A 121,909-nucleotide genomic window follows, 5' to 3' on the forward strand; every position below is an offset into this window, starting at 1 on the left:
AGAGTGGATGATGTCATAATTCTTGTCATTATGGACTACTTGCTATTAGGGTATGTTCTGTGATTGCTGCGTTCCTAGCAACCAATTAATAAAGCACACTTAGCACCACCTGACAACACACTAGTACCACCTAGTCCACCATAGCAACAACCTACTACACCCTAACAACTGCCTTAGCAACAATGGTATGTCCAGAATGGCCTAATGATTTGGTCTCACCATGAAATCCAGGCATGACAGAACCATGGGGTGTGAGGAGGAGGAGTGGTGTATTTAACCTGTCCATCTCTTTCTTAATTTCTCTTCTGCAAGCAAGTTCCATGTGTTTGAAAGAGGTTCTCTTGTAGTGTCCTTTGATAATAATAAATAACAATAAAACGTGCAACTAAGCGGCTAAGCCTCATTTGACTGCACAGTTAATGAAAAAAAGTCTAGGATGAAGAAAATATGCACTTGAATATGTTAAACCCACCCCCCCTCCGCCCCAAGAGCCCCTCAGCGCCAACCCTTGAAAAAAATATTGCTTCCAGCGCCCCCCGAACTAGCATAGCTACTGTAAAAGTGAAAATATGATGAGGGTCTCTTGAACATTTGGGGGGAAAAAAATCTAATATACAAGCTCACAATGCGTTGTGTTGCAACTTGTGACCTTGTAGATTGGCTATTTTCGGTGAAGATATTCAGTGTAGAGACAGAAAACAGGAGGGTCCCTATTATAGAGCCCTGGGGGACTCCGGTCAACAAAGTATAGGGTTTAAGTGGTTAATCTGGCAAGGGTGTCATTATAAACCACACACATGCGTCTTAATTCACGTCTCAATTTCACCCCACCCTCCCATATTTTCCTTCCTGCTTTCAATGTGTGTTCTGATTATTAACCACTTAAACCGTTTTATACTTCGTCATAGGGCGGTGTACAAGCTCACATGAGTCTCATTGTGACACGTTGTGAGCTTGTAGATCTGGTGTTTTTTTGTTTTTTTTTACATAATGCCAGGTTGAAAGTGCTTTTCCATGGTTCCTTTATATTGTTCTATTACTATTTACTTAGTGACACCTGCATTTACCATAGGAGAGTAAATGTAACTCCAACACTGTGCCAACTAGTAAGTTATACGTTGAACAGAGGACTGTCATTCCGGGGGACTTTTCAGTGACTTTGAAGTGAAAAGCCCCACGTTGAACATCGTCCAAGTTGCAAGCTAAAGCAAACTCCTGGCACCACATCAAAGCAGGGCAAGAGTCTGCTTCACTTCCTCTCCCTGCTGTTTTCGTCATCTCTGGAGGTATTAGAGCAAAGACACTACAGGTATACAGGACAGAGGCTCATGTTCTGAGCAGACACATCTCAACCATAGACATGTTTTGTTGTTGAAAATGTGGCATTTTCAAAGCGTCAGAGTTTCCATTGAAATCCATATTTTTGGCAAGTAATGCAGCAGCAGTCATACAACTTGGATGTTGAGTTCGATGATGGAGTAGGCATGGGACGCAAATAAACATACAGAGGAACCTCACTTAGAAACCTTTTCTTTAAAAAAGGGCTGAGATGAGATTTCTTTCAAATCTAATGTAAAATAGTAGCCTCTTTCTTCTGAACTGCATCTGAAACACAGTAACATCTGGTGAAACTCAACAGCTGTAGTAGTCATACATCTATTTACAGTATCTATCTATATCTAGCTATCTAGATACACACATAAAAAACAGATTCCCATATAAAATTCTGAATGATGTTACCATCAAAACATCATAATCAGCTAGATTTAAATGAATGAATGGAAACAAACACGGGGAGACTCAGAGACTGGCAGGCTGCCAGTCTCTGAGTGGCAGCGGATGTCTGATCTAATGTGCAGGTGAGCTAGTAGAAAGTACCAGAAATGGGATACATTACAGTATTAAATGATATTATTACATAATTACAGTAGTTGTACAAAATATTATCACTGTCAAAGCAATTATAATAGATAGTTTTTATTTAAATTTAAGAAATTGACAAGCACTCATCAATCAACATATTAAAACATTTGTGCCATCTGTTCAATCAAGCTCACATGATGGCGCCATAAAATAAATACTTTTAAAAGGAAATAATACGTACAGAATATATGAGATTCAAACCACGCGGACAAATGAATTATTCAAATGTCCAAGAGATGAAAGGGTGTGAAAATTCCCAAAGTCAACCCCGACTCTCCAACAAAAAAAATGTATAAAACATTGACGTATTTTAAAAATACAGAATCTTACAAAAAGTTTAATTTTCTTACTTCTTTAAATCACTGTAAAATATCAGCTGGTATTATAATAAGAACCCAGGAATTTCCATGTATAATAAAAAGACAGAGAGTGTGCTTCTGCTTCTTTTTTTTCTCCTTTTTTTTTTACATTAGTATTCACATACATTATGAATGTACTGTATAATCAGAGACCTCCAGCTCGCTGATGGTTGTGTGATGTAGGATGAGACGGGTGTATTGCACAAGACTGCTTCCCCCACCCCCTCCAACCAGTGCAGACAGCCCAATGCGTGCTGAGCTGAAAATACAATAGTGACTGGTTGACAGGTGCAGTCACTCTAGACCAGTGGTTCCCAAACCTTTTAGCAAGCTCACAACGTGTCGCGATGTGACACGATGCAAGCTTGTAGATCTGCTATTTTTACTACTTCTTAAAAGTACTGTTTCCCTCTAATTAATGAATTTTTTTTTTTATGGAATTCTTTTGAAAAACGTTCGAATGTGTTCTTAACTCATGAAAAATGTTGCATTTTTAGATTTGTTTTTGAAAATCTTTCGGGAAAAAAAAAATGTAGGACACGAAAAATACAGGGGTATTTACTCGCCACCCATAAAAATTGGTCCGCGATCCACACAAGGGTCCCGACCTACTGTTTGGGAAACCATGCTCTAGACACCAAAAAAAGGAAACGTCCACGATCGCAAAATAACTTTTCAGCCCTCTGGCCTTTGTCAGTGTTCATTTGTTTGACTGCGGCTATGCATTACCAAAAGCATTTAAACTTATTTTGTGAGTGTGGATATTCCCTTTTTTTATTTGCATGTTTCACCACTTCACCACTATTCAAAAATGTTAAATAGTAGATCTGCAAGCTCACGACACGTTGTGAGCTTGTAGATTGGCTAATATCTTTTTACATTTCTGAACGTTTTCAGGGTGAAGGTGGTTATGAATCTGCACACGTTATGAATCCAAGTCTTGTGAGTTGAGCGTGCCAATCCTTTGCACTACTCTCTGGACACCCCCATGTCTGCAGAATGACCACAACATTAGCCATGTTTCAATCAGTCCCTTAATAGCATCCATGCGCAGGCTATGTAAAACAATCCACTTCACAGCCAAGAGTTCCTATTAAAACCACTGGGTTTTTAGAGGATATATTGTCAACAATGTTCACATTTTCTGTGTATAAAAACAACTTTGTTCCATTCAACAGTTCCTCCATTGCAAAAATGACAAAACGTCATCAAGGGGAGAGGATTTCAAGAATACAGGTTAGGTTACAGTACAAAAACGTGGTCCGAGTCGTAGCACATGAAGCATGCATGTGTTGATGATAGCTCCCCCAACCCTCATGCCAAGACATGTAAAAAGGCCACATGGCTTTTCCTTCACTCTTAAATGCACATGTATTCCGATAAGTATGACTGTCTTGGTCTGCTCTACCAATCTAAAGACCAACAAAGGTGCTTTTCTATTGGTGGACTCAACAACAGATAGACTGCCTCAAAGGATTATAGATGTGTGTGTTTGGTACATCAATAAGTTCCTTAAGTATTATCAACTGGACCAAACTACAATACACAGACTCACGCACTGTTGTAGCGCTGGAGCAGTAACTATAAGAGACAGATCCATAATTTGTTAGTTTGTGCACACACATCTTGCCAGTAATCTCTTACCAAGGGCTTTATGTGTTTTTAAAGAATGACAGGGAGTATAATAGAAGTACATGTAAACAAAAGGCAGTTGGGTTTGAGCTGAGTCTGCTAGGCTTCATTGTAATTCGATCAAGGTGATCAAATGACACTTCTTTTCCAGATTCCAAATTTGTTTCATTGTAAGTGCAAAGGCTTTTCCAAGCCTTGTCACTCTTCTCATTCCATCACCATCTTTCCATTGTCTTTTAGAGTACTGCAGAAACCAAAAATATATATAACTTAAGATAAACTCTCTAGGCACTGTTGATTTCCAAGGCTTTTTGTTGCAGAATGGGGTAAAAGTAAAACAAAACAAAAAAATAAGAAAAAAGGAGCGTGATGGTTCTGCAGACCAAACACATATTTTCCTCCATGGTAGATAAAGGTCCTCCAGTCCAGTCAGCCGACCCTGCCACACAAGACTAGCGCCAATTGTTCTACAGAGGAGAGGGCTGTAAGAAAAGAAAGGATAAGTGTGTATGTAGATGTTTTCGAGGTTAAGTGTCAGTTCCGATCTTAAACCTCTCTGTCTCCTTCATTGTAAAAAAAAAAAAAGTAAAAGGGCTTAATCAGGTTGCCTTAACCCATTATCTTCTGTGGTATCTCTATGGAAGCCTTTAGGAAGATGCAGTTGTCACGGACGTAGTTTCTCTTCTTGACCTCGTCGTGAGAGATGAACTTGGGGTAGCCAAAGCCCAGGGTGCTCTCGTCCAGCGAGTTGCGACTACTGCAGGGCTTCTGGAAGTTCTTCCAGTTTGGGTCGGGGTTGAAGGTCTCAGTGATGTGTTGGGGCTTGGAGAGAGACGGGTCACTCTGGTCCATGATGGAGAAGGTCACCTTGTAGGAGAAGGGCCACTCCAGCAGGTTGTCATACTCTCCGGGCAGCACGCGGATGTAAATGGACAGGTGAGAGCCCTCCCCGCTGCCATTACCATTCAGGAAGGCAGACACCTGGAGCTTGTATCCGTAGCGGTGGGTATAGAAGGGCGGACTGAAGAACTCATGGTTGTTTCGCAGCTTGGCCTCCTGGAGTTTGCGGGAGTAGTCGCTAAGCTTCCAGATGAGCACCCCGTCGTGGCTGACGGATAGCTCCTCCATCTCTCTCCGCAGCTCCAAGATCTCCTGCCGCTGGCGCCCGACCAGGTTACACATCATTGTCAGGTGAGCTTTGGTGGTGTCCTCCAGGTGACGACCAACAGCCAACTTGGGGCACTGCGAGAGAGAAAGAGAGCACGGTGAATGGTCAGAGCCTCTGTGGTATATTAAATGAGTGGGGGACCCTATAGCACTGAATGTCACGGAGCCACGCTTTACAGGTGGCACACACATATCTCTATTACTTGTTGGCACGTGCAAACTAATTTATATTGTAAGTATAGATCAGCTATACCCTCTCCCATCCACTGTTTACTGTGCAGGATATCTGCTGTACATGCTTGGCCACAATGTAAATGCTATACATCGAGCATTTCAGAAGACATGTAATTATGAACACAGAACTGAGGGCACAAAATGTCATGCTGATCTTCTCCCCGCCCAGTGCTGGGCTACGTTTTCCCATTCTGACTCCAGTGTCAAAAACAGACAAAAATGTGCCTTCAGAATTTGGAAGGCATTAAAACACACCCTACAGGGCAGGCACAACACAATTCAAAAGAATCACAGGTTTTTCTTGCTGAGCAGAGATACAAATGAGATCATTTGTAAAGAAGACAAATAACCCAACAGCACACAAATACAACCAATAGAGATACACAGAAAACAAGATAAGTACATCAACAAGAAATCTACCGTGGGCAAAAACGAATAAATAAAAGGAATATGTAATAGACATTCACAGTACATTGAAGTGCAAAAATCTTACCCTGTGTTTGCACCCGGCATCTTTGAAGGGGCACAGCACAAGGGCACTGCCACAGTTGTCCTTCACATGGTTAGCCAGATCCTCTCTGGCAATGTTGGGTGTGCCACACTGGTTTGGACACTGGACAGGAAACCGAGGGCAGTGGTACTGGTGGTTCTGCGGGGGAGACAGACAGGGACAATGTCCATATGTGCAATAATGAGTGAATGCATGGGCGATTTAATTGCCAATCAGTTCATTACTAAAATGCTATTTAATGTTTGGAACATAAGCTTGCGTTAAACTTTTAGTCTCATAAAAACAAGCCATATGGGACTGAGATATAATCTCTGGCCCGTGAATAACTGTTCTGCCAATGGACAGGATGTGTGTAAAGTTATTCTCCCAGGGGAGAACCTTGCCAGCAAAAATACATACAGTAGCAACATACACATATAGTATGCATGCATGGTTGCCACAAGCTACTGACACCTTCGATACCAGCATTTCTACTGCCATGGACCCTGTACCAACCTGACATTCCTCTATCACCATGTGAGATTACATATAGGTACAGTAAAATCCTGTGTTAATTTAACTCTTACAAATGTAACAAAATGGACCTTACGGGTCCATGTTGTTACATTTGTACACTCTCAATAGTTATAAATGGACAAATGAACACTGCAGCTTTTATTGTGTATAAAGACAAAGGTGGGAGAAGCACTTTGGACACAAGCACCATATGTCTTTCAAATTTCAGAGCCTGGGCACTAAAGTGGATTTCAGAGATGAGAAAATGTGTCCACTTAGGTTGTACAGGATTAGGAAACTGAATTGTCAAGTAAGACATTCTGGCACATATTTAACATTTGGCAGTGTCGGCTAAAAAGTGTCAACTCCTGTATAACTGACCTGGATTGTGTCAAAGACAAACTCCTTGCCGCAGTACTTGCAGGGCTGTGTGCGTTTGGGACACTCGGCCAGGCTATGTTGGGACAGGAGACGCCGCATCATCCTCGCCCCACATTTATTCTCACAATACACACTCTCCTGAGGACAGATGCCCTGATGGTTCTGAGAGAGAGGGAAAGGGTCAAACAATCCATTTGTCGCATTGTGAAATCACTGACTGCTGTTGTGAGGTATCCCTCCAAAATCAAGCAAACATTCATGTTTTCCTTCCTTTCTTAAATATTTAATTATTTAATCTTTTTTGAATGGGTGTGTGTGCATTAATAAATGTCTGTATGCTGCTCCACAAAAACAAATTCTGAATGTGAACTAATTCATTATCATTAACAAAATAACTAGTACAATAAGAGACCTGTGGCTTTATAATTATGTGTATAGAACAATTAAATCTAAAACTGAGAAAGTATTGAAAATATCCACATAAAAGCTGGAGGCGTAAACCCTATACTTAGTTGATAGGGTCCCCAAGGGCTCTATGCTAGTCCTCCTGTTTCTGCTCTTCATTGAATATCTTGGCTGAAAATAGTAGATCTACAAGCTCACAATACATTGCGTTGTGAGCTTGTCGATGAGCTATTTTCGCTGAATGTTAGCCTCAAAATAGAAATGCTAGGGTTCAAGTGGTTAATGAGCTATAGGATACAGAAGACAGGCCACGTAGGCCGGCGTGCATAGGGTAAGGCTGGGACTAATTGAGGTTTTAGTGATATTCTATCTATAGTATCCCCACGAGTAAACCACATACAGTATGAAAGGGACAAGTAAAATCTCCTTTCCTTATGCCAACACACATGATGTTAGTGACACACTGTAGTGGGAGGGACATAACTGGAATGGGTTTCTGAATGCAGTTCACAAAGGAAGTCTTTCATACAGGTGAGGGCATGAAAATAATGTGGCCTTGGACAAGTTGTTTACTTCAAAACCCTCACTGGGATCCAAAAGAGAAAGAAAAACATTGTAGTATTTGGTATTTACCTCATAGGCCTCGCCGGTGAACTCACTGCCACAGAACTCACACTTGACCTTACGCTTGGGGCAGTCATGCTGCAGGTGGTCGGGTAGGTCGCGGCGTGTCAGCTTGATGGAGCAGCGATTGGGGCAGGGGATCACATTGAAGGCGCAGGTGGTAAAGTGACCCTGATGGAGAAAGAGAAAAAAATGTCAAATACCAGTTAAAACAACTTTTAGGCCACGAGATGACACACAACATCTACAACCAAGGTAAAGACTTTAGGGGCCCTACCTTGCCTTCCTCCCCCTTATGCCTAAACGTTTTTGGCATTTTTTACTATTTTGAAAAACATTTTAAAATAGTTCAAATCTACAAGTTCACAACGTGTCGATGTAGATCTAGGTCTATATTAAAGATATACACAACTCCACCACAATAATGGTGTAAGAGAAAGTGATGCAGATGAAAGAGGGAAACCGATGACAACATGGAGGGAGACGCCTCCGGAACAGGAGTTTAAAGAGAACCAAAAAATGATCAAACTGTGTTACCTCGGGGTGTCCCAATAATAGCCGAGTGGTTAGAGCGCATACCACATGGGCTCTAATGCCTGACAGTGAGTCCCCGGTTTGATTCCCAGTCAGCCGGACCATTTACTGCCACTCACCTACTCTCTTCTTCATTATACATCTATCAAATAAAGGCTCAGAAATGCCCTAAAAAAATAACTCTGTTACCTGGAGCTGTTTCATCTGGCCAGTCCACCGGCAGCCCTCCTCACTGTGGATGCAACGGATGGGCAGTGCTAGGATCAGCTGCTCCAGCTCTGGGTCTGGGTAGATCTGGGGAACAACAGAGGGCGGGGGGTTGAGTCTTCCAGTGTGCACAAACAGCTTTTATTTACTAACCACATGAACCTAGCATCCCTATTCTGGGTAATACGTTATAATATGCAAACATTCAGCAAAAATGGGAGAAAATTTGCGTTGCAACGCGTCGTGAGAATCTAGGTCTGCTATTTTCACTATTAACATTTCTAACATGATGATTTCTGTGCTTTATTAATTACAGAGGGAAATGTAATGCACAGAGGACTGATTCTGAATATTTGGCATAGTCAGGGCCGGACTGGGACCGAAATTCAGCCCTGGCATTTTGGTCCGAACCGGCCCACCACCCGCCGGGCCGTTTTGTCAACGGGGGGGGGGGGGGGGGTGGGGTGGGAGTTTCACTGTTTCAGACCAGTCCTGCACATGAACTCTGCAGCCGCACTGAGGCCCCTGCTGGAAAGCATCCCAGCCCAAACATTAACGTAACTAATAATTGGGCCGCGCGACCCGGAAATGACCGTAATAATCCTAAAACGGGAGCGAAAATATTTTTCACTGGCCCAGCGGCCCACCGGGCATTTGCCCGGTACGCCAAATGGCCAGTCCGCCGCTGGGCATAGTTATTATGAGGGAGAATGCAGGTGAAGAAACAAAGAGATAGATGGATAGGTACTGTAGATAAAGAGATGCCCAGGTATCAGATTGTCTCGCTACATTACACTAAGCTGTTGATTTACAGCTCTGTATGCATCTAGGGCTGTCACCATCATGAAATTGTACTTGTGATTTATTTATTGTGCTATTGACATTGACCATAGGAACATAAAAAATTACATTTCCGTTTCCTTTTAAGCATTGTAAACAAATATTGCTCAGGGTAAATATGACAAATAATTGAAATAGCGTACACAAATAAATGACTGACATGACTGGTACCAATAATCAAAGTCAATAGTGTAAATGTTTTATGGCCAAAGTTTGCCATATTTAATTATTGTATACGCAATATTTGTTAAAAATAAATTTGGAAATAGTCCTACAAGCTCATAATGCAAACTTGCAATGTGACACGTTGTGAGCTTGTAGAGCTGCTATTTACCCCCACAAATGTAATGTTAGAAAATGATTAAGATTATCTCAAATAATTGAGATTAGGTGATTATGTAATAACCGACAGGCCCACACTGGCACACAAGGACAAAGGACAAAAAAGTAACTTCTAAAAAAGAAAATCACACCTCATCTGTCTGTGTGCACGTGCTTTCTGCAGAGAGAGTATCTCAATGTTGTGCACCATTTATTTGGGAGCCATAACCATCAAAGTTAATATTCAGAAAAATCTGATGTAAAACACATACGCCATCTCTCTACAGGGGTCCGTTAAACTCAGCGGGTGGCTGTGTCAGATTGAAAGCAAGCATTACGGCACCATTTTAACTGGTTAATGTTAATTATAAATCACATTCATTATGCTGTAATGGCCAGTTATTGCAAAAGTCGGCAGTAAAGCAGAGAAATGTCCTCACAGATATTTATACTAAAACAGAGATGCAGAGCCACAGGGTTGTACTTCAGCTTGCAGGCTGTGAACACTGTGCAGCAAAATACATCGAAACTGAAGCAGATAGTAGTTTGCTGCCATAATCACATGTTCCGAGCTGGCGTTAAATCCTCTCAAATAAACCCAAACAGTCTTTCATTGTTCCAGTCTCTGAATCTGCAGGGGACTACAATAACGACCTTTTAATAACTTTAGACCCAGGCGTATCAGGGGAGTAAGCCCTTCAACGTTTTACTCTATTTGCTTTTGCCATCGTTGGCTGTCATCCCACTACGCTACATCTCTCACACGACAAACAGCAGCACATTCCTGCTGAAATGCCAGTATCACTCTCAGCAAGGCCACGCTCGCGCTGGGAGTGGGAGTGCATTATCTGAGCGAGTTCTTTGCGCGGGAAGTGCATTATCTGAGCAAGCTCACTAACGGGATGCTAAGGACAAGAGTGTAATGAGCGTTACTACAACCCCGAGACAAGACCACCAGCATGGGGTAATTTACAGGCGACTGGGAGCCTGTGAAGGCCTTGGTAAATAACAATGTCTGACAGGTGTGCGCTGAGCTCATCCACCCTGTGGGAAGTCCTGTTTTTCCAGTGCCATTCACTGCTCCCAGCCCAGCGCAGAACAGCACAGCACATCACGACAGAGAGTGTATTATTATTAGCCAGCACTGCTGACCAGGCATGCTGCTAACTGGGGGTTACAAAATCTATACCGTTACAAATCTATACTTTATTAACACAGTTTTCATACAGAGAGGGAGGAATTTCATACAGTACATATTGGGAATGGTTTCAAAATCAGTCAGTGCCAAAGCAGCGCAGCAACAGAGATGATAATTTTCTGTCCATTGCGTCTTTGACAGCTTTCACTGAACTCAAGACAATCTCATACAACGTGTAGAATTAATCCCTTATCCGCATTGCACATTCTTTTTTTCACAGTGGGGAAACCGTGTTAGAGAGTGAAATTCTTTGACTCGCACTCTTATATAGTTGGCTTGTTATCCCCCCCAGAACCACAATCTGATTAACTGCTCTGAAAGAACAGACATGAAGGAAAAAACAGAACTCAAGAGCTCACTTATAGGAATTTGGAATAGTACTTTTCTTTCGTTGGACTGGCAGAGGTTTAGGAAAAGGTTCTGTATCAAAGCAATTTCTACAAATTGTCTCTATTTCTACCCTGCTGACATACAAAAATTGTTTATCAAAGTGTTTAATTTGAATCACAATGTGTTTATCAGAAGCATGTAGGGCTGCAACTATTGATTATTTTCTTAGCTATTATTCTAACAAGTGTTTTTTCTTTGATATTTTGTTAAATGTTTTTCTATATCAGCGAACCGACGCGCAAAAATTCTAATATAATTTTTAGACTGCGTGAAAATAGCAAGCTCACAACCAGAGGAACAATTTTCTCTATTTTCAAAGAATTATGAAAGAAAGAAAAGAAGCAACATTTTCTTCCCTAGAAATAAAACCCTAGAAGCATGTCCTTGGACAATTAACATAATTGTGCCACCATAGAAATAGAACAAATGGCAATGTTGAAAATCCACAAGTTCAAGCTTGTAGATCGGCTATTTTCGCTATTTGTCGTTAAACTACAGTAAGTATATATCATCTCCTATCACCTGCTATATATAGGGCTTAAATGGGTTCATGTTTGTATATATGCAAATGCTAATCATTCTCCACACTACAGTTCAGCTGACAGTGAGTAGCGACTGTACCTTGGCATAGTCCAGAGGCAGCTGGTCTTCTGGACACTTGAAGACACCCTCACTGTAACAAAAGAAAAGAGGAAAGCATTAGTTAGCAACACCACCGACTGCAGCCAGCACGAGCGTTAAACCGTCATTCATTTTTAAATAGGCGCGGGATGCATTCATTTAGAATTCCTTATGACTAATGTCTGATGACTGAATGACGTCCGTGTTAAAGGGAATCGTGGCTGCCTGTAATGAACAGGCCTGCATTGCCGTTGGTTCTTCTTGTACCCATCTGTGTTGTCTAACGCTTTCTAAATCGGAGCACTCTGACTCATCTTATACTGTATGGCGTACTGTACAGACTTACAAGCAGAAACATGCACATACGCGCGCGCACACACACACACACACACACACCACACACACTCAACACGCTGCACAATAAAGCCTGATTACTTTCTCTGAGCCATTGGCGTTTATGTCATTGCACTTTCATCTTCCCTGAGTTCCCTCTCTTTGAGGATCTATTTCCACACACATTTTTTTTTTCATTACTGGAGAAGATCAGATCTGTCTATTTATAATACATTAAAGGGTACTGTGTGCGCTTTCCTGCTTTTTTTCTTTCCTCCACAACTTCCAATGGCGTTTTAATTTCTGCCCATTGTGATGGTAGGGTGAGAGAAGCTGTCAGTCAAACTACTGCTTCCTGCTTCTCTTTTTGAAGAATTAAGTAGGGAAAACCTCATTGTACGCAGTGCTCTCCCTCAGGAAATACGGATGTCTGATTGGCCAGCGTGACGAGTGAGGCTGTGTGTGGCTGAGAAGAATATGATCTGGTTTCACCTCACGCAAACAACCATCACTACAGTATCTCAGAAGGACAGTCACTCACTGGCCTGATTTAAGGTTGTTTAAGAAAAGGACCAGATGAGACGGTAAACCATTAGGGAAGCCCTCTGGAAATGCAGTGCGTCCCCCAGCCAGATGACATCATGAAATATTCACAATGGTAAAAAAAAGGAGGTGAAGCTGGAGTTAGTGGGTGGAGCCAAGCCCTGCCACTGTATGACATCACCACCTTGCCAGACAAAGACACATGGAAGAAAAAAAAGGGCCATTGGTGGCTATTGGCTAATCCCCTGAGATGCCTTAACGAGTCGTTATCAGTGCTGTGATTGTCTGCTGTGCTAGGTCAGAGGTCAGATGAATAAGTAGCAAAAGCTTAAATAACAGCTGGAGAGATACTGTACTGTGTTTTTCTGTGTTTTTCAAGACAGTGCTACAAAGTCACAGGTTATTAGGCTTGAACGAAACTATTGTGCAAAAGAGATAAACAGATTACTTTTAACGAGGAGATGTCAGGACCCCTGGCCATTACCCCAATTACATTTAAACCAATTAATGGATAACAACCAGCCTAGGATAGAGCAACAGTCTCCCTATGCTGGACAAGGGTCGCTTGGAGCTTTAATTCGGTTGGCTGCAGGCTGCAGTGTCATCTGACCGACGACCCCATGTGACAGAACACATGAGCACGTGTGCACTTTGCCCTGACACTGCTGCTGTGAAATCAGGGCTGGTGGGGGGGATGGGGGAGGAGGTTCGTAAGGAGAAGGAGGTTGATGAGGGGGAGTAGGCATTAGGCAATGCTGCAATGGAGGTTAATGCACAATGAGACAGCAGTAATTCTTGTCCATTAGGGTCACTGTGTCAGCAGGGAGCTGGAGACCAATTAACAGGCCACGCTGGACTGTAAAAATAGGGCCAATCGATTAGGAACTAGGAGGGCCCCGCCAGCAGAAGCATCTTCTTCTGTATGTAGTGGTAAATTTGCTCAACCATCATTATGGACTCATCCGTTCGATCATGTTTGATATAAGTCAGGAATGGTTTCACAGCTGTGGCCTGTGTGTCGGTGCAGGGACCATGGCTTGTCCCACAAGCACAGTGAGAGGAAATGGGAAGTGCCAAGACTCCCATTTCTAGATCGGGGAGATGTAAGCTGTGGGTGGGTACAGCAACCCCATCCAGTCCTGGTCGCTTTTATCTGATGCACAGAGAGGCAGACAAGCGAAAAGAGCCTAGTCACACAGTGTCAGGAGAATTCCCTCCCCGGTCAAAAAGAAAGTCCTGCACCAACACATTCATGTTTGACTCACCACTGATTAATACAACTTGACTCTCCTGGACACTTTCTAGCAGAGCTTATTGCCTCTTTATGAAAGTGAATTAAGTACAAAGTGGAGACAATGCCATAAATATCTTCCATTCAATGTCATCCATCTTCCCGGAGTTACCGGCCTCCAATTGATCCGAGTATCTGAGGGTTTCAAAATGAATACAAAGTGATCACATCTTAACTCAAGCCCACCACACTAGAATCACAAACATTACTATCGCACCGTAGAAGCTTACAGTAGGGACATTCACACTGTCTAGCTGCCTCACAAACGGCCTCATTTTTTTATGATCTTGTCCGGTATGTTTATGACACTACTTGGAGAACAGATACTCATTCGGCCCCATTTCTCAGGGACTTTCCAGGGTCAGAAACTGATAAATGTGTGTTCTAATCACATGTCTGTTGACATAACAATAGAACAGCTAAGTGCTATATAAGTGCATGATAGCATACTTAATATAATCACCACATTAAAATTTCATTGCCAGTGCCTTCCCCCATACTGTGAGAACAGAGCAGCCTGCTCTACAGCTGTCCTTGTGTAGTGCCGATCAGCAAGAGATGGTCTGAGGAGGCCCCAAACCTTGGCTAATTATCCAAATCATCTCACATTCACACATGCAGACAAGGGTGACTATCAGACGGTCTAAATTGGAATACAACAAAAGCTGTCGCCTGCAATTTCCTGCAATACACATCCAAGCGCTTGGTGGGTACAGTAGAGAGAGGGAAGACTTCATTGTTCTCTTAAACCCTCTCTGCCTACCCTTTAATTGCCCCCTCCCTCTCTTCCCCCACAAATCTTCGTTCGAGCCCTGGGCACAGATTAAGCAGACATCCATTCACCCTGTGATACTGACGAGAACAGCCGTCACAACACGCTCTGTCACCTCGCATACGACTCCCGACAGGAAGACTACGAGAGAGGGACAAATCTCCCAGGTTTAATCTTGTGGGTGTAGCGTGAAACGGAGTACAGCCGAGCAGCCTTACTAGCTACAACAAGGCCTTTTCAGAGACTTAAATCCTCATTATGCTTCATAGTACTATGCCAGTGTCGTTTGCCACAATCAACTCGTTTCCAACTACAAATGTGATGCAACAGCGAGCAACACTTTGTATGACTAAGTATAAATTAGGTTAAGGCCGGAGGGTAACCTTGAAACCTGCTCCATGCTAACCGGCGCAGAGAGAGAGAGAGAGAGAGAGAGAGAGAGACTCACAAACAAACCCTCTGTGTTTACAATTGTAGCGGGCAGGGTTGTGGAGGCACACTAAACAAACAAAAATCTAAAGCACGAAGGCTTTTGGCACACAGAAAGTCTGTGACACATTAACTCTGTAAACAGACCTCTGCAATCGCAGGCCAGAGGAAGGATTTTCTCATGGAGTGAGATGGTATCGGCAGCCTTGACTGGGTCGCCTGGTACTTTTTTTGCTTATCTCCTCCTAGAGCTTACCATGAGGTTTATGTTGGTCTTCATGCAAGACCCCTTTTCTTTTCAAGCAAAAGAGCCGGATTACCTCTTTAAACACAAGCAAAACCTTAACTGTCGCCGTGTAGGCTTCCATGGCCTTTTGTCGCCTAACTGATCTCAAGTATATGTTTCTACTTCCAGGAAGTTGTGAGGGAGCAGGAATTTTGTTTAATCTTAGCTGTAGTTAACCCCCCCCCCCAAATCTGCCAGTACCGGTACATATCCAGGTGGGACTGTGTGCAGTCATTAATTTTTTATTCCAAGGCCAACACTTAGTACAGTAATGAAGGAGTAGTGACACATTATTGTATAGCACATGACCACTACAATAACTACAATTCATGTCTATGATGGCATGTACTGTTACAGTGCATGTGGTCGGCGATGATGAAAATAGCCGGTAATTCCAAGCACAGTGCGGTTAAGGCAAAAGTGCCTGTTAGTTGGATTAAGTGGACTGCCTGCAACCACATTTCACACGGTTCGTACAGGACAGGTTCTCCAACACATGAGGTCTATTTAGTAACTCCCCAGAGTCCTTTATGAAGAGACCTCCCAGACAATCTTGTCTATGATAAAACATTTTAAGATGATTTACTGTGAGCTGCATATAGAGCGAGCTATATCCATCACATGCAAACAAAAGCAAATGGCTTGGCTGGATAACTACCACTTTACGATAGTACAATTGTGACTAAAGACGCTTAGAACAATATCACCCAGCGAGCAGACTGGCATTGACTTCAACTGACTCAATTCAGGTTTATTTCCCATCGGTTCTTATGAAGTCAACGTGAACACAGCTTTCAGAGTGTGTGAATAGAATCTCTGATGGAAAATCTGTTGAGGGGGTGGTGGGTAGTGAGCAGAGCTGTCAGTCCTTCTCATGAATAGCAGAGAAATACCCTAATGTAAGTATCCTGTGCTGACTGAGGCATCCTCTACTCTAAATGAGGTCAGAGTGAAGTGGCAGACAGTGTGGGTGGTGTTTCTACCTGTGTAAGCCGATACACCACAGGGACAGAGCTCCTTTCCCCCTCCGTTGACTTGGCTTTAAGCCGGCATGTAGACGACAGTGTTGCCAGATTTTGCGAGAGAAAGAAGCAACCAGGTCAATGACAACAAGCCCAAAAGAAGCGACTAGGCCACATGAGAGCTTTAAACCTAGTGTGTGTGTGTGTGTGTGTGTGTGTGTGTGTGTGTGTGTGTGTGTGTGTGTGTGTGTGTGTGTGTGTGTGTGTGTGTTTTTTTACTTAATTTAAACATTTTAAATACACAAATCTTGTATGGGGGACCATGACACAAAATATTTTCAGATGGGGGTCCGCAGACAAATACATATTAATTTGTGGGTCCTTGACATGAAAATGTATAAGAACCACTGGTTTAAACAACATTAGGAAACAAGACCAAAAAGCAACTACGCTTTAGAAACAAGCCCAAAAAAACATATTTTCAAGCAACTTTACAGAAAAACAAGCCCAAAGTCGCTTATAATAAGCGGACGTGGCAACACTGGTTGCCCTCTATCGTTTGTCCCAAAGGGGAGGAGCAACTTATACTTTTGATGACATACTGGTGGCACATCAGTGGATCAACTCCTCCCTAACCACAGGAACCCTAGCCTCCCTGTTCTGCCAGGGCATGTCATAATAGGCAAACATTCTGCAAAAATAGCAGATTGGCTATTTTCGGTCAAAGAGACATTTGGTGTAGATGGAGAAAAGGAGAGGGACAAATACAGACCTCTGGGGGATGCTTTAATTAATTGATTGAATGCAGTACTTTATTAGTAAAAAATTTAAACAGCAGGACGGTAACAACACGCTGAAAAGGAGAACACAAAAGGTCCTGAGGGGACTTGTTTCCATTGTGGTCCTAGGCTCAATAAAGCACAGTATGGGGTTTAAGTGGCTATGGCCTGTATGTGTGAGCTGAGCTAGCATGTGCATGGGATATATCCAGAGTGGATGGTGACCATGACAGCGTCTTGAGTGAGATTTAATTCCAATGAGATTAGGATTTTACTGTGCATAGTTATGGTTTACCAAGGATTATGTCGTGCATAAGCCTTCTGACCTTTGCGGTGACATTCTCCTTGGCCAGTCATAATATCAAGGCAACAGAAGTATCCTGTGCTTGGAAACGAGACGTTGGATACCAGACTATAGGAGTTTAACCACATGAACTTTAGCGTCCCTGTTCTGAGAGCTCGTAGATCGGTTATTTTCAGCGAAGACATTTGGTGTAGAGGGAAAAAAGGAGCGGAGGAAGTAAGGGACTCAAGTCAACAAAATAAATAGGGTAAAGTGGTTAAACGCATTGACACGGCGGGGTAAGTGAGCCACTGAGCTTGATGAATCAGACCCGATGTGCATGCCTGTCCAGAATATGCCACCTGTAAAATCCAATCTGACTTCCACTGCTGACATCGTTGGTGACAAAGGGACCAGTGGCAGCCACTTAATGTGACGTGACAACAGCTGACAATCTGAAGGGCAATGTCATTAAGAGGAAGAAACAAACTACATGTGACTAAATGGCACACACACATAAGAATCAGGTGGCTGAATTTAATACTAGTGAAATGGATGTTATAGTACATAGCATGTAGAGGTACTATATAAACTGAGGTATTTTTTTTTTCCTGTGGTACTCTGCCAAAATAGGAGAAAATGATGCAAGTGTAGGAAAGAGACCAATACAAAAGACTGTGTGCACTGTGTGGGTAGATGTCTGGCACCATTTCCCTGGCTTCTTCTCTTGCTCTCCATGTTACAAATTCACTGAGGAAACTGATGGCCATGATACTAAAATAGGGGGGGAAATGTTTTAATGAAAATAGCACATTAGAAGCAGAGCTATCAGCCATCCATGTAAACAAAAGCCAAGTGGCTAGTCTGTTTTCTTTTTTAAATGGATCCAGGTACACAATGAAATCCACTCTGACATTGACCAAAATTACCAAATGGCCCGATCCATTTGCACACTCTCTGAGTTACAAATGGATAAATGAACACTGAGGATTTGACTGCGTAGCGTAGTCCCAGTTTATGAAATTAGAACTATTTCTCGACATTTGTGAGCACATTAGCCTTTGGTGAGCTAATTCAGAGTTCTACGATGTTCAAAAGTTAGCAAAATGTCATTTTTTTCTCTAAATGTCAGTTTTGTTTTGATACAGAAACACTCGCCATACAGTAATAATGGTTGGAAGAGTATATTTTTAAATGTATTCACCACCGTTACCAAAGATTTATTTTATTTCAGCTCCATGTGCTACACACAGAGCATCTTATTTTGTGAGCAGAACCAAGGGAGACAAGCAAGCAAACCAAACTGTCACCAGGATCATCACAATGCCAGAGGTACAGCTAAGATGCAAGCATTCCGTACTGCCATGTTAGCAAACAGCATGCGACTCCACAAAGGAAGCAGGCATTTGCCAGAACAGAACCAAGCCACAAAAACAGGGAAGAGGAGAGGATGGCTGGATGGATGGATGAATCGATACATGGAGGGAGGGAGAGATGCAGCCATCTGCACACTGAGCTCCAGCCTCTGGGATGCCATAATCCATCCTACAGTGTGTAAGGCAGGGAGATGGCGCTTACACGCTTTAAAAATCCCTTGCTCTATCTCTTTCTAGAAATATGATTGCACGATGACATCCTGGAGTCTTTATCGGAAGGAGGGAGGAGGGCTGCTAAACCAGCGCTAGCCTTCTTACCAAACCAACACTCATGGACGGTTTTCGTTATGGTGAGTTTGTCCTTTTGCAATGTTCAAACCAAAGAAAACACTGTCAAGCATAACATGCTTAGTCTGCTAGCAAGCAATTATTTTTGTGTCTGAATTTCTTCCCAATACAATACCGGCTAAATAGACAGGTCTACGTGATTCACCGAGTTTAAATAATTCCCAATGTTTTGGGAAGGATCCGTTAAAAGGTGTGTATTAAAAAGGTAAGAATTACCTTTGTACATACACTTCCACAGGCTGAAACTCAAATAAATGAGCAAATGTAATGCATTTTCTCTGCCTGTTTTCATCCTCAGATTACAGTATAAACACTGCATGGACGAGGCGCAGGAAAATCAATTCAATTTCATTAACTCCCTGCTGATCTGGTCACAGACTGGGGGCTGAGAGAGAAGTCCCATCAATTCTAGCAGGAGCTGAGCGCTGCATCCTAACCCACTCAGCAGAAATGTCACACAGGCAGCAGCAGAGAGAGACCACCATAAACATTGTATGCACACATGCGTTACTTACAGGCACTTCAGAGAATACAAAGTGAAACCCCACCCAGAATTGAGGTTTTGCTGGGGGCTTGAAAAGAGATGGTTATGTTTGATCTGGTTATGGGGCAGTTGCACAGGGGTGGGGGCTGGCAAGGCCACTCATAAAATCCAATGAAACTCCCATGGTTTAACATTTCACACATGTGAGAAGGACCTACGAGTCTCTGAAGAAGTGCTAACAGCTACTAGCAAGGTACTGGAAGTGTGAAACCGACCACTCACCACTTTACTACCCAGCATCACACTGTATACATAGGTTTGAAAGCACGGTAAGTAGGCAATTGGCACTCGAAAGAACGTGGTCTTGAGAAACTGAATTCAAATGAGATATTTCCAAGACATTTCAGCCATTTTTAATTACAGATTGTTGATCTAATTTTAGCTTGGCTTCAGAGGGCAGATGTCTGCTAAAAGGACGATGTGCAGTGATGACGCCTGGCTTTGAAGGGCTGTGGTACTGCCACACTAATCCCGTGGAATGCAGTGGACAGGGGGCCTTTGAGAGTGCCAAGGCGTTGACTGGTCCATTAAAAAGGAGCACCCATCTTTGCCCGCCAGCCGGCTGTACACACATGACGTGTGAGACATGACACTGGAGGCCGCCATGTCACTTTCCTTCAAACTGTGCTAAAGAGGATCAGTGATTGGATGGAAGAGAGGCACAGTGTGAAACCGCAACAGGGTGGAAGCGGTGGAAGTGTGTATCAGTACATAAAGCCGCTATTAAACCACTGTATATGATAGACTTCATATAAATAGAACGCTGTATAGATAATCAATGTCTTGCGATTTCAGTCACGCCTTGTCACTGGCATTTGTCATAAAACATGACATTGAATTAAGCCTACAGGTTTGACTTGAAAACTACTGAGCATCTTATGTCATTCTCATCATTCTTCTTGATAAAAATATCATCATATGCTGTCATAAGATATTGTGTCAAAACCTGATCAATGAGGATATTTTAAACTCTCTCATCACTAGCTCCTGACTAATCTGAGGTATTCTTCATGGCCAGGATGTCTGGCAGATGGGGGGGGGGGGCAAAGCAGGTTAATGCTAAGCTAGAGATGAGACACATTTTAACAGAGCTACTCCATCGGCAGATACAGGGTTTCGTTCTTAGAGCACTCTCTTTGATCAGTTAAGATACTGAGAGGAATCGATGCCTATAATATACATACGTATGCGAGCAAGCTCCACAGTGACATGCAGAGGACATGGGGAAATAAAGACAGAAATAGACAGAGAAATAGAGCCTGCTCTAACATTAGACCAGGACTTTATACATTATTTTACTGCATGATGATTACCTCAAGCATGGCATCTGAAGTGAGTGATCTGTTTCTGCCAGAGGCAAGGAGAGAACTGAAGGTGCTCTTTGAAAAAAGGATCTACTTCAAACTCTGCTATAAGAGGAAACACATCAGTCAGAAAACAATCTAAGCGTAAAGCTTTGCACTGTGGTTCTTTAGGAGGATCAGAAACATTTACTGGAAAGGGTGACATATTGCCTGAAAGGAAAGATGAGTCCCTCGGACCCATCCTGATTTATTCTACTCACTCAATTTCAGTGGCCTCGTATCCTCATCGAGGAGTGACTGTCATTCCTTGGGCACACCAGTGGAGCAACAATAAGGCAATGTGTGTGTGTGTGTGTGTGTGTGTGTGTGTGTGTGTGTGTGTGTGTGTGTGTGTGTGTGTGTGTGTGTGGGGGGAGATGAATACAATATGTAGTGCCCTCTCTCCATAGTGTGGATGATATGACTAGTTAGGCTATTTTCTTGGAACTGATTGAAATCTAAGGAAATAATGGCAAAGGTAACAACACTATGGGAGGTCCACATTATCAGCAGTAATCCGAGGATTCTGTGAAGGCAGATTATTTCACCACCTACACACTGCCTCGTAGGGATGGGTATTGGCAACAATCTCACGATACGATACGTATCACGATACTTGGGTCACGATACGATTATATTGCGATACGCATCACGATACTTGGGTCGTATCACGATATTGCGATATATTGCGATATATTGCGATATATTGTGATATATTGCGATATATTGCGATATATACATAAATCACAACTACATATTGTTTATATATACACTACATATTGAGTAGCTGCAGATCTGTGATAGGTTCTTTGAATGTTTTTCATAAAGCCTGTATCTGAAAAAGCAAAAAAAAAAAAAAAAAAAAAAAAAGTTTTTTTTTTTTTTTTTTTTATCGCGATATCGATACTGGAGTATCGATACAGTATCGCGAAATAAAATATCGCGATATATCGTGATATCGATAATATTGCCCATCCCTACTGCCTCGCTCTACTCTGGTTAACGGCAGCAGGTTGGCTGTTCAGATAATCCCTCCAACCGATGATGTCTTATGGGAAACAGATTTTAATTAGCCTGCATCTGCTACCAGTACAAACACAAAAGTAACAATTGCAAATGTGTGACATACAATGAATGGTTTATTATATTGTTATGGATTTTTTTACATTGAATTGTGCGTAACACAGTTGTAAACATCAGAACATTAATTAAGTGCTTTAATACAATTGGATTTATATGAATAATCCATTTTAAGATATCTGTCCCACTTACTCCAGCCATCATAAATGTTAAATGCTTTCACTGTGTTAAGGTGGAGTCTTTTATGATAGGCTGTATTTGCTTTAGCAACGAACACTCTCTCTGGTTCCACTTTTATAGTCCACTACTACATTAATGCCCTAACTGGGCGAAATAGGAATCAATCAAAACTGATGGTAATGCTGAAAAGATAAGCTCTATATATGATCCATATATTCCTTGACCCTTAAATCATAAACTTAAAATCTCAACAGCATGCTCTGGTCCACATGCACTAAAATCCTGAGTGTTCATTTTAATCAGAAGAATCCTTTTGTGCACTCTCAAGAGTTACATTTACACTCAGGATCTTACAGTTTGTGACTCCTGAGTTGAGTAGGTGTTGAGATATAAATTGTCAGGCTCTGTAATGTGTGGGAGACTGACTGTAGGCCTTATTCCACAGGAACACCATTGAGTGAGGCCCTCTGCTCTGTGGCACATCCATTAATTAACAGGTACCACCACAAGACAGTTGCCTTCGTCACAACAGACTGACGAAGATTAAAAATATAGTATATATATATAGTTATTTGTTTATGCTATTCGAGTATGACTCAACTATGACTCAGCATGTTGACTTTGATATACCTTGAGAGTGATTGGATGATAAGCCATAACGACTGTGTTGTGCGTCTGTCTGAACTTTGCCAGAGAACATGCGAGGGCGTGGTAAAATGAGGAGGTGGAAAGAGAATTATGATTTGATTCCCTGCAGAGTCTCCCATGTCAAAAACGTGTGACCTGCCTCCGCATGAATCACCAGTTAGCGCAGTGCAGTGCAGGGCACACACAGTGAGGATCCTTGTGCCGTGAGTCACAGCAGGCTTCATCTCAAGTAGAAAACTATGCAAACTTTTCCCTCAAAACCCCCCCACTAAATGCTGCTTACTAAAAGGTGTTCAAACAGGTAATTTCCTCTTGACACCTGTGAGACATCTACAAGAAAAACAGCATTATATACTGTAGAGGAAATGCTCCATTCTACTTATTTGTCAGTGAGCTGATTCAGGTCAATGAGGTGTGCGCATCACGGCAGTGACAATTTTAGGCCCTGTGCTTTTGTGTCCATGGTAACTGTGAGGGAAGGTGAGCTTCTTTGTGTGAAAGAGAGAGAACAGTTATCAGACGCTAAGGAGAAGCTGCAGAGGCACACACAAACAACCAACCCTAACTGCTCATATTACCAGCAGCTTATCTGCAGGCATGCTTTGGATCCTGTTTTCCAATCTGAAGCATATTGTATAGATATGGCAGATAAACAATCAATCATTGACATAGAATCCTTAGCTTTCTCGCCCAGTCTTTTCCTTAAGGCATGCTAAATCATGCTAGCTCTCATCTGTAGCATGCTTAGCTGTCCACTTCTTTTTGGGGATGCAATTTCTTTGTTTAGCAAGGAAGGGTGGTGACGTCAAACTGCCTCCTTTGTCTCAATATGCCTCAGCTGCATTGCTCCTCTAGCATGTACTCTACAACCCCTGCTGTTGAGAGCAACAGCGAGGTGAATGACAGGACATATCAATTAGTAAAATAGTAGAGTTAGGTGCAAAGAGATGACTTAATCAAATATGTATATGCCACCCGTCTCTTATAATAGTCATCATTTGAAATGACCCTGCTATATGTTTCCTGCCAGCTAAATCATATTCACTCTCTCTGGTACACACAGTGCTAAGATGACCTACTCAAATGAATGCTTATAATTTATTCACATTTGCAATGATTTGGTATAACAGACAGATGTTATAAACTGTCATCGCCTGTCATTAGCGATCGTATGTACCATATCATTCCAATTTCTGTTTGTTGACTTTGTTCAGCATGCAGTTGCTGCATGACCTGTAAATCAGATGACAGTCACAGTTTAAATGGTACACTCTCTCTCTTCACATCCAAGTAAGCATGTCACCCGCTGGTCAATGTGCCATCACAATCAACCACTCGCAAGACACTGCTGGGGGAATGGGTTTGGGGATGAATGAGTAGACCCAGCCTGCAACACAAACGACCCCTCGTCCTCATTCCGAACAAGCCGATTGAGTGATGCATCTGGACATGCAAGTGATGAAGTGACTTCCTCTCCGTCGCTCTTTCATGCCATCAATAGATTGTCTGTGCACAGAGAGGAAGGGCAGGGGTGGGGGGCTTTGGGCATTGTGCTATGTTGACATATCTGAAAATGAGCTGTGAGAGAGATTCCAAGACGCCACACAGGGGGCCTGTAGTGGACTTAGAGTCATTGAGCTGTGTGGTTAAGAGGTCCACCACAGTAAACAGACCAGAGCTGATGAGAGGACGGTATAGGATTCTAAGGCTTGGCAGGAAGGAAGCCATCACCATTCACCACAGCACTTTTTTTTCACTGGCTAGACCCAGGAAGGGACGGAAGAGCTGTGGGGGTGAATGGGCATTGACCGTAACATTGATAGGGCTCACTCTGAATAAATGAGATAATTCAGAGTCTATACGCTTAAAGTGAAGAGCTTAACTGCTCTGCTGACACCTGTTCTGCTCTACAGAGGAGCCTTTCACTGAGACAGGTGCCTGTGCATCAATTCACCCCCATGGCCACGCTGCCTCACTCCCTCACTACCAGCTGCTCTCCTTTCAGACTCCACACAGAGATTCCACACATGCCTGGGTGTCAGCTCAGCAACCAGAGCCAGTGGTCACCCGACTATAGTCTGGTGCTAATGACCACTGCGATCCCCCGCTAACAATCTCAGAAAGTCACAAAGTCAGAAGCTTCAGTTTGTGGGACATGGGCGATAAGGCAAAGATACTGCTGTGTCAGAGCATTACTCTTTTGAAATACACGAATGTCACACATAGAAAAAAGCAGTGGGACACTTTTACACAAAACAATTACAGTGTTGACACAGATTTATAGGAGCTAATTTAAGATTGAAAGAGCCCATTAAACCAGCTTAAATTCTGTTCGCAATGAAGTTAACAAACTCTGCTTTAATTTATTTGTTTTTTTTATTTGTGTCCATAAACTTGTACTTGAAAATATAAAGTACACGTGGACTTTATAGATGTGGATCTATCTGATGGTAGCTTTTGTTTTGAAATGATATGCAAAATGTTGACATGAATCATAAAAATGCATTCTGCTGGGGTAATATCTGTGGGAACTTAAACACGTGTGTGTGTGTGTGTGTGTGTGTGTGTGTGTGTGTGTGTGTGTGTGTGTGTGTGTGTGTGTGTGTGTGTGTGTGTGTACAGTATGTGTGCATGTATGCACTACTTTATGCATGTGTAGGTGCATAGAGCCGTCTTTATATCCAGTGCAGTGACCTGTGCACAACACAAACAGATTGGGGGAAGTCAATTAGCACAACAGGGAGCAGAGCGCAGATGTAGCCACACTGAGCACTATGGTTCTGAAAGGTTGAGCTGTGCTAAACACGTGCCATAAAATGTTCCATGTCTGCTGCTCAACCTTGAAAATGTCACATGGGCCGCCATTTATTCACCCACAAAAAGCCTTCATTACAAACTTCTCTGAAACAAAGTGATTAAAACATACGATTGCACAGTCTTACAGTGTGGTGGATCTGCGAGAATGACTCTTAATAAGCTGTTTGGAAACACGCCTCTGGTTTGCTCTGCATTGGACGCCTGTGGATGATGCAGCAGTGTGAGTGCAGAGCTTATGTGTTATGATAAACACATCTTTATCTTAAGTTGTTTCACATAGCGTGCATACCTGTGTACATGTAAGCACTGGCCATGCTTTGAGATACGGGCCAATTGGCTGAGTTCCAGCAATTGGGTTTGGCTTTAGCAGCCTGGTCCCAGCATGCTCGCGTTGTGAAGGGCAAGGTGATCCACTGCATAGCTGGAATGTTTTGCCTCGTTGTTTGGCCCACAGGGTTGGCAGATCTGTTTCAATAGGAGGTCCTATAGTCACGGGCAAGTTCAGACAAGTTCACAACCAGCTATTGGACTGCTTCATGAATGTTCTTTTGTTGATAAACTGATTAAAGTCTCTTCTTTGTAGCACACAGACTGTGGTCAAAAGCTGACATCGAGAGAACTGGGCGCTATCATGGGAGTGCTCTGTTTGGAGAGGATTTCAATGGAAAAGAATCCAAAGCATTTTAAGTGCCTTGTTTGTAAAGTCCATCCCAAGACAAGTGCATTTAGTCACATAAGCTAGCTTATAACAACAATGAGCTATGGGAAACATTAAAACAAACAGCTTTCACAATCTGCAAACTTAAACATCTTAGTAGTGTACAGTAACTGTCAGTACAGTACAAAGCTCTGCAGCTGGGTGAAACGATGAACAGATTATGTCAAACATGTCATCATCACAGCTGGACCTCTAAAGCCCCTCAGCATCTTCCCAGGAGACCCTCCGCTATTGCCTCATCCTGCAAAGATCTGACTCACATTTATCTTATGGGTTGAACGCGCTCTGGGGTCAAATCTCAGCAAAACAAGGGCTTGTACCGTATTCCCAAAAGGATGAAAAGTGTGATGTGATGTTGAGCAACCGGTTGATCTCACCAGTGACACCAGCACTTGTAGTACAGGGCCATGTGAGTCAGAGCCTGACCGATGACAGATTTTTGGATCCGATGTCATGCTTTTGTAGAGTCCTAGACCACTAATTGGCGACGATTGGACTGGTATTTTGTCAAAAAGCGCTAAATCAATTCTAATCAGTGTGTGAAACTTTTGAGTACATTTAACATATACACAAACAAATTAAAAGAAAATAAACAAATAACATTTTGATAGATAAGATGTTTAAAAAATCGAAGTATATTAAAATGTAATGAAAAGAACATTTAACTATAATTATACAATAAACAAGCAAATAAGTAAATACAAAATACACAAACTGAACTGATCGACAAGCACACAAGCATGTGAGCTTGTAAAACTGCAATCTTTTAAATATTTTTGAAAACGTCTGCCTAATTTCAGCTGCATAATTGCCAAAACTGATGTGGTCAAACAAGTCAAATAATGACCCATATGTTGGACAAACTGATATACTGTATCAGACAGGCTCTAATGTGAGTCACAAAGACAGTAAAGCAAGGGCGGAGAGGAGCAAGGTTTCTGTCAAAGGAGAGGGCTGCATTTCTAAAATATGTATTTCAAGCTCTAAGCTGCACATAGATCAAATGCAATGAAGTAAAACAACTGTGTTAAGTTTTAGAGCTCATTAAAAACTCATGCAAAGACTCCGTTTGAAAGTCGATGTCATTGCGATGCAAGGTCCTATCCATTCAACAACACTGACATTCAGCAACCTGTAGTAGTATACTATAACACACACTTCTCCAGAAACAACTCCCAGCAGCATTTCTTAACTTTAGAAAACAGCATGCAGTAGGCTTTGATCTAGCTAGAGGCAGAATATCTATAATTCTACTACTAGGCTAGCAACCGTTGTATTTCAGCATACATTATATCTCTTCTAATTTTATTCTGCTTTTCTGTGCCAGTGGCTGTTACCTTACACAAATTAATATCTAAGTTTATAGAGCTGTTTCCAGTTCTGTCAGGTCCAAGTGCATCACTACTAGACAGGCGCAGGAAGAGTGGGTACCTAAACATTGTGGGTACCTCAATGTTAAATTGGAAATTCTTTCCTAATTACAATTAAGAATTTGGAAAAAAATCTGAAGTAATGTAAAGAATACATGATTTGAACATGCACGGTACATCATTGTCACACCCAAATTTATCCTTCAACTTCTTCTTGTCTATATGACTGGCTAGCCACAGGATTTGCAGCAATTGTAGAAATATTAGGCCTTAAATGTTGCACGTACAAATAATGTATACTATACATTACTTCAGACCATTTTCCAAATTATTTATTTTTTTGTTACATTTTGGGGGAAAAAAACAATTTAAAATCGAGGTGCCCACAGTGTTTAGGTGCCCACTCTTCCGGTTACCCCAGACAGCATCTTCAGTGCAGAGCTCTGAGGAAGCTTCACACAGACCATCAGTACAGAGTCCAGGCCTGGGGGCTCCAATTCACTCAACCAACTAAACAACAAGTCTTCTCTGTGCAGCTCCACTGACCCAACATTGTAGTCAGAAGGGGGATGGATCGCAAAGTCCCCTTCCTCCCGGATGTGGACAGCCAGGATGCCCCTGTGGCTTTGGGACACCTGTGGGGGGACTGTGAATATGTCTCTGTGATGCACCAAAGGATGGGGATAGGAATGAAAACACAGTCATTCATTAGTCATCCATGGCATAAGTCCCATGCAGGATAGAGCTACACACACACACAAAAGCCCAGCTGCCCAAGTGAAGTGTGGAAAACTTACACACAACATTGAGCACCAACACACCAATGCCACCCCATCTATTAGGGACACCCACTGTCCCAGCGGTCAATGTGCCTCTGTATGCGTTCCTCTAATCAATTCTGCGCATGGCCACACACACACACACACACACGCACGCACGCACGCACACACGCATCTGTGTTGTTCCAGATCACACCAAAAAACATCCTTCCAAAAAACTCAGAAAAGTCTACAAATAAGCTATTTTCCTGCAGAAACTTTCTGGGAGTGAAGAGCAAACAGGGGCTGATGATGAATGAAATAATGCCCAAAAAAAAGAAAGAAAGAAGGGGTGGAAGCTGACCGCAACAAGGATTCATCACACGGGCATTCAGATCAAGTTCAAATGTGGGAGACTACAGCTGAAGAATTGACCAGTCTATTGCCTAATGCCTACATCAGCAAAAACATTGACATGTCTAAGTTACAGTCAGTGAATCATCACCGTTCCAAAACCACTCAAGACACCAATTCCTGGCCTATGGGAGTGAATAACTGACCCATGAAAGATTCTCATGTTAGTCCACTTCAGAGCTTCCTGTGACATGGGAGTCTGAGTTAGAACTTACAGAATCACTGTGTTTATGCCTAGGAAGAACTTACAGAGCAGAACAAACCAATTACACCCTTGTCAAGGCCAGGCCATAGCACTGTATCATTCCCACAGAGACACAACAGTAACACTGTATAACATAGCTCTGGCTCACTGCAGCCAAGATTGATGAGCCATGAGCCATGCCATGTGTGGCACATGGGCATCAGGCCCGATTAGCCCGAATTCCCGAACCCATTTTTTATTAAATACCATTAAGTGCTTATTTAATCTCACCAATAAGAGCCCTAACACATCATTGCTCAAATAAAGGTGAGGCCTAATCAGCACATGGTGAAATGTTGAGACATGTGACTCACATTTGAATGCTGGAGTGTTAAGCCTGGAGGGATGGGCTGCCTCTACCCCATGACTCTCCCTCAGAGCTAGGGCAGCCTCCAGGGCTGCTGCTGTATAGTATTTACACATTCCTTCCGTGGCGGAAACACAGCCCATTAGAAATCACGTGCCAGCAAACAGAGAGCTATACACCAACTCTTTTCTCCATTAAGCCGTGGCAAAGTAAAGGAAGGCCATTCACGCTGGTCTCTTTTTTCCCTTCCTTATGTGCCTTTCAGTAAATTTAACTCTGTGACTAGCATGAAACGATGCTTACCCCCATTTTAGAATAGCTTCACATTAACTTGCAATGTCATACACTGAAAATTAATCTCTTCAAGATGGAGTTGGGTGATATATCAACATTGTGATATGAGACTTGATATTGTCTGCGATTTTGATCGTCCTATAGAGTTTAAATGTAGTCTTTTCTTAAAGACTGTATTACAGTAAATATATCAAATGTTCTGCATGTATTTGATGTTTTTCGCTGAGTGAAATGAACAACAAATACCTCTACCTGTTTTGGTCATCACTTTCACAAAATGTGTAAAATATCTATATCTATATAATATAAAATATTGTCACATTATTGATATTAAGATATTCTATATTTGGTCATATTTGATTTGTCAATATTGTCCAGTAGCCCTACTTGAAGACCAGGATTCATAGCCCGACATGCTGTGGCGACGGAACATTGCAGGGATTTTGGGAAGCTTATTGTGACAGGAGCTGGTGAGTTACAATGACACAACTGTCAAGAGTGAAAGTGGGCAGACTGGGTTGGCAAGCCAACACTGAATCCCATACAGCCCACAAATCAAAGGAGAGGATCAACCTAGATGCACAATGGGTAAAGAGCATTAGCTAACTACTCTCTGTCAGCTTCGATAAACTGGTACTCCAGTCAGAATGAGACACGCTAACCCTTTGTGCTGTCCATCCCTGGGTGCTGAAATGTCTGCGGCCTCTACCGACACACTTTGCCAATTAAAAGAGTTGAAGCCCACTCAGTGAACTCATGGCTGCATGCTGGATGTTACATCCCTGTGAACATGAGATTTACCGATACATGTTAAATTGTTGCAAAAAAATCATCTTTCTATTGTTATGGATGGCAGAAAACTGATTATTCAGCAGCAATCACTCTGCCTTCTCTTTGTCTATTTGTATTTCAACCTATCAAGCACAGCCAACCAGAGTAGATGGCATAAAGCTGTTTAATTATGTCAAACAAAACATGTATTCACTGGCTCTCTTCCTCCTACGGTCAGTGTCCTCTTTAGTTTATGTATTAAAGTCAAAATGTGATATAATTACTACTTAAGAGCAGACAAGCTAGAGTTCTGATTTTACATTAAAACAAACACGTCAGTGGTTCTACTACTGAAATTGTCAGCATCACAAGGATATTCAATTATTCATGAAAATGCATTTTCTGTCAACTTGTGGTTTATATTGCCCTACGATCTAATTGTTTATGCTTATATAATTATATTATAATTATGTGTCACTTTGTATTTGAATCATTAAAAGGGTGTGACAGAGCTAACTTTACTTACTGATTGTTGTTTGATTGCATGGCCTAACAAAAAGGCAAGCGTCCATCAAATATATTTGGTCATCTTTAAGAATAACACCACTAGTGAGGGGATTAATATGGAAGCGGCATTTTAGAGACACATGACCTTGCAGTGGAAGATCCCTCTGTGTTTTTGGGTGCCTTATTCCCATGATGGGACGTGTGTAATCTTTCAAACAAGGCATACACTTGTTTGAAATGCCCCAGTCTGCTTCTCTGCCCCCGACCCCAAATCTATATAGGCAGGCAACACAGCCTCAGGGCAAAATGACAGACAGGATGGAGGGCAAAGGCTCTCACCCAGCCTTGGTGTATGAATATACTTGCATCATACAGTAACGAGTATACATAGGCTAGTAGGCTGCATAGACTTACATACATAGCCTACGGTATTCTGTATATACACACATAATTGTTCTAATGTAAGGCCTGCAATATACATCTAGTCAGTGACAGTGAGTGACCTATTCTAACAGACACACATTCAATAATGTTTTATATCATCAGTTAACAGCACGAGTGTCACTTTGGGTTAGACCACTGGTTCTCAAAGTGGGGTCCTGGGGGGGTACCGGGGGGTCCCCAGCGAAATTAGTTAATATCACAATTACTTTAACCACTTTAACAATATTTTATACGTTGGCTATTCAAAAATAGCAGATATATCGTGCCACGCTCATAGAGCTTGTAGCTATTTTTGATCGATGGTAACATTTTCACATGGGGTTCAGTTTGGGGGTCCTTGGCACCATACAAGTTTGAGAACCACTGGGTTAGACAGAACAATACATTGTCTTGTCTATAGGGGATCAAATGTGTTGCAAAGCATCATGACTTTCAAACCTATAATGTTCAAACCAACTTTGAACAACGTACAAAACACAAGAGGTCCGTAGAATGGCGTAGTATAGTGCAGTGATTCTCAACCTTTTCAGGCCATGATGAACCCCCCAAAATAATCATATTTGAACTGGGGAGAGGGGACCCCCCACCCTGATAAGCATTTAGGAGTTGAGGCATTACATTTTCGGTTCCACAGATAAATATTAATAGAAACTATAAAAAGGTGCTTAAATTGTCACTTCACTGTCATTTGGGGACCCACCCAAAATCATGTGGGGACCCCCCTGGGTGTCCAGACCCACAGATTGAGAACCACTGGTCTAGTGAACTGAATCTTTAGTGTTGTTGTGTTAACCGCCTGGTGAAGGCAAGGCCGAGGAGGACAGTAGGACACACCTACACATCCTTTATTTACTGTAGCTCCACCGAAACTACACACGACACGGTTGCCAGGTTTTGAGAGAGAAACAAGCAACCAGGTCGAGGAAACCCAAAAGAAGCGACTATTAGGCCACATGAGCACTTTAAACCTATACATCGGCTATTTGAAAATAGCCGATCTACAAGCTCACAGTGCGATGCAAAACATTAAAAAAAATGTATTTGTTAAACATTTGATACGAATCTTATATGGTCCCTGGCACAAACTATTTTCAGATAGGGATGGGGGGGGTCTGCGGTCAAATACATATGAATCTGGAGGTCCTCCTTGACATGAACATCTTTGAGAACCACTGGTTTAAACAACATTTAGGAAACAAGCCCAAATAAGCAACTACACTTTAGAAACAAGCCCCAAAAAAACGTAACTAACCAATATTTACAAGCAACTTTACAGGAAAAACAAGCCCAAGGTCGCTTATAAAAAGCGTACTTGGCAACACTGGACACGGTTGTAGCCTACAGTATCGCCTACAGTGGTGGCTCTCTCATGCACACACACACACACGATGCATGCACACACACACACGATGCACGCACGCACACACACAGTGTGTTGTGTGTGTGTGTGTGTGTGTGCACGCACGCACATACAATCACCCTACCGAATTTAGACATTCTTGCAGACAGATACACACGCACACACACACACACACACACACACACACACACACACACACACGCACGCACGCACGCACGCAGGCACACACAATAACCCCGTACCTTAGGAATTCTTGCAGACAGGTGTCACAGAAGCGGTGTCCACAGGTAGAGACCTGGACGGGCTCGCGCATCGCCTTGCTGCACAGCGGACACTGGAACCTTCGCTTGGGTTTCTCCAGAAACTTGTAATCAAAACCCGGCATATTGCTGCTGCAAACCAACAAATCGCTGTCTCCGAGGCCTTTTAGTACAGGTGGACGCTCTTCTCTTTGTCCCCGTTGAAGTCTAGGTATATAATGTGGTGCTCGTTTTTACGCCGACGAACGACAACAGGGGGCCGACGCTACGACGTTCATGTCCCTTCCTTCGCCACCGAAACGATCGTCTTTTGAAACGAAATACCCAAAAACGCTCGCCCCAAAACACAATCGCCCCCGGGGGCAAAATCCGGCGTTATTCACCTGGTATTCCTTAAAAAACACGTAACCTCAGTAGACTATGCCTAGACCTTATTCCTAATCGTAACCTCAGTAAAAACGGTGCCAAAACCTAACCTTATTCCTAAACGTAACCTCGGTTAAACTATGCCCAATCCTAGACTTATTTCTAAACCCTATCCTCAGTAAAACAAATACAAGCACGGCTGGGTCCGCGGAAAAAAAAAACGGGGGGGCGAGCGTGTTTTGGGGCGAGTTTTCCGGTTACCAACGATATGTATTGTGCGTTTCAGTCCACCGTCCTCCTCCTTCCTTCGTCCTTCCAGCGATCGGGTGAATCAATGACAGCGACACAAAAGAAAAGCCTCGACAGTCCAGTCGATGATGCCGCAGATTCCCCAGACAGCCTTCCTTCCACAGGTCGACAATAATACAGGTTTCCTGCTGGTTCTCTCGCTGTGTGTGTGTGTGTGTGTGTCTGTGTAGATGCAGTGTACTGACTGACAGATGGGGAACACAATGCATAGCCCTGGATGTGTTGAGGTAGAGCGAGTCCCGCCCACTCCTCCTCCTACTTCTCCCCGCGGGAGGAGTCCAAACCCCGGCGTGTACATACAGTCGGTGGTGGAAAAAAGTACTCATATTGTTTTACTTTTAAGTAAAAGTATCAGTACTGCAATGTATGTAGAAATACTCCGTTACAAGTAAAAGTCCGGAATTCAAAATGTTCTTGAGTAAAAGAAACAAAAAGCATTGGTATCAAAATGTACTTAAAGTACCAGAAGTAAAAGTACTCATTATGCAGAATGTCCCATGCAAATGTATAAAACTCTTAGCAGATCTGCAAGCTCACAAACAATGTGTAAAAAAATATCTACAAATTTTACTCAAGTACAGTATAGGTCTACTTGGGTAAATGTAGGCTACTTAGTTACTTACACCACTGGGCCCACAGGTATTAGAAACTATAAAAAGGTGCTTAAATTGTCACTTCACTGTCATTTGGGGACCCACCCAAAATCATGTGGGGACCCACACCCACAGATTGAGAACCCCCCCCCCCTGTATTCAAAGTGGACATAATAGTCAGTAGTAGCCTCCGGTGTGATGTTATTAGAGTAAATAATATGTCTTATCTGTCAAATGGCCACAGCTCATGCACGATGACAGGGGAATATAATACAGTCATATACAGCCATGTTGAGCCAACCTAATTAAATTATAAGCTCACGTAACGAATAATAATGATGGCTTTCATGTGCTGAAGAAAGACCCCCGACCGTTTGTTTTAAAGGGAGAATCGGAGGATAGACACACTGGACTAATTGACGTAATAGGACCCAGTACATTACTCAAGGACTGTAGGCTACTTAAGTACTTTTTTCTTTTTCTTTTTACTGTACTGGAGTATTTCCAATTTTCAGTACTTTTACTTCTACTCCTTTTCTACTCCTCTTGGAATCAAGCCATAGGCTTTCTTGGGTTTAAAATCCTCTTAGCTGACCTTGTATTGAACTGTACTTTCCTGTGCTTTTTTTTGGCAAACTTCTAATGAAGTGTTCAATCAATCAATCAATCAATCAATCAATCAATCAATCAATCCACTACATCTCAGAGGCAAATATTGTACTTTTACTCTACTACAATTATTTGTAACTTTAGTTGGCTATTATTACAAAACACATATTAATCACCTCAATCCTATATACATTTCGGCCATTTGAAAACAGCCAATCTACAAGCTCACAATGCCTGCTTGCTATTTTCAAAATTTGTATACAATTTATACATTTGAAAACTTGGAACATTCTGCATAATGAGTACTTTTACTTTTGGTACTTAGTTGTATTATTCCGGACTTTTACTTGTAACAGAGTATTTCTACATTGCAGTATTGATACTTTTACTTGAGTAAAACAGATGCAAGTACTTCTTCCATCACTGGTAGTAATAGGTATTTTGATCTCGTGGGGGATAAATGCCCCCTGGCGGTTGACCAAACAGAAGAACGTAACCTACTGGTCTTGTATGTTTACACAGTACACAACTATATTTGTACTGCCTGTTTGTAACAAAAACATAGACAATCAAATCAAGCTCTATTGTCAAGGAGCGGGAAGAAAACAACAGGGGGTTCTTAGGGAGGGTTTAATAGGGTGTAGTTAAATAAGAAACTGTATTGCTACTGAATTACATCATCATTACATCATCATACTACAGAAAAGCAATGGTAATAAATCCATGCTTTCAAAATATGCCTCTATAGCCTATCAAAATGTGTATTCCATGTAATATTCTTATACATATATAATATAAAAATGCATTGTATTGATAACATAATTACATATTGATATGATTAGTTCCTATTTGGAGATTCAATAATAACACTCATTTTCATTTTGGTCAATTAAAAATCAGATCACTCAGAATACAAATAATTCATACCATTTTAAAGTAACTGCAAACAATGTAATAACTTTATCACACATTAAAATTATAGATCACTGGTTTGGTAAGGCTATTCTGATTATGAAAGCATGAACCTTTATATTTTACATATTACACAATATAACATGTTCAGTATATTCTGATAAAAGTAATCAGAACATAATGTGTAGGGCATTAGCAATATGTAATTTGTAGCACTGGCAGTGATGAAGATATAATCGCACAATGATCAATTACACCAACAATGTAATGTATATCAAAAGACATCAGAAAGAGATTGGTGATATGTACTTTGCATAGCGGAGAACAAAGGGACAATGACACACTAAATAATAGGTGTCTTAAGGACATTGTTTTGGCAGCAGACGTGCTTTGACTCAAAGGCCTGAGCTTATTCTAAGAATGTAGGCCTAATTTACACAATATACATACAGCCTAAATCAAAAGATGACATGAATTTCAATTAATTACAATATATTTACAGATTCTACCAAAAAGATGCAAAATTACTGCAACACCATCAACTGTAAAGAATACCAATTAGCCTATAGCTTAGGTCTGTTTATTGGCAATAGGGCTGTCGTGCAACAATAGTGAAAATAGCCCATATACAAGCTCACAATGTGTCGCAATGTGACGCACTGTGAGCTTGTAGATGTGATATTTTCACTATTCTTTACATTTTTGCACATTTTCGCCTATGACATTCCCAAAATAGTGATAGATTATTCATTTTGATAATCGGTTAAATACATTATTTCAATTAACTGTTGCACCCCTAATTGGCAATAAACAATGCACAATGCAACAAGGCAATAAACAATGCACCCTTAGCTAGTCTTAATAACATAGATAGATTACCTACAAGAATATGTGGACTAATCCAATAAAACACAACAGGACCCTTGGCAATGTGCTCAAGATGAATGTAGTTACTTAACTCATTTAAGTGGTATGAGCTGAGTTGAGTCAAGTGTGAAACATGAGAACCATTCTTTTCCCCGCACATCTCATTCAGCACAGGGTTAACAGAGACCTAACCAGTTTGACTTTCTGCTGGGGTGTGTCTTTCATCATGGTAACCCCACTCTCAAAAGAAGACAAAAAGATGTGCGTGAAAGATCCACAATGACTTCCTGCAAATGCAGTTACAATCACTTTACTTGCATGCAGTCCACTTGCTAAACTGCTTGTGAAATGCACTTCCTTTGACAGTGAAAAGCGCGACTTCGTACCTTTATCTTTTTTATTAAATTAAAACCTCTTGGACGAGAAAGCTACCCTTCACTTAAGTTGACAGACATCCCTTGCAGGCGTTCAAGGCGGACACTGAGGAGGTGAAGAACACTCTTCAGGACAAAATCATCTAGGGACAGATTCCTCAAGCAAAGCTGTATAAGAAACAGGGAAAAGATAAGAGTATACGCATCAGCACTCATTCCATGGCGATATTAAAACTATACTGTGTAACCTGTTCAATTAAACAAAAGTTATTTTTTATGTTTCACTGGTATATTTTGGTACAACAATAATGTGTTTTTTGACAATTTCTCTAAACACTATTAAGCATAATTATTAGTCTGGACCCAACACTCGCACATGGCATGACACCGGAAATGTATCGGAAATGACAACAGGTACATAAGATAGTAATAGTATTGCACAATGGGTGAGGCATGTATTCTCAACTTGCATCGTTCCCGACTTGCATGGCCCCAGAGTAGAGGGGCACCGTTCTAGTATGTTTAAAAATAGAGGCATATGTATATTTTTAATTTTAAAAAGGATTAATTATGGAGACTACTCTATGAGTACAATACAGGTCCCTGTCACATGGTTAACGCTGGAACAGTCACCACTTGTATTTCTGTCTCTTCCAGGGATTACACTAAAATGTTTGACTTATTTAATGTTTTCTAAATCTGCATCTATTTTAATCCTTTCGGTAGCCTTGGTTTTATCTCTGACTTTGACAAAACCACTATTTGGGTATGAGTGGTACAAATCGCTGTTATGGCTATGTCTTAACATTTCTTAACAAAAGGTCATAGGTGAAATATTACGTTTCACTGCCAGTAGAGTGTTGCCATGACAACAAGCCACCGATGTCACCGTGAACGGGTGACTCTCATCGAGCTGCACTGCCCTCGGTATCCCAGAATCCTCTTCTTTTCTTCCTAGGCGACCACGGGCCCCCTTTCCCCAGGTATACACCTCTCCTTCTGAAACAAGAGGAGAAAGAGATAGAAAACATACTGGTCAATCAATCAACTGGTGGATTCAATCAATCAATCAATCAATCAAAAGTCAGATAGATGGGACATTGCTCCCGCAGGATTCAATCATCTACACTGAGACTTCAGCTTTGATGTGGCTGTCAGGGTGAACCTCTTGTATCAGTGACACAAACTGACCCTCACCTGCAGTATATGAAAGTGTGTGTGTGTGTGTGTGTGTGTGTGTGTGTGTGTGTGTGTGTGTGTGTGTGTGTGTGTGTGTGTGTGTGTGTGTGTGTGTGTGTGTGTGTGTGTGTGTGTGTGTTCTGTATATTTAGTTATCTCAATTGTCCACTACTTACCAGACCCAATAGCTAAGGAGAACGCATCCCCACAAGCAGCCATGGTGATACCATGTAACCCTGGCACAAGGTAGGGCGCGCGGCTAGTACGTCGGGAACTACAGCCCATCTGTCCATGCTGATTACTGCCAAAGGTAAAGCACTGACCCTTTTCTGGGCAAAGAAACAAAATGACATTACGCACAACCAACATGACCATGGGCAAAGAAAACACACGATTCACTGTAACCAGAGAGTCAACATGACATACTATAAGTCAGCTTTCAGAAAATACAGTAAGTGCATGCATGTACTTGGTGCGGATGGTATGTGAGGTTTTAAAAGATACAGTATATTGTTTACCCACTTTCAGCTTTTGGACCACAATGAAAACTTGTTTAATTGTTGTCAAGAAAGTATTCTATTCTAGTCTAACATGGAATCCCTATTTTGGCCATGTCATTATAGGCAAATAAAAAATGATAATAATCAGATATACATGCTCACAACGTGTTACAATACGACATGTGAGCTCACCTGTAACAGCAACAGAGTGGGATGTTCCAATGTCAATGTAGACAATGTTCTCTGTGTTTAGTGGGGCTGACTGGACAGGGGTAAATGAGTGCAATTCTTCAACCTGGTCAGTGGGGCTTGGTTCCTCTCCAACATTTATCTTATCCAATCCCAGCTTGTTAAACCTGAGCACAACAAATTATTAAATTCATCTGGGGCCAGGCGCGGAGATTTGTCTCCCCCCTAGCTCCATTTTTGAATAATAAAAATAAATGTTAAAATGATTAGAATTACTTATTTAATAGAACCTAAACCGACTTATGCATCGTAAGTAATTAATAATGAAGAATTAACATAACACAGTGTCAAATTATAGCTAGATTAGAGAAAAAAAACTCAAAATCGTGCGCACGATTTAGGCGCCCGCACGTTTGGCTTGCGTGCGTGTGATTTATCTTTTCGCTTAAAAACGAGGAACAGCAGCAATATTTAAGGCCAACAAAAATGAAAAAAAAAAAAAAAAAAACGTATAAACCTACTTTGTGCAAAAGCATTACGTAATGGTCAAACCCTGAAATAATTTACATATGGCAGTCTTTGGTGTTGGGACAGTGTAGTTTATAGTTGAACATGGAGCAAATAAAAAACATTGTCATGACAAGTCATGGTACTGAATGAGCAGTTACAACGTCAACAGGCTCATCTCTCCTTGTTTTAGTTTAAGGAAACCAATATGTTTCTGATTGGTTGAAATGTTTTCTGATGGTTTTGGTTTGGTAAAAAAAATAGCAATAAAACAAAGCAGTTAAAATAACAGCAGATAGAATCATAGTCTCTTGTGTGTGGTTAGACGCAGAAATGCTTCTAGTGCAAGATGAGACACATCACTGCAGGTATCAAAACTATTAACACATACGTAACAACTTAAGAAAGGTCTTTTCCATGGTCAACTAAAAATGAAGAGCAAATGTAGTTCAGTGCAAGGAGTTGGCAGGAAGTAGCTAAGCCACTGGTATCTGAGCAATGCTGTCTCCACGTGGGGCTGACATACACCCTCCTACTCATAGGGCTCTGCTTCCTGTCCCAAACCTTAGTGAGTAAAAGATCGACAACGAGGATATGTGTTTGTAATGGTGAAATAATGCTGCCTCACAGGATGTGCAACTAACTAAAGTGAAGACATACAGTACAATCCCTTTTAAACCCCCATCAAACATGCAAATGTCAAATGAAAGTATTTTATCACTACACATTTCACAATAACATTATGAAATGGTCTTTTCTGTGAAATATTAATGAATAAATGATCAGAAAAAATTTAACTGTAGTTACTATGCTATCTGATTAAATCGGAACCATCCTTCACTGGTAATCGTGCACTCACCTTGGCCGGTGTAAATTTCACAACCCATTTTGCCCCCAAAAAAAGAAGAAAAGCAAAGATGCATTGCATACCTGTTGCTTCCACAGGCCAGAATTTTGTACTGAGTGCCAATGATCATGGAGCAGTCGACGCCACACAAAACCTTCTGGGCGTCAAATTCTACAGGAACACACACCTGCTGGGGTGAGTTGTGGGAGTCTTGGGTGCCTAAGCCAAGGCGACCTTTGAGAGGAGGAACGGAGGACAGAAATCTGAACGATCAAATCAAATGCAAAGTTTTCTCACATGCATTGCGTCAGTTCAGTGTCATAAAAAACATCAGGTAAAAAACAGACACATGAAACAACATAGTGATTAAAAAGACAGCATGGCTCATTTACCATTGTCTCCTCTTCCCCAAGCAAATACTTCCCTTTCATTGGTCACTGCAAGCACATGGGAAGCACCACATGACACCTGAACCAGCTCATAGCCAAGCAGCGCCTCCACTATCTTGGGCTAGTGACAAAAAACATGGAAAGACTATATCAAGCTCCATTTCTGTGTCCTAACTGAACTGATATCCATGACAACTAACCACTGTTATACCAATAGACTATACAGATTACTATTCAAAATTGCTCCTCCTCTCTCACGCTACAGCTCATATATTGAAAAAGTAACGTGCAGCTTCAATCATCCGCAACTGTGGAAAGAACAATCACTACTTGAATGTATTATGTATGTAACAGACTGAATTAAATCATTCTTGCTGCCAGCTATCAAATTTACAACCTGAATGTGAGTAATAAACAACTATGTGGAATGTATAATGATGAAATAATGCCTGAATCACAAGGAATGTCTCAGCAGCAAGGACTTTTATACTATGTCATCTATGAGCAGAAGGTGATACTGTGAATTCTCACAAAAACTAGAGGAAAATTCTAGAAATAAGCAATAACTCACATTTTCCTTTAAAGGTTAGCCATTTACCTGTATAACATCATTGAAATTGCCATGTCCTAGACAACCATTACTTCCACTTCCAAATGTCATGATAATACCTCTGTCTGCAAATTGACAATGAAAAAGGGGATTAGACAGACTATTAGTTGATGATTATTGTATAGACCAACATATTGTCCATAATCCCTAAAAAGGGAATACTAATCCGCTTCACCACAGTGATAAGTGGCAACGAGAGAGAGCCGAGTAAGCGAGGAGAATGGTCCTTTAATCCTGTGTTATCTACGTTCACTGATGGATAAACAACAGCTTCCTGAAGATGCTTGCCTCTAACAGGGCATCACTATATGAAATCAACACAGCACTGAACACATACAACTTAACTTGGTAAAAAGTGTAATAAAAGGTTATTGCAGCCTCACTTTACATTATGTCTGTGCTACAGTGTGTAAAGGCAAACACAAAGTATAAACACTGATTTTGAGTGGCAAAACCTCACACAGTAGCATACTAGCTCTCTGATACCGTAGCTATCCAAAGAGAGATGGCCTATACAAACCTGTCATGCAGGTGGAAAAGAGATCACCGCAGGACACAGACTTGATTGTGACTCCCGACTGACCCTCGAGAAAGCGTGAAATGAACTGAGGCTGCATCTGCTCCACCGCACCGGGCAGACAGGGCTCCCCAGATCCTACTGATGGAGCCTACATGGGAGAATCCTCAGTTAATTTAACTCTGACCAGTGTACAAATGTATCCAAATGGACCATTTGGTTATATTTCACTTTCTGAGTCACAAATGGAGAAATACACTGAGGATTTTACTGTGTAAACACACCAAATAAATAAGCAGTTGTGAGGACAGAGATCATTGGAGAAATATACATTGTTGATACAAATTGAAAACCTTGAATCTGCTATACTCAGGAGAATGACTAAAACAAATATAAAAAGGTAAGTGATTGATAATATATCATCAAGCTTGTAAAGGCTTTGTCCAGACAAACAACTCCCAGAGCACACAAACCTCCCAGGTGATAAGTCGACCTGACTTTGTGACCCCCATCTTCTGAGTGCGGCCCAGGGACACCTGCAGCACCTCAGTGTTCAGCATGGGCAGACGGAGAGGCGTCGAAATGCCACTGCCCCACGTGTACACAGAGGACAGCGGGAGGGAGTGCACCTTTCCTGTTCCTAGACCTAGAATTACATCTAGAGATCAGCAAAGAACATACAGGAGCATGCATTTATGGTGCTAAATGTTCACCTACAGAGATGGACATTACTAACATCTGGATCTGTTGCCTGGCATTCTTCCCCCTGGTCTACCATGAGGACCAGACTGCACATACAGCGGCTTCTCGATTCTAGAAAAGTAATACATAGTAGTGAAAAGTACTTATTACATAGTAGTGAAGAGTACATATTATGGGCATTGATTGCACATAGGTTAAATCTACATGTCACATATCCTACATATCCACGAGTACCATCTATTAGAGTTCATAGTTTGGTGAATTACCTCCGCATTTTTACATTGCCAATATCGGTGTAGAGATTAAGCAGGGGTCTGATACATATGGGGTGAGCCATGATTTCATTGAGTTGAGGCCGTTTGGATGGGTCTAGATTGAGCATGTTCAGGATGAGTTGTCTGAGCTCTGGGCTGTATCGGTCAGAAATTGGAGCGAAGGTACCACTCATGATCCTCAGAACCAGGGCAGGTAGGTTCTGAAACATAAAGAGAAGTGGGCCAAACCTTATCAAATGGACAATGGATCAGTGACATACTTGAATATATTACTGTCTGTATTCTAATGCAAAACAAATACATCTATCCAATCCACATCTAGCCTACATCCTGCTTGGGAACATTTGGGATATTCAAGTTAGACAGATTTTCTTGGTGAAAATCCAACCCACTTTAATTGAGATAAAGAGAAGCACTTCAAAGACTAAAATGAATCGAGGATGAATGAAAATGTGAAAATACTGTGAAAGAAAATGTTTCAGTACAGCAGCTTCAAAGGCTCTCTTAAGGCTGGCTAGCTCATATAGCACGCAGCCTAGGGCCCAAATGTCACTCTTCTGATTGTATGGCTTCCCTTCACACAGCTCAGGGGAGATGTAGCACGGAGTCCCAACCACCTAGGGGAAGACGAAATGGCATGTCATGTCATGGGATATTATTAAGCTTGAATATGTGTGGCCGGAATTAAGTGACTACGGCAGAATTAAATTCAAATTCACCCACTGTGTAAGCTTTGCTCTTGCTGACAAGGATTTTGGAGATTCCAAAGTCACCAATTTTGACAATCATTTGGTGCTTGTCAAGGAGAATGTTCTGCGTCTTCAGGTCCCTGTGCAAAATCAGTTTATTGTGCACATGGTAAAGGGCCAGTAAGATTTGAACAAAGAAGTGAAGGATGGTGTCTTCATCCAGCAAGGAGTTACAGCGCTTTTGTATATAATCAGCCAGCGTTCCACCTGCATGAAGTAACCACCAGAGCGAAAGATCAGGTTCTTCCCTGCACAGTGTAATGTATAAGTTGCATTGTCATAGCTCATACAGTAACCAAATCACACATCCCCTGAAGCATCACAGCAGAAAAACCGACAGGCTATATGATTACTTCTCGAGGACTAACAAGGAATATATGTCACAAGACCAACACAGAGGTATGCAGCCCCTACGGAAATTTATACTGGGAAAGGTGAGAGCTGTGCACTGCAGCGCTATATTCACCGTTACATAACAAACAAAAAGGGGGTGATGAAATAAGATATGACAGAGACCTTACCTGGTGCATACTCCATAGCTATCATGAGGGCTTTGTCCTCCAGGAAGTTCTCATAGTATTCAATAATATTTGGGTGGTTCAGTAGTTTCAGCACCTGACACTCATTCTGAGCTGAAAGGCGCTCGTCTCGTGACATCTGCTCCACTGGGATCTCCTTCAGGATGACGAAGGCCCCATCACCACGCCGGCGGCATAGGTGTACGATCCTAGTCACAGGAGAAAATAGAATCGGTACTGTACACACTTTTATGACACTTGTTCACATAGTTTCATTAAGTTTAGTGAATACAAGCATAGCATTCAAATAGGCATGATTTGAGGAAAAATACTGATACACTGATCCTCTTTTCATTGACAAAATTCCAAAACTTCCCCTGGACCTTGACCCACATTGAATTTCCATGACCGTACATGCACATGAGATGAGATTAAATAATGAACCCCATGGGGATGCAGCTAATCTCATCCCTGTGGGAAATTGCCTGGCAAATGGGATTTTTAAATTCCATGACCTTTCCAGAATATTCTGTTTCCTTCCTATATAGGCTAATATAATGTGAAAGAAAATTAATAAAAAAGTATGAAATAGGCTAATATAAGAAAAGCTTAAAATCAGATTAATGAAATTAGCCTATCATAATTCAACAAAGAAAATAAATAGATAAATAACATGAATAAATTGAAAAGTTTGAGAAAGTGTATGCTAAACAAAAATTTAATGAGCTCTGTGGCTCTAAGAAATAATAGCCTGTACTCCAAAGCAACAATCTGGGTTACAATTTATCCTACAATTACAATTAAGGCATTTCACAGACGCATTTAGAGGTTAAAACTAGACAGTAACATCTGTTTGAACTAACAGAGGGTTAGTAGGCCTACTAACAGATGAAGTACGCTAGTTAAATGATCAAGTTTGAGACGAGGTATACAGTAGGTATGATCCGTAGAAGGTAACAGAAAGAGTGGGTACTAAGGAAGAGTGGCCACCTCGAAGTCAAATTGGCTATTTTGTCCAGAATGTTAAAAAATAAAATATTTGGGAAATGGTCTTAAGTCATGTAAAGTATAGGCCTACATGATCAGAACATGCTTGAACATTTGACAAATAAGGTCTAACATTTCTACAACTGCTACAAAACATCATTTGGGGAATAAACAAGAAGTTGAAGGATAAATTGAAGTCTGATAATGATATACCGTGCATGTTCAAATCATAAGAACATTTTTCTAATATGTATTTTTTAAATATTTTGGATAAAAAAGGAAATGTTACATCGAGGTGCCTCAACCTATACTGAAATATATACGAAGCAAGTCACTGTATTTTAATTCATTTCGTGAACTCTTTCTCATTTACCTTTACATATATAGCCAACAAAAAACAGTGATGGAAGAAGTAGCCTACTCAATTTTTTTTACATAAGTAAAAGTATCAATACTGCAAATGTGTAGAAATACTCTCTCCCGTATTCAAAATGTACTTGAGTAAAAGTACAAAAGTTTCGGCATCAAAATATACTTTAAGTAACAAAAGTAACAGTACTCATTGTGCAGAACGTCCCATTTCACAAGTTCAAAATGTATAAAAATCTTTTGAAAATAGCAATTCTACAAGCTCACAATTGTGAGCTTGTAGATCTGTTATTTTCCAAATGTGGTGGTTAGTGTGTTTTGTAATAATAATCCAAATTAGTAACTAAAGTTTTCATATAACTGTAGTGGAGTAAAAGTATAATATTTGCCTCTGAGATGTAGTGAAGTAGAAAAGTACTGAAGAATGGAAATACTCAAATAAAGTACAAATACCTCAAAATTGGACTTAAGTACAGTACTTGAGTAAATGTACTTAGTTACTTTACACCAGTGGGTGTAGTCTACTGCATGCCTTGACACATCACTTCTATATTTGGGAAAGAAAGGACTTCAGAATGTCCTGTTTCCGAAAAATAACTTGACAACAGCACAATAGTAGCTACACAAGCACACAGTGTAATGAATGATGAGCGTAATATGTCATCATAACAGTCAAATTAATTCGGCGTTTACCCAAAGGCTCCTCTTCCAACAACTTTGATTTTCTCATACTTCTCCATCGCGCTCCATCGATGTACTCAAACATTTCCGTCGTCTCCAGGCAACCGTCTCCTCCCCCTACATGAAACAACGAGGGACAAAAGTAGTCGCAGGAAAAGCCCAAATGTAGACCTTACTGTCAGGCCCATAGAGTTATAATTTATCAGGTTCCAGACAGGACCCAGACAAGAGGAGTTTTTACTATGAGCTTTTTTTCATAGGCTACTAGATTGGCTGTGTGAGGGAGAAATCACATTTTAGACACACTCAACTGTAACAAATGCCATTTTGCAATATAGCTAAATAGATTCAATAATAAAACATAAGAATACAAGACAGGTGGGCAATGTCTATAGGGACATCTGGGCACCATATTTTTGGGATGACTGGGCACCTAGACGAGTGGGCACCTGGACAGGTGGGCACCAAAACCATCTGGGCACTATAGGACAGGTGGGCACCTGGATGAGTGGGCACTTAGGGGTGGAGATAACTGGGCACCTGGACGAGTGGGGACCTGGAGAGGTGGGCACCTGGACAACTGGGCACCAAAACCATCTGGGCACTAGGGACATGTGGGCACCTGGACGAGTGGGCACTTAGGGGTGGAGATAACTGGCCACCTGGGTGAGTGGGCACCTGGAGAGGTGGGCACCTGGACAACTGGGCACTAGGGACATGTGGGCACCTGGATGAGTAAGCACCTGAATTAGGATTTGTGTCCTAAGTGTTTTTTTTTACTTTACATAGCATGCTGCTTTGTTGTTGGTAAGTTGGCAAGCAAACTAGACTTTTTCAGGGCAAACTGGCCAACTTGTGGTCTGCCTATGAGACGGGACAGCTGACTGTCTGGCAGATGCTTAAGCAGGCTAGTGGATTGACTGGCCCTGTGTATACATAGTCTCTGTTTATTTTGTTTTTTAATTAATAATGTTATTGTGTACTGTTTAGTGTTTAGCTATGTTTTCTCTATCCTAGCATTCAGTTCAGCATTTCTTTCAGTTCAATTATTATTCAATTCAATATTCAATTATTATTCAGTTATTCAATTATTTCAATATTTTTTTTCCTCTATTCTTTAACAGTCGGCTACTCATTTGTATCTATTTTTTAACAGTAGACAACTATATATTTTTAAATTTTAGTTTTTATAGTGTACTGTTAAGCTATGTTTTCTCTATCTTAACATTGATCATTTGAAAAAAAATTGGTATCCTTCATTCTTTTTGATATTTTACAATTTCCCCATTTTTTTCTATTTTTTAACAGTACTTCTATTTTGGCAAATACACTCTTATATTGTACTTTAAAACTCTGTTATAATGTACTTTTGACCTCAGTACTATTTTGTCAAATAAACTCTTATATTGTACTTTTGACCTCATTGTTGTGTTGTGTTTGGGGGTTTAAAGAACAATGCGTTAAATATCACTTACCAACAACAAAGCAGCATGCTATGTAAAGTTAAAAAACACTTGTGGACACGAATCCTAATTCAGGTAGCCACATGTCCCTAGTGCCCAGTTGTCCAGGTGCCCACCTCTCCAGGTGCCCACTCATCCAGGTGCCCAGTTATTCAGGAGCCCACTCGTCCAGGTGCCCACATGTCCCTAGTGCCCAGATGGGTTTGGTGCCCACCTCTCCAGGTGCCCACTCGTCCAGGTGCCCAGTTATCTCCAACCCTAAGTGCCCACTTGTCCAGGTGCCCACCTGTCCCTAGTGCCCAGATGGTTTTGGTGCCGAGTTTTCCCTGGTGCCCAGATAGTTTTAGTGCTCACCTGTCCTGTTACCAAACAGAACACCCACCTGCACCTTGCACATACACTCTTTCTCACTCTTTAGAATAGCATATTGTCAGTGACATATTTGTCCTTTTATCTAGAGACTGTGAGACTGTCTGCATTGGATATGTGTCTGACTGCAACAGTCAATGTCCAGGAATGCACTTTGTGTAGCTACAGCAGGTTGTACAGTGAAACTGATGATAAACTCTCAGGTATGTAGGCTATACCTGTTGGCAAGAACTGCCTGAGCATTGCAAGTCTGACATCTCTTTATGAGGTAGAATGGCACTGTGTGGCTCAGTTCAGTGTGTTGCTGACAAATGCTGCTGTATTCACATGGTATGAGCTTACTAACAAAGATAATCATTGCGTTGCATCATGCTGAAACCACTTGAAGTTTGTGTAGAATGTGGTGTGTGTGGGGAAGTAAAATGATTTCTGTTCAGCAGCATTGTCAATATTCAGTTGACTAGTTTTAAATAAGCCCTTTATCAGCACTACTGACATGCTACTTGTAGATGTCCTGTAGCCTAATAGACTGACTATGCTAAAGATATGCTTTTCATAGTGTAAACTTATTTCATTTGTCTATCACCTTGGTGATAATCCATGCATGCATGTCATTGGCACGATTAAATCAAAAAATGTGCTGCGGCTGTCATAGTCTGCTCTCTGTGTATGATTGCATAACACTGTTGCCTGCGGGCTGCCATGGACACAATGTGGGGCATACAGTAAAACGTGTTCTGTGGGGTATTTTTCCTGAATGACAACACAGTTTATTTCTTCAAGAGGAAGATAAGTTTCTATTTATTTCTGACAGTCACAACTCATTACAGTGCCAGCACATTATTGTCTTGACATTAACCACTCATACCCAATCTGTTCAAAAACATATAAAATGTAAAATTCGAAATACACTATTTTGACTAATAATGAGTACAACCAAGGACTCAAATGGATTAACTATTTTCCTTCCACTACTCCCTCTCCAGACAGACCTATCATTGTTTGAATTACATTAGCTGCCCTCAATTAACCCACGGCATTTCTGTCAAAAGTCGCCTTTTCTTAAAGGCCTCAGGGGAAAGCTGTGATCAATACAATTCAGGAGCGCTGATGCAAGCACAAAGGTTTCTTGAGTCCTTCCAGACACCATGATGTGAGGAGTAAGGCACTTGTTTTTGGACACAACGATGTTGCACCTATTTGCTACTACAGAGATTGAGTACAATACAGAACCCACGTGTTAAAAGTCCCTGTTGGTTTAATTCTCAAGAATTTAAGACCTTAAAGCCAAATGCATACTTTCTCACACGTCGAAGATTCTGATTTTCAGCTGAAATGTTTACGTGATGCAGTGTCAAGTTTTTCATGATAATAATGCCAATGCAACAATAAGCACATCATTTTGGGGGGGCCAGGGGGGGGGAGTGTAAACGTGGTGAATGCATGGGTATGGTATGGGAAGTGGACAGATTGCACTAGTATCGGTGATGAAAAAACATAAAAAACAAAGAGTGATATACCAGGACAAAAGCTTGGGTTCTCAGCCTTTGACGTCTGTGTGAAAGCTGATAATATTTTACAAAAGAACCTCTGTGAAGTAACAATGAAACTGAAGCTCTAGCATCGTGTTACATTTTCCCTCTGAAATTAGAGGCTATTTTGTTACCGAGAGCTATTTGTGCTTACCAGGATATAGATTCCTTACAAGTTCCATCTATGCAAACTATATCCTAGGCTATAGTAGTCCATATGTCACCATCTGTAATGGTAAAAGGAAAAGAAAAGAAAAGGCAGGCCTATTTATTATTATATTATTTACATATTACGGTATAGTGACAGCGTAGATTGTCACAAATGCCACATTATGCCACACACACATTATGCCACGCACGCACGCACGCACGCACGCACGCACGCACGCACGCACGCACGCACGCACGCACGCACACACACACACACACACACACACACACACACACACACACACACACACACACACACACACACACACACACACACACACACACACACACACACACACACACACACACACACACACACACACACACACACACACACACACAGAAAGAGAGAGAAGATCAGAAGCATTGAAAATCTATTAAGGACAAACGACAAGCTACTGTAGATACATACATAGAATTGCATAATTGGATTATGATATAAATGCATTAGAAAAGGAAACACTGCCAGTTTTCACCTGTGAAAGATACATTTCTAGTAGTAGTGGGGTGAGGATGTTATCTTTCCTTGAAGTATACCCAATACCATCCCCAAGTGGTGTATGGATGAACGGCAAGCTACTGAACTCAACAACAGAGCCATTTATAGAAGATAGTCCTTATGGTCTTTTCTTCACATGAGGTTTTGCTGTCATCTGGTGGTGTGTCTCATTATCCCGTGGCGATAGAAGATATATCGTGGCCAATATTTGGGCCTCTGTCACCCCTTGGATGACACTCAGGTGAGGTCATTCTCCCCCTCTCCCTCTCACCCAGCTGTCCTCATTTGGAGCTCATGACATACAGTATGATAAGATGGAAAAACAACAACTGGTGAATTCTGGCCTCAACTACTAACCACCAGCACAAACCTACATGGCAAATGTATCTAATTTGATTTCCATTCCATTGGACTCAGTATGTGAAGGGCCCATCAACAGTCAGGGGCTCACATTACATTTTTCACAAAGAGTCTCAATATTTCAAAGGTTGTTACCATAGACATATTGTATTATCTGATCATTTCAGCGTTTTATTTGATATACTGTTACAGTATATATTACTACGGACATCCAAATTACATCAGATACTGATAAAAAAACCAATATATCAATGCGAAATCGTGCTCTTTTTATGATGGCTATTAGATCTCAGCAAATGTTATTAAGGTCGGGGGTCAAGACCAAGGCCAACTTTGCATGCACATTTCCAGTAGGCAAAGGAAGACACTTCACTAAAACTTTCAGCCTCATGGTACTATACCAAGCTACTTTACATTTACTGTACAACATGTACTGCTGAGTACGGGCCGTCTCCCCATTGGCTTAAACGGGGAAGTGTCCCCATTGGCTTAAAGTAGTGAAGGACAGCCAGGACAGCCAATGACAAATAGATGTCGCGGATGAAATAGGTGTCGCGGATGACGATGTCTCTGTCTGTTTATAGAGCAGCTTTGCAGCTGCTAAAAATCACTTTACAAATGTATTTATTATCTTTTTAATATTATAATTTTCTGTATTTTACAGTATACTTCTAGATGCCTTTTATATCGTTGAATGCTTTTTTATGCCATATGAAAAATACCTTGAATTGCCTTTGTGTATGTTATGTGTATGTCTATACAAATAAACATGCCTTAAAAAATTCTGCTCCTCTTTTAAATCACTCAATGGTATGAGGACGGATAGGTATGAACCTCATACCTGGCCAGCATTGTCTAGACATGTTGATGTGCAAGTGCTTGACCAAGTTTGAGTATTCAATACTAAGTGGTATTCATACTACCATTTGAGAATTTGTCTCCCACACATAAAATGTGCGAAATACACTTGCCTTGCCTCTCACAGCAGGATTTACTTCAATCCCTTTACCATTCAATACAAAGGAATTGTGACCATTCCTTAGACAGGATATATCCAGATTGTCATTGTGGTTAACCAAAGACTTTAAAAAAAAATATTGCAAGTTGCCTATACATAAATAATCGCTAATTCATTCATCAATAATAATACTGACATATACTGATTACATCAGGAATCTCCATATATGGGCATAGAAGGTACAAGCACAGACAGATACAAAGATGTCCATATATATGGGCATAAAAGGGAAAATGGGTGCAACAGGTATTGCATGTGACTTGAGTGGTCGTAATAATAATAATTACTATTATTAATGATGATAATGATGATTATTATTATTAGTAGTAGCAGCAGCAGCAATAGTAATAGTAGTAGTAATAGGCTTAGTACATTTCATCAATAAGAATGCTTTACATAAAACATTAACCAAAATAAACACTTTACAACAGAACATTTGAATTCAGTAAGAATGAAGAAACAAAAAAAGAGTAGTAGTAGTAGTAGTAGTAGTAAAGTAACTAAGTACATTTACTCAAGTACTGTACTTAAGTAGAATTTTTAGGTACTTTTACTTTACTGGAGTATTTCCTATTTTCAATACTTTTACTTCTACTCCACTACATCTCAGAGACAAACATTGTACTTTTACTCCACTACAATTATTTGGAAACTTGAGTTACTAGTTACTTTTCAGATATAAATTATTATATTATAAAACATACATTAACCACTTTAGCCCTATTTTATACATAGGCTATTTGAAAATAGCAGATCTACAAGCTCACAACGCGTCGCGATATGTGAGCTTATAGATCGGCTATTTTCAAACATTGTAGTACTTTTACTTTTGGTACTTTAAGTACATTTTGATACCAATACTTTTGTACTTTTACTCAAGTAAATTTTGAATTCTGGACTCTTACTTGTAACAGAGTATTTTTGTATTGCAGTATTGGTACTTTTACATAAGTAAAGAATTTGAGTACTTTTTCCACCACTGAGTAGTAGTAGTAGTAGTAGTAGTAGTAGTAGTAGTAGTAGTAGTAGTAGGCCAAGTAGTTGTATCCTCCCTCTCTTTACTTCCCTTCCCCTCCCCCCACTGGACCAGAGAGGCCAGCTGTGGGGAGTGAGTTGAACTTGTGTGCTGTTCATGCTGAAGTTGGAATGTCTTTTATCTAAAGAAAGAGGGCGTTGTCCATCTAAACATGTTGATGTCATTCGTCTTTAGCATTGGTCACTGCCAATTTATGATCAATACAATTTCTAAAATATGCCTATTGTTAAACTTTTAAACTTTAAATCTTAATGGAGGTATCACAAGAGAACATTACTGGATGTACACGATCAATGTTGTTTGTTTGATAATATGGGCGTGTACTGATATACATACACACAACATCAGATTCGATTTGTTGGATGTGATTTGTTGTTTTCAGTAAGATGACACCTCCTCTGCTCTGTCCCTCCTTGATTTTCTGGCTTTCTCAAATCGGGCCACCGCCCCCAGCACCTCCGCTGCACCACTCCCCTTTTACTTCAGTTCAGCCCTACAGTCTATGGTTCAGCCACACTATCATCTGGCAGGCTGAGCAGCAGCAACACGCTGCAAATGGAACTGAAGGCATCGACGCAAATCAAGTCGGAATGAGTTGATCCCGGGAGCCCCTGGAAGCAGTTTTATAGAGTTTTAGACAGTTGGAGAAGTGAGAAAAGCCACAATCTGTTGAAGACCAGCCCAGTGGAAGGAGGAGTAGCCTACGAGAGACAGTGAGTGAGAGAGAGAGAGAGAGAGAGAGAGAGGGGTGGAGAGAGGTCCAGGCAGCGCACACACACACACCCCCTCCCTTGACAAACCCCTGGATCCAAACAGAGAAGACTTCCATCACGCGTACCGACTGTGAACCAGCCTTCGAAAAGTGACAGGAGTTCGAGATAGAAAGTGTTAAAGGATCACACACGGACAAAACAAAGCAAAGAGAAGCACGGTAGTGTGTGAAAAAGAAAGTGGGAGGAGAGGATGGAGGCCCTGTTTCCTGTACTACAGAGCCGGCCCGGCCTGTCGGTGGTGGTGTGCTCGCTGCTGTTCAGGGTGGCACACCGGCTGCTGCAGAGACTCCCGGTGCCCAAACTAGTGCAACACGATGAGTTTCGCCTGTGGAAGTGGAGAAATCTGTCCGTTTCCCTCATCCACTCCCTGCTCACAGGGGCATGGGCTGTGAGCTGGTAAGTCTCTTCTGCACTGGGACACCATTGTTCATTCACAGTGGATCCACATGATGTGTGTGTGTGTGTGTGTCAGTCCATGGCAGTAGGGAAGAAGCTAGAGCTTGTTCAGACAGGGAACAGGGAGGGGATGCATTGCAGAAGACAATGGCATTTTCAAGTGAGGAAGGGAAATACATACCACTGTTAGTGTTCACACCCACACAGAGGTTGTAGGCTACTTGTTGTGTTCATTGAAGTTTAGTTTACATTGGTACATTATGGTGTGTTGTGGGGATCATTGAAAAGAAAGGTAGCATCATTCATAGGGAACACCCTAAATTCAAACATGAGGCCTAGTAAATGTTACTCAATCAGGCAATGCAAACACATGGTTGTGTAATGAAAGGTAGCCTGGCTGCACGAGACTCCCGCCTAGATCATAACCATGTGACGTGTTCACCAAAAACATTACTCAAATGACTCTCAATCAGCACTTAGCCTATGTCATGATGGCCCACTTTTGGTGTCTTTAGGAGGGGCCAACTTTGAATTTGAACATTGTGTTTACAAACCGCAACTGTCAAATATTAGGCCTACTTGTTTTAATCACAATCCTGATCATGTTGTTCAGGCAGGAAACAGGCAGATGGACAGGAAAAACCTGTTGGGAAGTTCAGAGCTCTGTTGTGAAATAATTTTGAAAAATGATTTTCTGTAGATGGCATGGGGTGGAGACAATTGTCTTTCATCTAGAGCCAAGCTTAAGGGAAGATTTGTTTTTAAAGAATCCTGTTTTGTGTGGTAGCTATCGTTCCTGTGGCATTATTGTAAGCACACGGTGATAAATGTGAGATATGACATTGTTTTAATTTACATAATGACTCACAGCTCACAACAAAATACTTGGTTGTTACTTTTACGGTCATACATACATTATTTATACAGGGTACATGTTTACAGTTTAGGCATTTAGCAGACGCTCTTCATCAATCATAATACACATAATACATCAAATGCATAAAAATAGTAAAGTAATACATAGTAAACCGATAATCTAATAATAACTAATACATACGTAAACCAAGAACCTATCATCAGCCTACATTGAAACTATACACACTATAGGATGCCAGGCCAACAATGACCTGGCACCTGTCTACACAACATGCTATCTAAGTTTAGCCTTTTCATATTCCTGCAAGGTCGTCATGGCTACGGTTCAAGCCCCACATGCAGGAACAAAAATAATAAGATTACTTTAGGCAGACAGTTAGCTGCAGGTGTATTGTTTTAAAAATCATTTTAAGTCAAGTGAATGGCAGAGTTCACACCAGAACTATAAAAAATACAATAGTGAACAATAAAGTGCTTGGTGTGACTGTGAACAGCCCTTTAAGTCTGTACTGATAACGTGTGTCTCTCTCCAGTGTGTTGATTTGGCCGGAGTTGCTGCAAGACATCCACTCTTACTACACTCCTGTGACCTACCTGCTCATCTGTGTCTCATCAGGTCAGTGACCAGGTCATAACACATTTTACAGAAAGGAAAAAGAACATGCAATGACTGCATTGATACAGTATGTAACATTTTGTTGTGTTAACAGTCAGAAATCATATTTCATTGTCAAACTTTACTTTACATAACACAAGGCACCAGGTTTGATCTAATTCTAATAAGTTAACAAGGCATTGGGAGAAGTCCTTAACATTGTTGAATAGATTGTAAGTTCCCACACTTAATATTTACAAGCCTACAGTACTGTCTGTGAGAGAAAATATCAAAACGTCCCCCCCATTGTGTCACTTTCCCGACGGAGAGAGGTAATTGCAACAATGTCTTAACTACAATAAAGATGGCGCTGCATCTAGCGTCCAATCTACGTGAAAGTCATTGCCAAGTCAGCCATATGCAAATCAACAAGGCAGGCGCTCCGACAGCGAGGCCTTGAGTGCCTGTGCCAAGCAGCTGATGGCCTTGCGCTTCAACAAGTGCGCCGTACAAGTTGGCAAGCTGTGATGGATGGATAGGTTAACACTAGTTTTTAAATTTGGTATCGTAATGTAAACGAATGTCAATGGAAGAGTAGAAAGACCACCTCCAACCACTGCTGACGTTCTAGTTACATTTTATCAACACTGTACCATTCAGATTGTTTATAATATAAAACCAATAAAATAAAATAAATGTATTAATTAAAATGGTCTCAGAACGCCAGACTCATGCACAAAATGCAAATATTGAAGATGTCTTAGATGGTAGCATAAAATTGGCTAATGGGAGGGCGGGCGGACCGCTGACGTCACTCTGACTCAGCCATAACCATATAAGGAGTTCCCAATGCAGCTACGCCCAAATATGGAGTGTGTTTTCTAACCCCAATGTGTCGTCATGGCATCAGCCGCAAACAAATCATTTAACTCCATATATAGGCACAAAAGGGTGCATACCCATATATTGGCATAACGGGGACATGGACTGACAGATACAGATATCTCCATAGATGAGCATAAAAGGGACACGGGTAGTCTGACAAACCCCCAACACTATGACTCAGACATATTTGTCAGATCGGCAGTGTGACATAGGTGTGAGGGCCGCACCTCTAGTATACTAAACTGACATGGCACTTCTAAATTGTTATTGGGCACCAAGCTAATCCACTGAAGACTAGTCTGTTCTATTCTTGTGCTTCTGGGATATTTGTGGGTGTGTGTGCTGTGTGCCATTCAGATTTATGTGCATCTGTGTTTGTAACCATGAAGACGCAAATCTGTGGAGATAATGCCATAACAACATCAAACAAACATAATTTCCACAGGGACAAACCATGTCAGATAGTGGAGATCAGATTACTGATCATCATAGGGGCTTGTTTGTCTGTCTATCGAGTGTCCTGGTTGAATGCTACATGCTGCTCACATTGGAGAGAGTTACAGTATACTGTCCAATACGCTGTGTTAATAATCTTGTGCACTGCTTTATGAAAGCAAGCACAGGAAGGGATGATAAATAATGACCCACAGTGGCATGCCAAACAATTTATCAGTCATCTCCTGTTAACCCATTCAATCCGGGAACTCATCTCTGTCATTTTAGATTGCTTTGGCTATTCAAAAATAGCAGATATACAAGCTCATAGCGCGGCACAGTGCCCCGCTATGAGCTTGTAGATCTGCCATTTTTGCAAATATTTGATATATATATATATTTTTAAGTGGACATTTGTAACTCAAATCTTTGCTTCTTGGGGGTCCCTGGAACTAAATATTTTACAAATGTTCACTTTAAAAAATGTGTATTCCAAGATTTTCCCACGTTTTCAAGATTTTTCTAAAATAGCAGATCTACAAGCTCATAGCGCGGCAAAATGACACAAATTATGCTTTCCCGGTCTTAAAGGGTTAAGCAGTACTGTAGTTGTGATTGGTTAAGCAAAAAAAAAAAGTGCAAATTGTGATTACATCTTTTATTATTATACTGAATTAATCTATCATAGTACACATATCGGTCAGTGAAATATGTTAATTTGTTTCCTCTCTGCTTGCAGGATACTTTTTGCAAGACGCAGGTGACATCATCTTAACTGGACACACAAAAGCATCATGGGAATTCTTACTGCATCATGTATTGGTAATATGCACTGGCCTTATTCTCTTTTCAACAGCATCACAGTTACATTGCTGGTTTTGAGTTTTCGCAGTTAACATTGTAAGCACATTTGTATCAGTAATTCACTAAAGTTTCCTCTTCAATGTTTTTCCTGTCACAGATTTTTGCTTATCTTTGCTATATTTTAGAGAGAGGGTATATGGTATAACTCTTCACTTCATGTCTCTTTCCCTTTTCGCCATGTAGGTGCTCTTGTGCTTCCTGTATACTCTCTACACCCATCGGTATATTGCAGGTACTGTAATAGCTCTCTTTGTAGAGGTCAACAGTGTCACGCTGCACCTGAGACTGCTGTTTAAACTAGCGGGGGCGCAGTCCTCTCCTGTGTACCGAATCAACAAAGTACTCAACCTCTTTACCTATGTTTTCTTCCGTCTGAGTGCTCAGTTCTACCTTACCTGCTACATCATTCACAATTACTCCTGGTTGGACCATGGTTTTTACTTATTTTGTACCATGATGATGATGAACATTATGATCCTAATCTACTTCTACCGTCTGCTACGCGCTGACTTTTTCCCAAGGAGCAAGGCCCATGTGGTACAGAATGGACCCGACAATAACAACAGAAAGTTTCTAAATGACTGAATGGAAAAGATTTGACATAGACATTGCCATCATGTATTTTTGGAGATACTTTTTTGTTTGTTACCTGGTCTGTTTAGACTGATACTGTTATTCTCATGCCAACATTGCTTCCTTGTGTCACACTGTACACAAAAACAGCCACTTGCTTCACAGCAACTTGTAGTAGAACAAGCTACAGCCAGTGGAAGATGTGGTGTACTGTATGTCCTTAACTGATGTCTCTGTATGACGCCTATTGATACTCACAAAGTAACAGATGATACATACTGTTTGGACACATGCAATTAACAATGACACAATAGTTTGACATTTATAAATGCAATTTACAATTGCTATAGATTTGTTCAAATTTGCCTCAATGATAATTGAATATGTGCTGGATTAAGGGGTCCTAACTGCCAGTTACCATCGAATAGTCTCATGGATTATGCAGTCGGGAGGGTGCTATACTGAAATAACTAGCAGCACAATAACTAGCAGTACAATCAGCACTTTTGATAAAGATGAACTCCCTTTCTTTTTTAAAAAGAGTAATTTGAAAATGGATGATTATGAATTCCTTTTCTTATACATTTCATACATTCCACAAATGTTGAGTACTTACGTAATTGTACTGTACTGATTTGATCTTAGAATCAGTACATTTCATTTACACCAAAATGTTTTATTGAATCGATTTAGCATAATGGCAAGTTGTAAACAAAGAATGTGTTTTGTGAGTTGCAATGGCCTTATTGTACCACAGTTCACTCCAAATAGTACAATAGCCATTCAAAAATATATTTGCTTAGACTTGGCATCGAAAATATGTTTTTTTCCCCTCTTAAACAAGATATGACTACTCTAATCTTTTTTATATACGTTTTCCCAAAATGTAATACATTTTTATAAGAAAAGCATAGAGAAGCAATTTAACAGAAGCCAAATGCACCTGACTGTGACCACAAGTTAGCCTGTGTTGAAATTTAATAGCCTCATGTTCTGGATTGTTGAAATGAGTAATGAATTATTGTTTTTGTTTCATCTTGAAAATGTATGCATTGTTATAATGTCCAATAAAATGTTTTGTCATAATAAACTATGCCTAAGCCTAACCTTATTCCTAACCTTAACATCAGTAAAACAAATACAAGAACCGCTGGGGGCGAGCGGTCCGTGAAAAGAATGTGGGCGAGTGTGTTTTGAGGCGAGCGTTCCGATTACCCATACGACGCAATTGCACAGCTCCATTACACATTATGGGGGTGTTGAGGGGTGGAATATAGTGGGCACTAGGGAAATCTGTGCACCAGGGAAACTGGGCACCTGAATTAGGATTCGTGTCCAAGTCATTTTTAATTTTATATAGCATGCTGCTTTGTTGTTGGTAAGTGATATTAAACCCACTGTTATTTAAACCCCCAAGCACAACAGGACGAGGTCAAAAGTACAATATAAGAGTGTATTTGCCAAAATAGTACTGTTAAAAAATAGTACAAATTGAGAAACATAAAAAAAAACATAGTCAAATGAAGACAGAAAACAGCTAAACTACAGTATAAAATGATAAATAGAAGCCTGCTGTTAAAAAATAGATAAAAATGAGTAGCCTACTGTTGAAACATAGAGGTGGGGGGGGTAGTGGTTTGATCGCAGCATTTGTATATACACATACATCGAAAGAATGAGCATGAATGGAACAACCACTGAAACATTCTTGACATATCCTACAAGTCTTGACATACAGTACAAGACACTCACGTTTCCATATGAGAGCTGCTCTTACCATTTCAGCCCCCAAACCAGGAACATTTAGCATCTAGCATCATTGTTAATAAAGTATTCAATCTCACAGGCAGTGCACCAGTGCCCAGTCCTCCGGGTGGCCCTAGTGCCCACTCGTGACTCATCCTAGTGCCCAGTTTTCCCGGTGCCCAGATTTCCCTAGTGCCCACTCTTCTCCACCCCAAAGTGCCCACTCTTCCAGGTGCCCAGTCTTCCCAAAAAGTATGGTGCCCACCTATCCTGTATCCTTTCAAAGCATAGGCCTACATCAAATAATGGAGAGTTTCAACTGCAAAGCTTTTATTTTGGAAGACAAGATTCGACTACCGATGGCTGTTGTTGACTATCATGCATGCGTTTTATTTTTCAGGATTACTTTCCTATTTGTTGTATTTTTATTGTTAAATGAGGTGAGATTAACTTTATTAACCCCACGGTGTGTAAAGATCACCGGCACAATCCACTATTGGGCTATGTAGTTGCTAACCTTTGTCGTTTTAAATTGTGCAAATAAATAAATACATTAAAATGCGTGACCCAAACGGCATCATTGTTTTGCTCCGATCGGGACCTCTCCCTCCTAGGGCTAGTTTAGATCTAGATTTGACATCATTGACTTGAGTGGTTGTAGATGGCTATTTTCAAATGGCCGAAATGTATATAGGGCTAAAGTGGTTAATGTATGTTTTGTAATAATAATCAAAATCTACAAGTCTAGTAACTAAAGTTTTCTAATCATTGTAGTGGAGTAAAAAGTACAATATTTGCCTCTGAGATGTAGTGGAGTAGAAGTAAAAGTACTTAAAATTGGAAATACTCCAGTAAAGTAAAAAATACCTCAAGATTGTACATAACAATAAGTACAGTACTACTTCCACTGTACTTAGTTACTTTACACCACTGTTGACTTGTATCCGTCCACAAAGTTGCTAAAACGCTGTGTTTGCATGATAACCATAGAGTTATAAGATGATAACCGTTTCAATCTTAATCGAGCGTCTCTTCCAAAAGTAAAGTCTACAGCCCATCGCCCGGAGGGACGGTCCGACTCCGACAATGATTGGTTAGTCGGTTGTCAGGGGGACAAACATTATTTTCATACAAGATTAAAAAAAAATCTTTCTTTTGTAGTGTAAAGTAACTAAGTAGGCCTACATTTACTGAAGTACTGTACTTAATACAATTACAATTACAAGTACAATTTTTAGGTATTTTTTTTACTTTAATGGAGTATATTTCCAATTTTCTTAGCCCTAGAATGTCTGTGATCTTACATACATTTCAAGTATTCCAAATACACAGTCATAGATCTCTCTCGGTCCCCCACTGTGTAGTGCCCATCTGCGCGGCCATAACAGTGCTCTAAACTCCGTCTGTACTCACCCAATAATTAATTCCTAAGACGTGTAGTCATATTTTGTCCTCTAGTTTCATATCCATGTGAAAGTTCTGCCAGAAAACGTGTGTTTAGTCAAATATCTCCACTTTTTCACGAGCTGCACACGGACGTGTTTCTGTACGACGCGAGGGGCCAGGAATGATTGCAGCACTGAATATACGTAACTTCCTTTAGGACGCACAAATGTTTGGGACACACAATTGACAGGTGCTTGTGATTGCTGCGGGGTAATGAATCATCACCTGCCAATTGTGTGTCCCAAACATTTGTGCGTCCTAAAGGAAGTTACGTATATTCAGTGCTGCAATCATTCCTGGCCCCTCGCGTCGTACAGAAACACGTCCGTGTGCAGCTCGTGAAAAAGTGGAGATATTTGACTAAACACACGTTTTCTGGCAGAACTTTCACATGGATATGAAACTAGAGGACAAAATATGACTACACGTCTTAGGAATTAATTATTGGGTGAGTACAGACGGAGTTTAGAGCACTGTTATGGCCGCGCAGATGGGCACTACACAGTGGGGGACCGAGAGAGATCTATGACTGTGTATTTGGAATACTTGAAATGTATGTAAGATCACAGACATTCTAGGGCTACAATTTTCTGTACTTTTACTTCTACTCCGCTACAGCTCACTCAGAGCGAGGCAAATTATTTGCCTCGCAATATTATACTTTTACTCCACTACAATTATTTGAAAACTTTAGCTACTAGTTAGTAGTTACTTTGTAGATTTTGATTATTATTACAAAACATACATTACCCACGGCCACTTCAGCCCACATTTTGGCCATTTGAAAATAGCCGATCTCCAAGCTCACAATGCATAGCAATGCGACCGTAGGATGCAATGCATTGTGAGCTTGTAGATCTCCAATTTAAATAGATTTTGAAACCCCAGACTTTTACTTGTAACAGAGTATTTCTACATTGCAGTATTGATACTTTTACTTAAGTAAAACATGTGAATACTTTTTCAACACACGCACACGTTTCTAAACCACAAACTAGCGGTTGCCATGACAACCAACAAACCAGCCACTTGCAGCCATCGCATCCGTCCGACCTTCAGGGTATGGGATCATAGACTCAGCGTATCCCAAATTCCTGAATGGAAAAATCCCCAAACTGACTCAGCTGTCCCGACCCGACAGACTCCTGTGTTCTTCTACATTTCTTTTTTTTACCGTAGATCGTGTTGCAACAACGTATCATCCGACTGTAAGTTCACACTCTACTATCTTGATGAATGAGCGTAGGTTTTCGTAAGAAGACGCACGCTTCTTATTTCATACGAAATATAGCTAGAAGACAGAAGATGAGACATTCCATCTCTTCTGCTACTATATACATTTAGTTTCGAATGTAGCTAAATTATAACTAGTTCAGGATTGACTTGTATTTGCGGTTGTTATATCTTTGGTTACTTCATATGGAACCACCCACAACTAGCATTGTTGTTAGATAGTGGGCTGCAACTTATAGCTATTAATTAACAGAGATTTCTTGAACAATAGGATTAAAATAGATCCGATCCGAGAGGATGATCATCTCTCAAAACAGATGACCATAGTACCTGATTGGCTCTGCATGTGGTCCTGCATTTAATCTCTGCTGCCAGATTGTTTGACAGACACCCTCTCATTTCAATTATATTCTATTCAATGTATGGAATTGCTATTACATTTAATTAAATTCAGTTCAGTTCCATTACATTCAATTCTCTCTCTCTCTCTCTCTCTCTCTCTCTCTCTCTCTCTCTCTCTCTCTCTCTCTCTCTCTCCACAGTATACCTACTACATGTCCCTCTGGTTAACAATAGCTTGAGGGCCTCATGTCTGTACGTATCTCAGCTATGAGTGTACTTCCTCCAGTTCGAAGGGACCGAATCATTGCCCAACTCCCTCAGGTAAACTATTTAATAGCAAGCACCACAATGGCATGTGGTAGACCCTACTATGGGTAGACCCCCAGTAATGTACAGCCCTCCAAAATGCCTCTGGTGGAAGAAGTACTCACATATTTTACTAAAGTAAAAGTATCAATACTGCAATGTAGAAATACTCAGTTACAACTAAGTAAATGTCCGGAATGTATAAATGTTCTTTAGTATAAGTACAAAAGTATTGGTCTCAAAATGTACTTAAAGTACCAAAAGTAGAAAGTACTCATTATACAGAATGTTCCATTTCACAACTTTTCAAATGTATACAAATCTTTTGCAAATAGCAGATCTACAAGCTATGCCTTGTGAGCTTGTAGATCGGCTATTTTCAAATGGCCGAAATGTATATAGAGTTTAAGTGGTTAATGTATGTTTTGTAATACAAATCTAAATCTACAAAGTAACTAGTAACTAAAGTTTTCAAATAATTGTTGTGGAGTAAAATTATAATACAAATGTAGTGGAGTAGAAGCGAAAGTACTGAAAATTGGAAATACTCCAGTAAAGTAAAAAAATATATATCAAAATATATATGTATTTAAGTACAGTACTTGAGTAAATGTACTACTCACGTTGCTTTCCACCTCTGAAAAATGCCCCTCCTCTGTTCTAGTGTTTCAGTAAAGAGGCTGCTCTTCACACCAAAGATGAGTTCAACAACAAGATGAAGACTGCTTGTCAAGAGCAACGGACTGGCACAGTAGGGTGAGTTAAGAGGCCTTAAATGTGTCTCATAATAGAGAATGGAGACCTAGAGACACACTTTACCTTTACAATAGCATTGTATCGATATTGTGGAATCAATATTGTGTGGTTGTTTAATTTGACCCTCTAACTTTTTCCTTGTGTAGCTTCAGAATTTCCAAGGTCATTGTTGTTGGTGACTTGGCTGTTGGGAAAACCTGCCTAATTAATAGGTAAGCAGAACTGTACTGAAAAGTACTGTTCACACCAAGAACGATAACTATATAACGATAACTATAAATACATATTGTTTTACAAATTGTCCTTCTAACTCAAGTGGAAGGCGGAGTCCACACCACAACTATGACAACAATGACAGTGACGAATGATATCTTGGGATCACTCTGGGAGTGACAGCCAATCAGAATCTATCCAAATGGAAGGACTGATGTTTACAGAAAGTTAGCGTTCATCAGTGTGGATACTCACAAGTATCTCTAGCACTATCTCTACAACTTTGAGATTTGTGTCAAATATAAAGTGTGAAGAAATAAAATGTTTTATTATTATTTATTTTTTTATGATTCAATGTTTATTCGTTTTTTGTTATACACAGAAATTAGAATATAAACAAAAGGATGTTTTATTATTATTAAGTACAAGTGCACCCTGCCCCAATTCATTATGTCAAACTGAGAGACCAGACCATAAAGAAATTACTTCACCTTAACCTCTACCTTTTTTAAATATTGTTTTGTAATTTTATTATACAATGTCCTTATATTGTATTTCATTGTTAGGTTTTGTAAGGATGCTTTTGATAAAAACTACAAGGCGACAATTGGCGTTGACTTCGAGATGGAGCGGTTTGAGGTGCTTGGAGTGCCCTTCAGTCTACAGTTGTAAGTTTTCTATGTTCTCTATTAAGTTCTCAAGTTCAGCATTATGTTGAATTCCTACTCCATCGTACAACGGTGTGACATGGCAAAAATACCAGATATACAAGCTCACAACACATCGCAATGTGACATGTTGTGAGCATGTAAATTGGCCACTTTTTGATGTGCGACACCGACGTAGAAAGAAGTATAAAATCGAGCCATATCATGCCTCTTGTGCTACTGTATACCAACGCCTCTCTGCTTTACAGGTGGGACACTGCAGGCCAAGAGAGATTCAAGTGCATTGCTTCTACATACTACAGAGGAGCCCAGGGTACAAATATGTAGCAAATATTTATAGCAAACTTTTTGTGTGAGCGAGTTTTAGAGCCAAAACAAACAAAATAAAATAAGAGTATGAAAAATTCACAATATTGACGACTGCAGTTCCCACACTGAGGGCGCGCTCCCACCAAGAGTTGGCTGGCCGCTGTTAAACGCAGGTTGTGCGCGGCCACAGTTTTTTGCAGCCAGCGGATTCTAAAAAACGGGAGTGTCGCGCCTGTCACTCACTTTCAGGACCCTCCCCGTAGCCTGCACTGCCTGCTGCCTTGAGCACCATTGCTTCCTGAGTCTTGAGACGGTCCGCCTTCCACTCACCCGATTGGACAGAGGGAGAAAATCGGCTCCTGCCTCCAGCAGTTTTATGCTTAGTCGCGGAGAGCAGATAAACGCAAGGTCTGCGCGACAAGCGGAAAAATCTGCTCTTGCGTGAATCAACGCATTTGCATTGACAATGCATTGGCAGATTCTGCAAACAGCGGCCAGCCAACTCTTGGTGGGAGTAAGTGCAAATGCAGCCCTAAGGCTGCATTTTTCGGACTGAGAAGGAATTCCAGACAGGATTTTAAACATGGTAGTAAAAAAAGGGTTATTTGTAGAGATCCCAGAGGGGAAATTACTTTTCTGCATTTGACCCATCCTATGAGGAGTGTGTTGCACAGGGAGCAATTAGGACTTCAGTGACTTGCTCAGGGACACCTCAGCATGAAGCCTGGAGGAACCAGGGACCCTCTGATTTCCAGAAGGCTGCGCTGCCTCCTGAGCCTCTGCCACTGTTTGGAATATCTCTGCTGTCCGGCAGAAACCAGCTAACTCCAAAATGTTCTTTTTTCAGGAAATGACCAAAACAAAAGGAGTCAGCAAAACCATCTAACTCCACCCCCTTTGGTGGACTTAGCTGGTTTAGCAGAAAGTTTGAGGATCCAATGGAGTTAGCTGGTTTTGTCATTTAATACTTTTCATTGGTTCAATATTTTTTTAATCAACACACAGATGTAAAGGGTGTTCAATAGCAGTGTTTATGAAGAAAAAAAAGCAAAAGCGGAAAGATTGAGTTAGCTGGTTTCTGCCGGACAGCAATGATATAATAAACTGGCTAGAGCATGTCACTTTATCAACATTTACAATGCATTGAAAAAAAGAATTCAGAAAAAGTAGCATCCACAAAAAGGCTAAATGTTTCTGTTAATATTTTGCACTTGGACAACTATGGCTTTATATAAGACAAATGTATAGATGCAATGTATCCTCACATTAACGGTTGTTTCTTCTCTCATTACAGCCGTGATTATTGTGTTTGATGTGAATGATGTGGCATCCTTAGGCCATACAAGGTAGGTTTTATGTCTTGAGAAAAACATTTTAAACTTTAAACACTTTTGGTGCTCTTGGAGACTTTTTGTTTTTATGTGTTAACAGGCAGTGGCTTGAAGATGCTTTGAAAGAGAATGACCCCACCAGTGTTCAGCTTTTTCTGGTTGGCACAAAGAAAGACTTAAGTGTACGTACGGTGTATGCACACTATCCCAAAAATCAACAGAAGGATAGCAGTATCGACCTGTAATGGTCCATATAGTGTATGCCTGTGGATTTGACACATTGTGTCATTGAGTGATGGATAAATAAAACTCAAGCCACAGGAATGCATTTGCTCCTCCCTAACTAGACCCAAAGCATTTGTGGTAGAATGTCAGATGTTGGATACTTGGACATTATAACTTATAATACAACAGATGTGGGAAGTGTCTTGTTACTATTACATTATTTAAATACTTTTAGGCAGCTTTTTAGTAATTAGGGTAATTTCGTAGTGGAGTACTCTCACTCTTGACTTGAGGAAATTTTACCTGAAGTAACTGCTTCTACTTAAGTAAGGTTTTTCAGTTCTCTCGTCCATGGCAATTCATACAATTTTCTTAAATGATGTGAGTTCAAGTTAGACATATGTTGGTTATCATGCTTTTTACCTGGAATGCTTTCATTTTTCAGTCTCCTGCACAGTACTCTCAGATTGAACAGGATGCCATTAAAATGGCACAAGAAATCAAGGCGGAGTATTGGGCTCTGTCATCATTGACAGGTGAGGGAATGCGTCTATATATTTCTCTGTACACATATAGAATACTTCAATTGATCTCTGGCAGTACAACGCTATTTTTGCATGCTTTGTGTGGATCTAAATGAAAGTCAACTGTATTAAAACCAGTGATCACAATGTTTGTTTTCATATTGATGAAGGAGAAAATGTCAACGAGTTTTTCTTCCGTGTTGCATCGTTGACATTTGAGACAAACGTTCTTGCTGAGTTGGAGAAAAGTGGAACGAGGAACATTGGGGACGTTGTCAGTGAGTATACATATTATATTTATAATGCTTTCTGTTGCTTGTAATTATTAAACAAGACATAACTTGATTCCAAACTGTTAATTTGCTTCAGGAATTAGCAGTGGTCCAAGTCATCTGCAAGCTACATCAAAGAAGAAACACGCAAACTGTTGTCAGTGAGGAGACTGGATGTTAATATCCATCAAAATGTACTGTACAGAAACATGAACAAGCTCTGTGGAAAAACAGTGAATTCATAGCCACTCTCTGAGACATTGGGTTTTGCTGGAAGTATAGAGCCGGAATAGTTGGTCTTTCAGAGACATTACTATTCAGTTTTTCCTGGCCCTGGAATGAGTGTTCCGCATTTGGATGTGGATTCCTGTGGTGTGGTCATTCTAACTGGTCTTGGGAGTCGTGACACAGCCTTTACTTAAAAGTTCCTCTTTCCAAAATAAATGACTACATCGGTACTGACAAAATACCTGACATGGATGCTTTCAAGTTATCATGAGCTGCATGTGTGAGTGTGTTCTTATCCTAACAGTATCTATTTAATTCTATTGCATAGATCTTCTGCTCATAATTTACTTTTTTTGCACAACAATGCTCTGTGACGAGCCTTATATTCAATTATTTTCATGGTTGAGTATGTTAATGTGTTGAATTGTATTATAAGACCATAGATGCCTTGTGTATACTAGCTAGTTCCAACATTGACAGATTTTGTATTGTATGCTTTACGGAAAATGTTTAAGTAATTTCTGGTTCTATTACTTTTGGTACATAAAACAAGCAACCAACCTCAAATTAACAGTACAGATTAGTGTATCAGACAAAGTGTAAAAAATGTATCATGTTTTCTATTTTTAATTAAAGAATTAAACAAGGTTTCATATAAATTATGTTTATTTCCATATTTCCTAAATGGTCACTTTTAAAGGTAATAAAATGTTGAAGACCTAATGAGAAATGTGTTTTTGAACAGATTATAATATATAATAGTCCGGCAGCCCCTGAGGTGATGCGTCTGGCTAGCACGCCACTACTTTCTGCTCTGCATCCTCCTTCATTATGTTCCTTAGCTGGGAGCTCATTTGACTGATGTTTATCACTTCTACCTCCTGACAGACTATAATCTGGAGAGTAACTGACTTGACTTGAGTACATACCGTATGTTGGTTGCAGATATTCATTCAGTACATGCCTTTTTGCAAGCCTCTGTCATAATAATATAATTCTATATATTAAAATATCAAGATGGCCGTGGGAATGATAGTTATGCTTGTAGCTCCAAAGATCCATGTATTCTAATAATGTACATACTAAAGTGACCTTATTCTGAAAAAATGGTCAAGCAAAGGTCAGCAAAGAAGGTCAAATTACCTAGTGTTAGACCACCTTTAGAAAAACTCAATACCCCGAAGCATACCCCATTAGGTTCTGTTGGACTTTTAAAAGTGAATTTCGCATTAGGCCTATAGATTATATTTCAATAATAAAATATTATAGAAACAACATTTCTGGGTCCAATACATTATATATATTTTTTATAATAGAGAGGTATGGTCACATACTCCCTATAGAAAATAAATCCCCAATGCATTGCAGACAGCTGGTCAGCAGGTTATTTCATGAATGTATGTATATAGACAATATTTTGGACCAATAAGAAAATCTATAGACCATTTCCCACCCCAGCCAAAAAAGGCCCTCTGGCTGCCGGACTGTAAAGCATTGTCATGAACAATTAAATTAACAGTAGGCTTACTACTGGAACATGCTTTGTTCATAGTTAACATAATATAAGAATTTGGCTTAAATTATATATTATTTACCAAACAATGTAAGACATTATCACTATAACAACTTGTTGAGTGATTATAAAATATAATTTTGAAGGTTGAAGCTTTTGAAGGAGTCAAGATGCTGTTGATCAATTTGGCTCTGAAGGTCCTCTGGGATGCAGTGAGAGTATTTGTAATTGTCCTTAATCCACTTTCCCCCCTCTGTGTTTTCAATGGCGACAGCAGCTACACCTGCAGTGTGATTATTATTTTTAAATAATCATTAACTTTAAAATAATAATAATAATAATAATAATAAAGATTCATGTCACAAGCTGTTGGGTTAGAACAACTGACCTACAACTTTGGCTCCCTGCTTTTCAACGAGTTTGATCGCGGCTTTCATAGTCCCTCCAGTCTCTATCCATTGGTCAACTATTAGTACCCTGAGTCCTGCAGGAAAGGGAAACATGGTGTACTTATTTCTTTTGAACCTTTAATTCACAGTGCCCGCACCGGCAGGAGAGGGAGGACAAAACACTTAAGAGATCTCCTCAGAAGTAGGACTGTCAATTGAGGTGCTGTCTGTGTATTAACAGAGTGAGCAGTAGTTGAGTCCAACCAACACTGGGGGGCATTATGTCACAGGAAATCGTGGGAGAGACAATGAAGGGCCACCACGCCTCCATTTGAACTATTTGGTCAAAATGTAGAAACAAAAAAGTAGAACCCACACCAGGCCAAATCCAGACTTCTCTTTGCCACTTAATGTTTTATAAGCTTGTCAGTCTTAGCATGGCCTATGCTATCCCACGTTTCACAAACTTGATATGTCTAAACATTTACTAAATGTTGGGAGTGGGAACACATTTACTAGTGAGAAAATACTTGCAGCCTTGCAACAATATAAAAGTAGCCATAATAAGTTAACATGGTTAAATAGTATGTACAAAGATTACCTGGTTTTAACACATCCAGTCGTACTTCCATGGTCTTTTCTCTGCCTGAGTAGTCACAGTATTGCTGACTATCAGTTTGTATACACAAGTGTCCAGCTTTGCGGATAGCCAGAAAGCCCTTTCCCAGCGTGGTGGCAACAGAGGCTCCTGGAAATAGCCGAGTAAGAAGTGCATTTTAAATGATGTACTGAAATCCACACATTGTCATGCTATGATACATAATGATACAAATATGAAATATAATGAATTTATAGTCTTGTCAATAATAATATGACTTATAGCTGCAATCTGTAACTTTCATGTGTTATCCAGGTCCCCCACACAAGTGAAATATTTACCACTGAGCAAAGATAGTATGCCTGCTTTCTCAGGGGAGAAACTGATTTAGACTTTTAGGCAATACCAGTGTCAACCAGTAGTGGTCATAGTAGTGGTAATACCCTACCACATTAGAAATGTCTCAATAGAGAAAGTATTATATCATTATTATTATCATACTGCTCTGTTATTCAGCATTAACAGATTGGGCAAAAATAAAGTAGTATTCACTAAACAAGTTCCATAGTGTAGCTTTAAATGTGTAAGCATATCTCTGCCAGGGGGTTCGGTTTCCTGCTCTATCCATAGCATGGGTGTTGCTTTAAATAAAGTTAGTGTGCACTTTCGCAAGAGACCCACTTGTCCAACAACATACTGTGTTTCATTTCTGCACATACTGTAAGGTTACTGGGTTATTACCAAGGATGAATCCCATTGCATCTATGCCAGCTACCAGGTCAATGGTGTCACTCTGAAATGGACTGAGCAGGTCTTTCACACAGTCTGCTAGACCCTGGGTCAAGTACAAAGCCAGTATGAATACAAAAATATGATTGTGTGGCACTGTATCTATTTGCATTACAGTCTAGGTTATCTACTGATACAACAAAACTATTGTTCGCAAAACGTGTTCAGAGTGGCAAATAGTTGCACAATATATGTGTAAAGAATGAATCCAGAGATTAACTAAAAAAGAAAAAGAAAATGCAACACCAGTGATGCCACAACCTGCCACAATTAATTGATTCAAATCTACCTGGGAATTACAGTAGAGTCTCGATGGGTCCAACCAAGCAAACTTTGGTCCTTTTGTGTTGGGTGCCATTAGTGAAAGATACCATCCTTTAGCCCTGTCTGTTGGAACAGCTAGCGCGTCCATTCTCCAGCAACAGTTGTCTGCACAGTTGAGAGGAGCTGGGGTCTGCACAGTGAATCAGCTTGCTACACATATCAGGTTCCAAGGGTGGTAGTGGTAGTGGTGTGTGCGTGCGTGCGTGCGTGCGTGCGTGCGTGCGTGCGTGCGTGCGTGCGTGTTCATGTGTTAGAGAGAGAGACAGAGAGATTGTGGAATATTGAGAGAGCGAGACAGAGAGGTGGGCAGGTTGTGCAAAGATTTGTTTATGGGTGCATACGTGGGGGGGGGGGGGGCTTTCCTGTACAAGTTTACCATCGAGTGTAATGGATTCACTGCTCCATGGTATAGGTGCTAGGCGTTCTGATGCAAATCCAACCAGCATGTTCACGTTTTCTGTGTCAAGTTTTATCAGTCATGTTTTCATTATATCACCTTTACTTTCAAGTTGTTTCTGGGCCCAGAGACCCCAGTGCACCGTAGATGACAGGGAAGCACCATAGGACGCACCATAAATGATAGGGAAGCACCATAGGAAGCACCATAGAAGACAGGGAAGCACCATAGGAAGCACCAGATGACAGGGAAGCACCATGTGAAGCACCATAGATGACAGGGAAGCACCATAGGAAGCACCAGATGACAGGGAAGCACCATGTGAAGCACCATAGATGACAGGGAAGCACCATGGGAAGCACCATAGATGATAGGGAAGCACCATAGGAAGCACCATAGAAAACAGGGAAGCACTAGGAAGCACCATAAGAAGCGCCATAGAGACATGGAAGCACCATTCCAAATGAAGACAATAAATTACAAGGTTCATAGCTGGCAAAATTATAATCACAATGTGTCCCTTTATTGTCCCCGGGCCAAGGAGTGTTTATATTTAGAGTAAAACCACTGAATTATAATAATATTTTGATATTTGCTGCTCTAATACAAGGAGGGCCACACATAATATATTGTTATAGCTATACTGACTTTGATTTGACCTGAAGCCACATTTTTAGTGAATGGTCAACTGTGGGTTCGAGCTACTGTGGGAAACCTTTTTACAAAACTGACACCCTTCTCTGTCTTAGCAGTTGTAGGCATCCATTATTTTTGTCTCTCTCAAAGTCTTTTACGCTACAGTTACATTACTTTCATTTATTAAAGGAGCACATGACCCATGTTCAACCTTATCTCATATAATTGGTCCTCTAATGATCAATTTCTCATTGGTGGGTACGGACCGTTCAGACACTTGCCTATAATCGATGGGTATTACAAGCTTATACAGTCTTTCTCTTCCTGGAAGCTGAAATAGAAGCCATTCTTGCATTAATTTAAAGAAAAGTTTGAAATCTTGATCAAATCTGCCTACCAATGATGCCTACCAACTGATGTCCACAGCCCTGGAGTAGGATTAGTGAGGACCATTTATATGAAGATAGTAATACATACAATTTATATAGCGCCTTTCTAAATACTCAAAAGTCGCTTTAGAAAAAACAAAACAAAATAAAAACAACTTTATTAGGTTTTTTTAACTAGATTTTAACTAAAAGCTAGTTAAAAAGGTTAAAAACTAGTGACACCTAAATGTAAAAAAAGGTTGAAAATGGGTGATGTGGTCTTTTTTAGTATTGTTGACAAGGAGGCCTAACCACACCGAAGGAATGAAATCTCTGAGCCAAACTGACAGCTTCTTATTGTATACAATACATACATGCAGAAGGCTACATAGATATTTCCCATACATCCATAATGATGTAAGAAATTCCATGCATTTCTTGGTTTGTAGTGGATGTAGAGGTTGCACTAGTAAACATAGGGACATACATAATCCCTGGCAGAAGAAACAAACCTCTGGACTGTCCACTGAATGTATTCTTGCATCTGCAAACAGAGGGGATATATTTTCCCCCTCTTTTTTTGCTGTATAGCTTGATGCCAACAGGCTATTTGTTTGGTTTTGGTTTTATATTGAAAGTAAATATGCAAGTTAAATAGATGTTCTGTATTCTGCACTGATGCTTTGATGTATAGCATTATGAACAGGACAGGTTAAGATATATATATTTTTAAATGCTTTAAAAAATACAATCATTCTGAAAACCCCTTGTTTCATTGAATGGCGCTGAGCAGGTGCATGTGCATAATTCTAGGCCTAATTTATAATGGCACATCCAGTATGAACTCTATCCGAACCTATGTATAAGTTCCACAGTGGCAGTTCCACAGGGCTGTGGGCTTTCCCAGGAATTGGTCGAATGTTGCCTCTGGTGATTTTACATCATTTCTCTCCGCCTTCTAACAATCCGATTTCAGTGTCTTGAGGTTTAGTTGGATCTCCGCCTACTAGAGTTCATTGTTAACGCAGCATGTGACCAAACAGTGATTAACCCAACCTCGCAATGCAGGGAGGGAAGGTAAAACTGCACAGTATGCTATTATTTGGATGTCTGAAATGTATTGGCTGCAGAGCGTTTGTGACAATTCTTCATGTTGATTCAAACTATGTTTTTTTCAAGGGAACTCTTCTTTCTTTCATTCATTCATTCTTTTCTTTTCTTTTCTTTTCTTTTCTTTTCTTTTCTTTTCTTTTCTTTTCTTTTCTTTTCTTTTCTTTTCTTTTCTTTTCTTTTCTTTTCTATCAGCAGTAGGCTTATCATGCCTATATGCTATAGCCAAAATATTGTGTGGTTACAGTCAGTGGTGTAAAGGTACTAAGTACATTTACTCAAGTACTGTACTTATAAGTACAATTTTGAGGTATTTTTTTACTTTACTGGAGTATTTCTAATGTTCGGTAGGCCTACTTCTATTTCTACTCCACTACATCTCAGAGGCAAATATTGTACTTTTACTCCACTACAATTATTTGAAAACTTTAGTTACTACGATTACGATCTACAAGACCTGCTATTTTCAAAATATTCTTTATACATTTGAAAACTTGTGAAATGGGACATTCTGCATAATGAGTACTTTCTACTTTTGGTACTTTAAGTACATTTTGATACCAATACTTTTGTACTTTTACTCAAGTAAATGTTGAATTCCTTTTGACTGGTAACAGAGTATTTCTACATTGTGGTATCGATACGTTTACATAAGTAAAACAATTGAGTACTTTTTACACCACTGGTTACAGTTAGATCAGAATGAACCCATCATTTCAATGTGATGATTCGATTCGTGCGAGTATTACGCAAAACTTTCCATGCTCATTCTGAACAATGACTTTTTGTCCCTACATTGCGATTTAGGTCATCAGCAATGCAATCCCTTTAGTGGAACTTGAAAGGTGTCCAATCTCTCCACTTGTTGGCAGAATCACCCCATCCTTGTTACCATGGGAAGCGGAGGTGGAGGAGGACCCTCCTCCATGCGTGTCACCCAAAGTAAATCTCCACTTTTGGGGGGAAGAAAGGGGGGAGCGAGGAGGTAACTCGCGGTCATTTGTCTCCTCAGAGTGGGCTGCCATGTGCCCTTATGCACATTTTGACCCTGCAGCCAGTGGTGTGAAGTAACTAAGTGCATTTACTCAAGTACTGTACTTAAGTAGGCCTACAATTTTGAGGTAGCCTACATTTACTTTACTGGAGTATTTTCAATACTGTACTCCACTACATCTGCAGAGGCAAATGTTGTACTTTTATTCCACTACAATTATTCGAAAACTTGAGTTGCTAGTTACTGCAGATATAAATTATTATATCATAAAACATGCATTTACCACTTTAGCCTATTTTATACATAGGCTATTTGAAACCGATCTACAAGCTCACAACATGTCCTGTTGGGAGCTTGTAGATCTGCTATTTTCAAACATTTTAGTAATTTTACTTTTGGTACTTGAACCTAGGCCTTTTACTTGGAACAGAGTATTTTTTATATTGTGGTATTGCTACTTTTACCTAAGTAAAATGTCTGAGTATTTCTTCCACCAGCTGCCCTGCAGCCTCATCCAAGGTTTCTTGCAGTGGAGAAAAATGGCAATTATGTCCAAATCCAACCAACAACAACTAAAGTGTCTGTTCTACAGTCGTGTAAAAACAGATAAACAGCCATAAACGCTATAACCATCTTTAAAAATGTGATGGAGGGATTAAGGATAACAAGAACTCCTCCCCAACGCTGTCATTTATATCGTATTAATAGGCTTAATCGCGCCACTTTAAAAGTGGGAGGTTGCTCTGAGCCCAGGGAGAGGAGCTGTCTCCATTAGCGTGGTGCTGAAGTGCCTCCACTTAGCAGCAATGTGGTCTGTCTTTCTGCTCCTTCTGTCTTACTTGGACAGAAACCTGGTCAGGGGCAATCCCTTTGACGCAGAACAAGAGGGTAAAGAGATGTTCGCCATGATAAACAGCACTTTGTGTGCAAGAGTGTCCATCGTAGAGGAGAACTACCTTTACCAGCTGTCCGACGGGATCGAAGAGGTGCGTTCTCTTGTCAAACAGCCCGCAGGAGGAGAACTCCTGGACTGCTCTGTGATCGCAGACCAGATGCAGGTCAAGTCGTTCATGCACGTGTGTAGACTTGGACTAAAAAGACAGACAGCTGATCCAGGTTTGGAGACACGTTTTACGCACGCGGAACTGGAAGACGCCAAGTTCAGATGTCAGGAGTTTCACAGGAGATCTGAGAGAATGGACGTCACCTCTCCCGTCTCCGTGGACAAGGGTTTAAAACGATCCAAGAGAGGCTTCACGTACCCCGGGACGCTTTGGTGTGGAGCGGGCAATACGGCTGATCATTATGACCATTTAGGTATGGTTGTGTGTGGGCAGATGGTGGAGGAAGTACTCAAATGTTTTACTTGAGTAAAAGTATACTGCAATGTAGAAATTATACTTCGTTAGAAGTAAAAGTCTGGTATTCAGAATTTACTTGAGTAAAAGTGCAAAGTATTGGCATGTACTTGGAGTACCAAAAGTAAAAGTACTCATTATGCAGAATGTCCCATTTCAAGTTTTCAAAATGTATAGCAGATCTACAAGCTCACAACTCGTGGCAATGCGACTTATATATCTAGAGCTTTTGTAGTTAATGTATGTTTAGTAATACAAATCTAAATCTAAAAAGTAACTAGCAACTAAAGTTTTCAAATAATTGTAGTCGAGTAAAAGTACAATATTTGCCTCAGAGATGTAGTGGAGTAGAAGTAAAAGTATTGAAAATTGGAAATACTCCACTAAAGTAAAAAAATACCTCAAAATTGTACTTAAGAACAGTGCTTGAGTAAATGTACTTAGTTACTTTACACCACTGGTTGTGGGTCTTTGTGTGGTCTTAGATGGATAGGATAATTATGAGACTTTATAAAAAATGTCTTGACAAATTAACCACAGTGCCTATAGGAATGATGCATATACATCTAAGGTTACTAATAATTACATCCATACACAGGAGAATTTGCAGAGACCGACAGCTGTTGCCGTGTCCATGACCACTGCCCTTATGTCGTCCATGCCTTCTCTTCTCAATATGGATACACTAATTTCAAGTGGCATTCCATTTCTTACTGTGATTGTGATAACGCGTGAGTAAATAGCCCAATATTCTTTCAAGTAAAATAGATTGACACTTTGGCTTGACCATATTGTCCTTATTGATTTTTACTGTTTGGGACTTAATAGTGGTTTTTCCATTATTTTGCATAATGCATACATATGAGTTTTTACAAGATAAAAGCAGACCAACATGAATAATTTAAGGAGTTATTCTCTCTGTCATTTACTGCAGGTTGAAGGCGTGTTTACGGAAAGTCAATGACACAATCTCCAGGGTGATGGGTCAGGCGTTCTTCAATGTTCTAGAGGCACCTTGCTTTGAGTTTGCTTATGAAGATCAGTGTGTGGAGCGCCACTGGTACGGGGTGTAAGTATTTAAAACGTTCTTGAACTTTTCTAAGTGGCTTTGCCACATAGCTGAACTGCAGTACATTCTACAAGTTCCAGACATTGACCACGCCTCCTCCCATTTCCCTTCTCTTTCGCAGATGTAAAAAGTACGAGAAGCTGCCAGTCGCTGTGCTTAGAGAGTCTGTCCCGTACGACTTTGGTGGCATTGCTGTGATTGACGTGCTGACCGTGGCTCCATCAAAACCAAAAGGTTTGGACGAAAGCACGGAGCATGAGAACGCAGAGGGTGTGACACAGTCAACGGTGGCCAGCTCCCAGACCGGCGAGCCAGAGGAGCCCTCACTCACTAATGTGGTGACAGCTGCCGAGGATTTCATCAAGGTGCTCGCTACTGTCTCCACCTCTCAGAGCTCTAGTGCCGACGCCACCAAAGGCGAGACGCAAACGGCCGAGAAGAGAAAGAGGAAGAATGAGGGGAAGAGGAAGAAAAGGCCCAGAGGTCGTAAAGGAAAGGGAAAATTGAGAAAGAGAAAGCAGAAAGTAGACGCAGGTGCAAAAATAGGGGAAGGACCCACATCCGGTCCCGCTGGTAACAGAGCAGAGAAAGTCATTGACAAGAGTAACTTCATTCATGGTAAAACCAAAAATGAGCGGATGGGTAGAAAGAGGGACAGTTTTGTTGATAGTGCATTTGATCAGGGTGGGAAACACGAACCCTCTAATGATGTCATGAAGGACGAGCCAATAAAGGAGACCACTGACACTTCTGTCACCTCACCTACTACTGTTTTGAAGGTGCCAATAGTGCAACAAAATAGAGTAGTAACAGGGAGCAAAGAAGTAGTATTTGTCTCCACAACTGCCAGCAGAGCTACTCTGACCATGCCTAAAACGAAATCCCAAAGGTCAAAAAAGGGTGAGGCCAGGAAAATAAATAACTACACAGAGATTGTACTGAATGTTTCTCCGAAAGAGAAGTCCCACTCCCATACAACAGGAGACTTAAGTTACGCCTCTGTTCCTACCGCCATTACCATAACTCCAACAGTCCAGCATGAGCAGAAGTTAAAAAGCCACATTGACGAGGGACCTGTTGTGGCCGCTGGCAGTGCCCCCATTGTCATCCTTAAGACCCAAAGGAGCGGGTCAAAGGAGAGAGCAGAAGGGGAGGGGGAAAAAATCAGGAGCAAAATCAGCAACACTGGTTCTATTGTGGAGCTCACACTCAGAAATTCCATTGTGGAGGATCAGAAAGTGATCACTGCCACTGGTGCTCCAACTACCCTTTCTATTCCTAAAGCCATAGAGAGGCAGATTTCACAGAGACCAGAAGTTTATGGAGCAAGAACAGCAGTTCGCACTACAGCTATCTCCTCTACCTTCAGTCTTTTTAAAACCAAAAGGTCAAAAGACAGAGGGCAAAGAAAGAGAAGGGGCAAGATAGTACTACCCCTTTCAAATGAAAGCCCAACCTTCCAGAATACCTCTGAGGATTTAGCTCCTGTTCTCGCTAACCCTGCGAACACTGATTTACTGAGTAGCCCTTCAACAACTACAGTGATTAGTAAGCCTACTGGGTGGCCTGTGTTAGAAGCACTAACTCATTATACTGATAAGTGGCTTGTCAGTGCTGTTACTGACAGCCCTGCTGTCACCCACGAAAGACAGAGGACAAAAGGTAGAAAGGTAAGAAAACCAATCAAAAAAGTCATGCCCAGTGCTCCTAGAGATTACGTTGGTATCCATAACAATGAACCTGCACATGAAACAATGACTTTAGCTATACCCCAAACCACAGCAATTCTATCCAAAGTTGATGAGACTGGAGAGCTGACTTCTCAGAATACTGAAAATACCAAGCAAGAGCTGTACATGTCCACCCCAATGACCGCACTTATGAGTCCAATGCAGCTGACTATACAGAGAGCAAGGGAGCAATTTAGTAGGAAAAGACGAAGGAAAACAGCACTCTCTCTGAGGCAACATTAACACTTTGATCCAAGCATAGCTTGATATGGTAAATATTAAGTGCTCTTAACCGTAGGTGCATCTTCTAGCTCTTGACTATCACTTGCTTCATGGAGAATTAAATACATACGACATAAACATTTTACAGTATAATCTTTTCTTACTCACCATATAAGCCAGCGTCGACAATAATCATGTCATCTGATTGTGAAATGCCGAATCATGTTTTGCAATATTTGTATGCACAATAAAGAAAAATATGAATGAGTTTTCAGTGTAAGAAATGTATGACTGCTAAAATAATTTTAGTTCAAACATTAGACACCTTCTCATTATTATTGTGGAAAGACATGTTTAAATGTAATGTCAGTTTACATACTCCTGCCATTATCATTATTTTAATGTTAGAATGTATATCTAGGAAGTACAGAGTACTGAATTTTAAGTAATATTGACTCCAAAATAGATACACAGCATTTTCAAATGTTATTTTACTAATTATACTCTAGGCATAATCCTAACAAGAAACATTTAAACATAATTGGGACATTTTTACTTGGCAAATACAAAGGCTATTCATCAGCTTATCGCTAACCTGCTTAGCTTGACATTGTTCTTTCCATACTGTATGCACTGAATCCATGCCAAGAAAACCTAGCTAGCATTCCAGGAGACTAGGGCCTAGCTTGTACCCCGCAATGCGATTTAAGGCAGTGTGGAAGGGGGTCACATTCTCAGGAAAGGATTAGGTGATCCCTCTGCACATTATTCTCGCCCCTTTAAATGAGGGTTGTAACATCCAGTGCAGAGGCCGAAATCCCAAGTCAGCTGATTCTCACATGCTTGATGAGTTTGACAGAATAGGATGCTGTCCAAAGTACCATAGCATTACCACATGCTAGTTATAAACTGCTCTAGGGTGGGTTGACTGTGAGGGGAGATTTGTGGATATACTGTATACCAGAAGATTATCCCTGTAAGTAAGTGTTGAGCAGTACTATAAACAGTGAGAATGATCTAACAATGAGAACGTTCAGGATACAGCTACAGAAGGAGCTTTGGCGTGGGTGACACAATGACAAACTGTAATGGGAACCTACTGTAAGTTACACAAGTGGTTCAAACTATCTCGCTGGGGGGAATTAAAATGTTGAAGAAAAAATTACATTCAAGCATAGATATGTGTCTATATACCCATATAAAGTATATCCAGAACTTACCATCCTCATTAAATAACGGATTGAGGCTTTGGCAGTCAAATTTAGCTTATCATAGAATAGGCTACCTATAATGTTGTCACAAACACCTGTGACATTAATCAATAAAGATGAATACACAAATCACTCTTGGTCTGGTTTAAGGTTTACAAACACCAGAGACGCCTTATTGGCACATGAATAGTGTATTGGCACATGAATAGTGTCTCAGTATATATATATATATATAGAGAGAGAGAGAGAGAGAGAGAGAGAGAGAGAGAGAGAGAGAGAGAGAGAGAGAGAGAGAGAGAGAGAGAGAGAGAGAGAGAGAGAGAGAGAGAGAGAGGCATTTCTCTACATACAGCTGGCTGGGATTATCACAATCTATTGGAAGGTCACACAAGTGCACACACACACGCGCCACTGTAGCCAATGCTGCTTGCACACAGTTTTCATTCATGAAATAGCAATGACAAGATGTTTGTTTTTCAATGTTTTATTTACTTTGTATTACTTGACACACAGAATGCATTCTAAAAGACAAATATGGTAAGTTTTGTTGATGTATGTATGTATGTATGTAGACTATGTATGTTACTGTCTAGGGAGATAAAAATGTATATCTATATATTTTTTTATATTAGATTGACAGTAACAATTGTGTATGAATTAATAACCTCTGCTATCTTTTCAGGAGCTTTTGCATGATATAATCCAGTCAACAATACTGAATTGGTCTAGAGGCTTATAAAAGGCTAAACTCTTTTCTTTTTAACCCTTATGAAAGACAATATTAATTTAAATTCAACATCAAATGTCTTATTCATTCATTGTTTTTATTGCATGCATTTGATGATCATAAGCTTAAAGCCTGATTCTAACAAAACATGCGGTTACTATGGGCCTTGTATTTTATGCAGAATACAAACAAATCTGGTTGAAAATAACAAGCACTGCAACAAGCATAACATCAGTTGTAAGTAGTGGGATATGATGCTCATGTATACTATTTTCAGTATAAGACCATGTGCAATAACAGGTGCATAAAAGGATGACATTTATACATTGAGAATATGTTTGAATAGGTAACGTACTTGTATGTCAGTAGAGTATGGGAGGATTAATTTTTTTGTCATTTTGGCTTGTTTAAAAAGCAAAGTATTTGTATTTTGCATTGTGGTGTCGACAAGAAGTAAAAGTGCATTAACTTCTTTCTAGGAACATCACATCAACAAGTGTCTATATTTTATTTGCTTATTTGAGACAGCTTAACTAAGCTTAATTCAACTAAGCTTATTCAGCTAAAATAGGCCTGTGCAATGCATCCATCTTTATTTAATTTCAGTTAAGTATCATAGCAGTATAGTGAAATAATATGTTAAAATTTGGTACATTGCTGATGTGATGTTTTAGGGAAATCTTTACGGTAGTTCACCACACTCCACAGCACAACCAACACTGTGAAAATCATTGTTTCTCAACACTAGGCTACTGTAATTGACTATATTCACACATACTTTGGAGGTTTCTCACCTCCCAATTATGCTGTAAGGCATACGCCCACCCCGTGAATACGGTCAAATTTGCATTGGTTATCAAGAACACAGCTCTGACTTCCAGTGTTATTATTTGCTACCTCTGCAATTGAAAACATGGCTACATTCACAGCAATTTCATCCAGGGCCGCTGTTCCATTAGACATACAAACAGTTATGCTTTTGTCCACAACATTGTTTAACGTGTAGATTTTAACGTGCCTCTTTTATACAAATAAATATTGACATAGAAAAGGTTTGATGAATGAAAACCATCGTTTCATGTAATTCTTCAAAACCTGCAACTGGGGGTAAAGTGACTGAGCGCCCACTGGTAATTTGATAATGTTGCATGGTGGTGTAAAATTAATCAGCACAAATAAATCAAATCTGGCACAATCTCACATACCAATGTTGGTACACAGAACGTTATTTCTCCTTCTAACAACTGACGGAGCCATGTCACTTCAGAATGGCCCAAGCTACAGTTGGATACACAGTAAATCCTTAGCGTTTATATAAACATTTAATTAACCACTCCAACCGCTTCACCAAAATATTACTACTAGAATTGTTTTAGTTTGAAAGAAATGTTGCCTATAATGACATACCCAGAATTGGGATGCCAGGGTTAAAGTAGTTGAATTGAACAAAATGGACCCCATTTGGTTCTATTTGGTTCACTGTGTAACTCTAGCGATCCATCTCGTCAAGCAGTGGCGTTGCATCTCCGGTGACAGACATGGGCGTGCTCTCAATCATGGGACTCGGCGAGGGTCGCGGGGTCATCCTGCTGGGCCTCTGCTTCTTGCGCTCTGCCTCCTTCTCCTGGAGCCACTGCTCTGCCATCTTACCCCAGTCCACTGCGGTATGCGATGTCGCTCTGAGGATTTGGGAACAGAACAGTAAACAAACAAGAGAGCTCATGGGCTCGTATTTATCAAGCCACTCTGTTGGGCATAGAGTAGTAGGAGAATGTTATCAATATTCCTATTTTGTGTCATAAATGTTATAAAGCATAAACTGAAAGCGATGTACCAAAAAGTGGTTATGGATGCAAAGTACTGTATATGATCTCTTGAAGCTGTGGCCGAATGACCCAGGTGTACCCTCACTTTTTTGATATTTTTGCGGCTTTTTTGGCTTTATTTGTATAGTACAGTGGAGAGTGACACGAAACAGGGAGAGAGACGGGGAGTGACACGCAGCAAAGGTCGACAGGCTCGGGAAGCGAACCCACGACTTGCTGTTAGGCTGCAAGTGTGGTATGCCGCGTATGCGCCTTAACCACTAGGCCATCGGCGCCCCCTCACTTTTTTTATTGGAAGGTTTGAAAAGTCGTCTAGTCCAGCGTCCACACGCAACAATCGTGCACTTTACGATAAAAGCATGACATTTGGCACACATTTAGAGCATGCCATAAGGAACATTTTTGGGGCTTTCGCAGATTTGTCCTGTGGTAACCATAGCAGCCATTTTTCAAAATGGCCACCACCTTCTGTTATTTTACCAGTAACTCAAGGTTCTAGACCACCTAGGATCTTGATTCTGGTGACTAATCCTCCATTTTCAAGGATGGAATACAGTGGTACTATTTAGATTTGTCCTGTGGTAACAATAGCAGCCATTTTTTCAAAATGGCCGCCATCTGCTGTTATTGTACCGATGAGGAATACAGTGGTACTATTTACAACACGCTAGTAACTACCTAACTACATATCTGGCATTCAGTGAATTCAATAAAAGTATAAACATACTTTAGAAATGTACCCCATTCAACAGAGAGATGCTTCTTCTGTGGCAAATCTGCAGCAGGAGATGATGAAGCATTGTTCATTTAAATCAATGTGTGCTGCTGTCACGATCCGTCAGTTCTGTATCCCTGTTATGTTTTCGTGTGTTCCATGTTTACTAGTTTTAGTTAGTGTTTTACTTTTCAGCTGTGTTCCTTTAATTTTGAAGTCGTGTTTTGTTCCTTGTTTCTTAGTTTGATTTCCACTTAGTAGATGCTACCTGTCTTGTCTCACCAGTCCTGTCATTAGCAATTATGGTTCACCTGTGAAATGTCCAGCTCATTCAGCACGTGGCACAGACGGGGCAGGATACAAGCCCATAGCTGAGCATCTTACAGCATTTGACAAGATCAATTGCCTACCAAGAACACTCAATCTGTCACAACTGGATGAGGGTCAGGGCATTGAGGCAGCATTCCGGCGTCACAATGCCAAATGGCATGACTACTGCAGACTGAAGTACAATAAAACTAAACTTCAGAGGGCTGAAAAGACGAAAGCACCCCGCTCAGATGATCCAGACACCCACAGGTTCACCCGTCAGAGCATTAGAAATGAACCCCATTCAACAGAAGAACAGGCTTCTTCTGTGGCAAATCTGCAGCAGGAGATGCTTTGCATAATGCATCCACATGTTGTAAATAGTACCACTGTATTCCTCAGTTATTGGTAAGAAAACAGCAGGTAGCGGCCATTTTGAAAAATGGCTGCCATGGTTACTACAGGACAAATCTAAATAGTACCACTGTATTCCTCATCCTTGAACATGTAGAATTAGTCACCAGAATCAAGATCCTAGGTAGTCTAGAACCTGAGTTACTGGTAAAATAATCTCTCAAGAACAGATTCAGAGCTGCGCTACTGAATCTGTCGATAGCCCCGTTCAGAGCGTGTGCGCGTTAGCTTAGATGTGGGCGTGCCTTCAGATCAGGAAGCAGGCCGCGCTTTACCCAATCAAATGTAGTGGAAACAAACCGAAACTCATTTAACAATAGCGTCCTCGGAGCCGACAAAACCACGGAAAGTTAGTAACATTTTAACTTGTTCTTTCATCATAGAGACAAGTGGGCTTATAACCAAAACGATCCATGTTCTTTGGGAGAAATGGTGTTAGTGTTCCGTGGAGAAATATTGTTCGTGGGAATGAAAACATTGTCGCACCACCGGAAGTGGAGGGCTGAGGGCATGTCCAAACCACGGTTTCCAGCCGCATAGGTCTAGTTCATCCCCCCCCCCCCCCAGAGTCAAATGAAAAACGCTTGAGGCGCTGTTTTTCCATTTTATTTGACGATGGGTTCCCAGATTGCTGGTAAAATAACAGCAGGTAGTGGCCATTTTGGAAAATGGCTGCCATGGTTACCACAGGACAAATCTGACGATGGCCCTATAGCCAAAAATGTTCCTTAAGGCATGCTCTAACTGTGTGCCAGATTTCATGCTTTTATCGTAAAGTGCTCGATTCCATCAAAATATTGTGCGAAGACGCCGGACTAGTCAGCAGCTGTACATTTTTGCCAATAGATTTATTTTGCCAAAGCTACTGAGTTTGCTATTTACACATACAAGTCATGATATTTTCAGTATTCCTTTTTATTAGTTTTCCTGAATCAAACTATGAACGTAATTAGCCTATAATTGTTGAATACATAGTACAACTATCATCATGAGTTGTATTTCTCAAGTCAGTGTCTTGATATCATTCATTCTCAAAAGAGAACTACTCTTTGCTGAAAGTGCCTGTAGGAAGATTCATAATACAAGAGTATTTGAAGTCCTAGTCAAACTTCAGTCAGGGAGTTTATTCCTAATGTGTTTCTGAGATACTTGATAAATGTGGGCCCAGTTCTCCGTTTACTAAGAATTAGTTTCTTTCCAAGCAGCTAATGACGGTTAACTATATGCAGGCTGGTTAGAAACACTGATGTGACTTACTTTGGCTGTATCTGTGGCGTCCTGCTCCGTGAGGAAGAGGAAGATGGCGTGGAGGAGGAAGGTCGATGCCCCTGTGAGGACTGAGGGGTGCTGCTAGGATACTGTGGGGTGGTGATGTTCTGTGGTTGACTTGGGGTGGTGTAGGAATAACTGGGCGTCATAAGGGGAGTAGCAAGAGGCTGCTGGCCAGGAGTGGCAAACACCTATACGATTGCAAATCACATTCAAGGATAAGTTGGGTTAAAAGTCTGGTGTAGCATAATTCACTGTAGTTCTGTCAAAGGAGTCAAGAAGGTTGTGAACGTACATGGTAGGCACTACTGCTGCCCCCTCCCCCAGAGCTTCCCCCACTGTATGCGTATTGGCTGGATGCCCACTGAGCAGGGGTCGTGTTGGGGTTCTGACCCTGGCCTGTCACTGCAGCAATGGCACTGAACATCTGAGAGGTCATGTTGGGCGGGAGGGCACTGACTGCCCTGGTCAGGTCTGAATAGAACAGAGAGAGGAACACACAATGCACAGTACGCCCTACTATGAGGCACTGAATACCATGCACTATATGGTGGTGTCTCATTCATTCAAGAATCCATTCAACTCAATGCTATAACACAGATTGTACTGATTGACGGAAACAAACCTGCGATATTGATATTGGCTGGTGTGGCGTTGATGGATGCAGGAGTTCGTGTTCTACTACAACTGCTAGGAGTGATCCCTATCAGCGAAATACAAAGAGAAATATATCATTAGGTTCAAATGGCCCAGAGTCTCATTTAGCTGTGAGTTTTTTCTCTCTAGGCTCTGACCTGGCACTGGTTCCTGGTAGTGGTCCTTAAACCAGCGGAAGAGTCCATTGACTGTGGAAAAAATCTGGGCTCTGTATCTGAAGCCTTCAGGCGTGATGGTCACAAATTCAACCCTGTCAAACAATATTATTTCAATGATTATTGGGACAACAAATATAAGGTAAGAGTAAGTAGGTTGCCATGGCTTATTGTCGGTATCGGCCGAGAACGAGGGTGTCTATCCCCTTTTCAATGCGCTATAGACCTGTGGGACATGCCATCAGCTCCCAGTACTTTCTCCCCCAGTCTTAGTTACCCGTGCTACTCATACGCTACTCATACACACACACACACACACACACACACACACACACACACACACACACACACACACACACACACACACACACACACACACACACACACACACACACACACACACACACAGTATAGTATTTTTTAACAATTTAACAATTTGCTGTTTTCTGTGGTTATTTGTCCAAAATTGAAGATGTGCTTGATCCCAATTGCTCTGAACACCCTTTTTTAAACAGTTTGTAAAATATAGGAAATAAACTGTAAGCATGTGAATGAAAAGCTCTTGTGAAGCACATGCTGGGATGACAGGAATTCTAATGAAAACTAAATTTCAGTAGAAACCAAGGGAGAAAAACTCCAAAAACCTTATAGAGCAACATGCAATGAAATGTAAGGGTTAATTTGTTTGTTCAATCCTCGTCCGGTCTTAGTACGTCTCCAATGCTCACGATTTCTCTTGGCAAGCAGCACTGGCACAGACAAAAAAGCACTTCATGCCCCCCTTTCTGTCCTGACACACATTTTATGTTTGGGCGTGAGGAAGTCCAGTCTACGGCCAGCCCTGGCATGGATAGAAACTAGGCCAAGTGCCTCTGCAGCATTGCACTATGTATACAAAATGCATGCATGCTATGAATGGGTGGTCATTAACATTACAAAGATGGTGGGTGTTGGTTTGGCAGTCTCCTCTCCAGCTAACCTTGGCTTTCCTCTGGGCTGGTAACCAAGCAGGAACTTGCCTGGCAACTCTCTACAGGCAGATACATAGTAAGGGATGAAAGTAGGCTTCTCCTTCTTGCTTTTCACCAGGACCTCTTCCATTTTCTGTAATTCAGAAAAACAGTAGCTGATGATTGTTAAAGAATACTTCAAAAAGGTCCAAAGTGGTGTTGACAATCCCACCGGCGAGAAAATAACATGTTCTTATACACCAAAAATATAGGCATTTGCTCTGATACAACTGTAAATAGATTATATTATACACATATTACTCCCTTTCTGTCACCACCACTGCATTCTTGAAAATATTTGTGACCAAGAAGATCACGAGCGAATGCAGCCATCGGTTGGACGTATCGTGCAGTGATTTCATCGAGGTCTTCAAATTCCTTAGGAAACAGAGGTGGGGTATGAAAATGAGAATGAAAAGTGTATTTTTAATGTAAATACCGTTTATATGTATATATTTCATCTATGTAGAGACCTAGTAAGTCACAGATCCTTACTTCATTGTTGATCCAGAGGGTGTGACCCAGGCTAAAGGCATTCTCCTTGCCCTCCTCCCGCACATCAATGTGCTGGTAGATTCCTTCAGCTACCTTCCAGGTGACTGTTAGGTGGTTCTCCCCCTTGCTGCTTGGTCTGATTATCAGGTCTCCCTGGTCCATGGACTCCATCATCTTCTCCGCCTGCTTAAAGTTGATGTTATGGAAGGACGGGTGGGCGATTACCCTCTTTATGTAGGCTACAGAGAGAGAGAGAAGCAAGGCCAATATTTAAGCAACACAAATTATAGTCCATTATTCTCCATTTTGTTAGTCAAGTAGGCCTAAGGGTGTAAGGTTTTACACACCGGGGGCGTTTTTCATGCTTATATATTTAAAAAAAAAATGTTTGTGTCATGAGTATATCCACACAGAACACAATGATTTTATTTTATTCTCAATGAGGTTGAGCAAAAGCATCAAAGGGTATGAATTATGCTATATCAGCTATAATATATCAGCTATATGAATAGTTGAATGATAAATAATCACCAAAACATTTTCATATCATTTATTCGTCACGCCCCGGGTGTGTGAAGACGGGGCAAAGCAAAAGGATACAAACTTGTTCTGTGCTGTTTCATCTTTGCCTCTTCCTCTTTCTTCACGTCTTCACTCTCATTATCAAAGTCATAGTAAGTGTCTTTGGGAAGCTTCCAGTCATTGTTCTTGTCTGACAGGTCCGACGTCCGACAGGTCAGGTCTACGCTGAGCTTCTCTATGTCAATCTTCATGATTCTACAGTGCACAGTCATGCCAACCTACAATATTGAGCACACATCTTACAATCAAGTGACATAGAAGCATATACTGTATTGGTGGTATAGTCTCTATTGGACAAATCCTGGTCAAACTATCAAACTGTTGTGTGCAACACAACAGTTTGAAGAAATTACTCTTCTGTCTCTTGCCTATAAATCAGCTCTAAAATCCAGCATCTGTGTGAATAAGTAAACCCATGATTGTAGTTTTATTATTAATTTACTACAATAGGTTGTCGGCAGGAGACACTTCCGTGGCCGAGTCGGGCCGATAACGGTGCGGTGGAGAGTTGGCTTTATAAACCCATGAAGGTTGGGCACTTTGAGTGCAAGACACGAAAATAAAAGTATCTATCTAAGATTATGTTCTAGGCCATGCCTATATTAACTCAACGTAGCGTTTATAGACCGTGGATTGTATTGCATATTGATTTTATTGGAGATTTGACGTGTGTATTTGTGTTTTGTTTTGTTTGTTTGTTGTTGTTTATTTTTTCTTCTCTGTTTATACCATATTAAATGTATCACTCTTCATATTTATTTATCTAGTTATCCATTCATTTTCTTGGCTATTTTGAGACACCTTGTTTATATACTCCATGTCCATTCCTATATAACCTGTGAGTATGTAAAAAAAAAAACTAAAACTCAATAACAACAACGTTTAAAAAAACTAAAACATTTCACAACCTTGACCCTTTCCTCAGGGTGCTTCACCACTTTGTCACTGAGGAACTTCGTGGGGACAAAGCCATTGACTCCATTGTCCAAGCGACAGCGCACGCCTATAGCTTGTCCGGGACAGGAGCCACTGTCGAAATGGTTCCACACCTGGAAGGAAGATAAATAATCACTTGCATGGCGTGTAACAGCTACTACGATTGTTACAAACATTAACATGACACGGAAAATAGTAAACGTCCCCATCATGCCAGCACCATTGCATTTTCAGTACTTGTCCATACAGTAATGAAGCACCACACTAAGTACAACAGTGAGATCTCTACCTCGCTGAGTTCAGGGAAGTTGTCCTGATGACAGAAAGGGCACTGCCACAGACCTGTCTCATCATTCCTTATAGCTTGGTCATAACTTTCTCCCTGTGGACGCCGATGAGCAATGCCTGTCACCACGCTGGTAATCAGTTTACCTAGAGGGAGCAATAGATCTTTTCACGACAGCCATATTGGCAAAAATGTAATGTGTAATGTTACATCCTGTACGGGTGACACTAATTCGGCTCTGTTCCATTTAAGTCAAATTGAGTCAGGGAGCTGCTCTTGTGCATGTCCACAGGCTCTGCTACACTAAAGGGAACAGAGCACAGGTCTCCGCCAGGCCGGGTTGCCTACCCAGGGCCTGCAAACATAGCCACTTGGAATGGGATCTGAAAATGTTAACTTATATATCTGATCACATGACCCCAGAGATAATGTGTACCGATTTGTGTGAGTTTTGGACAAAATCTGTAGGAGTAGTAGCAAAAAGTGTGTTTTGAAGAAAAGTTTATCTGGAACAAATAGGACCTACCGTAAGTAGCGTCATGATCCAAGGAATCCAGGGAAAAACATATGTTTCCCAGCAATCGGGAGCTGCATTCATGATATGTGGCATTTTGTGCGAAACAGCCACCCCGACAAACTTTGGAAGCCAATCTTGGCCAATCAGGATGGAATATGAAACATCGAACAGATCCATCCATCGTGATCACATGACTATAGTGATAATGTGTACCGATTTGTGTGATGTTTGGACAAAATCTGCTGATTTCTGCAAAAAAAAAAAATATGTATATTTTTGATATATTTTTGTTTATATTAATTTGTTCAAAGCAAACATCATGCAAATAAGAAGACATTATCTCTATAGTCATGTGATCAAGACGGATATGTCAGATTTTTCATATTCCATCCTGATCGGTTGAGATTGGCAACTTAAGTTTGCAGGAGTGGCTCATTTGAACAATATGACTGAAATCATGAACGCAGCGTCCGATTGCAGTGAAACTTCACATTGGCCTCATTATTGGCTAAGATTGACTTCTACTATTTGGCCTGGCAGAGACCTGTGCTCCGAGTAGCACATTTTTCTAGTTTGACCTGTTTCTATCCTTGTTTCTCCTTGCTCTACTTCTATCTCTATTTTTCCTCCCTCCATGAAAACTATGAATGAATATTTCACACACTTCTTTACACCTGTAAACCTGTGATGTGACATAAATCTGATTCTGACCTGTACAGGATGTAATATGATATGACCCTATTATTTATGTCAATATGGCTAGGACTTTTATATTCATTAAGTGACCATCGCCATTGAGATTCACATCACAATGTCGGATTCAAACCTACGTTTGCTGTTCAGAGATCAGTTGAGTCTGCGAGTTTGTGTGCATTATAATCACCAATGTAGAATGTCTCTGGTGTCTCCTTTGTGACCAAGTTGAAGATCTCTTCTGTGTTAGGACTTCTGTAGTTGGACCTCAGATCTTTATATCTGCAGCTCAGTTCAGCCCGGATGTCATACAGAGTAATACCCTTGTTTCCATAGCCCTATTAAACACAGTCATTGTTAGGGTTGTAGTCGAGTCCACACAAAGCGAGTCCAAGTCAAGACCAAGTCCGAGGAGGGCCGAGTCTGAGTCAAGACCGAGTATGGGAGGGGACGAGACCGAGTCGAGACCGAGACTGACGGGGGGTGAGACCGAGAACAGATTATTATTATTTTATTCCTCATAGATAGACCTATGCATAACTTCATGGGGTTCTCAGGACATCATTTAACATCTTGAAAGTTGATATTTCCTGCTATTATTGCACCAGATTGACACATTTTCCAGACTATGGATTTACTTGTTTTATATTTAAGTGTAGCAACAGTGTGACAACTAAGCATTCCCCAGAAAACAGCTACAAATCAATGTTACTCTTATTTTGAATGATATTCAAATGTTAACGTGACGATTTTATCTCATTTTGAAGTCCACCAACCGGAAGTCAAACGTTTACTTTAACCTGACTTGACAAATGTGCTAAGCTTTTTTCAAAACGAACGTCAGTGCTACTGCTTTGAATCTGGCATAAGGAACCGACGTAAACGGTAAAGCTTTTCATCCGGAAGGCTTTATGGGCTGTGTGCTGCATTAAACCATTTTCACAAATTATCAAGTAATTCATCAATGAAAAGTAAACAAGCACTGGATTCATTGCACAAAATAAACACTAATGGGGGCTTGTACGGACCGGAAGATCAAAAGCAGAATGGGTAAGTTTCCCTGTGTGTATTTACGCAAGATTTGGCACAACAAAGAATTTTATTGATTAGCGCACTTACATCTCCAGAAAAGCCAACGACAGTATCGATCAGGGTCTAATGTTAATTAAAGTTTCGTTTTGCTGTCAATTGTTTTTGAGAACATTGTTTATTAAAACAATCATACAGGCTACAACACACAATAAAGAAATCAACCTGGAAATCTTGCGCTGTTCATCCAATGTGTCTGTAGGCGCTGTCACTATGACCATGATGTTTATCATATAATATCATTGAACTATTCATAAGGTCAGTGCCAGCTTGATCGTGTGGTTGGTTATAGTGGACTAATACAATATGCAAACTTGCCACAGTAGGAAGAGCAGTTGTGGTTACATAAACTGAACGTGAATGGGCTCCTTCACACACTAAAATGATTGCATTGCATTGCACTTGGACTCGAGTGGTCTCGGTGGGGGAAGAGTCCCGAGTTCCTTGGTCCGAGACCGAGTCAAGACCGAGTCAAATTATGGGCCAGACCGAGACGAGACAGAGTAAATTAAAATGCGGACTCGAGACAAGACTCGAGTCCGAGACCGGACTCGAGTACTACAACCCTGAGCAAAACAATTCTCCCTTGTGGATAATAAAGATATCTAATCTAACCCTTCATTGTTAAGAGAATTTCCTTCTAGAGCCTCAACCTCGGAAATTCAAGAAAGGCTTTGTCTGAGGATGATCTCAGGCAGTGTGAAGGTTCATGGGGAGGTTAAAAGTTCAGAGATAGTCACTAAAATGTTAAACTCAATCTCAAACTCAAGAGTTATGTGTTCTCTTTTCCAGGATTATGAGGCTGGAGAACAGTGCATTACAGTAGTCTAGTTGGCTCAGACAAAGACTGGATGAGGCAAGGCAAGGCAAAGAAAAAAAGTGTGATATATTTAAGCTAATAAAAGGCTACTACTTATGTCTTACAGACCTGCCTTTCCAATTCTTCTGCGAAAGCATCCAAGTCCAGGTCTTTCAGCCGCTCTGGATTTTCCAGGATTTCTTCCAGAGCTCCTGCAGGGTTGGCATCCTCTGCTGACTCGTCATACTCCAAAGCATCCACAGCCATCTTGCGTGCCCACTCATAGGTCTCCGGGTGAACCCGTGAGCCATCCAGAACCTCAATGTAGGAGTCAGTGCTGCAGAAAGAGATGCTAATGAGATTCTTTAAGACACTTACCCAATACTTCAGCAACAATGCAAGTGCAATTCATGGCATCTTAAGACTGGACTGTCATGTCAATATTAAGCAGTCATTATTTCCATGTTGTTGTTGTTTTTCAAGTTTTTAATGTTGGTGGGTCTGAATCCTCAATCCTGTGTAGCATTTGTTCATGCACTATATCTGCACATGATTCAACAGTCTATGCCTGACCTGTCCCCCAAAGACGCTGTATCAATCTTAATGAATCCGGCACAGTTGATAAAGATTTTGGGACCCATGTGACACATGGTGACCAACTGAGTACGATTTTCCAAACGAGTGTTGTTCTGCTTCAGGATCTGAAAATCAGTTAGTGAATAACAACAGGTGCTGCAAGTTCACACTTTCACAACACATTGAAAGCAGGGCAAAAAGAGATGTAGGTAAACCAACTGCAAATGCTGCCTTACCTTTAAAAGATGGGTTCCTTTTCTAGCACCCAGTCCACAGATGTACTGGACCAGACTCTGGGTGTATGGGTGGGCCAGAGCCCGGTTCACGTCTACTCCCACCTCGTTGACCCGGTTGATGAACTCACATTGCAGAGCACTCAGCAGGTCCTCCTTCACCACATGATCCTGTAGACCAGGGGGTTTCAACTGATTGTGAACCAGGGACCAATATCCTGACTAAGAATCAACCTGGGGACCACTGTTGTGTCAGGGGGGTATGGATATCTTCTTGTCTATTCTTGGCTATATAGTAGTGGCAAAGGACAGTCTCCAACCTTGCCCTGTATTTATTCTTCAGGTATGCCAGGGTGAGAAAACGTTTGCGTGACACTGTCATACAACGAAGAATAAAATAGGCAAATCATTTACGAAAAAGTATAAAAATATTAAATATGGAGATCTCTGCAAGACAGCAACGGTATGACCATGCATGTGTCAGCAATATGTTCCCACGTCTGGGATTGATTTTCCGCTGCATGCATACTACGACAAATTATTAATATCACAACATTAATATTACAGTTTGGCATAAGCACAGCAAAGTATATAGTTTCCATCACAATGTGTAAATGATCAAACCAGTGTTCTCAATAATCACTGTTCATCAATTGCTGTTCTTCTTCTAAGAACATCTGATGATTTGTACGAATCTGGTTCATACCACATTAAGTAATAGCTTGAAGAACAGAATTATTGGTTGAATTTCGTCAAAATGACCATTGCTACGGTTATGGTTTGAGTCAGATGTCGTTACTGTACCTGAAGGGGGTGCAGTTTCAGACAGAGGATGTCCTCATCACTGCTACACACTTGCGCAAACTCCACCAGAGGATCCTGAATCTTCCTGGCTAAAGACACAGCTTGTCTCAGGAGAGGAGGGTAATCCCGGAAATCTGCCTGTACAGTGTATAAGCATAGTTACAATGAAACTAAAATATTAATATTAAAGGTAGGGTAAGTGATATTTTTTGGTTAAAACAAAAAGTATTTTGTTAAAAGGTTAAAGCTCTATATTCTGATAGTAATCATTGCTATAGTGTTTGTTCAGTAACAGGAGTCGCCCCGTCTCTCCAGCTCTTTAATAAACAGAAAATACATTTTCCGATGTTCCGGTGTCAAAATTCTCAAAAAAGGAGCCAGTCCCAATTTTGTCTGCTCATTTCTTAGTGTCATCACTTCAAATTTCACTTGTTTAATCTATATCCTGATTGAGTTCTCTATCCTGATTGGATAAAATTGGAAATTAAACTGAAACTGAAACGAAAATGCATTTTCTGTTTTATAAAGAGCTGGAGAGACAAGGAGACTCCTTTTACTGAACAAACACTCTATAGCAATGAGTACTATCAGAATATAGAGCTATTTAACACTTATTTTAACCAAAGAAAATCACTTACCCTACCTTTAAGAGAGTGAGAAAGTTAAAGAGTGGGAGTCAGTGCTGCAGACAGATATGCTAAAGAGACTATTTAATTAAACATAGAGTCATGAAAATGTTGTAATCTTTTAGTGTTATATATGAAGTTTACCACTTTTTGAATGTATTAGTGGTGGGTAAGAGGCCTTGTCAGATACAAGGTGACAGAAGGACAGAGTCAGAGGCGGGAAAGTTTGCAGCCTGCTGCAAACTGACACTCTAAACTCTCACCCAGTCCGCTCAGTAACGTAATGTCATACCTGGAGTTGTGAAAGACTCATTGCAAAATACACGGACCACCACAGTAATAAGAACCTAGACACACGAGTTAAGATGCATGACTTGTGACACAGCACAACATAGATTCGGACATTAGGATATCCCATCCTAAAGTCAACAGGTTACTTATAGACAAGAACTGGCAAATGTAAGACAGGGGTTCCCGGTTTGACCAGTCAATGTGACATGGACTTGGAAAGGTCAAAGCTCTCAGATGGGTAAATTGTTTACGAATAACATTAATGAATGTACTTGGATTACACTGTGACGACATTCATCTCATGTATAAAGACACCCCGAATCCTGTCAAATGCTAGGCAGACCTGCAGCGGTCTGCTTCAGCTTGTGTTATTGGCTTATGTATGGCTGACTATGTGAATAAACTAATATGTGATTATATTCGTCGTTGTCTGTCGTAACTTTGATTAATAAGTTAACACGTTCTATAACCTCTTAAAAGCAGTGTTGTTGGGAAGCCTTTGATTGATTCAATAGAAATGATCTACAAAACAAAAAGACAGAGAACAGAGAGCTAGAAACCAAAAAAAGGGAGGTTTAGAAATCTTAGATGTGCAGATGACCTCTGATTTCTTGCTGTTCATGTAGAGGATGGCGAGCTCATTATCAACCAGTTCCACAGAGATGGACGGAAAAGATGCCTCCTGCTCCAGCTCACCGACTGTGCGCTTTATGTCATCAATGACCATTAAGGCGTCCCTGCGTACACAAGAAAAAAGACAGTCATTTCTGCAGGTTTCTTAAAAAAAAGTGATTAGGGATGCACCAATTAATCGACCGTTACTCGCCTTGTTCACTGTATCGGCAAATAAGATGACCAATGCCAGTAAGTAAGTAAATAAGCCTTGCCGAGCCATGTGGCCCATAGGGCAAGAGCCTATCTCCTGTTTCTGTAGTGTGAAGCAGCTTGATGTACATCCCTGGACCTGACGCTAGTATGTCGCAGGGACTTACCCTCAATCCAACCCTTGATGCTGAGTGCCAAGCAGGGAGGCATTGGGACCCATTTTATAGTCTTTGGTATGACCCGGCTGGGGATGGAACTCCGGCCTCCCAAGCTCAGGGCGGACACTTTAACAACAAGGCCACTGAGCTGGTGTGCCAGTGGCCAATGTTTATCTGTTGTTTCAATAATCTATGATAGAATTTGTGCTAATTGTCTCCGCCAGGCCGAAAGGCATGGCGAGAGAGTATGTTTTGCCCCCTGTCCGTCCGTCCGTGTGTGTGTCCGTCCGTCCGTGTGTCCGTCCGTGTGTCCGTGTGTCCGTCATTCTGTCATTTTGTGTACAGCTAATCTCCGGCACCGTTGGCTTGATCGCAGCGAAACTGTGCACACACTCTCCCTGGATGCCAGAGCAGAACCTCTGCCCTAATTTTTTTAATTAGCCTTCTATAGCGCCACCAGGAGGCCGCTTTTTGCAAAACACATTTCTTGACAGTACTCCTACAGATTTTTTCCAAACATCACGCAAATCAGTACACAGTATCTCTATAGTCATGTGATCAACACGGATCTGTCCAATTTTCCATATTTCATCCTGATTGGCTAAGGTTGGCTTCCAAAGTTTGCAGGATTGCTCCGTTTTCAACAAAATGCCTCAAATCATGAACGCAGCTTGCGATTTCCGTGAGATTTCACACGCACATTCCCACTAGGCCGAGGAAGAAATGCCACTTGAAAATGTTCAAATCAGCCTCATGGTGGCGCTATAAATGGACGATTTGTGTTTTTAACTATAACTGCACCGATCTGCATGAAACTTTGCACGCACACTCCCTAGAGGCCAAGGAAAAACAACTGACCTGCATTTTTCACATTTGCCTTTCATAGCGCCACCAGGAGGCCGACTTATGTAAAACACATTTTTTGATATTAAGCCTTCAGAATTTATCCAAATTTCACGCACATCGGTACACTTGATCTCTATAGTCATGTGATCACGATGGATCTTTTAAAATTTTCATATTCCATCCTGATTGGCTAACATTGACATCTAAAGTTTGCAGGAGTGGCCCGTTTTGAACAAAATGCCACAAATCATGAATGCAGCGTCCGATTGTGGTGACACTTTGCACGCACATTCGCACTACATTGAAGAACAAATGCCACCCTTTTAACATTGCCCTATTATAGCGCCACCAGGAGGCCAATTTTGCAACACTTTTCTTTTTTATATTACTCCTACAAATTCAAACATCATGCAAATCGGTACACATATAGTCAAGTGATCAAGATGGTTCCGTCCAATTTTTCATATTCCAACCTGATTGGCTAATTCCGTACATTGCTGCCCCACAATAACCTACCTGACCTGGCGGAGACCTGTGCTCCGAGGAGCACTTTTTCTAGTTAAAATATATATTTCTTTGTTTTAAAATTTGAATTTGAATGAAGATTTCTTTGTTTCCATGGCACAAAAGGGGGAAGGAATATATAAACAAAAACAAAACAAACAAACAAATACATTGGATCATATCAGATAATTGAGTATAAAGGGGAAAATGAGTGACTAACCTGTTTTCTCCGGAAACAGCAATGATGTGAGGCTTCTTGGAGCTCAGGAACTTTTTCAGACTGTCAATATCGTGGAGCTACAGTAATAACATATTGTTGCACAGAATTAGAGTGCTTATTGGTAACAATGCCAGCCCTAGGATTAATTCAGTGGATCCCAAACTGGTGTGACTAGTCCAGGTGTGCCTTGGGATTTTGTGACAATCACAAATTATTATTGTAATAATACAACTTTATAAATATAATTTACTATATCAGTACTTTGTGTACACTCTTTCCCAATACAGAGGTAAATTCTACACCCCAAAAAATATATTTTCACCTCTTTCAACCTGGCATCCCTGTTTTGGCCATGTCATTATAGGTGTTCAGAAATAGTGAAGTGTAGATCTGCTATTTTCGCTATGAATACAGGTGTGCCTTGAGATTTTGACTTGCCCATTGGTGTGACTTGGGCATAAAAAAACCATTGGATTGATGTAACCTTGCACCTGATTTAAATACAAAGGGTTTCACCTTCCGGTCTCTTTCGTCTTCTCTCCATGCATTTCTCCTTTTAAGAAAATAGGGAAGCCTCAGGAAATCCCCCATCTCTCCGTCACCGTTCACTAGGGCGCAAAACACCGGGGTGTCCCTGAGGAGAAAGAGATAGATGGGGCAAACTGTCATGCACTGCTATAGGGATAAATATACTCTGAAGCCAGAAAGGTGCATTGCGTAAAAGCAAAATGGCCACTGTGACTGTCAATATGGTCATTGACCTACCTGCTGGATGAAAAGGCTACTCCCAGTACACGAAAGCCCTTGCCCGGGGCCTCGGCCACCAGTTCCTCCTCCTCCTCCTCCTCCTCCTCTACTTGCTGATCAGGACGATAGGGCGCCACCTTCAGCCAGTTATACAGCTTCCTGCTGCAGGCCTGAGGAGTGGCAACCACTATCAGAAAACTGTGGGCTCAATATACATCAATGCTTTGAGCTGCCTGCTTTGGAATGTCAGTGCCAAAATAAGAAAAATGTTTATCAATACCTGGGATAACAATGGGATGTCAAAGAAAGAAAGATTGCTTTTTATATTATACATTGACGTTATATTTTACATGATCGCCTTTGTCTTTGTTTATATGTATGTTGTAGTAGAAGAAATGTTGGCTCTGTTGGTTATGGAACGTGGTGCTGGTCCATCGGAGAACATGCACATACCTTGATAATGTTTTCTTTTGCCTCTGCGATCAGCTTGTTTTTTAGTTCTTTAGCCATCTGTGGGTAGAGGAACTGCTTAAGAGAACGCTCAATGGCCAGGGTGCGTTGGCGATTCCACTCCTGGACTTGGTGACTGAACTCGTCTCTGTAATAAAACTGCTTGATCTCCTCAAAGTAAGTCTGGTCACCATACCTGCCCAATAAGCATACATGAATGGTTCAGTACGTCATTTTTTTTTTTTTTTTTTTTTTTTATCCCGCGATTTTTGTAATTCATTTTTTTCACCCGGTGCCAATTTCCTAAGTGATCCTGGGTGCTACACCAGCCCTACACCAGCGCTACACTAGTCCCCCACAGCCTAGGGGAAGCCAGGGCCGAGCTCATGCTTCCTTCAATGCATGAGAGCCAACTGACCTTCTTATCACCTGACAGGGGGGAGTTTCCCTGGTAGGATGTAGCGCGTGGAAGGAACACGTTATTCCAACCAGTTCCTTTCCCCTCCATCAGGCGCCCCGGCTGTCATGGGGGAGGCGGTATAGCGACCAGTGACCAGGATTACTACATGTTTTTGTGAGGGTATTAAGGAGACACAGGGAGAACATGCAAACTCCACACAGAGTAGGCCCTTTCGCCAACCCCACCTAGGGTATGTTCAGTACGTCAGTTTAACACAGAGGTTCTTACATCAAGAGCGAAAATGGTATTCGTCCACTGCTCAATATCTAATAAGTTGTTGAATATCTTCCTATCAACTAATAAAAATAAGATGTACACAAGTATTCAGTTATCTCTATAACTTCAGAATATATGGCAACATTTTAATGGGACTTTATAAGAACCAAGAAGTTAGATTAGTCTGTGACATTTGTAATAGTCAGTCCCAGAAACATCGTCACCTAACAGTGAGAAAGATCAGAGCTTGTCCTACTTCTTAGGTTATAGTTGTGTAATGCTGGGAACTCACCAAAAAAGCACCGCTCACGTGCTTTATTGTGCACGGAGGGTGTGTGCGGCTGTTCTCGCCAAACCTGGCCACAGCGGGACGTCTGGTCAATACGTTTCAATGAGAATGAAACGCCCGGAGCAGGAAAAAAAACGTCACATGCGCCATCGTATGCGTCTGTAAGCGGCCAGTCATTCATTAACATGGGAGCGGAAAAAAGCGGTGTCCACACACTTATGCTTGCGCGCCTGGTGGGTTTCAAGCATAACACTGGTCTAAAGTACGTTAAGACATAGATGTGTACTGAAAGAAATGCTTACCCTTTCACTCCCAACAGATCAATACAGATGTTGATGGTAAGCAGTCCCTCCTCCTCTGCCTGACACATCCTGAGAAACTGGTCTCCATTCAGTTCCTTCACTGGCTTGTTCTTTAGGTACTTGAATGAGTAGCTATAATGGGCCTCATCTACATCCTGTAAGACAAACAAATGCGGCACTTAATGTTGTTAAAATGTTGAGGGTTTTGTTACTTTGTTGTAAAGATATAGAAAACAGTTGAGCTTAGAGTCATCTCTCTGCTTCAACATGCCCCAGCAATGCTGCAAACAAGGGAAACCCTGATAGTTTTCATTGTAAATAATGACTCTTTTACAACACTTTCTTCAAGGCTGTAAGGTATAGTCAACTTAATTATATATTTAAGAACAGTCCTATATTAAAATTGGCTTAAAGGGATTACATTTCAAACTCCATTTTAACCATGTTAGACTCTTTGAAAACACACGTCCCTGGTTCTCATGACTGATATTGTTTGTCTCATGACTTCTAACATCAGACACGACAGAAACCGTTGCCTAACAACGCAGATCTGTGCATATCCATATATGGGCATATCTGCGCGCCCACTGCAGAAAGACATCGTCCTCCGCACCACAACTTGAACTTTATATAGCAGATGACTATTGTAAACACATCCGTATTGGATGAACATAGTGTGTCCTTTTATTGTTGTATTTATTATGTCATATGTTAAACCTAACCTAGATTACTTGATTAAAACAATGATTAATTCTTCAAGTGTACCTTTTTGCCTTTCTTGGTAGGTTTGGTGTTGATCTTGGCTCTCTCTTGGAATGTCTGCCTTAACACATGTCTGACCAGGGGCTCCCGGGCAAGTTGCATAGCAACCATGTAACGCGTACCTTCCAGCACTGCTTCCGCTGTACTGAACTGACTGGGCAACAACAGACAGATGAGCTGATTTTGTCAGTTAAATATAAGCTTGAATGCAATAGAAAAAAAATATATAAATATATATAATATTTAATAAGTTAACACCAGCAATGCATAACTTACCTGCAGATATATTCCTTGGCGAGCTCCAGAGGCTCAGCAGGAAACTGTTCGGTTTCATGACGCTGGTAACTGTCACGCAAGTTCTCTCCAAACTGTTCTGGAGTCAGACCAAACTTCTTTGCCAGGCCATCTGATGAGACCAGATCAAAGAGACAATACAGTACACTAATACAGCTATACCAGGCCCTAAACATTTTTCTCCAGAGAATTGACAACCAACTAAGTTATTTCATTGTATATTATAGGCTTGGTGTTTTCTGAATTTTCATGATAAGTAAAGATTTCATTTTATGCAAGAAACTGCATGGAAAATGGTGGGACAATCGTAATGCCTTTTGTTGCCAGTGCGTAATTATGTTTGAATACAATGACATCTAGTGGGCATTACTGGTAAGGCACTAACCCAGCCCAGCACTCTGGCAGATACTGTACATGTCCCTACGAGACGCCAGCTTCAGGTCAGGCCCTTTAATCTGCTTTTCCTCTTCCTCTTCCTCTTCCTCTTGCTCCTCATCATTTGGTTCTTGCTCTCCTGCGAATGTAACACATGATGCAGAGGTTTTTCTTTCAAAGAACAATAATAAAGCACAAGATTCGAGTATGAGAACTTGAACCTACCATCTTCATCCACTTCTTTAATCTTTTTAGACTTCTTCTGGCTCAATTTGGCCACATTTTGCATCTTTGGTATGTCTCGACCATAATATAGCAGGAAGTGGTTGTAGACATCACCCAGTTCTTCACCAGACTGGACATCCTTCAACCTGTAAGAATGGAAAGTTCAGAGACATCGGAAGACATTTAAACTCTGGTAAAACAGCAATGCAGACAGACTTCCCAGAGAGAATTGGATTATTGCACCTGTTTTTGAATAATTTGTATAAGGATATACCTTTCTAGATCGGGAGTGTCTAGTGGGCGGACACCATCAGACAGTGGTTTATCTGGGTCTGCTGAGATCTGCTCAAACTGGTAGCCCTGCATCCTCCGGAAGAGGCGGGTCAGGTTTTGTTTACGGGACCTCAGCTGAGTCCACTGTAAAGACAGTTCGACTGGGATTAAAGCACCATTCCAGTGGTCTGGCATTTTCAGTCCATTGACAACTCACTGAATACTTCACATTACTGCTGACCATTTTCCAAAGCATAATGCCAACTTTGTTTGATTTTCAAGGAAGCCAATTGGACTAAATTAATTTCAGTACGGAATAAAGATCAACTTGCAAAAACTTGAACCTTGCTTGAGATAGGCAGTGATCTAACACACCAAATATCAATTGTGAGCTTATTTTTATGTTATGTTTTGTTACGTTTGCATTTTAATCCATTATAATGCACGGATACTTGTAAAAACATCTAGTCGAACAGTAATTGATTTACAAAATAATTCAAACATCCATGAGTAATTAATCATGCGGTGATGTTGACTCAATTATTTAGGTAGGTTTTGTAATGTTTTAATCACTTTGAAATGGGAGAATGATCTATGTTATATGTGACAGAAGCTGTGAATAGACAATGACATGTCATTAAAGCACTGTAAGTGTAATAGTCTAAAGGTATATATTCCATCAATCACCTTCTCATCCCATTGCCACACCTTCCACAGGTCATTTATGTTGAGCTCTGGCTCCACATACTCTTTCCTGTAGAATGCTATGAATGGAACCTAGGAAGACATTAATAATTTCAAATGTAACTTTAGTCCTTTGGCATTTTCAGACAATAATACAGAATCCCAAATCCTAAGCTCCGTGGTTTTGTTTCAAGCACACTCCCAAAGAATAAATACCTCAAAATGCTGGTTCCTCATGAAATTCAGAGCCTCTTTGATCTTCTGAATCATGCTGGGACCTTTTCTGCTGAAATTAGTAGAAGGGCCTCTTTCCAAATAATCTGTGTTCTCCTGAGTTTAAAGCAAATCATAACAGATGAGTGAATGAAAGCCAACCAATCTGCTATATTGACAGATCAATGTGAAGGTTCATACCTAGACCGTAGATTTACCTGCATAGAAATGGTGGGAGTGGAGAAGGCATTCCTGTAGATCCATTCAGCCTCTTCCTCCAGCTCATCATCCTCTGCAGGCTTCACAGGGAGGGAGCGCAACTACAAACAACAAAGATACAGATGTTTGACTGCTTAAATCTAACATGCCCACAAGAGCACACTATAATTGGCTTAACATACACTCAAAATGTTTCCACACATTTTTAATATGGCTATAAAAAAGTAGATGTGAAAAAAAAAACGAAATTCTCTACAACCACAATGCTGGGAAGTAGTTCAAGTCCTCAGTCACACCTGGAACCTCTCAGGCATATCTGTGGAGCGGATCTCGTTGTCCTGGTCTGTCATGTGACTGCTCTCCAGTTCGCTGGGCTCGTAGATCTCAAAGATGCTGCGACGGCCCACCCTCTTTTTAGCCTGCTTCTTAGGCCTGTCCCATGACTCATCTTCTGCATCCTCCTCCTCGTCCTCTCCGTCATCATAGGCCTCTGTGTCAAAATCTGCAAAGTCGAAATCACCTCCAAATATCTCTTGGGCCTCCTGGAGAGCTCTGTGGAAATGACCTTGATGATTAGAACGATACGTTCATTGCACAATACAGGTTTCTGTTTTCAAATGAATCAGCAGGTGGGCTTTCCCGTCTGAATCACTTACGCGTCCGTGTAGCCTGGCAATTTCTTCCTCCATTTGGGTTTCTTCAAAGGCTGCCCGTCGTCATCCACAATGAAGTCATCAATGTCTGAGGATTCATTAAATAAGATACTATGTAAGGCAGTGGTTCTCAAAATTTTTAAGGCATGTATTTAGCCGCGGACCCTTATATGAAAATGCATATTTTGCATCCACGTGATGTTTTTTATTTATACAAAATAAATAGCCAATCTACAAGCTCACAAGAGCTATTTTCAAATAGCCAAAGTATAAAATAGGGTTAAAGTGGTTAAACAGATTTTAATGCTATGTTAACTAATTCTGCCGGGGACCCCTTGAAACCCCCTCAAGGACCCTTGGGAGTCCCCGGACCCCACTCTGAGAACCACTGATGTAAGTTAACAATGAACGTAACCAGTCAAAAAATTATTTATAGTAAGGACCGTCTTCCTACCAGACTCTTCCTCCTCCTCTTCCTCGTCATCCCTCGGATGTAAAGGAACATTGACTGGTGCCTCTCCATCATCTTCTAGGCCACTCGCACCCATGAAAATCTCATCCGCTATCATGTCCTTCTCGTGAGCCTCACGCACGTCATTGTCTCCTTCCTCGTCATCGTCAGACATGTCTCGTAACCGTCTGAACTTTTGCTGGACACAGGAAAGAAAATTAGAACGTATGGTAGAAAATTTAGAATGTGTCACTGTCATTTATATACAACACACGGCCTCTGACATTTACCCTTTTCACTTTTACTCCCAGGTTCTCTTCAATGAGATCAATATCATCATCATCCAAGCGGTCATCATAATCTGCAAACATATAAATAAATATAATACATGTAATACAAAGAACACGTTTTCTGTACAGGATCAAATTTCTAGTCAGTAAGAATACCATGAAGATTCTAGCAGGGGCCCTCATCCAAGGTCATTTCGACTATGCATGCTTCTCATAGTATCACAACACCACTAAGGCCTTAAAAACAAGGCTCCAGACATCCCAAAACAAACTGGTAAGGTTACTTCTTGGCCTCAATCGTACAACCCATCTAACCCCTGCTCACTTTGCTAGGGTTGGATAGCTCAGGGTTGAGGACAGAGTACGGCAACTTGCCTTGGGCCTGGTCTACAAGATTCTCCTCCTAAAACTGTCTATTGAACATATTTCTTGTTTTTCATACCAGTAACATGTAAGCTGATTGTATGACGTTCTGCATAGTAGTGTATATTTGTATGTCTTAAATGTCATCATGATTTGAGTGCACGGGGATCTCATTTTAAATAAGCCAAGTGCTTTTATGAGCGATCCAGTTTAGAGGACCTTGTATTGTGATTTGTACTTCCATGTACTGTTACCATGTCTTTCTAAATAAAGTATTCAATCAATCAAATACATGAAAATGTAGTAATGCCAGAATGCACATGAAATGGCACCACGGAACGAGGAGCCGCATACTTCGTTTCCGTTTGCGGTGCCCAATTTCCTCCCCAGAGTCACTTTCTCCTTCTTCATCCCGCTTTCCTTCATCTGCCTCTTCATCACCATCTCCATCTCTGTCTAAGCCATCATCAATCAGACCGCGAAGGTTTCCATGCTCATCTTGATCCTCTGCGTTTTCTTCCTCCTCTTCATCATCTAAGATGAAAAATTCAGTTTCTCAACATCTTACCGTCAGCACAGAGCAGTCATGAGGCCAGTATTGCCTTGATACTATAATGTCAAATGTAACCAAATGTAATTTACAGATTACCCATAGGCTGATCTTACCATCATTGTCCTCTCTGTGTTTCTGTGATGTTTTCTGCTCACCACCAGACCTCTCAAGTAATTCCTCCTCTGATTCCTCAGCCTCACTTTCAATGAAGTCAGACATGACAACAGGGTCTGTTGATATGATCAGTGGTTACTTACACTGAGGAATAGTCTCTTCTCAGTCACATCATTCCTATAAGATGCATTGTGCATGATAAGGTGGCCAATTTATTTTTGTTCAATGCACCAATTATTTTATTAAATGCAAAGTCACAAGTCAATGTTCTGTTCTATTATATTTAAGTAATACCAAAACAATGTAGAAAGTAGCCTATGTTTGTTACAACAACATACACAATTCAATTCATTTCAATTGAATTAATTATAGCCTGCACTGCATTATAGCCTACCAGTGATTACAAATCTGAATTATGAATGAAGGGCCAGAGCGTTACCATGCAGTATTTGGCCTCTATTCCTATTGATTTCATATCATTACTGCAGATGTAGCTGGAAGGAAGTATTCGCCAGTGATAACCTTAATGCACTTTATTCCTAATCCTGCAGCATGACGACATTGACATGATACGCAACAATTTATTTAGCAAAATAGGCTAGTTTACAACGTAGCGCGAGGATACATCAGGCCAGGGAACTCAAGTGAGCCACAGTGCAGTTCTGGGCAGGGATGCTGCTGCTCTAGCCCTGAAACATGACTGTCATGATGAACTTCTACCTGGTGTTTGTACTTTTTCCAATTACGACCCGCACATCTACATAAACGTTCAGATTTCAAATATAAAGTGCTTACCCTATGGCCACGGATGTTACAATTCTGTACGGCCCCACAGAAATACCCGTATCGTCCGTATTGTTTAATGAAACGCATTTTAATCCGACCGGTGGCCATTTTCTTCGTATTTTCACCATACGCTTTCAACTACGTGGCCCTATCGGTTGGGAGGTGTATTGCACTCTGATACATTATAACTCTATGAGAAAATGGCCACCAATCAGATTAAAAGTTTTTTTTTTTAACAATTCGGAAGATACAGACACTTCTGAGGACCCGTACATAATTGCAACATCCGTGGCCATTGGATAAGCACTTTATATTTGAAATCTGAACGTTTATGTAGATGTAAATGGAGAAAGTGCAAACACCAGGTTGAAGTTCATCCATGACGGTCGTGACAGAACACCGTCGTGTATCCATGGCTACTGCTGCTCAGGCAGGCATGCTAACTGGCTAACACAACAGTACTGTACAGTCCACACCGATGCATGGTCCCCCTACGTCGCATTCCTTGCTATACCCAATCATTAACATACCTTGGCTTTGGTGTTAGATCCTTAATCCGTTGAATAGGTCCCGTTTATAAACTACAACTGTCATTGCTTCGGGTGTTGCAAGGCTGAATAATGGCACATTTAGCAGTTAGGAGGACGCATAAAATGATTGCAGTAAAATAACCCACAAAACTATGGAGGAGGCGACGCAAAAACGTCACAATACCAGGTAACTGCCTGGAAACCCAGATTCACTCTCTGACACACACACACACACACACACTCTCACACACACACACACACACACACACACACACACACACACACACACACACACACACACACACACACACACACACACACACACACACACACACACACACACACACACACACACACACACACACACACACACACACACACACACACGTATAGCTATGCTTTTAATAGGCTTCAACAACTCAAACAACATCAAAGAATATGTATTTATTGATCATTTAGCCAAGACATTTATACATGCAGTTGAAATGATTTGTTTTATACTTATTCTGTACATGTAGAACTCAATCTATCAATAATGCCAATGTGGAAATACATTGATTAAATCATATTAAATTGTGTTTGTCATAAATACATTCCAAAGTGCTGAGGTCAAATCAATGTTAATGTCCAGTCTTGGTGTTCAGACTAAAAGTACTGTTCCACCGGTCTCATCTGAATGTCTCCAATCTATAAAAAGACATATCAAACAAAATGTTTGCAAACTATTACTGAACAACCATTAATATTAAAGACACATTTATCCAAAGACATACAGTATCTCACACACTGCATAAAGCAATGAAGGCAACATGAAACAAAGTGATTGTGTATACCTGCACATGTGGAGGTGCACTTAAGGCATAAGTGACAGCACTTGAAATGTCTTTGGCTTCCAAACACTAAGAGAATAAACAAGACACTGTTTTGGGAAGGCTAAAACCTCACAATGTTTAGATTATAGTTGTTACATTTGTGCAATTGTTTTTAGACCAAACAGATGTATGGAATATGTCACCTTTAGACTTGCATACTGTGAAACAGCCTTCTCAGGGCTGAGGCTGTGCATCCGAAAAGCAAATTCAGTCTCAACTAAACCAGGAGATATACACTGCAAAGGAAATTGACTGTTTCAATGAGCATACTTATTTTACTTAATACATGGTGGTGCACTATCAATAACCAGTTATAAACACTTTTTTAATACAGATTAATCTAAAGCTATAGGCTTAATGACTCAGATTGCAGCACATTTAGCATGATGGTTATGTGTGTGTTTTGAAAAATGTTCAAATGAACACTTTAGAACGAAGACAGGGTATCTTACTGTCGCTCTTATATGCGTCTTTGCTTCACGAAGTTCTTGCCGTAGGGCCTCTGTTAGGGCAGTCACTGCATATTTGGTAGCAGTGTAGAAGTGTGTGTCAGCATTGTGAACTACACGATGTCCACTCATGCTGAAACAGAGAGAATGGATTATACCAAAAATATATTGGCACAGTAGTATCACTGCCACTGGCCCCTAAATGCCTAAATCTGTGTGGGCCTAACACTGGTATTGCCTCACATACTACATTATGCTTAACCTGTAAACAATATTGTAACAATCATGTGACATTCATTTGACTTAAGGGTGTTGATTAACCAGAGATGGCTGTACACATGACCTGAAAGTAACTTGAACATTACCTGTTTATGTTTATGATGTGCCCATCATCAACATTTCTCTCTTTCATTGACTGATATGCTTCACGGACGCATATAGACAAAGCAATGACATTCACCTGCAACGATATCATATGATCAGGACTGGGACACACAACCTCCCATAATTGATTACTGCCAAGTTCCAGAGGATGCATTAGACATTCCACATGGTGAAATGTCTAATGCCATGCAGAGCCAATGGCACTTTGGGTAATAACATCATATCCTGTGTTTGTAAAACATTCCATATGGTTGATGATAAAAATACATTTGTTTGGCCTTTTTGTTGTTCTCTTGTTTGATCTCCTTCCCACTTGCCCCCCCCACCACCACCCCTCATCTTCCTCCCCCCTCTTCTTTCTATGGAAATAACGTTGCGATGGGAACAATGTACAAAAACTAATTTCACCCACTTTTTTACCTTGTAAACCTGTGATGTGACAATAAACCTGATTCTGATTCTGTTTCTGATTCTGATTCTAAATGAATGAATGAATGAATGAATGAATGAATGAATGAATGAATGAATGAATGAATGAATGAATGAATGAATGAATGAATGAATAAATAAATAAATAAAACAAACCTTACATCTGTCATGTTTCTCCAGCTACTGGTTTTGCCACTTAACAGTGGTTCTGGGTGAGCCAAGCCAGCATTGTTGATGCAGACATCCACACCCTGGTGTTGGGCTTTAATGGTAGAGAACATGGACAGAATCTCATCTTCATTGGACAGGTCACACTTGAAGGGAACCAGAGTACCACTGTAGCCTGCATTTACACACTCTGCAGCCAGTTTCTGAAATTATGAGGTAGTTGGTTTCAGATCCATAATCAGTACTTGTTGCCAGAGCTGCCTGTTACACAGAACCTTTTTTGAAAGTTGAAACCTCAACAACCTGCAAACAGCAGCCAGTGACATCAGGAAGCCGAAGTTACATTAATAGGTAGCTGTAGTATACAACCCTCGTAGACGTATTTATGATTCTGACGTTTTCAATCTACGAGAGTTGTAGGGTTCACGCCCCATGGAGACATGGACTTTCTGCACTATGCCCCGCAGATACTCCAAACGTGTACAAATTGAAAACAAAGGTGCTTATCCCCAAGCCCCAAATGTTAACTGTCTCTACGGGGTAGTAGTTTAATGTAATAATCCATATCCTTCAATAAAGAAGTGTTTTAATGCCGTCTGTGGCCGAACGCCATTTTTTCACCCTAGTTTACTTCCTGTTTACATTTAGTGTAATTCCGGGTTTCACCGGATGCGCCCCGTCACTACCGCCCATTGGGAACTTCCGACAGAATCGGCCACAGACGGCATTAAAACACTTCTTTATTGAAAGATATGGATTATTACATTAAACTACTACCCCGTAGAGACAGTTAACATTTGGGGCTTGGGGCTAAGCACCTTTATTTTCAATTTTTACACGTTTGGTGTATCTGCGGGGCATAGTGCAGAAAGTCCATGTCTCCATGGGGCGTGAACCCTACAACTCTCGTAGATTGAAAACGTCAGAATCATAAATACGTCTACGAGGGTTGTATACTACAGCTAATTAATAGGCAATGTGAGCTGGATTCCAGCATGTGTAAGAGTGGCTGTTTCTGTTTGAAACACTGAAACAAACATTATTCACCAATTCAATGAAATATCTGCATAATGATAGACCGTTTCAGTTTCAATCTGCAGCACACCTCTACTTTCTGGACGTCCCTAGCGCAGCCTACGACTCTCATGCCGTGTTGAACAAGCTCCTTGGAGATAGCCGCCCCGATCCCAACAGACGCACCGGTCACAAGAGCCACTCTGCCTTTCCAGCGATCCATTGTAGCGAAAAAACTATACAATATTTGTGACCAGGGAGTCACGCTGTTGACATCTGAAAACTTTGCTGAGAGAGGCTGTCAAACGCACTTTGACCAGACAGACGGACAGCCTACCATAACATAACGTCCACCACCACCGCACCACGTGATAAATGATGGCCAATCCCAGCGCTCAGCGCTTCTAGCAATAGCATTTCGTAGGCTAGGTAGGCGGGTCGAAAATAACAGACCTACAAGTTCACAAGCTCACAACTTGTGAGCTTGTAGATCTGCTATGTTCGACGCGCGACCCCGTCATGCGACGGAGCTTAAATTGTGCCTACGAACGAGCCGCCATCCAGGGTAACAGGAAGAGTAAGATGTAAAATTGGCTATTTTTGTCAAAATGGAAAAAAAATATGGGAAAAAAATTCTTATGAGGACCCCCAGGGGCTCTTTGAGGGGGTTCCAGGGGCCTCCCAGCTAAATCAGTTAACTTAGTATGAACTTTTTATTATATTTTATTTTACAGATAGGCCTACTATTTAAAAAAATAATTAAAACCAAATTGCTAATGATCGTTCCCTGGCACAAAATCTTTTCAAATGGGGGTCCACGGCTAAATACAAATACAATTTGGGGGTTCTTCTTAACATGGAAATGTAAGAGAACCTGGATGGGTCCTGGCTGAGGATTCAAGAAGAGTGGGCACTAAGGAAGAGATGGGCACCTCGATGTAAAATTGGCTTTTTTTTGTCCAAAACGAACATGCACTGTACGTCATTATCAGACTTAAATGTATCCTTCAACTTCTCGTTTATGCCCAAAATGATTGTAGTAGTTTTGTAGCATAGATATTTCAAGCATGTTCTGATCATATTTTACATTACTTAAGACCATTTTCCAAATATTTTACATTACTTAAGACCATTTTCCAAATATTTTACATTACTTAAGACCATTTTCCAAATATTTTACATTCTGCCCACTCTTCCTTAGTGCCCACTCTTTTACCCTACAGATCATTAGCCTAGGCTACTTAGTCTCAAACGCTATCATTTAACTAGCCTACTTCCTCTTCAGGCTTACTTGAAGCTATGTCAGTCCAACCTCACATATTTTACTGACACATCCTGGCTGTAGGCTATGGTCATTTAAAATGCTCTACACTGTGCACACTGTACATACTGACACACACTTTACACACATGATACTCTTTACACTTTATCAAGTTATAAGGCTATACTTAACTTATTACTGCTTGGTTTTACTCATATTGTACCCTGTGGTTTATTATATATTTTTTGTTTGTTTGTTCATTTGTAGTGTTAGCACAGTCTGGCAGAGCAGTCCACACTTTCACACACATACTTGAGCATGCCAACTAAATTAGTTGAATCTTCAATCTTAAAAAAGAGGTGGAGCTTCCACTATTATTGACTAAATCAGAGACAAACAGTTCTTTGATAAGACATAAAGGCTTTTATGAGATAGCTACTATCTACTGTCCTTTGTTATACAGGGCTATAATAAATTGATAAATAACTATTCAAATAAATAAAGTGGGTGGGATTAACAGGTAGGCACATCTGTGTTACAACAGTTAAATATAAGTTGGTCTGTCCTGACAGCATCTATGATTAATTTTAATTCAGGTAGACAAGGCAAATACAATAGCAATGCTCACATTTACTTTATTTGTTTGTGCAACTCTGGTGAAGATTTCAGGAGCCGGTAAGTTGGCTAGATTGTACTCACTGTCGCATCACTTTCACTTTTTTTTGGGCATCATGTAGATTGCATTCTCTTTTACAATAGTGGCAATTCTCTTGTATAATAGTGTCTAGTTAACAGTTACAGAAAAGGAAAAAAACTTCAATTGGCTATAGGCAGCCAAGTCAACAAACTGTGTAGGGTTTTGTTGAGACCATTCTAGACTGTACCAAAGGAGTTGGTATTTGGGACAGATTTGGCAATTAGATCTGAGACTGCCAGTAGATGTGGACAGTTTGTGACCAAAGTGTGTCCAGTGATTAATTTGTAAATCAGGGTGTACCAGTGGGAATCATATCTGGGCTGGAGGTCAGGCTGATCGACTGTATGATGGCTGAGTGGTAGAGGGTTTCCGGTTTTGCAGGTTGTTTTTTGTGGCCGGTTGACATCTCTATAGACAAGTATTGAGGGGAGAATACATTATTGGAACATGGAAATTCAATACATTATAGTTTGATTGACACTGTTCTTTCTTGTGCCCATCACATCAGGGAAAACTCAATAATTTAGCATATAGGAAAGGAGTTACCTCTCATTTTTTATAATTAAAGTAGTAGAAAATATAAAAAACTAATTTGTCTTATTCCTACTGCACGTGTATTTCTGATGTGTGAGTAACTTGACCAATTTCTATCCATCTGTAATAGACTGGTGCTATGAGTCCCAGTATACATGCAACAGCACCTGCACAGGTAAAAATCAATTAATGCATACATAGGCATCTAACAGCTAGAATCCAGAGGTCTTGACAAATATATTTTAAAGTACGCTAAATGCCTTTACAAGTGTGTTCAATTCTTTCTTGTCTGTTGCCCAGAACCTGATAGGTGGCCAGTGGTGTCAAAGCAATGTGACGGAATGTTCCAGTCTCCAATAAACATTGTCACAAGGAAAATGAGGAAAGATGAGCTTCTCTCTCCATTCCAATTCACTGGCTATCAAGACATGTTTCGTGGTGTAATTAAAAACACCGGGCACAATGGTATCTTACAAAGAAAATATATTAATATCAATGTTTGTGTGTATTTATTAGCCCTATATAATTTGTCATACAAGAAATAGCAAAAATAGCTGATGTACAGTACAGGCTCAACGTAGCACATTGTGATATATTGTGAGCTTCTAGATCTGCTATTTTAGCTATTTTTGAATTTGTTTATTTATTTAAAAAATGTAAGAAATATTTGCCCAAAATGTGGTTAAAATAAATAGCACATTTCTTACAATTACTGTAATAATTCAAGGCAAATATGTTGAATTGGTCAAAACAGCATGAGTATAAAAATTGACAAAGAGTTTATCACGCTGTGTGGAACAAAGTGTTCCCTTAATGATTTTGAGCAGTGGTATATGCAACACACTAAAGCCTTGTAAAGTAACTGCTTACAATGCACCCTTTTAATCTTTAATCTTAAAATACCCTGACATACACGTTTCACATCCTTTTGTACCTTTTTAATGTCCTCATTAGTCTTTTAAGTTCACATGATGGCTCTGATTAAAGATTTCTCATCTTTTATGACTTGAATTTCATCGTAGTTGAAGTAGACCTTCCTGTTGCTGCAACGATCAAAGGTGGAAATCTGACAGCAACATACAAGGCAATGCAACTTCATCTGCATTGGGGCTCAGAACACACCATCGATGGAGAACGCTTTCCAATGGAGGTACCTGGTCCCGCACCCATTAGGCCAGAAGACAAAATGTGATATAAAACCGCCGTTGAATTTATACAAATACAAACAGAAATATTTATTAATTCAATCTGAAGAAATAAGTCATTAATGATCTTCATCTTATGCCATTTATACTAGATTCATATTGTCCATGTAAAAGAAGAATACAACTCTATACCTGAAGCTTTGAGTGACCGCACAGGTGTTGCAGTGCTTGGATTTTTCTACCAGGTGCTGTCTCTGTTTGGTTTTCTTTAATTGAAAAACAATACTACTACTGTTGTTGTTGTTGTTGTAGTACTACTACTACTACTACTACTACTACTACTACTACTACTACTACTACTACTACTCAGTGGTGGAAAGTAACTAAGTACATTTACTCAATACTGTACTTAAATAAAACTGTGAGATTCTTATACTTTACTTTAAAATTGTGAGGTAATATACTTTACTTGAGTATGTTATTTTTCAATACTTTGTACTTCTACTCTAGAAACACTCATTGTACTTTTTACTCCACTACTATTATTTGAAAACTTTAGTTACTAGTTACTTTGTAGATTTAGATTATTATTACAAAATATCCATTAAGCCCCATTTTATACTCCTATTTGAACATAACACACATCTACAAGCTCAAGCATTGTGAACTTGTAGATATGGTATTTTTGAAAGATTTTGACATTTTGAAAACCTTTGAAAAACCTTGTGAAATGGGACATTCTGCATAATGAGTACTTTTGCTACTTTAAGTATATATTTGATGCCAATACAATTGTACTTTTACTCAAGTAAAATGTTCAATACAGGCCTTTAACTAACAGAGTATTTATACATTGCTACTTTCTTATACCACTTCTGCTACTACTACTCAAAGCCCAACCTGATGACTAACCACTAAAACAGAGCACACTCTATTCACTCTCTTCACATGTATTGTTGTAACATTGTAATTTATTTTTGTAATGTACAAACATGTGATTTCAATTTGCCAAGACAAGTTTATGCTTAAGCTTAATCTTATACACAATTTCAGGAATCTGAGAGCTCAAATAAGAAATACGACCCCATCATAGAGGCTCTGGAAGATATTAAACATCCTAGTAAGTCATATCTACCGACTACCGTTATCTATCTATCCTTATTGTGTATCATAATCTGATGGGACAAACACCCGTTATTGTGTCAATGTTTATTCTGCTGTTGGGGTAAAGTGCGACTGGTGAGTATTTATTGTTTTACAATGCAATAAAACATCTATTCACACGTCTACAATAACAAAGTAATAACTAATTAATAAGATAGCAATAGAACTGTCAATCTGAATTTATGCAAAAAGGTGCCTTTAGTAATTTGTTATTTCTTAATTCAGCTGGCAACGCTACTATAAGTGGTGTGTCCTTAGACATGCTCCTTCCACCACTGAGTGACAGGACAAGATACTTTCGCTACCAAGGCTCCCTTACAACGCCAAATTGTGACGAAGCTCTCATTTGGACAGTGTTTGAAAACCCCATTCGACTCAGCAGAGAACAGGTGCTTTTCATGCAATCCTCTCCTCATTCTAAAGCAGAACTTTGACTCTTTTAAACAAGCATATAAAATGTGCCTCTTTATTAGTTTACTCCGTGTACTTTGATTATTATCTGATTTTAATGATATTTACTTATCTGTTTTCACAGCTTGCTGCATTCTCCGACCTTCAGTTTGCTAATGGCATGCAAATGGCAGAAATATATCGACCGGTGCAACCCTTGAATGACAGGCATGTGTATTATTCTGAAGGACAAGTTGCTTCAGTTAGCTCTACATTATTCAGCGGAATCAGCGCTTCAGTTTTGGCAACCATTGGATATTCCGTGCACATTATGAGCTGAAAGTTGACCATGCAGTACAGTGTAATGTGATGTAACATAATCCTCATTTCATGCCACGTAAACATGGCATTGTTCAGTTTCAACAATGAAAATCATAGTGTAAAGTGTACCATCAATTATTATGGGTTTGTCAAGATGAAATGGAGAATGCATTTTGTCCAATTTTGTATTTTCAAAACTACCACGATTTAAATGACTTAAACACTCAGGAGTGTTTTCAATTTCCTAGAACACTATGGCAATCAATAGAAAAATAAGTTGTGACAATAAATAGTACAAACACTAACCTTGAGGTATAAAAAACGTGGATCTTGTTGACATAAGTTGGTGTCAGTTCCAGCATAAACCACAGTGTAGCAGTATTGTATAAGCCTGGCTAACTGTTGACAGCTCACCTAGAAGTTACTACTGCACTCATCTGAGAGGCAGCACAGTAGGCTAATTCTGTGAACAACAGAGATACTTGTGGTTTCAATGTTTCAATGTTCTAATCTCTTGTTGTAAATAAAAACCCACCTATCAACATGAACTGATGCGACTCTGACTCAAAACATGTTAGAAAGAAAGAGGGGTTTTGAGTTGTACATGGACAGATGAGAAGACACAACACTGGGAATTGCCAGTCATGGTCAGGTTAGTTTGAAGTCATAGCAGGCCAGTTGCATATAGAGCACACTTGAAGGCTACCTCTCCTATTTGTCATACATTTATGGAACCCTTATAAATTGTTTACTTACTCTATATTACCGTATTATGTAATTCTTATAAGAAATGTGAATCGGGTTCGGGTGGCACATTGGTAAAGTGCCTTCCCACCACCAGGGAGGTTGTGGGTTCGAATCCACCGTCTTGCATCGGGCTTTGTCGAGCGTCTATACGAACACAATTGGCCCGCGTTCGGGGAGGGAAGCCGGGCAGGGAGGGTGATATCACTGCATGTAATCCTACAGGCTGGGGTGGCACCTGTCGGCAGGGAGTGTTGGTCGGTAGGAGTAGAATGTGTGTGGGGAGGAATTAATTGCCATAACGACACAGCACATGCTAAACATTTATTGAAATGCAATATTTCAATAAATGCTAAACTATGACAGTGTGTGCATATTCAGTTTTCTAGATAACTTCTTTCTCAGAAACCTAAACTCACCTGACACCAAGAGTTTAGGTCCGTCCACACCAATTGTGTGGATGGCCCTTAAAAAGGAGCCACGGCACCTGGTCAGATATGTAAAATGAGATCAGATCCACAATGACATAAATCAAGTGCAAGCGCTGTTCAAGTATTGTTCACTACTCTAACCGCCTAAGGGTAAAACTGTCTTTAGGTGGCTGGTCCGAGCTCCTCCAATGCTCTAACGTTTCCCTGAGGGAAGGAGTGAGAACAGACCATGTACTGGGTGGCTGGTGACCTCCATGATGAGCAGTGGCCGATGTTCCCATGATTTTTGTAGCCATTTGATCTCCACGGTAGAGTGGTAGAAATTGATCTTAACAATGCATTTGATCTGAATGCCTAAAAACCTCTTCATAATAATGTTATTATTAACAATAATTAATTCTTAGCACAATCATTATAAAGTTCTTCACAATGTCAACAAGAACAAAAAGTTTTGCAAACTGGTGTCTGAACTCTTGGATTTTCTAAAATCAACTATTATGTTTGTTTTCTCAACATTTAGGGAGAGGTTCAATTCAATTCAATTCAATTTTATTAAAGTGTCAAATCACAACAAGTTGTCTCAAGACACTTTACATGTAGAGAAGAGACCCGACATCCCACCCTGAGCAAGCAATTTTGCGACAGTGGCAACGAAAAACTCCCTCTTAACTGGAAGAAACGTCAGGCAGACCCTAGGCTCTAGGGTGGCGGCCTTCTGCCTCGACCGTGTCGGGGGAAAGAAGAGAGAGAGAGGGAGAGACAGACAGACAGAGGAGAGACAGAAAGAGATACAGTGCAAGTAGTAACAATAACAATAGTAGCAAATATAATAGTGTAAGATAGTATATGATAATATAATATAGTACAGCAATAGTGTGTATGCAGTATATAATGGTATAATATAAGAATGTTAAGATAATATACAGTATAGTGTAGTGGTATAGTGTAGTGTAGTAGAAATCCACGGTCGTGCTCCATGGAGAGGCCCGGTCCGCAGTCACAGTATTGAGCCGCAGCTGGGGGTCCGTAGTGACAGTCCATGGACCTGCGACGTGGGAAATAAAAGAAACTCCGGGGAGCGGGTCCCCGGTTGTAGAATTAGTGGCAGGCCTTACTAGAGCGTGAATCCGTACAGGGTTAATTACGATTGTACCAATGGGACACAAACCCACACAACCAAAGGGAGGACGAGAAGAGAGAGGACGAGAGGAGAGAGGAAAAGGGGGGGGGATGGGGAGTGGGGGGGAGAGATGATGACTATAGGGTGACTGAGTCTATACACTTCGGCTATAGGCTTTATCATAGAGAAAGGTTTTTAGTCTAGTCTTAAATATACAGAGTGTGTCTGCTTCACGGACTGAGACTGGGAGAAGGTTCCACAGCTGAGGTGCCTGAAACTTAAATGCTCTGCCTCCTGTTCTAACTTTTTGGGGGTTTCCTGGAGCCATAAGCATTTTTTCATACTGTGGACGCAATGGTGTTCTGGCTGGTTTATAGGGCTCGATGAGTTCTTTGAGATATACAGGTTGTCTTGCCACCATATGGATAGGTCGCTCACCTCCTTCCAATAGCTACAGGCATCCTCATTCTTTATAATTTATCAGTCCAGTCATTGCGGTGTTATCTGCAAATTTCACAATGCTGTTCTATTGTTAATATTTGGCAACAATGAGGTCTGCCTGCCAAAGACATAACCACCACATACAGATGGAATTGCACAGACCAAGATCTCTAAGTTTTAACACCAATATAGATGGTACAATGGTATAAAATGCAGAATCAATAAATAACATTCTGACATTGGCTTGTTTTTTCCTCATGCATGAGCCACAGCATTTTCCATGACAAACAGTAGTGAATCAAGCTTGGCCGGATTGTAAAGATTTCAAATTTCATTACTACTAATGTTAACTTTGTTAGATTAAATCTATTAGGACTTAAAATGTCCTTGGTAGCATAGAGTTGGGTCCGGGCTGATATGAAGGCAAATGAAGCAGCTTCATAAAGCATTTGAAATTAATTGTGATTAGAGTGACTGGCCAATCCAGTAATAGGCCTATATAATGAATGCAACACTAATCCTTTTAAAATACATTTACATCACATCTTTATTGTGCCTAGATTCAGTAAATTGGGGCAGCTGTGGCTCAGGAGGTAGTGCAGGACATCCAATGATCCGTGGGTCGGCGGTTCAAATCCCGGCTCCTCCTGTCCACATGTTGGAGTGTCCTTGGGCAAGACACTGAAACCTACATTGCCTCCAATGAGTCGGCCGGCGCTAGCTTGCCGCTATTGGTGTGTGAATGTGGGAAAAGTGAGGACGCTGGCGTTGACTGTTCGCCGCTTCACCTCCCAATGCCCTGTATGAATGAATGAACCATTGTAAAGCAGTTTGAGTACTTAGAAAAGCGCCATAAAAATCTGTCATTATTATTATTAAATGATACAGCCCCCCCTGTGTATTTGTATGGTGGGATTGATATCTCATCTCAAGGAGCCTTAGCCCACTTTAGCACCACTTAGAACCAGGCCTTTTGTAGTGGAAAAGCTTCCCTATACACATTCAATTTCTCAAAGGACATGTAAAAAATATGCTATTATAAGGCCTTAAGGGTTTACAGAACTGTATACGAACAAGTGGCTTGTTTGCCAGCTAAAGATCAAAGATAATAAGATAATACAATCAACCCTAGTCCACTGACCTGTGAGGATTATACCCAGTGATTTCACTTGAAGCTGTACTTGTTTTGGGACACGGACGCTATCTATATCACCTTAAGTACAGGAGGAGATTCTTTACACAGAAATAGACATCTGATCCAAGTAGAGTCCTGATCTAGGGAGATAATCTGCATGCTGCACAGTCATGCTAGAATATGCAACATAGCACTACCCTTGCTTTATCAGGGAAAGATAGATGTTAACTCATTATTGGTATTTATTTATTTATTAACATTGTGTGTTTGGGGAGAGGGGTGCATTAATTCTGTCACAATGCAACATATGAGGCAAGCTAAGATAATTATCAACAATGCAACAGTTGCAACACTTGCAACCTACAGCAATCTATCGCCAACAGCCCACTCTTGTCAGATCAGTGTTGTTTTCACAAGATCTTTTCTCAGTTTTGTGCACGCCACCCATCCCCCACTTCCTCTTATTCCACTGGTGTGGCTCTGAGGTTTGGGTTGTCTTGACAACAGAGGACACAGGCCTATGTCTATTCTATTTGTGAAGTTTCTGTTGTTGCATGCATATATTGCACATTTACTGCTGGGATGGAGAAGAAACTTAAACGAACCCCCCTTCCCCCGATCCCTCCACCATCATCACCACCACCACCACCCACACCCACACCCAGTCAGCAGACTATCTCTGAATGAGTATTCAGAAATGTAAAGATGTCTTTGCTTCACCATAATTTATTATTAAGCGTAATCATCATTATATATTTTGCAGAGGTAGTAATACAGTGGTCAACGTACAGATTGAGTAGCTATCATTGCTGAGTGTTTCGCCAGCATGGAGGCATACAGTTATGTCTCAATAGTGTGATGTTCAAATGTCCTTTTAATCGTTTCTTATGCATTGTAATTTTATGTTATTTTTCTGTCTTATTTCAACTTATTTTTCCAGGCGTAATGTTTTACGTAAAACACATTGAATTGCCTGCTTGTTAAATGTGCTATATAAATAAACTTGTCTTGTAATTCAGATATATTTGGGGACACTGCTAACAAATTGTGGCACATACAGTAACATCAAAAAGAGTTTTGGGCGTAGTTATCTGTTATAGTTGAAATGGATAATGTTTCTTTCTTATTTTTTTACTCTGTAAAAACAGGTGTTGTCTTGTAACGGCATGACCTTAAAAGGGGAAAGCGCAATCTTCTCAGCAACTGTGCCGTCTGTGTGTGTGTGTGTGTGTGTGTGTGTGTGTGTGTGTGTGTGTGTGTGTGTGTGTGTGTGTGTGTGTGTGTGTGTGTGTGTGTGTGTGTGTGTGTGTGTGTGTGTGTGTGCGCGTGAACAGACTGTTAGACCTTTTCCTGTGTAAACCACGTGGGTGAGACAGGGTTAATATAAAGATCACACTCACTTCCGGGTTCTCTTTCCTCTGGGGAGTCAAGAAGCTGGTAAGACCCTTACACAAGTTCTAACTTAACTAGTAGCTTTCTTTGGACAATGTATAATTTTTCCTTATTATATACGTTTATAATTGTATGTGCCGATGAAATGCCTTGATCTGTGCTTCAATTATGTATTGTATTAACATTTTGTTAAGGAGCTATATATCACAATGTTGTCATAGAGAGTGAAAGTCTACTTTCACTATGTTTTGCATACTCTACTTGTCCTTGTCTCAAACTTCATTTGCCAGAATAATTCAGCAAGCCAGTTGTTACAACCTGCCCTTTGGAGAGACCAGTCTACTGATGTACAGTGTTGTCACCCATAAAGTAGAAAGCAGTACTAAACTTCACTATACAGTGTAGTGTTTCCTACTTTATGGATGAGTATACTGTTGGCTACTGAGGGAATTCAAAGATGGAGG

General features: G+C 40.7%; 8 protein-coding genes across 8 annotated transcripts; 3 read left to right on the forward strand and 5 right to left on the reverse strand.

The window, feature by feature from the left end:
• Nucleotides 1–1,967: 1,967 nt before the first annotated feature.
• On the reverse strand, nucleotides 1,968–34,148 carry traf4a (tnf receptor-associated factor 4a). Its single transcript, XM_080429597.1, has 7 exons — nucleotides 33,286–34,148; nucleotides 11,843–11,894; nucleotides 8,455–8,559; nucleotides 7,741–7,902; nucleotides 6,703–6,864; nucleotides 5,809–5,964; nucleotides 1,968–5,156 (listed from the first exon to the last, which is right to left on the reverse strand). Exons 1-7 carry the CDS (start codon nucleotides 33,426–33,428, stop codon nucleotides 4,524–4,526), a joined length of 1,413 nt encoding a protein of 470 aa, XP_080285723.1. The 5' UTR covers nucleotides 33,429–34,148; the 3' UTR covers nucleotides 1,968–4,523.
• A 1,943-nt stretch (nucleotides 34,149–36,091) lies between these two features.
• On the reverse strand, nucleotides 36,092–46,463 carry nek8 (NIMA-related kinase 8). Its single transcript, XM_080428186.1, has 15 exons — nucleotides 46,365–46,463; nucleotides 44,319–44,524; nucleotides 43,772–44,004; nucleotides 43,534–43,665; nucleotides 43,040–43,248; nucleotides 42,808–42,884; nucleotides 42,545–42,717; nucleotides 42,075–42,222; nucleotides 41,543–41,619; nucleotides 40,948–41,065; nucleotides 40,639–40,789; nucleotides 39,205–39,368; nucleotides 38,689–38,841; nucleotides 38,174–38,332; nucleotides 36,092–37,501 (listed from the first exon to the last, which is right to left on the reverse strand). Exons 1-15 carry the CDS (start codon nucleotides 46,409–46,411, stop codon nucleotides 37,473–37,475), a joined length of 2,076 nt encoding a protein of 691 aa, XP_080284312.1. The 5' UTR covers nucleotides 46,412–46,463; the 3' UTR covers nucleotides 36,092–37,472.
• Nucleotides 46,464–53,350: 6,887 nt separating this feature from the next.
• tlcd1 (TLC domain containing 1) lies at nucleotides 53,351–59,326 on the forward strand. The gene is made up of 4 exons (XM_080429418.1): nucleotides 53,351–54,008; nucleotides 55,418–55,500; nucleotides 57,539–57,621; nucleotides 57,847–59,326. Exons 1-4 carry the CDS (start codon nucleotides 53,803–53,805, stop codon nucleotides 58,246–58,248), a joined length of 774 nt encoding a protein of 257 aa, XP_080285544.1. The 5' UTR covers nucleotides 53,351–53,802; the 3' UTR covers nucleotides 58,249–59,326.
• Nucleotides 59,327–62,431: 3,105 nt separating this feature from the next.
• Nucleotides 62,432–68,494, forward strand: LOC308084911 (ras-related protein Rab-34-like). The gene is made up of 11 exons (XM_080427896.1): nucleotides 62,432–62,636; nucleotides 63,204–63,324; nucleotides 63,974–64,065; nucleotides 64,212–64,277; nucleotides 64,845–64,946; nucleotides 65,195–65,259; nucleotides 66,550–66,601; nucleotides 66,687–66,768; nucleotides 67,257–67,347; nucleotides 67,506–67,613; nucleotides 67,705–68,494. The coding sequence occupies exons 2-11, from the start codon at nucleotides 63,250–63,252 to the stop codon at nucleotides 67,770–67,772; spliced, it is 801 nt and encodes a 266-aa protein (XP_080284022.1). The 5' UTR covers nucleotides 62,432–62,636; nucleotides 63,204–63,249; the 3' UTR covers nucleotides 67,773–68,494.
• A 571-nt stretch (nucleotides 68,495–69,065) lies between these two features.
• Nucleotides 69,066–71,548, reverse strand: LOC308085272 (adenine phosphoribosyltransferase). The gene is made up of 5 exons (XM_080428353.1): nucleotides 71,414–71,548; nucleotides 71,077–71,170; nucleotides 70,339–70,485; nucleotides 69,737–69,832; nucleotides 69,066–69,631 (listed from the first exon to the last, which is right to left on the reverse strand). Exons 1-5 carry the CDS (start codon nucleotides 71,534–71,536, stop codon nucleotides 69,474–69,476), a joined length of 618 nt encoding a protein of 205 aa, XP_080284479.1. The 5' UTR covers nucleotides 71,537–71,548; the 3' UTR covers nucleotides 69,066–69,473.
• A 9,522-nt stretch (nucleotides 71,549–81,070) lies between these two features.
• Nucleotides 81,071–107,458, reverse strand: LOC308086055 (transcription elongation factor SPT6-like). The gene is made up of 37 exons (XM_080429391.1): nucleotides 107,355–107,458; nucleotides 106,038–106,154; nucleotides 105,726–105,905; nucleotides 105,009–105,079; nucleotides 104,722–104,917; nucleotides 104,271–104,355; nucleotides 103,911–104,166; nucleotides 103,614–103,715; nucleotides 103,399–103,512; nucleotides 103,186–103,275; nucleotides 102,500–102,642; nucleotides 102,226–102,371; nucleotides 102,011–102,139; nucleotides 101,608–101,737; nucleotides 101,335–101,485; nucleotides 100,570–100,724; nucleotides 99,306–99,498; nucleotides 98,871–99,022; nucleotides 98,622–98,739; nucleotides 98,106–98,182; nucleotides 96,154–96,289; nucleotides 94,636–94,773; nucleotides 93,835–94,002; nucleotides 93,596–93,723; nucleotides 93,152–93,359; nucleotides 91,325–91,472; nucleotides 89,928–90,070; nucleotides 89,611–89,751; nucleotides 88,725–88,920; nucleotides 88,121–88,359; nucleotides 87,890–88,003; nucleotides 87,595–87,719; nucleotides 86,598–86,710; nucleotides 86,429–86,506; nucleotides 86,099–86,277; nucleotides 85,792–85,994; nucleotides 81,071–82,949 (listed from the first exon to the last, which is right to left on the reverse strand). The coding sequence occupies exons 2-37, from the start codon at nucleotides 106,141–106,143 to the stop codon at nucleotides 82,760–82,762; spliced, it is 5,241 nt and encodes a 1,746-aa protein (XP_080285517.1). The 5' UTR covers nucleotides 106,144–106,154; nucleotides 107,355–107,458; the 3' UTR covers nucleotides 81,071–82,759.
• Nucleotides 107,459–107,842: 384 nt separating this feature from the next.
• LOC308085365 (dehydrogenase/reductase SDR family member 11-like) lies at nucleotides 107,843–111,016 on the reverse strand. Its single transcript, XM_080428505.1, has 7 exons — nucleotides 110,762–111,016; nucleotides 109,650–109,859; nucleotides 109,041–109,135; nucleotides 108,679–108,808; nucleotides 108,370–108,462; nucleotides 108,188–108,253; nucleotides 107,843–108,041 (listed from the first exon to the last, which is right to left on the reverse strand). Exons 1-7 carry the CDS (start codon nucleotides 110,891–110,893, stop codon nucleotides 108,000–108,002), a joined length of 768 nt encoding a protein of 255 aa, XP_080284631.1. The 5' UTR covers nucleotides 110,894–111,016; the 3' UTR covers nucleotides 107,843–107,999.
• Nucleotides 111,017–114,306: 3,290 nt separating this feature from the next.
• ca4b (carbonic anhydrase IV b) lies at nucleotides 114,307–116,201 on the forward strand (the record flags this gene model as incomplete). Its single annotated transcript, XM_080429169.1, has 5 exons — nucleotides 114,307–114,312; nucleotides 114,460–114,552; nucleotides 115,361–115,427; nucleotides 115,697–115,860; nucleotides 116,007–116,201. The coding sequence occupies 5 exons, from the start codon at nucleotides 114,307–114,309 to the stop codon at nucleotides 116,199–116,201; spliced, it is 525 nt and encodes a 174-aa protein (XP_080285295.1).
• Nucleotides 116,202–121,909: the final 5,708 nt, after the last annotated feature.

Source organism: Gymnoscopelus braueri, assembly GCF_963280865.1.
Source record: "Gymnoscopelus braueri genome assembly, chromosome: 5".
In the NCBI taxonomy this organism is placed as follows: Eukaryota; Metazoa; Chordata; class Actinopteri; order Myctophiformes; family Myctophidae; genus Gymnoscopelus; species Gymnoscopelus braueri.

Bases quoted from the DNA above. Each gene is read 5' to 3' on its own strand.
- LOC308085365 (XM_080428505.1), bottom strand. From the start codon at position 110,893: ATGGATCGCTGGAAAGGCAGAGTGGCTCTTGTGACCGGTGCGTCTGTT. The intron at 109,860-110,761 runs GTGTGCTGCAGA...TCATAATTTCAG, and splicing joins GGGACGTCCAGAAAGTAGAG to AAACTGGCTGCAGAGTGTGT. The intron at 108,809-109,040 runs GTAATGTTCAAG...TCTCTGTTTCAG, and splicing joins CACATCATAAACATAAACAG to CATGAGTGGACATCGTGTAG.
- LOC308085272 (XM_080428353.1), bottom strand. From the start codon at position 71,536: ATGGACGCGCTAGCTGTTCCAACAGACAGGGCTAAAGGATGGTATCTT. The intron at 70,486-71,076 runs GTAATAACCCAG...GGCTATTTCCAG, and splicing joins TGCAATGGGATTCATCCTTG to GAGCCTCTGTTGCCACCACG. The intron at 69,833-70,338 runs GTAATCTTTGTA...CCTTTCCTGCAG, and splicing joins ACTGGATGTGTTAAAACCAG to GACTCAGGGTACTAATAGTT.
- traf4a (XM_080429597.1), bottom strand. From the start codon at position 33,428: ATGCCGGGTTTTGATTACAAGTTTCTGGAGAAACCCAAGCGAAGGTTC. The intron at 11,895-33,285 runs GTACGGGGTTAT...CTTTTGTTACAG, and splicing joins TGTCTGCAAGAATTCCTAAG to TGAGGGTGTCTTCAAGTGTC. The intron at 5,965-6,702 runs GTCAGTTATACA...TCTCCCCCGCAG, and splicing joins TTGTCTTTGACACAATCCAG to AACCACCAGTACCACTGCCC.
- LOC308084911 (XM_080427896.1), top strand. From the start codon at position 63,250: ATGTCTGTACGTATCTCAGCTATGAGTGTACTTCCTCCAGTTCGAAGG. The intron at 64,066-64,211 runs GTGAGTTAAGAG...TTCCTTGTGTAG, and splicing joins CAACGGACTGGCACAGTAGG to CTTCAGAATTTCCAAGGTCA. The intron at 66,769-67,256 runs GTACGTACGGTG...TTCATTTTTCAG, and splicing joins GCACAAAGAAAGACTTAAGT to TCTCCTGCACAGTACTCTCA.
- tlcd1 (XM_080429418.1), top strand. From the start codon at position 53,803: ATGGAGGCCCTGTTTCCTGTACTACAGAGCCGGCCCGGCCTGTCGGTG. The intron at 54,009-55,417 runs GTAAGTCTCTTC...GTCTCTCTCCAG, and splicing joins GGGGCATGGGCTGTGAGCTG to TGTGTTGATTTGGCCGGAGT. The intron at 57,622-57,846 runs GTAATATGCACT...TTCGCCATGTAG, and splicing joins TCTTACTGCATCATGTATTG to GTGCTCTTGTGCTTCCTGTA.
- LOC308086055 (XM_080429391.1), bottom strand. From the start codon at position 106,143: ATGTCTGACTTCATTGAAAGTGAGGCTGAGGAATCAGAGGAGGAATTA. The intron at 94,774-96,153 runs GTCATCTGCACA...TACACTGTACAG, and splicing joins TGAACAGCAAGAAATCAGAG to GCAGATTTCCGGGATTACCC. The intron at 82,950-85,791 runs GTAAGTCACATC...CCAAATCCTCAG, and splicing joins ACGCCACAGATACAGCCAAA to AGCGACATCGCATACCGCAG.
- nek8 (XM_080428186.1), bottom strand. From the start codon at position 46,411: ATGGAGAAGTATGAGAAAATCAAAGTTGTTGGAAGAGGAGCCTTTGG. The intron at 44,525-46,364 runs GTAAACGCCGAA...TCCTGTGACTAG, and splicing joins GTTGGAAGAGGAGCCTTTGG to GATCGTACACCTATGCCGCC. The intron at 40,790-40,947 runs GTAAATGAGCCA...CTCCTCTCAAAG, and splicing joins TTGGGGAAGAGGAGACAATG to GTCGCCTTGGCTTAGGCACC.